This window comes from Phoenix dactylifera, chromosome 5 (assembly GCF_051530095.1).
Source record: "Phoenix dactylifera cultivar Ajwa chromosome 5, Ajwa_hap1_PhDact_Kaust_v1.1, whole genome shotgun sequence".
Taxonomy (NCBI): Eukaryota; Viridiplantae; Streptophyta; class Magnoliopsida; order Arecales; family Arecaceae; genus Phoenix; species Phoenix dactylifera.
In genome coordinates, this window is record NC_143194.1 from 29,659,369 (window position 1) to 29,803,547 (window position 144,179).

At 40.0% G+C, this 144,179-nt stretch overlaps 8 protein-coding genes and 1 pseudogene across 12 annotated transcripts in view; 5 read left to right on the top strand and 4 right to left on the bottom strand.

The window, feature by feature from the left end:
* The window catches only part of LOC103702465 (auxin response factor 15-like), a 13,902-nt gene extending 6,044 nt beyond the window's left edge, over positions 1-7,858 (bottom strand). Inside the window, exons 1-6 of one of the 2 annotated variants that reach the window (XR_603311.6) lie at positions 6,577-7,858; positions 6,415-6,471; positions 5,760-5,939; positions 5,444-5,528; positions 4,779-4,869; positions 4,536-4,694 (exon numbers count right to left, since the gene is read on the bottom strand). Coding sequence is in view for 1 of the 2 variants with exons in the window: in XM_008784904.6 (XP_008783126.2) it covers positions 4,536-4,694; positions 4,779-4,869; positions 5,444-5,528; positions 5,760-5,939; positions 6,415-6,471; positions 6,577-6,942 (938 nt within the window). In the remaining variant the exon portion in view is untranslated. The remainder of the gene's footprint in view (positions 1-4,535; positions 4,695-4,778; positions 4,870-5,443; positions 5,529-5,759; positions 5,940-6,414; positions 6,472-6,576) is intronic. The other variant, XM_008784904.6, reaches the window with a different exon arrangement.
* A 16,260-nt stretch (positions 7,859-24,118) lies between these two features.
* LOC103702571 (uncharacterized) lies at positions 24,119-31,827 on the top strand. The gene is made up of 4 exons (XM_026802742.3): positions 24,119-24,577; positions 24,680-24,913; positions 29,882-29,907; positions 29,994-31,827. Exons 1-4 carry the CDS (start codon positions 24,212-24,214, stop codon positions 30,235-30,237), a joined length of 870 nt encoding a protein of 289 aa, XP_026658543.1. The 5' UTR covers positions 24,119-24,211; the 3' UTR covers positions 30,238-31,827.
* Positions 31,828-32,809: 982 nt separating this feature from the next.
* LOC103702466 (uncharacterized) lies at positions 32,810-35,623 on the bottom strand. Its single transcript, XM_088722220.2, has 2 exons — positions 35,489-35,623; positions 32,810-35,415 (listed from the first exon to the last, which is right to left on the bottom strand). The coding sequence occupies exon 2, from the start codon at positions 35,398-35,400 to the stop codon at positions 32,983-32,985; it is 2,418 nt and encodes an 805-aa protein (XP_088578346.1). The 5' UTR covers positions 35,401-35,415; positions 35,489-35,623; the 3' UTR covers positions 32,810-32,982.
* A 5,470-nt stretch (positions 35,624-41,093) lies between these two features.
* LOC103702467 (uncharacterized) lies at positions 41,094-60,901 on the top strand. 3 transcript variants are annotated; one of them, XR_603313.5, is made up of 15 exons: positions 41,098-41,690; positions 44,827-44,988; positions 45,825-45,890; positions 46,072-46,215; positions 46,347-46,460; positions 46,613-46,714; positions 46,816-47,001; positions 51,328-51,417; positions 51,493-51,627; positions 55,611-55,733; positions 58,135-58,220; positions 58,491-59,103; positions 59,179-59,256; positions 59,383-60,575; positions 60,681-60,901. XR_603313.5 is itself a non-coding variant. In XM_008784906.5 (14 exons), the coding sequence occupies exons 1-14, from the start codon at positions 41,361-41,363 to the stop codon at positions 60,430-60,432; spliced, it is 3,279 nt and encodes a 1,092-aa protein (XP_008783128.3). In that variant the 5' UTR covers positions 41,094-41,360; the 3' UTR covers positions 60,433-60,789. The 3 variants fall into 3 exon arrangements, 1 of the variants encoding a protein (XP_008783128.3); XR_003384752.4 differs by having other exon boundaries at positions 60,670-60,789; XM_008784906.5 differs by having other exon boundaries at positions 41,094-41,690; positions 59,383-60,789.
* A 2,393-nt stretch (positions 60,902-63,294) lies between these two features.
* LOC149753542 (uncharacterized) lies at positions 63,295-67,858 on the top strand. Its single transcript, XM_089923555.1, has 2 exons — positions 63,295-66,501; positions 67,592-67,858. The coding sequence occupies exons 1-2, from the start codon at positions 63,295-63,297 to the stop codon at positions 67,856-67,858; spliced, it is 3,474 nt and encodes a 1,157-aa protein (XP_089779681.1).
* Positions 67,859-70,674: 2,816 nt separating this feature from the next.
* Positions 70,675-75,119, bottom strand: LOC103702468 (uncharacterized). The gene is made up of 2 exons (XM_008784908.6): positions 72,250-75,119; positions 70,675-71,386 (listed from the first exon to the last, which is right to left on the bottom strand). The coding sequence occupies exons 1-2, from the start codon at positions 74,858-74,860 to the stop codon at positions 70,995-70,997; spliced, it is 3,003 nt and encodes a 1,000-aa protein (XP_008783130.3). The 5' UTR covers positions 74,861-75,119; the 3' UTR covers positions 70,675-70,994.
* Positions 75,120-111,796: 36,677 nt separating this feature from the next.
* On the top strand, positions 111,797-113,002 carry LOC103702573 (protein DMP6 pseudogene; annotated as a pseudogene).
* A 2,218-nt stretch (positions 113,003-115,220) lies between these two features.
* On the top strand, positions 115,221-123,041 carry APE2 (Glucose-6-phosphate/phosphate translocator-like protein). Its single transcript, XM_008784910.6, has 12 exons — positions 115,221-115,745; positions 115,899-115,973; positions 116,066-116,131; positions 116,230-116,308; positions 118,897-119,017; positions 119,124-119,219; positions 119,840-119,952; positions 120,093-120,170; positions 120,875-120,991; positions 121,858-121,957; positions 122,071-122,171; positions 122,594-123,041. The coding sequence occupies exons 1-12, from the start codon at positions 115,465-115,467 to the stop codon at positions 122,609-122,611; spliced, it is 1,245 nt and encodes a 414-aa protein (XP_008783132.1). The 5' UTR covers positions 115,221-115,464; the 3' UTR covers positions 122,612-123,041.
* Positions 123,042-129,216: 6,175 nt separating this feature from the next.
* On the bottom strand, positions 129,217-140,333 carry LOC103702470 (uncharacterized). 2 transcript variants are annotated; one of them, XM_088722221.2, is made up of 4 exons: positions 140,200-140,333; positions 137,867-138,206; positions 137,368-137,789; positions 129,217-129,861 (listed from the first exon to the last, which is right to left on the bottom strand). In XM_088722221.2, exons 1-4 carry the CDS (start codon positions 140,253-140,255, stop codon positions 129,423-129,425), a joined length of 1,257 nt encoding a protein of 418 aa, XP_088578347.2. In that variant the 5' UTR covers positions 140,256-140,333; the 3' UTR covers positions 129,217-129,422. The 2 variants fall into 2 exon arrangements, with proteins under 2 accessions (XP_088578347.2, XP_089786978.1); XM_089930852.1 differs by having other exon boundaries at positions 137,867-140,140; positions 140,253-140,331.
* Positions 140,334-144,179: the final 3,846 nt, after the last annotated feature.

Here is a 144,179-nt window from a genome sequence, read left to right on the forward strand (position 1 = left end):
TGGTCAACAGACAGATTGTACCAGCAGGTACTAACTAGTACAACTAGGATGATCCACATCTAGAAGTACCAGTGTCTCAAGCCCGTCCTAGGTCCTATATCTCGCCAATCTCATCCAGGATGATTGGGATAAGCTGATACAAACTGGGACTTAAAACCTCATAATTAACTAATAATTTCAGAAATTGTCAGTTAAGAGGATCTGCATAAAATGCTATTATGGGCATATCAAAAATAATTGGCTTAAAAGCAATTGACCTTAGCCTGAGAATATGAATACAGAGGCTCATGAGGTATGACAGCTGTCACCCACTACCTGACAACTCATACACTTATCTTGTACCTGGTAGACGAATTACTGCATCCAACTGAAGGTACTGTTTGCCAATCACTCTCAGAATCTGCCAGTGAATAAATCCTTGTCCTATATCATCTCAAGACTAACTAGGTCAAAGCAGCCACACTCCTCAGGCTCCTATGTGATGGGTCACCTTTGTCACATATTGCAACACAAGCTTCTCTAGCCTTTAATGGCTTAGCAGGTTTCTAACCTCGTATGGTTTCAGGATAATGTGCTTCAACTCCTCTGGCAATCACTGGAAGCAACACTATATGGGAGGACAGAAACTAGCCATGTAGTGAAGATGTCATACTCAGGCCACTAAACTGTTCTAATGAAAAAGGCAAGTACGTTGGGAAATACAAGAACAAGTCAGAAACAAACAAATTGCTAGCCTATTACCAAGCTTGGTTGTTCGTCTCCCATGACTACAACCATGTTGCTAAAACAACCAACAAAGCTCCTTGAATGACTTCCTTTATCCAAATATAGGAATGGTTTAAAACAGGATTCATACAAATACAAAGATATTTGATACAATATATTATATATTAATAGTCAATATATGCATGTCATTCATTTGGGATACCCTTTGACATAATATACTAGCCAAAATAAATACATCTCAATCACCCAAAATGCTTCGTTTGGACAAATTGATTGAATGTTAGTCTTGGCTCTATACATTACCTTATACACACAGTTTATTGACATCCATGACCTAAGCTACCTTGCTTATCCTATATGAACTCGATTAATTAAAGTAACTTTCTTAATTGCCCTCCCCTTAGGTGTAGACAGGAGAATGAGGTTATAGAACCCCTTCTTCTTTCGGGGGTGGGGGTTGAGAAAATGGAAAGTGAGGTAGAAGACAAGGAAGAAGAGGAAGAAAAGAGGAAGGAATCCTCACATCTTTTCCCGATTCTTGAATTACAATTTTTGAATATCTCATAGCTTTACCCTTTTTCTGGAAAAAAAGGAAAAAAGACACTAAAATGGCATCAAAACACAATCCCAATAAATCTAAGAATTTTCTTTTAATAGAACCCTTTGAAACAAATGTACTAAAAGTATTCCTCAAATAAACCTAAATATTGACTATCCTTATCAAAGGTATTTCCAAAACAACTAAAAAATAAAATCCTACGCTTGAAGAGTGTTAAATTAGCTAAGACCACACACCTTTCCAATATCCAGCCTCTATATAAATTTGAAAGTACATAAAAAATCTAAAATGGAATAATGTAATTGTAGCTTACACCATTCACTTCTGTTCAGGCATCCCGCCTCATTATCATAGTTATGGTCATTAGCCATTTACTCCACCTTTGGATTTCCACAACTTAACGGTGGATACTAATCTGGATTCTTCTAGCAATCAGATAGTTTGAACTTGGCCTTGAGAGATCGAGATCTGCAGTAAAAATATACTTGATTTATGATTGGATCAAGTAAAATAGCAGATCCGACACATTGAAGATAGCTGGAACATTGTATTGGATATTCTAGATATTAGCTGCTGAAGTCAGATTTTTTAGTGAATCTCCATACCACTTAATAGTGAATCGCCATACCTAATCTGTCTCATCCCTGTGAAAAATACTGGTTTCCTATACCATCTGAACAATGGATGTGTGTTTACACCACTATCTTTACAGCCATCGATCAGTAATTATAAATCAATGGGCCAACAGAAGACTTGTCCCAATGTAGACAAGTTAATGTTCTTTTTTGTCAATCCTAACCAACTATATAACATGTAGGTGATGTCACTGAGCTTCCACTACTCAAAGAAGAGCTTGCAAAGTTCTGATCCCCCTGGCCTCAATACTGAGATACAAAATATGGTCAACTAGGGTGGAGTAATTGATGATCATAATGAGAACATATAAAGATAATGGATCCTATCGATATCAGGGCTATATGACTAAAATGGGACATGATCTATATTAATTAGCTTATATCAATCATTTTCTTTTTAAAAAATCAACCAACCTCTTTGGCACCTTCATCCAAGACAGCAAGGACATCAGAACATCTTTATCTCCTTTACTCTTCCTATTTCGAATCATTACAAAAACCTATAATGCCACTTCAACCCTAAGACTTTAAAGCAAAATATCTTGCCTTCATCCCCATCTTATTCTCTAAATGCTCCACTACCACCATAAACCCAACATTAACATAGTATCTAAAGCAGGGTCTGTTGTGCCGGTATCGGATACTGTACCGGTTGCCCGGCGGTACGAGTCCAGTGTCGGGCCTGTACCGACACAGGAGACCGTAAGAGAGAGGAAAAGAGAGGGAGGGGGGAGGGAAGGAGAGAGGCCGATGGAGGGTGGTGGAGGCCAGCACTGGTGCAGGTGGCGAAGGTTGCAGCCGAACCCCTGTTTCGTTCGAAACAAAGGTCCAGACGTAAAAAAAATTGCAATTTTTAAGTGAAGTCGGCAAGCAAAATTTTTTACGGCCGGACTCTTGTTTCGAACGAAACAGGGGATCAACTGCGGCCTCTGCCACCTACACCAGCACCGGCCTCCACCGGCCTCCCTCTCCCTGTCCCTCCCTCCCCCACTTGCTCTCTCTTTTCTTCTCTTTCCTTCCCCTTCTCCTCTAGCGCGGTGTTTCGGATTCTTTGCTGGAACCGTCCCGGTAAACCACCGATATGACCTGAGCGCCCCAAACCGGGCGGCCCAAAACGGTTCCGCCAACCTTGATCTAGAGTCTCTCGCTTTAGTAGCCTCATATGGAAAACCCTTTATTCCCCTTGTCCCATTCATGACTATCGATGCATGACTGCTATAAAGCTTCTCTACTTAACTCTTCATATTCAACTTACCTCAATTGCTTCTCTTTCTTTCATTAATGCATTTCTTGAGCTAAAAGGCACCCTTCTTGTAAATGACATTCCCACATGAAGCTAAACTTACATTATGACCTGGTATAATAATAGGCGCCACACTAAAAGATATTTCTTTAGAACTTTTTATAATAAACCATAAAATAGATACGTGATGTTGTTTGTTCAACATAGAAGACTGTTCTCAACATGAGGATTCAGAACAGGCTAGCATTTCGCATGATTATGAGAATTAAAGCAAATATACAATAAGCAAAATTTCTCACGCTCACCATCACCATCATCTATGTCAGCTATGAAGTACCGAGTTGACAAGACTTTATTGCAGGAGCAAGCATATTATGATTGACAATCAGCCTACTGTATACCCTCTTGAACATTTGTTCTAAAATTTCTGGCAAAGATCCAAAAAAGAGGCACTTGTCATGAAATACTAAAAGAAAACTGGAACATATGGAGACCTTCAATCACAGTTTAAGCTCAAGAACCGTGAAAACTCCAAAGTCCCTGTAAACTTGGAAACAATCCATTTAAACAGAGAAGATCTGATATAGGAAACTAAGTTCATCACTACCATGACAAAGCATTATAGGCCTCCAATTTCCTATATTAATGGATCCTCTAACTCACTCTCATTTTCCCCAAATGCCTTGAGGCCTGTCAGCATCAATTTGATTTTAGTTGGCATGCTCAGATTCACCTTTATAGTTTCAGCATATACCCACAATTGGAGACATACCCAAGCAACATCAACAAAATTAAGTTTGGACGCATTTTCTTGAATTGGTTTCCCAAACAAAGTGAACAGCTTTCAGAGTTTTAAGCACACGCTCAGCTACATAAATTTACATGATGAGCATAAAAATGTGGATTTCCAACATTAAAAGATATCGCTAATTCAAAGTTTCTGTTCATGGATTTGTTCTGGAATTAAAATTTTAACTTATTTATAACACTCATAATTTAACAAGGAATAAGGACCGGAAGAGTTTGTTGCAAGGTACACCATCTCGATACCAAACCACATACCAATACCATCCTATTACACTATCGGTACATCTGATATGGAAGCTGGTTTGACGTACTGAGAATTGGTACGCCCCCTACCACATATACCGGTATGCGACGGTACGGTCAGTACACACCGGTACCAAACAAGATGGCAAACCTTGGTTTGCTGCATTCAGTTTCTAAAATACTTATTACCAAACAGACTATCAGTAAATGCTACCAGTAATGCATGTTTCATTTTTAACTTTACAGTTTGCACATAATGAAGCACTGACAGAAAAACATACAAAGATCCTCATGGCAAAAACTTCCTCCATATTCAACATACCTTGGGTTATAGTTAATGTGGAACACACTTTTTGTGGAAACTGCATTAGCCACAGCACTGAACGTGTTCTGGTTCTGACTATTTAATACTGAACAAGGAATACTGCTCTTGAGTTGCCCAGCTCTGCGGATGCCCAACCTGAGATCCCCATCATCACCCCTAAAAACAAGGAAACACTAATTTAAAAGGAGGTACAAAAGGCATGGAGGCGTACGGCACTCCACCAGTCCTTAATATCTATACCGAAGAAAAAGCACAGCATCTCCTGAGACAAGTTTCTTCTTGTTCACAAATGCACTCCATCCTGTTGTGAGTAGATGCCTACGTGGTTGTCCTGTAGAATCATGCCCAGTCAAATAATCAGGCAAATATTGAATCTCACAGCTGATTCTACAAAGCAGATGACACCATATTCATAACACAACATAAGAGTGTCTACACAAATTTCTAATGGAAGCATGCTTGACAGGTCGATAATTGTAACTGGTAATTCATGAGTTTTCCAAATCGCCATTTCAGAACAATCTAAAATAGTCAGCACTCTATTGATCATTTTTAAAGTGTGTGAAACATATAATATATCGAACAGGGAAGTGGGAACTGCATATAATGATAGAAACTGCATGTAAGGTGTTCTAGAAGGTTCAAAGATCTATAATGCATACTTGCCACCAAACAAGACAACGATATCTTGTAAAGCAGTCAATCAAACATCTACAACCAACTAATGCAGCCAAACAAGCCAAATAATTGAAACTGAAACTACCATGGTCAAGGACTTTTTTCCTTCCATCTTTCAGTGGTAAAAATTATGGAAATTACAAACATGAAGTTTATTTTAACAAGTGATAAATTTTCTTCCCAAATAATGGATGTAAACTACTTGATATGGCTTTGCCTGAACATACCCCTGTAGATATGACGGAACCGCCACTCTGTGCCATGCAAATCTTTGGCTACAAGCTCCTGTGAAGGCCTCTGCTGCTTATAGTCCTAATAACATAAAGAAAAATAGAATTAGGCACAACATATGAACCTCTTCAACATCAAGAAGGACAAAAAATTAAACTTATTACAAAAGAACAAGTTAAAACAAAACTAAAACATGGAGCAAGGCTGTCCATGTTTCAACTTCAACGACGTACTAATTTACCCAAAAGGGACTCCATGTTTTTTTTTACCAACAGATGGACAGAGTACCAGGTACAATTTCCCCACACTTACCAAGGGAGGGAAACAGTCCTCGGCAGCTCGGCGTGGAACAGAGAATCCACCATGGGTACTTGTGTCAGAAGCAGTGAGAGTCTTGCAGAACATGTGAGGCGTCGATGTCTTGCTTGCCCCATCAACCTCCATTTCCTCGTCTCCTTCAACCTCACCTTCTTGCAACTGCCGCTCAACTTCCTGAACCAAGTTGTATCTTTCTAAAATAAGAAAAAGACACTGAAGTGGACTGCAGCAATGAAACCCATTTCTACATCTTCTATACCATTATCAGAAAAGAACGTTGGAGAAAAGCTTCATTTTTTTCACAAATAAGAATCATTTCCAATTGCATCGTGGAACCAATAATAAATCTTATTGTACACAAACATCAGCATGGATTTCAAGTTCCAAGTTTATAAACAATAAAACCAATATTTATATAAAAAAAATGGAAAGTTACTCAAACATTTCAGTAGTTGAAAACAGGATACAAAACAGGACCAAAAATATTATTGTAGAACGGTATAATAAATCCGAATTTACCAAAAAAAGGATAAAAAGCGTCAAAATTTGATCTTTCCATAAAAGATCGCCTGCATTTATTCAGAAAAACGAAAATATTTGGAAGGAAAGGGGGGAAGTGGATTTTAACATCTCTAGGAAGTATCCTAACCTCGCTTTCAGCAACGAGGGATAGCTGCACGTAGACTTCATCTGTAGCCTCCTCTGCCTGAATTTTTTAATTAAAAAAAATGACATTTAGGAAAGAACGCCCAACACAAGGCTTCCCAAACCCTAAGAATGGGAGAAAGAAATAAAATAGAAAGAAACCGACGCGAAGCTTGACATCGAGGACGCGGCAGAAGACGTGGGGAGGCACATCGTAACGGAGGAGCCCAACTCCGCCGCCGTCTCCAAGCTGCTCGAGATGCCCCTGCGGCAAGTACACCACCACTCTCCCCTTCCCCGGCAAGGATATCAACGGCCCCGCGCAGGCGTGCCAGAGCTCCAGGCACACCGGCGGCGAGGCCCCAGAAGAAGAAGAACCCCCTACTACTCCGCCCGACGCCGCAGCCGGGGGCGGAGGATGAGGGGGCTGCCGCCGGTGGTGGTGGTGGGTTTGCGGTGGCTGGAGTGAGGTCGGGTGCTCCGCCGCCTCCTCCTCCTCCTCCTCCTCGATCGTGTTCAGATCGATCCCCATCCTCTCCCTCCCAACACCCCACGCCAAAGAGAAGCAGAAAGAAGAACGGAGAAGCCCAAAGGTGCAGTAGATAAAGAAAAGGGGAGAGAACGGGTGGGGTCTCCGGTGTGGGACTAAAAGAAGAACTTCGGCGGAGCAAGCAATGCTGCGTGGATGGAGCGATGCACCTTCATCGTCTTGCTCGCGTGGAGGGACAGCAAGAGACTACAGAGGAAGGCGGAGTAGCCCAGGCTAAGAGCTTAGAACTTCTCTTTTCTTTCCTTTTCTTTCTTTTTTTTAATACGCACTCTCTCTCTCTCTCTCTCCCGCCTCCCACCCCTTGGCTTCCTCTCTCCCTGTGTCTATCCCTGTGTCTTGTTCGGCCTCCTCCTATAATAACATCAGCTTTGCCAAAAGCGGGGGGGGTCAAAAGCGACCAGCTAACAATGCCCGTTCCGTACTATCTCACCATTGCCCCCCCCCCCCCCCCCCCCCCCCCCTCCTCTTTCCATCTTTCTGGCATTCCTCTCTCTCTTCCCCTCTCTCTCCCCGTGTCCTTCTGTACATCAGTCTTGCATTCCAGTCGCTGTCTCTTTTCTATTTTAATCTCTCTATTTCCCTCTTCGGAGCTGCTGTCTCTGGTTCGATGATGGCATGCTGCCCTTGCTGCAGGGCTTTCAAGGGATTATAATGGGAATCAGCAAATGAGATTAGAATGAGGGAAAGAGAAGCGGGTTGAGATGGGTTGGGTTAGGCGATGGAACCCCACTTTCTCGCTCGCTCGCTCGCTCTCTCTCTCTCTCTCTTATTCTCATTGGTGAGTCTCTGCTGGTGCTGCAGTGGCCTGCTGCTGTCGCCGTACCCTCCTGCTGCTGTTGCTGGGGCTCTTTACTTCTGTTTAATTTTGTATTTGTGCGGGTGCTTTTGTGTAGTGCGTACTGTAAACCTGTGATGCGGGATTATTTAATGGAGTACAGATGACAAGACGTGAAGCCGTTCTGCTTTTTTTCCGGATGCCGTGTCTCGCCATTGCCTGTGTTCATCATGGCATGGCATGGCATGGCATGGCGGCATGGATATGTTTGGATTGTACGGAGAGGGGCAGGAAATTACGGTCGTGCCCTGAAGGCCAGCAGTGCTCGTGAGGGTCGGAGTAGGGCGTCCCTTGTAGGCTCGTAGGCTTTCTCGGCGTGTTGCCGAGGTTCCCTTCACGGTCGCAGGTTAATTGATTGCGGTTTGTTGCTTCGGACTTGGGAGAGTTTTAGGAGGTTACATTCTGCAAAATATTAAAGCCTACCTCCATCCTCACCAAGAAAGGTTAAATTTTTGGAGATATTTTTAAATTTTAAATGTTTAATTGGTAATTTTGGATCTCAACTCCTGTAGTTGGGTGTTAGGTTTACCATGAGATAATAGATGTCTTTGTTTTGGGGCTAAGCTAGTCATCCAATTCTGAAATCCCGGGTTGGCCTCCTTGGGTTTTCAGTAATTCAAGAACTTGGTCATTGCTGCCTCTTGGGCGCATATGGGGGATGTGTCATGGTGCAGGGCTGCAAGCTCCGTGAATGGAGCATCCTGTCAAATAGCAATATGACTTGGAGCAAAGGATGGAGAGCCAAAGACAGCTAGGCCCATTCCGATCTTTTCATGTAAGTTTGGGAGAACCGAAAAGAAGCATGTTGGAAAAATCCTTTCTTCCGTTTTTCCTGTATTTAAGGAAAAGTGTGGGTTTGTCTGCACTAAATAACCACGAATTCTCGCACTCCACTCCCTCGCCAGCCGCTGCCCCAAGTTTATGATATCAAGACAGCAATAGGCTTCGGATTCAGCAGTTCGATCTCCAAAACGTGGAGCGTTAAGAGGAGTAGTTGAGCGGAGTTCTTTAACATTTTGTTGCTCCAGAAATTGAGGAGATGGTCTTAGAGAAGAGGCCAAACATGGCCGTAGAACACGATGTCAATTGCTTTTCAATGAGAAGGCGCGACTACGAAGCTAATGGAAGAGCTTCTACATGTACGTCGTGATTACCAGTAATATAACTTTCCTTTTAGTGTGCTAGGACTTATTAGAAAGATGGATAGATAGATAGAAAGAAAGAGAGAGAGAGAAAGTTAAATAAATATCTATATAATATATATAAAAAATTGGCTTTTTTATAGAAATTGTCGAGTATACATAATAAAAGTCTAACTCCTATATAGTAAAGAATTCTTAAGATAAAACCACATATATTAATATTTTACTAGAAAATTTCATATGAGTGTTAGCAAAGTTAAAAAGTTTCAAATATATTTGTCTTCTATACCTCAAAGATTGAAAAAATATCTATTTAATATAATAATAGAATTTTTATTGAAAGACTTCTAAAAATTTTTAAAAACATGCTATTTATTTAGCAAAAAATTCTGAAGATGAAACTACCTATTAATCATCTTTTTGAAAATTCTATGTATAAGTATTTTGGAAAAATTAAGAAGCTCCAAACACTATCGTTCTCTATACCGCATAGATTGAAAGTATATCTATTTAGAGTAATAAATAGAACTTTAATTAAAAAAACTTTCAAAAAAAAATTAAAATAAGAGAGGACTAGAAGATATATGGGAATATTGATAATAAATAGAATCCAAGAAGAATACGAGAATATTAATGAAGGCATACAAAAAAAATCATTCACTCCATCTCCTACCCTAAAACTCGTCGTTCGCCATCGCTTCACCAAGTTATCACCCTTTTTATGATTTGTAATAAAAGGTCATTCTTTTATAAGCTCATAAAATACAATTTGATTAAAACTTTCTTCTATTTATAAATGTTGTATATGTATATCTACAAGCAATTAATTCTCTTCTGCTTTCACTTTCTTCCCCTATATGATTTAGATCATGTTCTTTTGTCCTGCTTGGAGTAGAACTCTTACTTTTTAAGGCCTTATTGTAGAATCAAGCTTATCTATTGACTATTGAGATACAGTTTAAGTTTGTTGTGAGTTGCTGATTTGGACTTGCTTGTTCTAAATGGCAGATATCAAGCTTGGGAAGCAACTTTCTTGTGATTCTTTTAGTACATTACTTGATAAGCTGATGGCTAATTATTTTCGAATTGAAAATCTATCATACATATTAGGTGAATCTTCACCTCAGAAAATATTAGGTGAATCTTAACTTCCACCTTGCAACGGATCAAAGGGTTTGGAAAAGGCCTTTGAGGCGAAAGACCATCTGGTCTCATAGCAATGGGGGGCCCTTGGATTTCGTAAATACTTTAAAATGGATGCATTGTGTGGGTTGATAGAGAAACAATTTGAGGTCGATTTCAAAATTAATAAAATTTAATATAGATTTTCAATGTTTATCTCTGCGAATGCACGCCCTCTTCTCTTATCCTCCTAATCTAAAATTCTTTGATATAATTTTAACTGACCCCTTTACCGCAGCCGCACCATGTCTCATCTACTTCAACACCCTCATCCCCTTCCTTTCCCCGACCCTCACTCTCGTCTGCCCATCTACCATGGGGCCATCTCTTTCAACACCATTGCCCTCCTAGTCGTTGCTCCCGTCTAGCCCGCTATGCCCCATGCTAACTGTTGACCCCCTAATGAATTTTTGATGAATACAAAACACTAGAGTATAATTCCATTTATCTTAACAATTTAATTGAGGATTGCATGTATTTTATTAAGAATATTGTTAAGAAATGTCTAGGCAAGTTCGCATGATTTTTTTAAGGACTTATTGAAGAATTTTTGAGATGAAAGAAAAAGTTCAGGGACAGCCGAGACGTCTCCGGGTTGTCTCAGAGACGTCTCTGGCACAAACAGGAAGAACTGGCACGTCTGGAGACGTCCCCGGCACCTGCCGAGTCGTCCCCGCGATAGCGGAGTCGACTCTCTCAGTGGCGGCAGAAAAGCAGTTTTCAAGAGATATGCGCGAGACGTCCCCACCGTATGCGGAGTCGTCCCCGCACGTAAAAAGCAGACTTCCCGAGTCGTCCCCGAGGTAGCGGAGTCGGCTCTCTCAGGGTTTTCCAGAGGATGTCATTTTCGGTGATAAGGCAGCGGAGACGTCCCCTGAAAGAGCGGAGTCGACTCTCTCAGAGAATTCCAGAAGACATGTTTTTCGGAGTTATAACAGCGGAGTCGTCCCCAAGGCAGCGGAGTCGTCCCCATGCAAAAAGTGCAAACAAGCCGAGACGTCCCCGTAAAGTACAGAGACGACCCTCTCAGAAAAACAGAAAAACAAGGATTCAAACGATACAATTCCAGAGTCGTCCCCGTAAAGTGCCGAGTCGACCCCAAACAAAATGAAAAGTAAATTTATACAGCCGAGACGTCTCGCGTTGAAGCGGAGACGTCTCCGGAGCGCCTGGGACGCGACTGACAACTTTTGCAGGTTTGGTTTGAATTTCAAATCTCTTTTACTTTATCTCTAACGGCTATATTTGCTTTTTGGGCTATAAAAGGGACCTCTTAAGTGCTTCTCAACAACTCTTCACCAACCCAAAGCTAGATCATTTAAGAGAGAAGCAAGAGAGAGAAGTTCAAGGGAGTGAGTGCATTCAAGTGAAGAAATCAAGTGCTTTCAAGCTTCCCAAGTGATTTCAAGCTCAACCACTCTCTTCCGCTCGGGATTCAAAGCTCATACTCAAGCCTACGCGATCCACATCGGAAGAATCATCATTTTCCACGCTTCCAACGGCAAAAGGATTCTTCCGGGTTCTATTGTTTATCATTGTCATATTTGCTTATTTAGAGCTTTTCAATCCTTTGTAAAACCTTTCATTGTGGTGCTTGTTCCAGTCAAGGGACTTGGAACAAGGGAAAGGCGTCCCAAGCCTAAGTAAAATTGGGGGTTTTAGGGTTTGTTGTTAGCCCGGTGTAAAACAACGAGTTGGGTAGTGAACTCGCAAAACTACCGTACTGTAATCGTGGATTATAGTAAAAATTTCCAAAGGTGCTTTGGGGAGTGGATGTAGGAGCAGTGGAGGCTCCGAACCACTATAAAAGCTTGTGTTTGCGATTGTTTGTCTTCATAGCTTTATTTTAGCTTTAGCTCATACATTTGTGTGTTTTATTTTTTAATTAGACAAAAGTTTTAAAACACCCAATTCACCCCCCCTCTTGGGTGACCATCTCTGGGCAACAAGTGGTATCAGAGCAGGTGCTCTGTGTATTTCTTGAAAGACCTAACCGTCTTAGCCAAAGATCTAGATGGCAACACCCTTTAACAATGTTCCTGCTGAGGGGCAAGCAACCAATAGACCTCCACTCTTCAATGGGACAAATTATACCTATTGGAAGACTAGAATGAGAATCTTCATTCAAGCACAAGACTATGCCTTGTGGAGGGTTATAGTCAAGGGACCACAAGAACCATCACACATGGTTAATGACATTCAAGTTTCCAAACCTGAGGAGGATTGGGATGAGAATGATGATAGGATGGCTCAACTCAATTCAAGAGCCATGAACTCATTATTTTGTGCTCTAGATGTAAATGAGTTTAATAGAGTCTCCACATGTAGTTCCGCTAAGGAAATATGGGATAGGCTTGAAGTTACCCACGAGGGTACAAATCAAGTCAAAGAGTCCAAAGTGAACATTCTAGTTCACAAATATGAGTTGTTTAAGATGGAACCCAATGAAACCATCACATGCATGTTTACATGCTTTACCGATATAATTAATGGTCTAAAGAGTTTGGGTAAATCTTATACTAATCCGGAACTTGTAAGTAAAATTCTCAGGTCTTTGCCGAAAGCATGGGAAGCAAAGGTCACGGCGATCGTAGAAGCCAAAGACCTCAACACCTTGGGGCTAGAACAACTTTTGGGCTCATTGATGACGCATGAGCTCACGATGAAGCAACATGAAGATGATTTGCCAAAGAAGAAGACAATTGCACTCAAGGCTACTTCAAGTATGTGTGAAGAAGAAAATAGTGAGAGTGAGGAAGAAAGTGAGGACGAGGACTTGGGTTTGATAGTTAGGAAGTTTAAAAAATTCATGAGGAAAAAGAAACCCTTTCCAAGGAAAAAGTTTGGAGGGAGAAATGATTGGAAAAAAGAAAAAAAAAAAGAAAGAGACCCAATCATATGCTACGATTGCAAGAGACCGGGACACATTCGTTCCGAATGCCCTCAACAAAAGAAGTTTTTTGGAAAGAAGAAGAAGAAGGCATTGAAGGCAACATGGGATGATAGTGACACATCATCCTCTGAGGAAGAGAAGGAAGAGACCGCCAATTTGTGCTTCATGGCATTCGAAGACGACGAGGTATGTCAAAACTCAACTATAAATTTTACTTTAGAAGAATTGTATGAAGCTTTTCAAGAACTTATGGGTGATTGTAGTATGTTAGGAGCAAAGAATAAAGAGTTAAAAGCCTCCAATCAAAAACTGAAAGAAGATATTGAAAACCTATTGATTGAGAAGGAGAGCGTTAAAAATATTAACACCATTGACCTAGAAAATAGAAACTTAAAACTTAGCATTGAAAATAAAACGGAAAAAACACTAATTAAGGAATTAAATCTAAAAGTAAAATCTGTACTCGATAATAATACCTCACTTGCACAAAATGTTGAATCCCTTAAAAAGGATAAGGAAGAACTAGTTAAAGAAAATTTAAATCTTAAGAATGAGGTACATAAATACAAACCAATTGTTGAAAAATTCACACAAAGCTCTGAAAAATTAAATCTTATTCTTTCAAATCAAAGAGCTGTTTTTAATAAAACCGGATTAGGATATAAAACTAACAAACAACAAAAGTATCTAAAGAATTTCTTTGTAAAAGCAAAAGATGTAAAAACTGAAAAACCTACATGCTTTCATTGCGGAAAGAATGGACATAAAGCCTACTCTTGTATTCAAAGAAAGATCCAAACTAACAAGAGTACATTTGTGAAAGCTAAAAACATAACTAAAGTATGGGTGCCTAAGGGAACCAACTACACTAACCACGAAGGACCCAAGAAAACTTGGGTACCTAAGAGCTTCACATGATCATTTTGCAGGTATGCCTTACAGCCGGGAATAAAAGGAGAATGTGGTATCTTGATAGTGGTTGCTCAAGGCATATGACCGGTGACAAGAGTCTCTTCGTCACTTTGAAATCAAAAGAAGGAGGAGTAGTCACATTTGGAGACAATGCTAAAGGTCAAATCATTGGTGTTGGTAAAATCTCCATTTCACCCTCCTCTTTTATTGACAATGTATTATTAGTTAATGGATTAAAACATAATCTATTAAGTATAAGTCAATTTTGTGACAAGGAATTTAAAGTGTCATTTGAATCATCACTATGCATAATTAGTAGTCCAATTGACAATGAGATCATACTCACAGGACATAGGCATGGAAATGTTTACATGGTTGATCTTGATGATCTCACCATGAAGGATGGCCAATGTTTTGTAGCCATGAGTCCCAAAGTCAATGAGACTAGTTGGTTATGGCATCGTAGGTTAGGACATGCTAGCATGGATTTAATTTCTAAATTGATTACAAAAGATCTAGTCAAAGGACTACCAAAGATAGATTTTGAAAAGAACAAAATTTGTGCTGCATGTCAATTAGGGAAACAAACGAGAAGCTCTTTCAAGTCTAAAAACATAGTCTCAACGACAAAACCCTTAGAACTAATCCACATGGATTTGTTTGGACCCACTAGAACTGCTAGTCTAGGGGGTAAGAAATTTGGTCTTATAATTGTTGATGATTTTTCACGTTTTACATGGGTTTCATTTCTTGCACATAAAGATGAGTCCTTTCCCGCTTTTATCAAGTTTCATAATAGAGTTTCGAATGAACTCAATCTTAAACTAAAAGCAATTAGGAGTGATCATGGTACTGAGTTTGAAAATCAGCACTTTGAAAAGTTTTGTGACGAAAATGGTATCAATCACAATTTCTCGGCACCTAGGACACCCCAACAAAATGGGGTGATAGAAAGGAAGAATCGCACACTAGCAGATATGGCTCGTACCATGTTGTGCGAATCGGATCTACCAAAATATTTTTGGGCTGAAGCAATAAATACTGCATGTCACATTTTAAACCGTGCATTAGTTAGATCCATCTTGAAGAAAACACCTTATGAGTTAATAAAAGGTAAGAAACCAAATATAAGCTATTTTCATGTTTTCGGTTGTCGATGCTTTATTTTAAATAATGGAAAGGACAATCTAAGCAAATTTAGTGCTAAATCAGATGAGGGGATCTTCTTAGGTTATTCCTCATCTAGTAGAGCATACAGGGTCTTCAACAAGAGAACTCTTGTTGTTGAAGAATCCATTCATGTTGTTTTTGATGAAGCTAACGGAGATTCTTCTAGAAAAGAAGAAGATGGTGATGCAGGTATACTTGAAGACCGAATGAAGGAATTCTCCATACAAGACAAACAACATGAGGATGAGATCAAAGAAGATACAATTCAGCAAAATGAAGAAGATCAACCTCCATCAAGAAATCAAGATCTTCCTAAGGAATGGAGGTATGCACATGGTCATTCAAGGGATCTAATCCTTGGTGATCCTTCGCAAGGGGTAAGGACAAGATCCTCTCTAAGAAATACCAGTAATTATCTTGCTTTCGTTTCACAAATAGAACCTAAATCACTAGAAGAAGCCGAAAAAGATGATAATTGGATGAATGCTATGCAAGAGGAATTAAACCAATTTGAAAGAAATGAAGTTTGGACTCTAATGAAAAGACCCCCTAATGTTACAATTATAGGCACTAAGTGGGTGTATAGAAATAAACTAGATGAAGATGGAATAGTCATAAGAAACAAAGCTAGACTAGTTGCCAAAGGTTATAATCAGGAGGAAGGAATAGACTTTGATGAAACTTTTGCTCCTGTTGCTAGATTAGAAGCTATTAGACTACTTTTGGCATATGCATGCTTCATGGATTTTAAACTCTATCAAATGGATGTAAAAAGTGCATTTTTAAATGGTTATATAATGGAGGAAGTTTATGTAGGACAACCTCCAGGCTTTGAAAACCACTTACATCCAGATTACGTTTATAAATTGCATAAAGCATTGTATGGACTTAAGCAAGCTCCTAGGGCATGGTATGAAAGATTAAGTAATTTCCTAATTGAAAATAAATTTAAGAGAGAAAATGTAGACAAAACCCTCTTCATTAAAAGAAAAGGAAATGACTTATTGCTTGTGCAAATTTATGTGGATGATATAATTTTTGGTGCTACTAACGATAGTCTTTGTCAAGAGTTTGCCAAGCTTATGCAGGGAGAATTTGAAATGAGCATGATGGGTGAGCTCAACTTCTTCCTTGGGCTACAAATAAAACAATCAGAGGAAGGCATCTTCATCAGTCAGTCCAAATACATCAAGGAAATGTTGGAAAAATTCAAGATGAAGGATGCAAAGGAAATCAGCACACCCATGGGCTCAAGTTGCAAGCTTGACAAAGATGAAAAAGGTAAAAATATAGACTGCAAATTGTACAGAGGTATGATAGGCTCATTACTTTACCTTACTGCTAGTAGACCAGATATATTATTCAGTGTTTGTATGTGTGCTAGATACCAAGCATGTCCTAAGGAATCACACTTGCAAGCCGTTAAAAGAATTTTTAGATATCTGGTAGGGACATCTAATGTAGGCTTATGGTATTCTAAACAATCTGACATAAATTTAATTGCTTATTCCGATGCTGATTTTGTCGGGTGCAAACTCGACAGAAAAAGCACAAGTGGCACATGTCAATTCTTAGGTGCTAATTTGGTTTCCTGGTTTAGCAAGAAACAAAATTCAGTTGCCTTGTCCACAGCTGAGGCTGAGTACATTGCAGCTGGAAGCTGTTGTGCCCAAGTTCTTTGGATTAAGCAACAACTTGAAGACTTCGGTATCAAAATGGATAATATACCAATTAAATGTGATAATACAAGTGCAATTAATTTAACAAAAAATCCTGTCCAACACTCTAAGTCAAAGCATATAGAGATTAGGCATCATTTTATTAGGGATCATGTGCTGAAAAATGATGTGATGATTGAATATGTATGTACTGAAAATCAATTGGCCGATATCTTTACAAAGCCCCTTTGTAAAGATAGATTCAACTTCTTAAGGAATGCTTTGAGCTTGTATGATCCTAGCAAATAAATTGAACTTGTATTGCATTGCCTTGCTACTCAAACTAGTAATCCACCTCAAGGTAAACATAAGTGAAAGCATGAATTCATCTAAGCTAAATGACGAACTGTTTGACTTTCCGGAGGATGGTTACCCTCCCTTGGACTCTTCATGGAGATATTTTCAGAGCCTATTTCATAGGTATTCGAAATTTGGTCAAACATTCCTCATTTCAATATTAATAATTCAAAAATCATTATCAAATTATTATAGGATGTATTATTAAGAGGGAAGATCACAAACAAATTCACTCTGTGTTTATCGAAAGAAATCATGTTGATTAAGGTGATTAAATAAAAAAATTGGGAAAAGATAGAATTCAGTCTGAAATTTTTCAGTGCCGGAGACGTCTCTGGCAAATCGCAGAGACGTCCCTCCAGGCGAGACGTCTCGCCTTAGTCGCGGAGACGTCTCGGGGACCGAACGAGGGTTTTTAAATAGGTCGAAACAGCTCGAGCCGACCCGAGCTTTCCCTTTCATTCCCGACAAAAACAAAAACCCTAGCCTCCATTTTTCTCCAACACAAACCCTAGCCTCTTTCTCCTCATTTCCCTAGGATTTCCATTCAATGGCACCCAAAAGAGCTAGGAGGACTGGTGGGAGGCGTCCTAGGGCAGCGGCCGACGGTGAGGAACGGAGGGAAGAACCTTCCGCGCCGTCTCCTCCGGTTGCTCCGCCGACCACAACCATTTCCTGTGCAAATCGCACAGTGACAACCGGGAGGTACATAGATTTTCATTTTCTAGATAATGAGGGGTTCTCTATTGGAGAGAGACTCCGAGCCCAAGGGTGGGAGCACCTTTGTACCCTCAATACCTCGACCTACCCCGGCCTTGTTAGAGAAATGTTTAGTAATATGGCTTTAGGGGACTTAGGGTACACTGCATATGTCCGGGGGACATTAGTAGAAATTAATGAGGACATCTTATCCACTGTTTTGCAAATCCCTAAGGACGGTGAGGCTCCAACCTCACATCCCCAAAGGAAAATAGCCCTAAACTTACTTTTAGGACGAGAGGACTGCGGCCCTCTTGATGTAGTGAACTCACAAGACCTAAATGCCGAGATGAGATTACTTTTAAGTATTGTCAACCGGGTCTTGTTTCCTAAAACCGGTCGCTTCGATTTTGTTTCGAAGCGAGATTTAGTTATCATGCACCATATCCTACTAGGGATTCCTCTAAACCTCCCTAGACTTATGTTAAACTACATTGCTCTATGTCATAGGTATTCTAGGTTTAGTATACCCTATGGCATGATATTTACCCTAGTATTTAAACACTTTAAGGTTCACATTCCCGAAAATGAACCTGCAAAACCCTTGAGAAACACCGACTACTATAATGAGGGCACAATGCGAAGAATGGAGTTTCAAAAGGTAGATGGGTCTTGGGTCAAGGTACCAAAAAGAAAAGCTCAAACCCTAGAGCCTGAGATCCCACATCAGGAGTCTGACCACCACTCTCCTCCACCCAGCCACATGGATTTCCCTGATATACCCTCCAGCTCAGCTGGACCTTCCACATCCATGCCACCACCTCCTCCAGTCAGTGGGCCCTCCTTCCTATCAGAAGACCAGATGCGTACCTTAGCATCTGTCATTTGCCAGCAGATGAGGGAGGAAATGAGATCCATGATCTCTACTGAGTTGGCCCCCATCAGAGCTTCACATGAAGAACTTCTACAAGAGCTGAAGGAAATTAGAGCTCAAATTGAAGCTACAACGCAAGAAATAGTTGGTGTGGGTGCCACCCAAACAATCAGATCAATTGAGCTAAAGGACAGCTTGAAGACCATTTCAAAGAGTCTTAAAGAGTTGACAAGCCCAGGAGGAAATGTGGGCACCTTGGTTGCCCAACTTAGAGGAAGAATTGAAATGGCAACCATAGAATTTGAAGCACTCATGGCAGCCTTCCATAAGTCACAGGGAGATCAGTTCAAGACCCTAATGGATTCAATCAATGCATTTATAGATGCAGCTTGTAGGGCTTATGAGCAACGTCGCCGATAAGGGACTTTTTGTAGACATCTAGGGATCTTCTTTTTGTATACCCTAGGCTATTTTGAAACACTTTTTGTAGTAGAAATCAATACTTGTAATGATTTCTTCTTTTAACTATGTACTGACTTCAAAGTTTTACAATGATACATGAATACAATTTCTTTTGAAACCTTGTGTATGTGCTACTGTGTATGTGATTCTGTGACTGTGTATGTGTTTCTTGTGATGTGCCATAAAAATCTCATAACATACCTTAAGTATTCAAATTCAACACAACTTATCCATGCATATGACACAGGGGGAGCACATCTTGTGATAACTATGTTAAACAAAAAGAGGAGTCTGAAATGAATTCCAAAACAAAGGGGGAGAGATATGAATGACTAAAATTCTTTAATAGAAATAACTTGGACAGGGGGAGCACAACTTGAATCTCCTTGAGTAGTTCATAGAAGGATAATTTGTCCCCTTCATTGTTGATGACAAAAAGGGGGAGTAGATATATAGAAGGGGGAGTAGAACCAATATGGATATTGGATACATTGGAATGCAAAATACGAAATTCATACTCCAAAGTTGAATTAGAAAAGATAAAATTGAAAAATATTGGCTTTTAGATAATTGCCCTTCTGGAAAAGAAAGGGGGAGTCAAAAAGAACTTAGCTTTCAAATTTTAACTTAATTCAAATTCAGTTGATATGCTAAAATTGCTTAAGAGCTATAAAGATCAATCTTATGTATAATGATAGAACTGAAAATTGACTATTTTGAATTATGCACACTGTATCTAGCTCTAATCAAAACATTATGCTTGTACATCTGATCAAATACTGTGTATATGTTTAAATTTCAAATTTTGCATATACTCAGTGTTTTGTCATCATCAAAAAGGGGGAGATTGTTGACCCCCTAATGGATTTTTGATGAATACAAAACACTAGAGTATAATTCCATTTATCTTAACAATTTAATTGAGGATTTCATGTATTTTATTAAGAATATTGTTAAGAAATGTCTAGGCAAGTTCCCATGATTTTTTTAAGGACTTATTGAAGAATTTTTGAGATGAAAGAAAAAGTTCAGGGACAGCCGAGACGTCTCCGGGTTGTCTCAGAGACGTCTCTGGCACAAACAGGAAGAACTGGCACGTCTGGAGACGTCCCCGGCACCTGCCGAGTCGTCCCCGCAATAGCGGAGTCGACTCTCTCAGTAGCGGAGTCGACTCTCTCAGTGGCGGCAGAAAGGCAGTTTTCAAGAGATATGCGCGAGACGTCCCCACCGTACGCGGAGTCGTCCCCGCACGTAAAAAGCAGACTTCCCGAGTCATCCCCGAGGTAGCGGAGTTGGCTCTCTCAGGGTTTTCCAGAGGATGTCATTTTCGGTGATAAGGCAGCGGAGACGTCCCCTGAAAGAGCGGAGTCGACTCTCTCAGAGAATTCCAGAAGACATGTTTTTCGGAGTTATAACAGCGGAGTCGTCCCCAAGGCAGCGGAGTCGTCCCCATGCAAAAAGTGCAAACAAGCCGAGACGTCCCCGTAAAGTACAGAGACGACCCTCTCAGAAAAACAGAAAAACAAGGATTCAAATGATACAATTCCAGAGTCGTCCCCGTAAAGTGCCGAGTCGACCCCAAACAAAGTGAAAAGTAAATTTATACAGCCGAGACGTCTCGCGTTGAAGCGGAGACGTCTCCGGAGCGCCTGGGACGCGACTGACAACTTTTGCAGGTTTGGTTTGAATTTCAAATCTCTTTTACTTTATCTCTAACGGCTATATTTGCTTTTTGGGCTATAAAAGGGACCTCTTAAGTGCTTCTCAACAACTCTTCACCAACCCAAAGCTAGATCATTTAAGAGAGAAGCAAGAGAGAGAAGTTCAAGGGAGTGAGTGCATTCAAGTGAAGAAATCAAGTGCTTTCAAGCTTCCCAAGTGATTTCAAGCTCAACCACTCTCTTTCGCTCGGGATTCAAAGCTCATACTCAAGCCTACGCGATCCACATCGGAAGAATCATCATTTCCCACGCTTCCAACGGCAAAAGGATTCTTCCGGGTTCTATTGTTTATCATTGTCATATTTGCTTATTTAGAGCTTTTCAATCCTTTGTAAAACCTTTCATTGTGGTGCTTGTTCCAGTCAAGGGACTTGGAACAAGGGAAAGGCGTCCCAAGCCTAAGTAAAATTGGGGGTTTTAGGGTTTGTTGTTAGTCCGGTGTAAAACAACGAGTTGGGTAGTGAACTCGCAAAACTACCGTACTGTAATCGTGGATTATAGTGGAAATTCCCAAAGGTGCTTTGGGGAGTGGATGTAGGAGCAGTGGAGGCTCCGAACCACTATAAAAGCTTGTGTTTGCGATTGTTTGTCTTCATAGCTTTATTTTAGCTTTAGCTCATACATTTGTGTGTTTTATTTTTTAATTAGACAAAAGTTTTAAAACACCCAATTCACCCCCCCTCTTGGGTGACCATCTCTGGGCAACACTAACACCCTCGCCTTTGCCTATCCACATCGGCACTGTTGTCTAATAATTGTTAGACAGGATGTCTGACCTAAAAACAAAGTTATTAACCATTAAGAAGAAATCCGCTCACACTGCCTACTTTGAGATCCATAATTACTGCAACTAAGAACCGGCAAGCATAGCTAAGCCACTTAGCAGGCATCTAGAGTAGCATCTTTTGACAACAAAAATTAGTATTCTTATTAGCCAACAAGGATCTCATTAACCCTACAAACCTCATTTTAGGCATAGTAATTTACCAAGACATTGCACTGTTGTCTAATAATTGTTAGACAGGATGTCTAACCTAAAAACAAAATTATTAACCATTAAGAAGAAATTCGCTCACACTACCTACTTTGAGATCCATGATTACTATAACTAAGAACCGGCAAGCATAGCCAAGCTACTTAGCAGGCATCTAGAGTAGCATCTTTTGACAACAAAAATTAGTATTCTTATTAGCCAACAAGGATCTCATTAACCTTACAAACCTCATTTTAGGCATAGTAATTTACCAAGACATTGCGATAGCCATGTAGGCACCATCATAGTTGTTGCTTAGCTCCTTTAATCCATCCGATGTATCCATCTTAAAGCATTTACGAGATCTAAGGTCCCCCGTTGCTGTGAAAGACTAGATGGTCTTTCGATCAAACCTGAACCCTAAATCAAAATGTTAGATAGCATAATGGATCATGTACATTTAATTTATATTAGGATTTTTGCATATATAACACTTGAAAATACTCAATTGCATATTCATTCTTATAAAGTTGAAATCTGCATATTTACTCCTAGATCGAGTTCTTTTTGCATATCTATTCCTGCAGTAACTTAACGTCAAATGGTGTTGTTAAATAACCATCAGAGTGTTATTAAATTTATGAAATGTTATTTTTGCTTTCATAGAAGAAGCTCTAAACATTAACATTAAAACATTATTCAAAAGATGATGTGGTTAAATTGTTATTAAATTTATGAAATAATCCTTTACTCTCTCAAATCTGACTCTAAATATTAAAATTAAAATTAAGATGTTGTTTAAAAGCTGAATCATACCCTTACCATCTAGTAAAGCATAAAACTTTTAACCACCAAGATAATATTTGGTAATAACTTAAAATGCTGATTCATTTTACTTGCCATGAATGAAATTATCTCTACTAGCTTATGAAAACTGATGCAATACAAACTTCATTGTCTTTTTGGATTTTTTTTCAAAACTTTGTTATTTAAAATAATCAAAAGATATTAAAAAGTACTGTTAGTTCTATGTGTTTTTCTACATCATATATTATTTTCCATGAAAGTTTTTCTTTTAAAAATTACATGATTTATGATATTTTTTTCTAATGAACCGTTACTTTAAGGTGTCATTGAGTGTTGTCTTAGTAGTTTAGAGTTTTGTATTGTTTTAAATTTAATTTTTCCAGAGTCATTCATGTGAGGGTAAAAATATCATTTCATAAATCTATTAACATTTTATTTGTAATTTAATAATGTTGTCTAATGTGAGTGATGGCAAAACTAACTATGTAAAAAGAACTTGATCTAGGAATAATTTTATAAATTATAATTTTGCAATGGTAAATATACAATTGGGAATTATACAATGGTATACAAGCCAAATCTCATTTATATTATTATTCTAATTTAGAAAATAATTTATGTTGGTTTTAGATATAAAATCTCCCACTAAGCAACAATTAGCATTTCCAACCAATCATGGCTCTATACACGATTTCCGTGCATGTCAGTTGGGGTGGTAATTGGGCAGGTTAAGTTGGATTCAGATTAGATCATGTCAAGTTTGAATCAAGAACTCTTTTGCTCATACCCATCCCATTTATATAATTTTTTTTTTAAAAAAACCCATCATATTTATATGTGTTGTAAAGAATAAATCCATATATTTTTTTTATCTTAGCCATAGTCCATAGACTAAAATAGAAAATTAATTTAAATGGGAAAAAAATCATAAATCCAAAAAAGACATTGGCTAGACCACCTTCTCTTCGCTCTATTTTATTTTGTTCTATTTTTTGGTCATTATTTGCACAGACTTTCTTATCATCTAAATAGATCTTTAGTTTAAGCCATGGTTCATCGCATAACAATAATCAGATTGCATGATGGATGTTAATAATTTAATTAATACATAATGATCTATCCAAGTTAAATAGCCAAATCTAACCCAATTATAATCGAATAAATCTTAATTACGTAGTATAAATTTAAATTAAGTATAAAAATTCTCAGCCAAATTTATTCATATCTTATCAGAATGAAGGCAAACTGGCTCTGGCTGGCAAGTCTAGGTCAGAATTTGTTACTTCCATAAGCCGGCCTTGCCGCAATACACACGTAGACAAGTTGTGAGATGATCCTAGTTTGGATGTTCCGAGTTTGAGCTAAAATGATCAGAGGGACGCGCAAATCTCAAAACCTGCCGTGTATTGAGATCAAAGTTCGCACCGGCTTGCCGAGAAAAACCGTGCCCAAGAAAACACGGAGAAAATTTTCCGGCCCAACGTTTAGGCATCAGCCGACTCCTCCTTTATCCACCTCTTCCCATTTCCCCTCCGCACGCGCCCCGCGGTTCCAAAGCAGCGAGACATGCTCCATTCTCATCACCTCCTCTCCCGCTTCTCCCCTCTCCCTCCGTCCCGCCACCAACCCCAACCGCCCCATTCCCCACCTCTCTTTTGCCTCCGCCCCGCCCCCGCCGGCCGGACGGCCGTCCGCGCCGCGGGGCCCCGCCGGTGGCTCGCCGAGCTTCCCGAGGCCGTGGCCCCTCCGCCGCAAGGTTCCGACGATGGTGGCGGCCCCGTCGAGCTCCCGCCCTCGTCAACCTCCACCCTCTTTGCCGTTGGCGACAACCCTTCCTCTCTCCAGACCGCCACCAGCATCCTCCTCACCGGCGCCATCTCCGTCTTCCTCTACCGCTCCCTCCGCCGCCGCGCCAAGCGCGCCAAGGAACTGGTACCCCTTTTCCCTCCTCCCTTGCTCTCTCCCTCTCTCTCTCTGTGTGTGCGTATGTTTGATTACACTCTTATCTGAGGGGGTACTTGCTTGGTGGTCTAGAGGGTGAGGTCGACTGGGATGAAGAAGACGAAGGATCTTAAGGAGGAGGCTTTGGATAACTTGAAGGCCATTGGGGTGGCTCCGGTGGCTCCGGTGGAGGCTGGGGCCCCGCCCTCCCCTGTGCAGGCCTTTTTAGGTTCCATTGCAGCTGGCGTCATTGCTGTCATCCTCTACAAGTTCACCACCACCATAGAGGCTGCTCTCAATCGCCAGGCAGTCTCGGATAGCTTCTCGGTCAGTGCCGCGTTTGCATGTTTTATGAGCTTCTCTAGTGTTTGAATTTGTTCTGTTCTGTGCCATTTTGCTGATTTGATTAATAATTAGAATCAATTCCAAAGTTATTTCGTTGGCCTTTTTTTCTTTGAATTGGGCCTTTATTAGTTCAGCTAGAATCTTCTATGATGCTCCAACTTGTGATATGTTTTTCCCACCAAACAGAGACACGTACCCTGGAAAATGGAGAGCGGGAAAATAGTATTATACATTGCATTAGCTAAATTAGAGTCTTTCATTTGGCTTCCATTTCATGTGTGTTTTGCAAGATAACTTATTTTGTTAGGAACTAAAGTGACCATATGCATAGGCTTAACCTTGTAACAACCATGGGTTGCTTGCTCAATAATCACTGCCTCTGTAGTAGTTTGCTCTAGTGAGAAAAATTAACATGATGATGTCATGTTAATTAAGTTATAGTGGCATAAACATGTGCATAGAGTGATAAAACGAGGAAGAGATCCGGAAGAATGTAATGGAAAATTAGGTAATAATAAGAGAACAAGAAGGAATAATAAGAGAAGACAAAATGTTTGACTCTTTGGTTCTTTCAGTTCAAACTGGTCAGCATGTTATTAGAGAACTCTTTTGCTGTAGAGTTCCAGTATTATGGGAGCAACTTACATTATGGTTTATGTTTGATGCCATAGTTTACTAAATCTTACTTTTTGGATCAAGTTGATCTTAGTAAATCTATTAGTAGTTCATAGTAAAGGTGCCCAAAGCATGTACTGTTATGTCATCATTAGAACCCATAGGATCACTGATTTATTCTACAAAACAACTAAAGCAGTTTCGGGTTACAATAATATTTTTGCGAGAAAATGTTTTGCGATTGGCTTCGAACAATTGTGGCTTAAAGTAAATTGGATTTTGTTTTTTTGTGATTCAACTTCCAAGGCATTATGATTTGGATCACATGTCCATCCAAATGCTATCCATGGAACTTCTTTTTATCCTTTTTTCCTTATGCCTAACATAATTTATCAGCTCAAACTTCAAAGTAAGTCAAATCAAAATCATCACATCCAATTTATGTCGAACTGATATGTTCTGTAAAGCACATGGAGGAAATGATAAAGGGAAGACCCATGGATGGTATTTGCATGGATGTGGATGGGATATGGAGTACAGCACTTTTGAAGATTAAAACTATAAACCAATATTTACATCTAGAAGCTTGTCCTTAAGAATATAGTCATTTATAATTCATATTTCAACTAGATGGATGGGCTTCAAGGATAAAGTATCTCCCATCTTTATGTAAATATTATTGGTAAATGATCATGAGGTAAGTTCATAAATATGAAAAGAATGCAACTGCAATTTTTCTGTAAAAATCTTGTTATTCTACAATAGTTTGCCAGCCTTATAGCTTCAATCTTTACATTGTGCTTTCAGTATTTCGAAACAATTCACACGATAGCATGTTTTGGCTCATGTAGACATGTTGATTGGTCATCTTTAATTGGATTTGAAACTCCAAGTAATGTTGTATAGAGATTACAGACACTGAGTGAGGAGTAGAAATTCCATGACATGAAAATTATAATCATCTGACTTTGTCAAAGAACCATGTGGACAGTGAGGTCAAACGTATTTAGCATGGGATAAAATATTACCATGGGGAGGGGCCACATTGAGGTTGAGGGAGAAAAGTTGGATATGAAGAATTCTTTGTGGAAGAGCTTTATAGATTGTTTAATGAGCTTGACCTTGTGATTGGAGAGGCAAATATCATGAACATCAAAAAATGATTATGTTATTCTATCAACACTTGTAATCTAAATAAAATTTTTGTAAGGGAATCAGGGGCTATTATGTCACAAAAATTTGGCAAGCACAGAAATACAGGGTATATGTTTGTTTCATCGGAATACATTAATCCTGTCAAATTGGGAGGACATCTTCCATGTATCTTCCAACGTGTTGCCACAATAACTCCCTTTCGAGCTCTACAGTAGCTGGGCCCCATGCTTTTATTCTTTTTCCTTTCTTTTTTTCTTTCATTTGATGAGTTGTCATTCAACATGAAATCCTATCACAGTGGACCCAAACTGGCAATCTCTGAAAAAATGGGCATCACACTTGTACAAAACCTTAAAACTCCTTACTGCTAATCTTAACAAAGCATCTTCACTGGAAAATTTAGCTCATGAAATTTTGTTAGCCAATTTTTTGCATTTTGACTGACTCTGATGAAAAGACCACTACCTATTTCTGACACATCATATGCTCAAATTGATATCCTGCTAATTTTTTTCGCTTGTTGACGAATTTGACGACTTTATAGTGCAGTTTCTCTATCTAAAGAAAACTCGCATGCGAATTGGTGACTTTATGAGTATTCTTGGTCCCTTGATCAATTTTCTCTAATAGCAAAATTATGACTTGAGTAGCCCTTGGCTTTAGGTAACCTGACATGTTACTACTAATTTCATCTTTCGGTGCATGAATCTTGTGTCTCAGAAGTGGCAATGTTTAAGTATATTTCGGTGCTGCTGCATCTGTTTTATTATGCCAATCATCTTCAACTTTCCTTAACCAAGTAGATCTTTAGCTGTTGTAGATAATACACCTTTCATATCCCCCTCAAAGAGATGTCTTTTCTGCACAGGGTGCTGTACTTCAATTTTGATGACTAATATGATATCATGCTAAATTTTTTTTTGTAAATAACTTTAAGATCTGCATGCTTTTTTTGATGGTCTTGCAAGATCTTAATCAGTAGTTGAAAATTGCTTCATGTATTTCACAGTATTATTTGTTTGTATCAGAAAAAGATGATCTTAAATCTAGAAGACAGTTGACAGGAAGGAAAGCCTAGATATTGGAGCATTCACATGTCACTCCAAAGAAATGAATTATTTTACCTAATCTATGAGGATGCGAAATGGCAATGACCTGATTCAAAGTCATTTTGGCATATCTAAGTTTATTTTTCTTCGCGATCGTTGCTCTTTTACTCAGTAAGCAACTGATTGAGCTTTGTTATCAAGTTGTCTGATCTACAAGCAAGTGAAGGGCTTCTTGCCCTCATGATAGATACCAATACTGAAGCTAAACCATGTTTTTTTTTTTTGTTCAATGATGAGGAAAACAAATATAACTCTAACTATTGAATTGTTACTTTACAGATCAATAAATAAAAATAACAACTAATAAGATCAAATTGTTAGCAGGTATGATGAAATTAGTTGTTGATCTTAAACAAGACTAATGAGTAGCGAGACTAGGTCCAAATGAGCGGTAATCAATTCCTTTTGGATTGGATTAGCATCCACGTCCATGTAGGTAAAAGAATTATACATAACCAAAGGTTCAGAATGTAGCTGCACGCAGCGTGGCATGCTTCTACTACCATGCATGAGAACTTGGCAGACAAATGACGCAGTAATTTCATGAAGGCAAAAGGCATGTCTTCAGACGTAGAGGCAAAAGAGTGTTCTTAAATAGCTGGAAACTCAGGAAATGAACATTAAGGGTGGGTGATGACTTATCAAGCATTTATACTGTTACTCATGAATGGACTTCACAATGATATGATGTATATCTGGAATATTATTTATCAGTTTCCACTTCCAATATATTAAGGAAGGGGTTAAAATTGAGTAGTGTAATTTTTAACAAGAACAAAAAGAACTGCAAAATGGGAAGAACTAAAAAGAAAACTGGTATTCTCCATTGCGTGATGATTTTTAGTCATAATATTTCTTTTGGTTAGTATATATGAGAATAAAAACATAAAGGCAGAGTGTCATGACAAGCAAGAAAACCAATAAACGGCAAAAGGAGCCTCTTTCACGTTTAAATAGATAATCTTGATTTGGTTGAACGCTAGTCTTCACTAGAATATTAAAGGTTGAACTTGAATAGTTTTTTTTTGCAAGCTCTGAGATAGAATCCTTTAATCTTCCACTGAGGCCGTAAGTTATGTTGTTAGCCTGTACAATGTTCTTCTATTTAACTTTTCTTGTGGTGACATCATTTATATCCTGCCTGGAACTTCACACTTTTTCGTCACACAAAATAGAAGTAAAGAGAAAGAGGCCTGTTTTCAAAGAAATCAATTAAGTAGTCCTGATAATTTGACATAAAATAGATACAATTTCAGGGCAAACAAAATAATATCTGCTGCTTCATCCATTCACTGCTAGCATGATAATGTGAATACCGACACTTCCTGTAATGTCAAAATGCAGATCTTAATAGTTCATTGGATTTATCCTTTAGTACAGGCCACCATTCACTGTGCCCTTTGCCATACTGTGAACTTCAGTCAGCTCCATGCCTATATCTTGATATTATGTTCTATATGGGGCATATGCCCTTTCAACTTGTGTTACACACTCATGTACGGCTCCATCAATACATGCGGCATGCATATCCGAACCGGGTTCATGTCAAACAGTTCTTTTGTTTTCCAGCTTTTATAGATGGATGGATAGTCTGACTCGTCCAATAATGAGTTCAACCCACTATAATAATGTTGGAAGTGATCTTTTTTTTCCTTTTTAAAGATTCGTCGAGGTTATAGATATTGAAATAACTTTGTAAAATATCCCTTTTCTTGTATCTCTCAACAAAGAAGAAAGTTTGAAGAATACATGTAGTGAAAGACCATAACAAATAATATATATTCTAATATTTTTTATACAATATTGAAAAATAAATAATTTAATTATAATTATTTTACACATATCCCTATATCTCCTTTTTTTTTTCCTTCCTTGCCGATTCAAACACTTAAGACATCCAAATTCAACTCTCATCTCCGTGTCCATGCAACATTGTTTCAACTAGCATATTCATTTTGCCTATTAGGAGTAATCCATTGTTAAGTTATCATTTAATGATCGAGAACAAACAATCAGATTGTCTGAATTTTTTCCTATTTGCCTAATAGATTTTATTTTTGTTATTTTTCAGGTTCGACAAATCACCATAACAATAAGGTGTGCCCTCATCATTTTCCATTGGGCAACTTGTTCACATCGGACTCCTTTAGAGTTCTCACAAACTTCTCACCTTCTTTCTTCAGGACCATCGTGAATGGTTTGTGCTACCTTGCAACTTGTGTTTTTGGAATTAATTCCATCGGTTTGCTGCTCTACTCCATTCAGCTTACCATCAGTTCTCTCATGGAAACTTTTTCTGGTGACTCACCATCTGCTAAGAAAGAAGGTGGACAGCCAAACACGATGGCTCCTGCAGAGAGCTCCACAGCTGATTTGGAATCTGGAAGCAATGACATGCAGCAAAATTCAGGTGAAAATAAAGATTAGTACAGCAAGAGAATATGATTGGCGGGAGGTTTGATTTCTTTCTCCCCTGTGCAGAATCCGTTCTTGTTCCCTTCTGGTTGTCATAGCCTTTGCTTAGATAAATAAAAACAAATGCAAGTTTTGACTTTCGAAGTAGCTTGCACCAATGCTTCAAATGCTAACGGGTATAATTCATCAGATCGTACAGCAATAAGACCGGTTCTCTAAGACCCTCTCATACTTGCAGACAGGGCATGCAACGAAGTACAGTATCAAGTTATGGTGCCATCCTCGTATAGAAAGAGGGTGATCATAGGAAATCGAGTGATTGTTACCTCTCTATTGTTCAGAGGATGTCATGGTCCAAATACTGAGAGAGGGTGATCCAGGATTTTCAGATTACTGCAGCTGTAAGTGCTCCTGCAGGAGCTCATGGCATGATGCGCATGGCCATGAAGGCTTATGAAGCTATGCGGGCTGTGCCTAGGGCCATGGAGTCATGTCATGGAGTCACGTTACCTTGGTAGGACCGAGGGCTTTTTGTAGCCTCAGATGCCTAAATATCTCAATAAAACAGTAGTAGGCGAATTTTCTCCACCCTTATATGTTGCTTTTCCAGGGAGCATTGGCTTGGAAAATTCCCCTAGTAGAGCCCCCTTCTCAAGTTTGCAAATTTTGTCTAGCTATCGACCCTTCTAACTTCGTATTGGAAACTTGCACATCTTTACCTTCAGCACCGAATGAAGCAGGGCCTCGTTTCAAAGTTTCAGCTGCATACTAATTACTGGGTGGATGATGTTAAGTGCTGGCTTTCTGACACAATTAATCAAAATCTATAGGACAGCAATCGGCACCGCTGAGTTGGACTTGGCATTGGCATGGGACCTAGCAGAGCTTGGATCCGTGCAGTGGTGGGTCCAAATAATGCTGTCCAAAGCCTTAAAAGCAGATCTAAGCATCCAACAGGTAGCTTAGCCGTAGCCATCCTGGGAAGACAGACGCTGTTGAATCACTGCACTGCATTGTTTGGTATGGGTTCCTTTTCTTTTGACTTGCTGCTGAGATGCATGGGCCATAGGAAACTGGTTATGGGCAAGAAACACTTCAAATCATGTTAAGAAAGCTGGTAAAGGGGGATGGATGTGGGAGAAGGGTGATGACGATGGTAGAGAAGGATACTATGCATCACCTCCCAATCATGGATGTCAGTCACAGGTCCCTCCAACTTCTTTTGTTTGGCCCTTTATTCAGTGGCCGGCAGGGGACAGCCATAGGCGAGCGGATATTTCGTTTAGTGGCTAAAGTCACATCCTTCTGGGAAGATCTTGGGCAAGATTACGCCATTATTGTACTAGTTGTGGCTTAAATGGGTCACACTGTTTGTGAAAGAAAGGGCATTAGTTTTGAATTAGTGTACTTGTGTACAGTGGGGTTGCGGATAAGATTTTATTATTATTATTATTGATTGACAACTCGAAGTTGCTTGCTGTAATGGCTGTTAGAATAGTTACCTCTAAATTCAGATACGATCGGTTGTTTTACATCTCTGTAAACCCGATTCCTGTACAATGCTTTAAAAATGATATAGAACTTTAGCAAAGTTAGATGATATGTGCAATTTGGCATGAAATTTCAAGTTACTTGAGTTTAATGTGATTAATCCTTTGAAAAAAGACAGTTTCACCAAAGATTCCACAAGCTTTCTTGGTTGTCAATGCTGTGCTTTTGCATAAGTGAAGCAGGCTTTAGCAGAAGATAGTTTAGTTTGCCTATGAAAGTTCCAAAGGCCGGTAGACTGACACTCTTATTCCTAAACGTCGAGCTTGTTTGAGAATTGAGAGCAAAATTAGGTTCTTTGGTCATAGGGTATTCTATGAATGATGCAAACTTATAACCAAATAGCCTAGGGTATGCTGCAACGAGGTCTACAAACACAAGTTCAATGAAGCATCAATCAACCATACCGTCCTTCACGGTAGCTTGATCATCATAAGAGGCATACCAAAGAGAGCTTATTAGGGCTATCAAATTTGCAGTTCGTCCAAGAGTATTACTTTTGTTCATCTCATTTCATTTCAAAATACAAAATGATAATTAATGACATTAATATCATCTTGATTGTTATTTTCAAATAAAAAATTATTATCCATAAGTTATGGCATACATTACATGAGGAATGATGTCTTATAAAGTTGTGTTACGACAGCAGAAATTTGCTCAAAATGCAAGTTTGAATCAACCTCTCACAAAAGTTAATGGCTCAAGTTTGTCATGATCCATGCTTAAGATTAGCTTGGCTGGCTGGAATTAGGCTTATTTACGCTCTCATAGAGTTATAGTTCATAAGAAAGTTAGAACAGATGGTAAAATAGGATGAAAATCATATTTTTCTTAGGTAGGAAAATACTAGCTGGGTTTTGTAGTCCTCAAATAAATTAAAATTTCCATGCTTGGAGAGCAAAGAGAAGAATGAAGTAAAAATATTTTGCGCATAGACTGCCAAAATATATCTTGTTTTCGTTTCTTTTCCTTCACTTTTCCAGCACAAACAATGATCATGAGGAGCTAAAACATTGCTTAACTACAAGGGATCTCCAATGGCAAACAAACTATTATTGCTGTTCAAGTTCTACGCAAAGAGCAACAACAAGGACAGGAAGCCGATTTCACTGTATCACACAATTAAAGCAACACGCAACAACACCAGCGTTCATAGTTCCGTATACACACAAACCGACAAAATATCCCGAGGCTTGGCGACTCGGCTCAGAAGCCGATGCCGGCCGCGCCGATGGGCCGATGCCGGTCCTTCCAGAAGCAGGCGTCCGGCGCCAGCCTGGCCGACGACCTCATCGGCTCCGACTTGCACCGCGTCAGCACGAACGGCCCGTAGGCCGCCGGCTTCCGCACGGCGGCGGCGCTCATCAACTTCTGCTCGACGGCCGTCGCGGTGGGCGGCGCCGGTGGCGGAGGCGGCGGCGAGGCCTGGAGGAGCGCCGGCTCAGCGGGTGCGGTCGCCTCCTTCTTGTCACCGCCCATGTCCTTGCTTCTCTCTACCTTTTCGGTCTTTGCTCGCTCTCCTGCACCTCCTCCGCCGTTGCCGCCCCCGCCACCTTTTGGGTGGTGCCGGCGGTGGTGGTGAGGGCGCCACCGGAGGAAATCGGTGCTGCAGACCCACGTCTCCTTGGAGACCTCCATTGAAAGCTTGGGCTCGTACATCATTAGTAGAAGGCAGTCCGGCAGCTCTCTTCTCTTCCCCGCCTCCTCACCTTCAACTCCTTCCTCTCCCTTGCCGTCCGCCTCTTCTATTCTTCCTTCTTCTCCATTTACTTCGGTTTCTCCCACTTCTGTAGCCTCTGGCTTTTCTATTGCCTCGGTCTCTCTCGCTTCCTCTCCCTCCGCTGAGCTGTCTTCTTCTTTCTTCTCCTCCTCCCCTTCACGAAAGGCATTCTCTTCTTCGGGAATGAGGCCTCCTTTGTCAACGGAGAAGCTCCATCTTCTCCTACGTTCCACGGAGAAACTGGCTCTCCTCGCTTCTTTCTCGCTGGAGTAGCTGTGACTCCTTACATCCCTCTCCGTGGAAAAGCTGTGCCGCCTCCTTTCCTTGTTTTTGGAAGAGGAGCTGCGCCCCGCTCCTTCCTTTGCTTTCGAAAGCCATTTGTGGTTGTGGGATCTCCTCTCTGCCTTGCCCATGGAAGAAGAGCAGCTACTGGACCTTCTGCCTTTCTCCTCTTCCCCTTCCTTTTCTTCTTCTCTTTCCGGCGAAAAGGTCACCTCTTTCAACACTATCTCCTCCGACTTCGGCGGCAAATGAGCATCCACTGCTTCTTCTCTTGGCGAGTTCCTCTGCACATTAACCCAGTCAGCAGAAGACCCTTCCTTTTCTTGCTTCCCCTCACAAGATCTCTGTTGTTTCTCCTCCTCTGCTGAGCTTCCCATTTCTACAAGAGCTCCATCCAAGGTCGCGCCCGGAGAAATTTTCTCTTCTTCTGCCTCCTCTTCACCTACTTCCCCTGTTTCTGGAATAACTTTAGCAGCAGCGCCGGCTTCTTCATCTCGCTCCGCTCCAACCTCTTCTCTGTCCACTTCTACACGACCGAAGAGATGCTGCCCAACTTCAACGCCATCTTCTTCCTCTTGCTCCTCCTCCGCTTCTTCGACCTTCGCAGCTGGAGAACCCCAAAACCGGTTAGCCAGTGCTGCCATTCGGACCGGATCGGACCTGCACCTCATCAGCAGCAGAGCATTCCTCGGCGGAATGCACACACTATCCCTCGCCGCCGCCACCTCCTCCACCTCCTCCTCATCTGTCACCACCAAAACCTCATCTTTCTTTTCCCCCCCATTTCCATTCGCCACTTCCAGCTCCAAACCCGCCACTCCTATCTTCTCCCTCTCTCCAATCACCAGATCCAGCTCTCCTTTCCCCCTTCCTTCGAGCACCAAACCCACCACCTTCCCCCTCTTCCCCTCCCCCTCCTGCATCGCCATCAGCCACCTCGCGAGCACTTGCCCACAAGAGCTCGCGGTCCTCTTCTCTTCGCATTCCCTTCTCTTCTCTTCCCCTGTTCTCGAGGAAGAGCAGGGAGAGCTTCCGCAAGGGAAGAAGCAATTGAGCTCCGATCCCAACGACCGCAGCGCCCCGCAGATGCTCGCCGGCAGCTGATGCATCCACCTCTCGTTCTTTCTCGGCAGGCACTCCTCCGTCCTCCTAAAGCTCGCCTCTTTTCCGCTTCCCCTCTTCGATCTCGACCTCGCCATCGCCGCCGCCGCTTTCGCCTTGGCCTTCTTCTTCTTGCTCTTCACCCTCACCTGGCCGATGCACGTTACCTTGGGGGACGACGGCTCCGCGGCCTCGAACGCGCACCCTTTCCTCCTCCCCCCGCCGCCGCCGGTCGCCACTCCGGCGGGGAACATCGGGGACTGGCCGCCCTTGAGGCTCCCGCTGCTCCGAAGGCGTCTGCTCAGCGACGCGGACAGCGACGGCGCCGGCGGTTCCCGGCCGCGGCCGGGGCTGAGGAGGGACTTGGACGAGGGGACTCTCATGGCAGTGGCGGCGCAGGCGGATGTGGCGGAGGACGAATGACGTGCGGTGAAGCAGATGAAGAGCTCGCTCCCGCCTCCGCCGCCGCTCCGGTGGGACTGCGCCCTCTCTCCTGCTTCCGTTGTCTTTTTCTTCCTCATTTATCTCGCATTTATCTGACCATTAGAGAAGAGTGTGAGACCTTCTTGGGACCAAGCAAGCGAGCATAAAAGACTAGGGTTTATCTGCCTTTTTTAGGGCGCTGGATGCCGGCGGAGCTGTATTAGATGGAGCTAGGGCACAGCGAGAGGAAAGAAGAAAATTGTGCATGACCAAGGCCACCACCTTTTCTAAATGCTTGCTACTAGAGCAACCTTGTATGCAATGTTCTTTTATAAGTTAACTTTCTAGCATTAGGCGGGTGAAATTATCATGATTGATCCAAGAGGAAAGTAGTACTGGATGAATGATTATGGCCCTATCAAGCAATACACATAATTAATAATTATGACCCTACCTTATTAAACATGTTTGATGAGCAAGTATTTGTTAGATGCTGGCTAGCCTCTCAAATGAGTCCAAAAGAATACTTACATATACCTATTATTTTTTAATCAATCAGTAAAGATATTTTGTTTGGTATTATTGTTGTTTTTGATTTTTTTTTCCTACAATAGTGGAATACTATATAAAACTTGATGTTGGAGATGGCATTTACATAATACTTATCCTATCCCTTCATTTTGTTTTCATTTTTTTTTGAAAGCAATAAAACTTTTTTTCCTAAAAACCCTAAAGTTTTACAAATAAATTAAAAAAATAAAAATATTTTCATATCTTTCTGCTTTTTAAAAATCAAAATCAATGCAAAAGGACCCTTAATTTTTATACTTTTACTTTAGTTTTATAATTAATTTAATGAGAAATGGTAGAACCTGAAATAAAAAACAACACGAGAGATATCAGAATGATGAGTTATTACTATTCTAAAAGATTAGGCGATTTTGACCGGAGATGTAGATGGTATGACTACTCTTAGTATCTGCGAGCTTCTTTTGCTTTTTGCAGCAGCATTAGATCTACCTTCAGTAGTAGTGAGTATTTTGCTTCCTACACAAATACACAAATACTCATGTTAATTGGAGTCTTAGTCAGAATCAATCATTCCCCGCAATAAGAAAATAATATCTGCTGTTAATCCTACTAAAATTCTCTCTTGCCACAAATGTATGAGACGGGCAAAGGCGTTGGAAGTCCGAATGCATCGCTTATTTTGGCAGTCTTAAAGGTTTCAATCGGTACCCCATGACCGGGGTTAAAATGGGAACCACGGCTTTTCTTGTCTGATAGTCCAACCGGCAAATAATGGATGCATCCTTTCCAGCTGCCCAACAGCCCACGTTACGAGCGCACAAGGCGGAGACGGTTGATGGGAGTATGAAGGGTCCCAACTGCGTTACGTTTTGACCTGAAGAAAGAAGAGGATCCAATCAAGCGAGAGCGTGTGGAGGACACCAAAAAATATAAAAAAGAAAGCCACCAAACGGATGGTCCTGGCATGGTTAATGCAACGTTCCATCGAACAGCTTGGGTCGTCCCATGCATGTAAGTAAGTCATTGACTCGAAATGACGGAATGGAATCTTTGATTTGGAGCGAGAAGGGGTAGGTTTGGTTGTGTACGTTCAACTTTCTTTCTAGACAATTGTATCAATGCATAGCAATCACTCCCAACAGAGGGGGGAGAGAGAGAGAGAGAGCGCTCTTCATTCCAATTTGGAAATATGACCTACCTAGTAGAAATGGTTATTAGAGGGATCAGTCCAACCACGAAGCAAAACTTATAAAAACATGTGTATCGTTTTTTTTTTTAATCCATCTTTGTGGATGCTACTTTACAGTTGAATTGGTTCACCAGCTCTACAATGAATTTGATCCAACTAAAAATTTCATATCCAGTCGTAGCTCTCTCTTTTCATGGATTCCAACAATATTGCTAGTCAAAGAAATGATAAATCCTGATTGCCCATATAAATTATACAACTAGGCTCTGGTGGTGGTACGTAGCTAAGTGCATGGCACTACTTGCAGGAGCGGTTTAATGCATTTAGGGGCTAAGACGAACTTACTAAGAGGAGCTTTTTTTTTTTTTCCGTTTTGTCTTTCAGGCTTTTCTAGCAGTGGGTCAGCCTAAGGTGAATTCACTAAGGAAGTCTTTTTCCTTTCTATTTTGTCTTTAATGTCTTTTCCATGATAGGCCTTTTTTGGGCCGGAGCCTTGGACGACCATCTCAGTTACCTAAGAGTTGGATCGGCTCTGACTGCTTGCTTCGTCGTTCTTGGGCATTACCAACAACGCCGCCAATCTAAACAAATGAGTTGGTCTAGGCCGATACTCACTCTTAGATGGCCTGCAAGCAAAGATTAGAGTGCATTAAAATGTATTAGGATAAGAAAATACAATTACATGCATGATGGGTTAAGATAATTAACATAAGGGCGCGTGCCATGAGGAAAGGACCAGCAGAGAGTTCCAAAAAGGCTGTACGCCTGTGGACTCGCACATGAGGGAGGCTGGGAGAAAAGAGAGCGAGCGGAAGGCTAATGAATGCAACATACGATGTTCATAAAAAAACTATAATGAGAAAGGAAATGTGTGCATTGGGGGAGGGATAGAGAGGTGACATTAGAGCGGAAACTGGGTGCGGTCTCCCCGATCTGCGGCCCTCCATCTCTAAATTATAAAAGATGCTTACAGTACAGCCCTTACTCCCACAAGAGGAGAGCTAATGACAGCAATCTTCCCTTCTTCAATTAACTATGATATGGGTTTCTCCTTTTGGGACTTTGACCGGGTCCTTTACAAGTGCCGACAAAAGACTGAGAAAGGACACCACATTTGTGAGGGACCCAGCTCAAAGCCAGAAAATAAGCTGATCCTTTATAGCCGATTGATGATGAGCCCGTCTCCCTTCCTCTTCTAACTCTTCTACCCTTCCCTCGCTCTACTTCGTCTTCTGCCACACTTTAATGCTGAAGTAAATAAAACAGGAGCCAAACAGGTTGTGCTTATTGGATGGCCATCTCAGAGTCAGCAACTTATTATTCAAGAAAGGCACCTCACCAAGGTGAAAATAACTTGCGAGTCCTCGCAAGTTACTTTTACTCTTGTTTTGATGTAATATTATTCCTGAAGTAATTAAAGTTGATAACTTGAACCAAGTTTAACAACCACTAATCTACTAAATCATATATATATATATATATATATATATATTATTTGGTTGAGAAGCCATGAGTTAAGCAGTCATGGACTGGGGTTGGGCTATAAGGACAAAAATGCAAAGTACACTAATCTAAAAAGGAGGAAAGAAGGACAAAAGAGATAGGTAAAATTAGAGAAGTGGCATGAGTTGGTTGTAGTGGTTATTTCACCTCCTCCCCAGAACAAATTTACCCAGGTTAATTAGCTAAAATGGCATTGATTGGGTAAAATTATCATTTCAAAAAATGATAGTGTTTGGCTGGATATCTAAATAATCATGGCTTAATAATGAGTTGTGCAACATCAAAATGCAGCATGTCATTGTATTATGATGGTTAGTGCGACAATCTTTTTAATCTTAAATAATAATCATTACTCGATTACTATCTTATTGCACAACAATTATTACTTATTAACAATAAAAACATCTGATATCCGGCTGTTTTACTACATTCAAGTGATATCCGGTTCTCTGTGTCATCACTGGGTATAGAAAATTCTCACAAAGACTAGATACATTAATTTAAAAAAAAGAATCCAGCAAACCATTTTATGTGGTAAGTATATTGGTAGGTGAACCACTCTCTATTTAGGAGATAGTTTTAATTAACAACAAATGTGAGACACCGACATGAAACTGTTGCACAATACGTTTTTTTTTATTTTTCTGTCAAAAAAATAAAAAAAACCTAGAGAGCAAGCAAAGGGAACTACGTAGCAAAGGACCTGAGGCCCGTTCACGCCCACAAATTTTTTTTTTCCGAAAATTTATCAACGGAAAGGTACTTATTTCTGCTTGACCAAAAACATGCCATGGAGAGGCTCGATTAGCTGCCACAAGTACAACAGCAAGCAGACTTCTTTTATAAGGCTACGTGTCAAGCCTTAGCCCGCTCTGATTCCATTGGCGGACACGTATTCGTACATCTGATGGTACAGCTGATCGGCGGGTACCTTCCATGGAAGGAGCTCGAGAAGCCGAGAAGAGGCAGGCGTGGGTGCGGTGGTCCTGCACCGGCGCACGTGAGTGGCACGTTCTTTGAGGCGAGACCAGACACGGCGCTGGCTTTGGCCTCCGCCGCGACAGCAACGCATCACTGTCGCCATTCCATCCCCCGCGCTGACCACCTCCTTTTCCGCTCCCAAGGTACATTGGAAATCGATACGACTCTTGGATTTGCTTTCTAAAATCAAAATATGAATCCAATCTCACCAGGCCTCCAACTTCTTCGTGGTACAAGTGAACTTGGTACTTGTAGCATGGGGATCCATAAAGCGTCAGGAATATTATTGGGCCCATGCAAAGCTCTTTAATGGGCCTCATGTCTTCCAAAAATTGAATGGTATTTAAATAAAAAGTGATGGCAAGTTCGTTAGAGCTGGAGATCTCAACAGATATAGCCTTCTAGCTCCTCTCTTGTTGTTGAGCAAACAAGTGTTAGCTCAGCTGATTGATACCTTTCTCATTGCCTGAGAGGTTTTAGGTTTAAATACGAGTGGTGGTGACTACCATCGTTTTTTTTTTTTAAAAAAAAAAGATATTTTAGGCTGCTGTCCGTCATAAGTTGTAACTCTATAGTTTTATAATCATTTCAATAAGTTTTTTTTTATAAGACAATCTAATATATTGAATGTTGTGGACTTATCAAAGGAGTACCAAACTGATCTAGGATTTCTCCCACCTTGTACTCTATCTTGATGGGTTCGGCCATACAAATTGCTAACCTCTGGGCCAGTTTCCAGCCGAGCCCATGCATAAACCCTTGGGTTTCGGTCCATGGTGAGACTTTGCAATGCCTTGGCCCATGGCCCCATGCTGACTAAACCTTCTTCACAGTCGCAGTTAAGGACGCTGTGAGCTTAGTTGATCCAAAAGTTCCAAGTCCAAAATCATCAGTGCCAATAAATGACTCCAACAAGAAGGGACTTGCCATCTAACTTGAGAAAATTCATGTTACTCCCTACACTTAAATATTCCAAACAATTCCAGAGCCTTGGCATGATACTCTTTGAATTGAGAATTCCTTTTTGAGCGGGTTCATGGCTTCTAGCATCCTCAGATTCACCAGCTCACAAAAACTAACAGGTTAGGTTTCAAGAAGATATTCACCAACTGCAATGTGTTCAAAAAATTAAAAGTTAAAATTCTTACCAAGACCCCTCAGGAGTAAAAAAGTATATATATACTGTAAAGAAAAGGACAAAGGAATAAGACCAAGCAGTGGTGACTGGGTATAGAACTGTCAACTGACAAGCAAAGTTCCCGTCAACTATAATGTGGGGCCAAACTTGAGCTTAAATTAAATTTGAAACTAGCTAATTATGACCAGATCCATATATGGCTCTCCGACCCAATTGCTATCCTCACTGGCATGTAACAAGAAGGTTAACTTCCAAAAAGCAGATCCAGTGCCCCTATAAAACTTCCATAAAATTTCATTAGCCCTAAAAAGAGCTTCTCAGTTCTCACATAGGATCCTTCGTTGGCCGCTACGAGTCTATGACCAACCGGTTCCGTTAAACCAACCCAAAATGACATGACCTACCCTTCCCACCAGCCAAATAGTCCGCCGATCTGCAGGGGCATACTTGTCAAAAGAAAACCTCGTGTCGTGTTCGAGAAGCCAGTCGTTGAATCAGGGAACGATCGCTGCTAGACTTCCGACCACCCCGACTGCGCCACTTCACTCCTATTTCAAATCCCACTCGCCCGCACCCAATTCGGAAGCGAAGCTTCCTTGCCCCCATCCCCTCGCCACCACCGCCTCCGCTCTCTCTTCTTGATTTCGGAGAAAGGGGAAGAAAATTACAAACGATAGATAAAGAGAAAGGGATAGGGCACAGAAAGAGAAAGAAAGATGATGCAAATTCTTCGATTCCGAGGGGGCTCGGCCGCCTCCTCGTCCTCGTCGCCAGCCAAGGGCCGGGATGCGCCTCCGATATCCGATACCCGGAACCCTAGCCCTGTCCCTAGCCGTAGCCCGGGTACTTCTTCTTCTCCTGTTTCTTCCATCACCCCGGGATCCGTGGGCCCGGCGAGGCCGCTGCGGCTGGTGTACTGCGACGAGAAGGGCAAGTTTCGGATGGATCCCGAGGCCGTCGCCACCCTCCATCTCGTCAAAGGCCCCATCGGCATCGTCTCCGTCTGTGGCCGCGCTCGCCAGGGCAAGAGCTTCATCCTCAACCAGGTTGCATCCTCCTCCCCTTCTTTCTCCACCTTTCTTCCTATTTGTGTTATTTTCTTGATTCTAGGGTTGTTCTTGTTCTTCTTTTTATCTAAATTATGGTTAATGTTGTTGTTGGGATGGCTCTATTTTAATCTGACGGGAGATTTAGGTAAGAATTTGCAGTTTCTATGAAAAATAATAATTTTGAGCCCTTTTCTCGAAAAGTTAGGGTTTTGCGAGTTCAAGTTACTTTTTGTCGTTGGGTTCAGTGCAGCATTTTTTTTCTCATGTATGCTATTTTCCTTTCTTGAGGATGAAATTCGAACTACTTAGCAGGCCCTCTAATGACCGACCAATGTCATGGAAGATAGAATCCTTTGATTATTTTGGAACAGACCAAGACAACTCGGCACAGCCTTCACCCTTCCATGTTCATGATCATCTAGTAGCAATCTTGGAAGCTAGTAACTCTTATCTTGGGCCAAGCCCTTGGAAGTTTTAACACAATTTCTCTCAAAGAATGAGGTTTAACCCATTACGGGCCACAGGAAAAAAAAGAAAAAGACTCTGGCCAATCAAAGGAGATCTCTAAAACCCTTTCTTAGCCATTGGATTCTTCTGTTTATTGTGCACTTGTATGCACAAGTCAACATGCACTTGGGATGCATGGGCATAGCTAGATATGTAAGTGTATCAAAAGCAATTGGCACACCAAATTACACTGCTTTTTCTATAACTATTATGCACAAGTCACAAGATGCTAAAACTTGGGATGGATGGGCATAGCCAGGTATGTAAGTGCATCAAAAGCAATTGGCACACCAAATTACACTACTTTTTCTATAACTATTATGCACGAGTCACAAGATGCTAAAACTTGGGATGCATGGGCATGGCTAGATATGTAAGCGTATCGAAAGCAATTGGCACACCAAATTACACTACTTTTTCTATAACTATGAAATATTTGTGGAGTAGTTGTTAGACTTCCTTTTGTGAAAAAAAAAACACTATATATGTATAACTTTTTTTTTTTTTACTTGGGATTATTTTTATCATGAACCCATATTCTTCCTGTTTGAATGATCTAAAGGTCCTCGCTAGCATCCATGATGTCTCTTAGGGGACCTTGCTGCATGATGTCTCCGACATCATAGCTTCTTTGATTTCCAAAATTCAATGTGAGTTTAAAGTAAGAAGAACATCATGAGTTAATTAATATTCTATAGAAAATTGTGAAATTATGGATTGAGTGACTTAGTTCTTATCATTTGTCTTATGTAGCCTGATGATTTTGCATTGTTACCTTACATGATTCATATATCAAGCTTTCAAATCCTTAGAAGATGAATTTAAGAAGTACAGTTGGAAGAGCTTTGGACTGTCCTCAATAGAAAATATGCTACTTGTAATAGTTGAACATGGATTTAGAAACAGAAAACGGGGTATATGATTGTACTTTCAGATAGCCTACTTAAGTTACAGACCACACAAGTTGATATGCAATGATATCAGCCACTGTGGTCAATGCAAATAGGTGCTTATGAACTACCGACAAAGCATGTACCAGAGGATTTGTTGTGGATTGGTACTTACATCGGACAAAATAAAACTTGTTTGGTGCTAAAAGATCTTAAGAGAAAACAAATCTATATATGGGAAGGTGAATGTTTTAGTCTAGAGTTATGGCAAAAGGTTACACTTAAGTTATGGTAGTAGGTCACAAGTAAAACTTGTTCGTTGTCATGATGATGTCTATTGACCATATGACAAGGTGTGGCAAGTCAAGGTAAAATAATATCTTTTAGTGGATTATTGGATGATGACTTCTATATATGCCGGGCAAGGAAATTCAGTGAGTGAATGATGTCCATGCTCACCACATCGATCTCTGACATGTGGCAAGCCTCTTGGAGATGCATGAAGAGGTTTGACCAAGTGGTTGGTGATTTTTGCTTCAGGCAAGATCTTGAGGATACTTTTGTCTGCACTTTACAGGAGGGTAGGAGATAATGTTGCTATAATCATGTTTAAGTAAGTTGATTGAAACTTTGCCTATATGGAATGAGACAACCTGTAGAAATAGTCTAGCTATAATTTGCTGATCCAGTTATCAAGAAATTTGTCGTAAGAGGGTGATTTGGTTCTGTCCTTAAAATCTTGGAGCAGAAATGAGATTCAATGAGAGTGTGATGAGTTTTATTTTGTTCACAGTTAGAAATAACATAAAGAATGGAAACATGGGAGGGAGTTCCCTTCCTCCTTTCCTCAGCCGATATACCATATGGATATGGTATAATTATTAAATGGAGCATGACATCTGTACCGTTGTAACGATAATCGTGCTTTAATTTGGTGCAAGGAATGAAGGTGCTACAAAATATTGAAGATGTCCAAAGGAAATATTATGTTGTCTATTATCTCATTGATGGGAAGAACATAAATGTCATTCTAGCTGAAAAGAAAAGGTAATCTTTGCCTTTTATATATTGAACACTTAGAAGGCACTGATGACCGTTATAGTCAACTCAGAATTTTTGTCATCATACTTGTTGCCAGACTAGGTTATTGCTGTCACTAGCCAATAAAGTAGGCTGCTGATTAGATTAGATACTTACTTTACTCATACAAAACTATTTCTAAACCTAGATTCAAACTCCTGGCTTTCAAAAATTCTATATTAAGACATAAAAAACCTTGCTAATATCCCTCACCAAAATAAATGGAATAAATGTGTAAAAATGTATAATCAATATTGTAGAGTATGCCTATGCAACTCTTCTTGACATCATGCTCTCCCACCCTTAGTCACGGCCAAATCTTCTCTTTATTAACTAGGAATACCTTTTAACTTGACACCAGAACTGTGGATGTCTGCTTGGCTGTCTCTTAGGTATTCAGTATTACCAGAAATTTCTTTACACATATTTCTCCTTTCCATGTCTATCTCAGTTATTATGTGTTCTATTATTATCATCTGATTCTTTCTAGACCCTTATTTGATTGATATATCAAATTTCTCTATCTGGATTTTTTCTCATCCTGTTATCTACTTGCCAACTATAAAATCAATTCGACAAATATATATTTCGCATTAGCTTGTTATGCTTGGGAATTATTGTCTTTAACCAACATTTACATCTGTTATATGTCATAGCTGTTAGGTAGGAGCAGTGGATTTCAGGTGGCTTCCACTCACCGACCATGCACTAAGGGGCTTTGGATGTGGAGTGCCCCAATAAAGCGAACTGCTCTTGATGGAAGTGAATACAATCTTTTGTTGCTGAATAGTGAAGGAATTGATGCCTATGATCAAACGGTTAGAATTGATTCTTTTTAGTATTATCCAGTAGATGATTACACTTGGTCTTGGATTATGTATATGTAATTAGATGTTGTTTCCACACATGGGCTCTGCAAATATCTTATTCATTCCAAGATGACACATCATTTTGTGTTTCCTTCCAGTAAATTCTCCTTACATTTGATATGTGGATATTTAATTTGTAATATTGGTGCATGTCAGCCTTTTGAACACACAAGTGTTTGGAACACGACTGCTGGATGTTTATGCTGTCACTGTAGCTTAATGTTTTAAGGCTGCTGCTTTTGTTGTTGGTCGATGTCTTGAACCTACACTGAAATGGCATCATTTTCTTGACTTTCTCACTTCTATCAGCATTCAGCACGTGTGCATGCACACACTGATACACATAAATATGCATTTTCTGTATGTATATGTAGTAAGTGTATATATAGGTAGTAAGAAGTTACTAACACTAACTATATATTAATTCTAACTCAATAAAAGATTAATAATCAATATTTATTTGAAAATTAAATACTGTCTGGATATCTATAGATAATCCATCAAGATGAGTTCTCATTCTAATAAGGCATCAACCTATATTGACCTGTCCGACACCCAGCAATGAGGCTGGTGCATGATATGCATATTGCCTTGGTGGTAACTTTTTCAGCACCATATGTCTGATGTTTCAGGTTAAAGTACCCAATGGATATTATCTTCGATTAATTCTTTGTTTTATAACATGGTGGTTGAATTTTTGCAGTACTGTTGTGGGATTCTTCTTTTTTTATGATAGTGATTTTGGTCTCATTGACTTCATTTAAGTTTTCCACTCTCTTTGACAGGGAACTTACAGCACCCAGATATTTTCCCTTGCTGTTCTGTTATCAAGCATGTTTATTTATAACCAGGTAAAGATTTACTTATGTGAAAAAGATTCAAGTGGGACCCAATTGGCTTAACTGAAGCTGGAGGTCTTTTTACTTATTTCAATTCTTTTCTACTTCATGATGAAGCAATTAGGTTAGTTTTCCAACCAGGTGTTTAGTAATTACTTGCTTATCTGCTTTTTGATTTTCTTGATTTCTTCAGATGGGTGGTATAGATGAAGCTGCACTTGATCGTCTTTCTCTGGTTACAGAAATGACTAAGCATATTCGTGTTAGGGCGACTGGAGGAAGGTCTGCAACAGCTGAGCTTGGGCAATTTTCACCAGTCTTTATCTGGCTGCTGAGGGTAATTGTATTTGATGTTTATCGTATTAAGCTGACAGTTTCCATACTTGTTGATAATCAGTTTATTTGACAGCTTGCATGATTGTTTTCCTGTCCAATAAATGATGCATATTGTTGTTTTGTGACTTGTAGGACTTCTACTTAGATTTGGTTGAGGATAACAGAAGAATTACTCCACGTGATTACCTAGAGTTAGCTTTGAGACCCATGCAAGGTGGAGGGAAAGATTTATCTGCGAGGAATGAGGTATCATGCGTGTGTCATTTTACATTCACTAAAATGTGTTGGGTTAGGCGAAATGATAGCCTGCCATTGGGTGCAGTTCTATATGCTGTTCCATTCACTGTTTTCTTTTTGGAGTTGGTATGCTGATTCATTCAATAAACACCATTTAATAGATTCGGGAGTCCATTCGATCTCTTTTCCCTGATAGGGAATGTTTCACACTTGTGCGGCCATTGAATGATGAAAACGATCTCCAACGCCTTGATCAAATCCCCGTGAGTCTTATCCTTTGTTTTGCTTATGTTTCATTTTATGTTCTCTGTAGATTGCCTGTCTCCAACCTCTATCATATTTTTGCTCTCTGCTCATTGTGCAGCTAAACAGATTAAGGCCAGAATTTAGATCAGGTTTGGATGCATTGACAAAGTTTGTTCTCGAGCGAACTAGACCTAAACAAATAGGGTCTACTGTTATGACTGGTCCAATTGTTGCTGGTGTCACACAGTCATTCTTGGATGCCATCAACAATGGAGCCGTGCCTACAATATCCTCCTCATGGCAGGTTTGTGCAACTGTTAGGGTTTTACTTTTGCTGTTTTCTGCTCTTTTTATGGCTCTTGTCATTATGTAATTCTATTTATATCAAATTGGTCAAGGGGAATGGTGTACTGCTATGCTTATTTTCTTTTTCCTTTTTTCTTTTTTTTGGGGGGGTTGGGGGAAGGGGGGCATGGATGCTTTGATTCTTTGCCTGTTTGATTCTAAAACAAGAGTATAACTGTTCCTAAGCACATCTATTATTGCATATCTTGTTAACTGAATCCTGATGCTTTCATATAAGTAATTAAGCATAAGATTACGTAGGATTGTTCTTGAAGCAGCTAGGAGGTAACAATAGGATCAAAACAATAGGATTGGCCTGAAGCATCAATATGACCTAAGGTTCGCTGTCTCGGTACCAAACAGGCGAACACCGTACTGGTGTCACACTAATATAGTGTCAGTACGGTACAGATTTTTTTTAGCGCATCGAGTGTCAGTATGCCACCCATACCGAGTACCGGTATTGAACCGGTATGGTCGTACTGTACGGTTTGGGCCGGTACGGCATACTATGATATAACCTCAAGTGATCTTCTTAGCAATTATTAGATCATTCCAAGAATATATTTATGTTGAAAGGTCTACATTGACTTAGGTGGAGGCAGCCCCCTGAGCACTTCATGTAAGTCCTTATGGCTTGAAAATGCAGCTGGGCCGCATAATAGGCAGCTGGACAACTGTATAAACTTCGGTTTCCACATAAGGGGGCAGGCATATGCAAGTCAGTTCGGGCTGGTTGGGTCATAGGTTCATTGTCTGTGGGTCTGGCTGTTTGTGATGTCAGTGCAGGTTGTAAAGCCCCTTGGGCTTTACTTCGAAGGTTCAGAGACAATCTTGATTGAGATCAAGCACCAGAAAGGAGGACCACGGCCTGGTTGATGGTGGGTGGTTTTCAACGACACAAGGAGGTGGTGCCAGACAGCAGGAGATGGCTGTGTTTTTACTCCTGGCCTCAGTTTCTTCCTTTACTCCTCTACCTCATTTCCTGTCTCCTCTTTTCCTCTTCTTGATCTCCTCTCCTTCCTTTACCTCAATTTTTGTATCTCATGCTTAATATTTTGTTTTCCCTTCTTTCTTATCAGTCTGGCACCTGTCTAGCACCTAGGCACTATGCAATCTTTCAGCTGCTTGTGAACTGTGGCCAAGAACCTTGTTTGCGACAGGTTGACTAGCATCAACTATTAGAACTTTTAGTTTGAAAAAATAAAAAGGAAATGGGGAAGTAAGAAGTTATTAAATGTATTGTTTGTAAATTAACAGTTTGCCCCCACATGTTAACCTTTTGAACTCATAAAGAAATAAACTTGTCCACAATCTTACATAAACTGCCAACACTTGTGCAATTGCCATCTTATAGATCCAAGTACAATCCATCAATTTTCGGTAAGAGATGGCCCAGAAGACCAATATGCAAGTTGAGAAGCCTGCCTTATTGGAAGAATTGTGGGGTTTGTTACAAGGATTGAAGAGCTAAAATTTTCATTGTCATTTGTTACTAATTATTAAGATAAGCATCTGGGCTACTATTTCCTTTGTGATTTGGAAGAAAAATGAAACCAAAAAAAGTTCTGTATGCTGCTATATGATTTCTAGGAGAGAGAGAAAGATTCCCTAACATGGCTCATTTCTCACCAAAGCAACAATTCAACGACTCTATGAACCAATTTGCCGAGCAAGGGTTCTTGGTTGTGTTTCCCCAGCGGCCACCCAGTGGCAATGGAAAATGAATTCAGGTGGGCTCGGTGCAATTTGCATTTTATTGTTAAGAGAGAGCTTCTCATTCTCTTATAGAAGCCTGCGTCATGCGGGTAAGCTGCAGGGAGCACTGAGCAATGGGGATGAAGGCGACTCTGCCCATGGGTTGAATTGTTTAGTTTTGGCTGACTATGATGTGCAACATTGTTAGTCTCTTCCTCACTAGGCATCCCTCTGAAAGTGGCTTCCATCCTAAACTTTTATAGTTGTAGTTAACTTGTTGATTACATTTAATTCAAGCAAAGTTTTATCATGTACTTAGATATTGTACTATTGTTGAAATTCATTTTGCTGTTATCTACCCTTGACACACTTTGTTTCTCAAAAAAGTAAATGTTCTAACCCATATTGCTACTTATACCACTTGAGCATTCATCCATGATGAGGAGTCAGCTTTTTCTCAGCAATTAACTCGCCATTTATTCTTTAAAAAACAAGTAACAAACCCCTTTGATACACTTCTTCTTTGACAAATTTAAATATGAAATTTGTAGGTTTCCAATTGACACACAAGAGGTAAATTTGACATTCTTTAGCATCATCTTTTTATATATATATAAATTAGCAAAACGATAATTGTAATTTTGTCAATTATTTGGTGTTTACCTTTTTAATGTAGCGCAGCAAATGTCATTTGGTATCTAGATTGTGCTTCTATTAGGCTGTAGCTTGCGAAGTTACTTATAATACATAGAGTAGTATATTGCTAGGTCGACCATCTTCCCCATCAATCTAGCAGCTCTTATTTAAGTACATTGCCTATAGCTTCGGCCTTAGACTTCACTTTTCACACCAATCCACATGCATGCTGTTGGATTATTCTGGATAATTCTCATTGTTTCATGATATTTCTTTAGTCAATTGAGTGGCTTCATTTTTTGGCTAAAGTCTAGTTAATTGTTGTTTGTCTTGTTTAATTTTTTAACATTGGCTCCAAACTGTGTCTGCATAATAAAACCATTGGTGTCAAGCCTGGATTTTAAGTTTTTTTTTGGCTGTAACATCTTGTTGATGCATGATGGCTATTATCCACCAAACAGGCTGCAAATTTGCCACTTAGAATGGGTGCAAACTCCAGTATGTCACTGCTCATTACTGAGGAAATTGTTTATCTCTTATGGATAAGTTTCAACCAGTATATGAGAATAAAAGTAAGTGAACTTAATGGATGATTGAGGAAGATATATAACACACATAAAAGAAAGCACTTCACCAATCTTTGAGATGGAGCATGGAAACAAGCGAACTTGGAATTCAGGTGTTAAGTGCTCGTACCTTTTTTTTTTTTTGAACTCAACTTAATGTACCAATTTTTGAGATAAGCATGGAAACTAGTAAACTTGGAATTGGGATGTGAAGTGGTTGTACCTTGTTTTAACTTTTGAAGTTAATATATAGCGGAGTGAAGATGGTTTGCATGCAAGTTTTGTGAACACTGTGAGATGAGTTTTTGTAACCCTTCCAACTTCAAGAGGAAACAAAGTATCGATGGTAATATTGGCAATATACTCAATTGAACAATCTTTTGGTGGTGTTAGTGTGTTTTCTTAGTTATAGTGCTATTAGGGTGTTTTTTTAGTTACAGTGCTATCTCTTTTCCTAGGCAGATGACTTAAGGTCATAATGTGATGATCTTTCTAAAATGAAGGGAAGGTATTTCCTATTGTAGTTGTTTTAATATATAATTAAAAAAACTCCCAGGTTTTTTACTTGCTGTAGGATGTAGTTCTAAGGATGTTCGATTTGACATCATATCATTTTTCTGCCCTTTCCTTGTATATATGGTTGCACAAATCTTGCACATTGCAAACTATCACAATATGGTTGCACAAATCTTGCACATTGCAAACTATCACTGCATGATAAATTTTCAAGCAGTTTGTCAAAAATTCTTTCATGCTAGTATAATTTGAAGATGCCAACATTAATGCATATGTGTGCAAGCATGTACGCTTGTGTTCATGCATACCCACATAACATATATAAACATATATATTGTATATATGTTTGTATATGTATGTATATTTATGTATGCATGTATCTATGTATGTACATATCGATGTCAATAGCCATCACCAAAATTTTTCATTTTAGCCCCTATGGAAGGACTTGTGAACCATCTTTTCGGTATAAAGTTTGTTGTTTCCTTAATCAAAAAGGTAGACATGCTTTTTGATGTTAATCCATTCATGAAGCTCTCATAGTTTTGGGAGAGAAGGCTATATCAATGCTTTGCATATGAGAACTATACTGGCTACCCCTTCTCCTTCTGTTTTTTGAGGAAATTCTAGTTTTAAGTGCAAAAAGTGAGCATGAGTGAGTTATTTAATCTGATATGGTAGTAGCTTATATGGCAACATTTGTGCCCTTAGTTTCATTGTCTTATATATTTTATTGTGTTTATGATGTTAAAGTTGTGCTTCTCAACGAGGCAGACCTGGTATCCAAAATGGGAAACTAATAGGTAATCAAATGATATGAGCATAGATCCACCGCATTATTTGAAGTGTATCTATTTGATATCTTGCAGTGTGTCGAAGAAGCGGAATGTCGTAGGGCATATGATTCTGCTGTTGAGGTTTACATGTCATCTTTTGATCGCACAAAGCCAGCTGAGGAGGTAAAGTTACATCAATACCAGATAGGCATTGAACTTGCTGGTGGACATGAGTCATTACTAACTTATATGGTTTAGGCTTTCTTAAGAGAAGCGCATGAAGATGCTGTTCAAAAATCACTGGCTGTATTTAAGGAAACTGCCGTGGGATCTGGCTCAGCACGTATGAACTATGAAAAGCTACTTCACAACTTCTTCAGAAAGGCATATGAAGTAAGGGTCAACTCTGTTCTTTGACCATCATAATAAACCGTTTCATCTGTTCACTTCCTTCATTTACTGCAAACAAACTATGATGGAAATTTATCTCTACTGAGATCCTTGCAGTATGGTCTTGTTGACATCTGTCGCCTACCAACTTAATTCTGTAACTCGAGCAAGAATAAAATGGCAAGTGTCCTCTTTATGGTCTCACTTTGTTGGCACATCTGCGGAACTACTTCTGTAATCTGTGTGTTTCAAGATCTGAGGAACAATGGGCTTAACATTTTTAGCTTAACCTTGATTGCGATCCCAAAATTGCATGGATTTCTGGTTTAGGTGAAGCACATGTCGGAATCTTTTATTTTTACCTGAAAACATATTCCAGCTATATTATATCAGCACATTTTGCTCCATCTACTATGAGCATTTCATGCTTGTGATCAAGATTTTAAATACCGATATTGAATCCCATATTATTGTTTCATTAGAACAGTACAGCATCGGTGCAGTACCGGTGCTGATAGTATGTGCTGTAACTGACAACTTCCAGAAAATGGAAAAAACCATCGGTGCCAATTGGCATGGTCAGTATGGCACCCTGCCAATGTGCACCAGTACACATTGATACGTCTAGTATGTACGGATGCAGCTGTTTCGACATCCCGGCACCTGTAATGGTGCCAGTTTCCTGCTGGAACCTTACGGTACTGGTCATACCATCCCTGTACCATCCCATTCTGTTGGTTTTTTGAAACCATACTTGTGATGATATAATCTGCAAGGCTATGCTACTGAAATTTCACACTTTCTGCAAGCTGTCTTTTTTATCTAACTTTGAAGTTTGAGTCATATTGTTTACTTTAATGTTGTATAAAATTTCTAGTGTTTCCTTGAATTATAGAATACTTTGTTCATCAAACTTATTCATCTCCATGTGTAATGTTTTTTCACATTCTTCTACCTTGTCATAACTAGTGTGTTTCATCTTTCTTGCATTGCTCTGTGTAATTCTGATAGATATTCTCTCTTTGATGTAGGAGAAAAGCTCAATTCAACTCTCCACAGTTGAAACGCTTAAATTGTTGACAATTTGTAATCTTTCATGTTTAGATGCTTAAAGAACCACAGTGTATTAAATGCTTCCGCATATATTAGGTTCTCTTGGGGGCTGTTGGTCATCTTGGGCTTGTTTTATTTCCAGTTTTTTTGATAGCCCACATCTTTTTCCCCTTCTTTTTGACTATTATATATACAGCTCAGTCTATCAAATAACCTTCTTTGATGCCCAACTTGGCGACTTAAACTATGGTCCAGTTGGTGAGACAAGCCCAGCGTTTTGTTTCATCCTATAGCAGGATCTTATGACCATATTTATCTGTGTTTTGAGTCTTGACCGCAGTAGTTAGAGGTGGCTGCTATTGTAACCATTGATGCTTCGGAATAATTTCTTGATGCGCTGCATAGACACACACAGTATATACACAAACCCAGCAGACCACACACATAACATGCTTGCATCCATCCACTTTCATATACACAGAGAACACAAACAGTCATAAAGGTGATCCTTTTCTGTGCATTGGCACACCGTAACAAGGTGTACATAAGGTGTGCTTTTTGAGCACCTTGATGAAGTTATCTTTGCCTTGTGGAAGGTAAGGCACCGAAGTTGCGCCTTGGGCGAACCTTGCTGCATGCCTTTGACAGCACTAATCTTTGTTGGTTGATTGATTCTGCAATGATAATAATCTAATATTCTCTTAAACCTGTCTGATACACTGTAGTTTAATAAATGAATAAAGGATGAAAAAAATAATGGAATAAGCTGCATAGCTGAACCTTATTTCTGCAGAATTTAATTGGGAACCACATGCTCTGGTCAGGCAGTGCAAGTTGATTCTACTTGGTTATGCACTGAAAGCTGCCAATAATATAGATTTGGGTTTTTGTTAGAATTCCAAGGTAATTCCCATGATGTCACTGACTTAAGCACCTATCTTTATTTCTAATTCTATTGGACTAGCCATAGTCCAACTAGAACTTAAGCTAATAAACACCAGAACCTGTTATTGTTTCTGAAAGACAGCCATCCAGATATCTGCAGGAACCCCTCAAATTAGTAGGTACAACTTTTGCTTTGTGTCTCAATGGCTAGATTATCCAACTTACTGAAAACTTTGCCAATTAGTCTTACGAATTTTCGCCAAAACCTATTTTCAGTGGTGTTCCTTGACTTCTTACAATAACATGCTTTTGTGTACTTTTCAGGTATTTTCAAATAATTAACTTAATTTTATTTTCCTATTATCATATTTAAAAATTATTTATTTGTTTTTTTTGAAATAAACGTTTTCCCAACTCTCCTGAGCTTTTGTGGAATTACAATTTTTGCTATTTGGCAAATTAACCTCAAATTCCAACTTTGTGTGGTGTACATGAAATGAAATGTATATTTTACATGTCTATTGTTACTTGGGGGGATAGTCTCTGTATTGCTGAGAGGTAAGCTCATAATTGTGTATATATGGGGCTGTTAACTGTTTTTGTAATGGATACTGAGTAATCTCTATAGCTTTGTCTCATGTTGTCTTATTTGTTCAAATAGTGTTTGAACTAGATGCAGCTATATTGAGATCTGAACTTTCTTAGTTGCTTCATGCAAAAATAAAGTTTATTAGGGTTTTGTAATTTACTGAAGATCATTGTGAATATTTTTGGTGTACTTCCAATTTTTTATTTAAATGTCTTTGTATGATTTCAATCCTTTTGCTGGTGCAAGTCCATCAAGTTAGCTTAATATAACCTGGGTAACCCTTGAGTATGTATCAGTAAGAGTATCATGCTTCCTATCATCCATCAATTTCTTTGTTCAATATTACTATTTTTTTGTTTCATGCAGCAACTTCTATTCTTGCTGTTCTTATCTGTCCTTTTTCTGGTATTTCTTGTACATTTGTGAGACAGAGGCACATACAAATTGGTAAGATGTGCATCTGTCTATATGTAGCTATGTATGTTTTGGGATAAGCTTGAAACTCAAATTTTTTAGTTGGCCTGCTCTCTCCCTTCTGCTTCCCTAAATTGACATTAATGCGCGCTATATGGTCTCTTGCCTATTTGCCCATTTCTGCAAGTCAGCATTTTTTTCATCTCTTCACCTCCCAAAAAATTGACCACCATTCAGCTGCCTCCAATGACCACCTTTTTTTGACACCTACAAGCATTGTTCTTCATAGAATTAAGCTTACCACTATTGATGTCATTGCCTCCCAAGATATGTCACCTGGAAAAGAAAAGCATAACTGTTTGATTTCTGAACTTGTATCGATGATATTGATGCCCTCCTTTTCTTGTCTTTAGGACGACCATAAATGCTACTCATGCTATGGGAACATAACAGAACACTCATCTAGTCCTTGTGAATCATGAGCAGACTGATTCTCTTATGCTGATGTTATGTGATTCTCTAATTCAAGGAGTATATCAGATCAACTTTGATGGAGTGAGATCAACCTTAAAAGCTTAAATCATGTCATGAGAAATCCAGGGGTTTGCTGGTCATTAGATATGATATTAGTATCAGTATTTACTTTCTTGCCTTTAGCTCTGGCAACAACCATGTGGAAGCTCAAAGCTATGGAGATCAATGTGGAGTATGAAGAGACTAGGAAGACTAAGAGACAAACTGAATGGAGGGCACTGACTTTGATATCACACTGTTCCTAAATTAATTGGTCCCACCAATCTTTGAATTAATCAGAACCATAGCTGGCTGCCAGATGGTTCTAAAGAAGAATCGGAGTGCTACTACAAGTTTTCCTAAGGTCAACTAGGTTACTGATTGGTCATCAGGGTTTGTAACACTCATTTTTTTTCCTTGGTACTGGTGTCATCTGTTTCTGACTACAAGGTCATATCCATATAAATGATCAAGTTTTGCTTCTAGGGATTTTTGTTGTATATTTCTCATTGTTGTTTGGATGCTGATGCAGGGCTACAAAAGGAATGCCTTTTTGGAGGCTGATTTGCAATGTTCGAACACCATACAGAGCATGGAAAAGAAGCTACGAGCAGCTTGTCATGTTCCAAATGTGAAACTTGATAGTGTGATTCAGGTACGAACAGTTTTATTGTGGCAGCACGCATCTGGTTGTATATGCATGTGCCTATATGTGCATATTATTCACATAAGTAGTTATAACAAAGCTGCAGCATAGAATAAGCGTTCTTGTTATCATAGGACATTACAGGACATTACACTATAATTATTAAGGAATAATGTGCAATGTTTTCAGTTTAGGTAGTTATAGATAGGGGTTGGGTTGATCTGGTACACCCTCTACTAAAACATGGTATGCTGTTGGCATGATACACCCTGAACTGGCTGGTATAGGAAGATACTGCAAACACTAATAATATGTGTTAAATAGGATGCTGCAAAACCCATTTCTTTTGATCCTGAGATTTCTAGTACCTTGTTCTGTAGAAATTTCCTTTTACATTTTCTCTCAAATGCATTTGGCTTTAATCATATGCATAACGATCAAGCCTTACCCAGCTATTTTGGCTCTATTTTGTACATCCTTTTTCACTAGTCTTTCCTGTTAAAAAACTTGTAAATATTTACATGAACTTTTGCAAGCCTTTTCTTAAATATTCAACCCATGGTATCCCTCCTCTTCCGTAAGCCTCAAACACTTTCTAGATCTCTCTTCCTTGGTGTCTTTTTCTTTGTTTCATATGTTTGTACCATCTGTCAGTTCACTGATACTTTCTATTGAGGTAGTCATATAATTGCTCTAAATATTTCATCAGTTGCCTTTTTTTACGAAAAATAACTTTTAATGTTGGCCTTCATGGCATAAGTTATTCTTAAAATTATAATATTTTCATCAGCACTGTACCATCACCCCTACCTATCCAGCTATAGATTTTTGGACATGCACATCCAAGAATTGAACCCAGAAACTTTTCTTGCTAAGCAAAGGGGTGTGACCACTAGGACCAGCCCCAATTCACCAGCTTACAGTTTAGCTGCTTGAAGGTTAACGTGAGCTAGAAATATTTTCATTTTCATCAAAGGCTGATAGAAATACTTATCCAATCATTTGAACTCATTATATCATAATCATATGGTCTATGTTCATTCTTTTTAGCAAATTTGCTATTCTGGTGGGGATCTGGTGAATGATGTCATCTTTTACACGGCTACAGCTTAAATGCTTTTATTATAGAAAAATGTTATAATAAAGAACAAAATGTTAATTGAATGCCTATATTTCAAATTTATAAACTTCTTGCAAATCATAGATGGAAACAGCCTGTCTGCTACCATTCAACATCAGAGAAACCAGCATCCCCAGCTTTGGGGCAGCTGATGGTTGTCTCATTCTTCAACCAAAAATGTTTTCTGGAGAGCTGATGTTTTGATTCCGATAAAAGATACTAGATTGGGTAAAAAGTTATTTTTTTAAGCAAGAAAAATGCAGTTGGTGATCATGTTCCACCGCAAACAAAGAAATGCAGCATTTAAGAGAAGTCATGTTTATGAAACTTGTTCTAGTATTTTGTCTTATTCATGGCTGTGAGTTTCATTCTGTTTGGTGAACATCCTTAATTAGGAAACGTATATTTGGTGTTTGACCTATTAGTCAGGTGCATTACCCATTATTTTATCATCAAACCAAGTGGATTAGATTATATGACACCAGTTGTTGTAGCATGGGAAGGATTTTATCAAATGCAAATAGCTGTAGGAGGTGAGTTGCGGGGCTGATTCAATAATGGATAACCAGATATCAATGAATGCCCATTAGATATTTTACCTAGGTTGGTGATGATTTGTCAATTTTTGTGCTGGTCACCCATGGATGTCTCTGCATTTCCTAGAAACTTCATCCAACCTCTTTTTACGATATTACCACGTCAGGTTTGACATAGCTTATTGTGTGTTACATGGTACCATGTAGGCCAATGTTTGGAAATATGAAGACATTTGGATGAAAATTTGTGAGCATTAAGGCGTTAAATTATGGGTTGTTTATGGGTGCTGTCTTGTGAGTGTGATTAGATACAATAAGAGTAAAACTTCCAATTAATCTCAGTATTTTTCAGCTACAAATATCTTTCTTCTTAATATCTCCATGCCTTTTCATTCAAATATTTTAGACACAACTACTCTGTTGAATCATGTGACTAAAAACTTGATGTCTGTTTTATGTTATAGTTTAGGTGTATTAGTGAATTCTTTGACTCAATGCAACACTAATTTGGTGACTGTCATCATGTGTCCAATACCATAAGCACATGTGGACACCTGCACCTGACTGCTTCATTCTCTTTAGTGTCCACTTTGGAGTTAAATATACATCACTCTTGGCTTTTTAGTCATGCAATTAGTCCCAAGCTCCACATGATCAAAATTGCTGGCTTTATTGATGGATGGTTGCATCATCCAAGTGTCTAATGAATTATGTTGTGTGATTGAAAGATTATGATATAGCATTATCTTTGCAGGTTCTGGAAGATCTGCTTTCTGAGTTCGAGTCATCTTCTCATGGTCCAGGCAAATGGAAAATGTTGGCTGCCTTTTTACGACAGTGGTATGTCTCTGCCTTTTTGTTTCACAATTATGTTGGCTGAATGAAGTTAATGTTGATTGGGAAAGATGACACAATTGTATTTGCATGTCCAACTTTTAAACCTGACACTGATCTGATGGTTCCATAGTTTTAATTTCATACATTTGCATTGCTAGATGGCTCATAAACTTTGGGTTTCCCAAGTTTTAATTAATCTTATAAGCTCTTGATAATTTTATTGAACTTTTAAGTTTTATAAGCTTTTATTGTTATTCTAATTGTGTTTTGTAGTTTGGAGGGGCCCATACTGGACCTCTTTAAAAAGCAATTAGATCAAACTGAATCTGAACGGAGTGCTCTCACATTGAAATGCCGGTCAAATGAAGACAAACTGGGGCTGCTTAAGAAGCAGCTTGAGGCAAATGAAAAGCATAGAGCTGAATATTTGAAGCGATATGAGGAAGCTATCAGTGATAAGCAAAAATTTTCTGAGGAGTACAACAGTCGTATTGCAAATTTGCTGAGCAAATGCAGCACATTGGAGGAGCGTTGTATGAGTATCGAAAAAGCTCTTGATCTTGCAAGACAGGAATCCACTGATTGGAAAATTAAGTATGACGAAAGCAGTTTAGAGCTGAAGGCCGAGGAAGATAGGTTTAAAGCTAAATTTTCAGCTCTGGAGTCAAGGTTAAGTGCTGCTGAAGGAAGACTGGCTGCTGCTCGTGAACAGGCAGAATCTGCTCAGGAAGAGGCATCAGAGTGGAAGCGGAAGTATGCTGTTGCTGCTGGAGAAGCCAAAACAGCCTTGGAGAGAGCAGCATTAGTGCAGGAGCGCACTAATAAAAAAGCACAAGAAAGGGAAGATGCAGTAAGGGCAGAATTCTCTGCCCAGTTGGTGGAAAAGGTCGGTCATTGTTTCTTCGCCTTTCATCCATCCTACATATTACGTTCAATCCTTATATATTGCTGTTGATGATAGGGAGAGGAAATCAAGAACTTAAATGCAAAGCTTGATTCTTCTGAGAACCATGCAAGTACTTTGGTTTCACGCCTGGAGGTAAAATTTAGATCTTCAGAGAACTTTTGTGTGTTCTTTCATTTTTCTTTTAAATGAAATCCGTGTTTCTTTTATGACATGCAAGTATATGATGATGATTGCAATTTCATCCAATTTTATCTATAGGCTGCTCAGACAAAGCTGGAGAATCACGAGTTGGAAACTTTGGCCCTGAAGGATGAAGTAAAGAAGTTAAATTCAAACTTAGATTCTGTGAAAGCTAAAGTTCAGCCCTATGAGAGGGAAGCCAAAATACTGGAACAAGAAAAGAACCATCTCCAAGAAAGGTACATTGCTGAGTGCAAGAAATTTGATGATGCAGAAGAGAGGCTCAAGGTCGCTGAAAGGGATGCAAAGAGAGCTACTGAGTTGGCTGATACTGCTCGGGCAGAAGTAGTTGCTGCTCAGAAGGAGAAGAGTGAAATGCAGCACTTGGCAATGGAAAGACTAGCAATAATTGAAAGAGTTGAACGGCAAGTTGATAGAATGGAGCAAGAGAAAGTGAAGCTGATGGATGAAGTAGAGAGGTTGCGTCAATCTGAAATGGATGCCGTGTCCAAGGTTACACTACTTGAGAGGAGAGTTGGTGAGAGAGAGAGAGAGATTGAGGATCTATTGAGTCGGAGCAATGAACAAAGGTCCAACACAGTCCAAGTCCTTGAGAGTCTTCTGGCAACAGAACGTTCAGCTCGAACTGAGGCCAACAGCAGAGCAGAGGCCTTGTCCTTGCAGCTACAAGCTACTCAAGGCAGACTAGATGCACTCCATCAGGAACTGACATCTGTTCGTCTAAATGAGACCGCACTTGATAGTAAGCTTAGGACTGCTTCTCATGGGAAACGGTTAAGAGTAGATAATTATCCGGGCACAGGATCTGTCCAAGATATGGAGGTTGATGAGGGGTTGGTGAGGGGTAGAAAGAGATCCAAGAGTACTACAAGCCCCTTAAAGAATACTCAGACAGAAGATGGTGGTTCTGTTTATAAAGGAGAAGAAATTGAAACCCGGAGCCAGGAACGTCAAGAAACTGAATCCGATGACCATACAAAGTTCACAATTCTGAAACTGAAGCAGGAGCTCACCAAGCATGGGTTTGGTGGACAACTGCTGCAGCTGAGGAATCCTAACAAAAAGGAGATTGTTGCTCTTTATGAGAAGCATGTCCTTCAAAAGTAGCTATTTATCATGTAACCATCTGGCGACTTACGAGAGCATAAAAGCTGTGCATGGTTTGTTCACAGGGTGTGGAATCATCTAAACTTGCGCAAATTGCTCCATATACAGATGTTCTGTAATTACAGAGCCTTCTATATTTTAAGGTAAGTGCCATTTTCATGTTTTTAATGCAATTATGTCATCATTGGGTTCATATTGACTTTCACACTGTTGATTGATGGTTCATTTTTGTTTAAGCAACTGTACAGAAGTATGCTTGTGTATTCTCCCAGTTGGTTTCTGTGCATCCGAAAGGGAATAGTCTGTTGGTTTTAGTACATATTTTTTCCATCTATGGCCATGTTAAAATTTCAGCTAGTCCGGTTTGATACATGGAACAATGACATGATCCGTGTAAAAAGAGGGTGCATTGTCAGGGGAGAGAAGATTCACCTTTGAAATGAGATTTATAACAGCTTTCTCGCTCCCATGAGTGAAAGTCTTGGTGCAGCGACACCCTAGTCACTAAATGTTCTGCTGTATTAGCACCATGTGATAATCTCGCTAGTCACTCCTTTAAATAGTTTGATTTGAGCTTAAATGATGAGATTCTTTGGCCCTGCATTCCTCATGTTGTATTATATTTTTAGTGATCCATAGAATTATTATAAATTTATGGAGCATTTAGTGGTGCTCAACCAATGGATATGCTATTCTTCCTTCAACTGAAGGTGGATCCTTGGCTTCTTTGGCTAATAATCAGTGGCCTGGTTAATCATGCCATCTTTCAGGCTTATAATTACTTCTAATCATCTGCTTGTTTGATCAACAATTAAGTATATACTTAGTAGCAGCTGTTTGGTGAGGTTCCTCCTAATTCACCTCACCAAATCAGCCAAATCACGAAGGCCAAGGCGGAGCAAGAGCAAGGCTCATGTCCGCCCAAAGGTCTTCTTTCATTCCTTGGGGCACAACCGAGGTTCGGCCATCCTTGGCAAGCAAGGGCCGAGTCATTGGCAACACCGACCGGGCACAGCAGCGGCGCGCCCAAGGCCGCAGACCTTTGGCTGGGGCGCCACTGCAACCGAGGCATCCAACAGGCCACAAGGACCAAACACAAGGCAAAGCCATTGGCCGGGAGGGCCAAGCCAAAATTCCAGCCGCGCGCAAGGATTGGACGCCCCGGGTCCAAGCCATTGCGCGCGCACACCAGCAAGCCAACAATATCCGGACGGGCACAGGCGCGGCCAAGGCAAGCCCAGCACAGGTCAAGGCACGCGCAAGCCACAGAGGGCCAACCGACAGCAACGGGGCGCGCGCCAAGGCACAGCAGGCGCGCGGGCTAGAGGGAACCAACGGGCGGCAACCGCCCAGGCGCGCCCAAGGAGCACCGTGCGCACGGGCCCTTGGCGCCAAAGACCGCCGCGCGCACAGGCCTGGAGCAACGGCCGGCAACCGCCAGCGCGCGCGGGCCCTTGGCGCCCAAGACCGGCGCGCGCACGCGCCAGTGGCAACGGCAGGCAACCGCTGGCACGCGCAGGCGCGTGGCCGCCAGCGCCAGCGCGCGCGCGTGCCATGCGCCGCAGACAGCAACCGCCCGAGCGCGCCAACCACCAACCGACCGAGTCCATGCGCGCGCGGGAACCAACATCCAGCAACCGGCGGGCGACCGAGCGCCCAGACGGCCAGCGGCCAGGCGCCCAGCGCCCAGACGCCCAGCGACCGAGCGCCCAGCGGCAGAGCGCCCAACGACGGAACGCCCAGCGCCCAGACCGACAGAGCCAAAGGATCCAACCACCGACAAAAGGGTCAGGCGCAGGAAAACCAAGGCAGCGCCTGGTCTGCCCATGCCCACGCGCAGCCCGCCAGACCGCGCGCGGCACGGGCAAAACCAGTGCGCCGGGCCATGACAGCAGGATTATCCTTCTGCAGAGACAAGCACAGAGGAGTGCCAACAGCAGCCAACTCAAGTCTCTGCAGTGGCCACAGCTTGGCCAACAGCAAGAAACTGCCAACATCCAAAGTTGCAGGCCATTGCCAACAACAGCCAGAAACCGCCAGCAACCACCGCCAAGCCAAGCAAGCAGCCAACCAAATGGCAACCGAATCAAGACAGCAAACCAAGCAAGGGAAGTTCCCAAGGAGTTGCCACAGCATGCAAACAGCCAGCCGGATGGAAGCCTTTGTAGGCCATTGTAGGGAGTCTACAAATAGGGCCAAATGAAGTGGGGGGAGGGACTTTTGAACCATTGAATAGTTAGCCACTTGTAAGTGCATTCGGCCATAGGCTTGGGTAGGCATTATTGCCTAATTTCGGTCCTAAGGGACTTGGGCCAAGGCAGGGTAAATCAACCCCCCTTGGATTTGGCTAAGGAAGGGAACCATCAATCCCTCCTTAGATATTGTATTTCCTTTTCAACTGAATCAAAGTTGCCTTTGATGCCTCTGCATTCTCAAATGAGTTGTCTTCATTGGCAAGCAAGACTTTAGATTCCGAAGAGGAGTGCAAGACTCCATCCATAGCCGAGCATACTTGGAGTTTGGAGGAGCAAAGTGCCGATTATTTCCTTTGCATTGGCGCTATCTACATTCGGTCAAGGCGGCACACCTTGATTAGGCCAACGCCAAAGGCTAAGAGGAAATCCCTTGGTGTGGGAAGTGCATGACCGACACTTGGTCCCCACCAATTTGGTGCTTTCGTTGAGAGATCACTTCAACAAGAAGATCATCTTGAAGGTAGCGCCATTGCCTTTGAATACCTTTGAAGGATTGTTCTGAATCTACATCAAAATTATCATAGAAGCCGAGGGTAACCAAAGGCTTGAAGCCCTTGAAATTCAGTCCAACCGAATCAGCAAAGCCTTGGAAGAAATCTCCCATTCCATGGCTGAAATGAGGAGGGATACCAATCATAGTTTGGAGAGGTTGGAAAGGAGGATTTCGAGTGGAGAAAAAAATATGAACAAGGAGACTTGGCCGCATGCCAATGGGCAGGACCAAGAGAGGGGAAGTGAGGAAGAGTTAGCAAGCAACCATAGTGGTTGCCGAGTGAGGGAGAGAAGGAGTGAAAGAGTAAGAAGAGGGAGTAGAGTGGAAGGATTTGGGGTTTGTGTGGACCGGTTTGGAAGAGGTGTGGAGTATGAAGAGACTTATAGTGTGAGGGAGTCCGATGAAGAGCCCCGAATTGCCACTAGACCGAGTGGGAGAAGAAGGGAAGAAAGGGTGAGAATGCATCACCATGGAGATGTTGAAGAAGATGAGGGAGAGCCTAGAAGAGAAGTGAGGAAACCAAGGATAGACTTCCCTAAATTCAGTGGGGGAGATCCTTTTGAATGGATGGACAAGGTGGAACAATTCTTCTATGTCTATGAAGTTCCACACAAGGAGAAGGTCACACTTGCTAGTTTTCATCTTGAAGACAAAGCAAGCAAATGGTGGAGATGGTTGAGATCCATCTATGAAAAGGAAGGAAGGAGACTTGGGTGGACTGCATTTGTGAAGGAGTTCATGACTCAATGGGGGCCATCCCCTATTGTGAATTATCATGGACAATTAGCAAAGATCAAGCAAGAAGGAAGGGTGCGGCCTTATGTTGAAGAGTTTCGCCACTTGCAAACATTGGTGACGGGTTGGTCGGAGGAAGCCTTGATGGGCACTTTCATTGATGGCTTGAAGCCATGGCTTGCCAAAGAGGTCAAGTTGAAGCAACCCAACTCTATGCAAGAGGCCATGCGCATTGCAGAAATCCTAGATGATGGCTATCAAACCGAGAGGAGAATGATCAAAGACACCATCAACCGGGAAGCCAAGACCATGCCAACCAAAGTGCCATGGAAGATCAAAGATGCAGTCGGCAGCAACCCAAAGAACAACCAGCCACAAGTCAAGCGGCTGTCAAGGGAGGAAGTCCAAGACTACATCAAAAAGGGCTTGTGCTTCAAATGTGGGGAGAAATGGAACCGAGATCACAAGTGCAAATCTGGGCAAGCATTCCTAATTGAAGTCCAAGATGCAGAAATTGAAGTTGCAGAAAATAGCCAAGCAAGTGATCCGGATGAAGATCAATCCCACAATCAGCCAAGTCAAATGCAAGCGGAGGAAAGTGATGCAAAATTATCCTTGAATGCCTTGACAGGGGTGCCAAAGCCAAGCACCATGAGGCTACTTGCATGGGTCGGCAGAAATGAAGTCTCACTGTTAGTGGACAGCGGATCATCCCACAATTTTATCAATGCAACCATTGTGCCAAAGTTGGGGTTACATCCTACAAGCATTCAGCCATTTGAAGTAAAGGTGGCCAACGGTGAGAAGCTTACATGCAAGGAAGTCATCCATGAAGTAAAGATGAACATTCAAGGGGTAAGAATCATGGCTGATCTTCATGTGATTCAATTAGTAGGCCTTGACATAGTCCTTGGAAATGCATGGTTAAGACAAGTAGGAAAGGTGATCACTGATTTTGGATCCATGACAATGGAATTCAAATTGGGTAGTCAAAAGAAGAAGTGGGTTGCCTTAGGGAGTAGTGAAGTCAAACCATGTGAGGCTTATACCTTAGAAAAACTTTGCAAGGGGGGTGCCCTATGTGTAGCCATAATGTTAGCCACTCAAGACCAAACCGAACCAAAGCCCATGAAAAATGAGTTAGAAGGAGTCCCTAGTTCGGTGAGGCCATTACTAGAAAGACACTTGAAAGTCCTTGAAGTACCAAAGACCATACCCCCTCAAAGGTTATATGATCATCCTATACGACTTAAGGATGAATCCAAGGCCGTGAATGTCTCACCATATAGGTATGCCCACTTCCAAAAGGGAGAAATTGAGAAGCAAGTTGATGACATGCTTAAGCAAGGACTCATTAGGAGAAGTTCTAGTCCCTTTTCATCACCTGTCCTCTTGGTTAGGAAAAAGGACAACACATGGAGATTTTGTACTGATTATAGAGCCCTTAATGAAGCAACAATCAAGGACAGATTTCCAATACCAACCGTGGATGAAATGTTGGATGAATTGCATGGTGCCACAATCTTTACTCGGCTTGATTTGAGAGCCGGATATCACCAAATCAGAATGAAGAATGAAGACATTCACAAGACTGCATTTAGAACACATTTGGGCCACTATGAATACCTAGTCATGCCCTTTGGTTTGTGTAACGCACCATCCACATTTCAAGCGGCAATGAATGACATCTTCCGGGCCTATCTAAGAAGGTTTGTCATTGTGTTCTTTGATGACATTCTGATTTATTCTAAGTCAGTGGAAGAGCACTTGGAACACTTGGAATTGGTCCTAAGGATCCTAGAAGAACATCAATTCTACATCAAGGCATCCAAGTGTGCATTCATGCAACATGAATTGGAGTATTTGGGCCATATCATTTCGGGAGAAGGAGTCAAGGTAGATCAAAGGAAAATTGAGGCCATGGTAGATTGGCCACTACCCCAAAGCATCACGGCATTGAGAGGATTTCTTGGATTGACCGGCTACTATAGAAGGTTTGTCAAGAATTATGGGTTGATTGCTAAATCCTTGACAAACATGCTGAAAAAGGGAGAATTCTCTTGGACGGATGAGGCAAGGAAAGCATTTGAAGACTTGAAACGGATGATGACCCAAACACCGGTTCTTGCCTTGCCTAATTTCAGCATTCCCTTTGAAGTTTATACAGATGCAAGTGGGGACGGAATAGGGGCAGTGCTAGTTCAAAACAGAAGGCCCATTGCATTCATGTCAAAGGCACTCGGACCACAGAAAAAAGCCAGCAGCACCTATGCCCGAGAATTAATGGCTGTGGTTCATGCAGTAAAAATCTGGAGGCCATATCTATTGGGGCGAAGGTTCACAATTGTGACAGATCAGCAGGCCATCCGCCATCTCCTAGAACAAAAGATCACAACGCCCGAGCAGCAGAAATTTTTGGTGAAACTATTGGGCTTTGAGTATAACATTGTCTATCAACCGGGAAGAGACAATAAGGTAGCCGATGCATTGTCAAGAAAAGAAGGAAGTCCTCTTTTGAAGATAGAAGATTATCAGCCCATCACCCTTGAGGACAAGGGAGTTCTTCAAGAGGGGAGGAATGGTGAGGTTCCTCCTAATTCACCTCACCAAATCAGCCAAATCACGAAGGCCAAGGCGGAGCAAGAGCAAGGCTCATGTCCGCCCAAAGGTCTTCTTTCATTCCTTGGGGCACAACCGAGGTTCGGCCATCCTTGGCAAGCAAGGGCCGAGTCATTGGCAACACCGACCGGGCACAGCAGCGGCGCGCCCAAGGCCGCAGACCTTTGGCTGGGGCGCCACTGCAACCGAGGCATCCGACAGGCCACAAGGACCAAACACAAGGCAAAGCCATTGGCCGGGAGGGCCAAGCCAAAATTCCAGCCGCGCGCAAGGATTGGACGCCCCGGGTCCAAGCCATTGCGCGCGCACACCAGCAAGCCAACAATATCCGGACGGGCACAGGCGCGGCCAAGGCAAGCCCAGCACAGGCCAAGGCACGCGCAAGCCACAGAGGGCCAACCGACAGCAACGGGCCGCGCGCGCCAAGGCACAGCAGGCGCGCGGGCTAGAGGGAACCAACGGGCGGCAACCGCCCAGGCGCGCCCAAGGAGCACCGTGCGCACGGGCCCTTGGCGCCAAAGACCGCCGCGCGCACAGGCCTGGAGCAACGGCCGGCAACCGCCAGCGCGCGCGGGCCCTTGGCGCCCAAGACTGGCGCGCGCACGCGCCAGTGGCAACGGCAGGCAACCGCTGGCACGCGCAGGCGCGTGGCCGCCAGCGCCAGCGCGCGCGCGTGCCATGCGCCGCAGACAGCAACCGCCCGAGCGCGCCAATCACCAACCGACCGAGTCCATGCGCGCGCGGGAACCAACATCCAGCAACCGGCGGGCGACCGAGCGGCCAGCGGCCAGGCGCCCAGCGCCCAGACGCCCCGCGCCCAGGCGCCCAGCGCCCAGACGCCCAGCGACCGAGCGCCCAGCGGCAGAGCGCCCAACGACGGAACGCCCAGCGCCCAGACCGACAGAGCCAAAGGATCCAACCACCGACAAAAGGGTCAGGCGCAGGAAAACCAAGGCAGCGCCTGGTCTGCCCATGCCCACGCGCAGCCCGCCAGACCGCGCGCGGCACGGGCAAAACCAGTGCGCCGGGCCATGACAGCAGGATTATCCTTCTGCAGAGACAAGCACAGAGGAGTGCCAACAGCAGCCAACTCAAGTCTCTGCAGTGGCCACAGCTTGGCCAACAGCAAGAAACTGCCAACATCCAAAGTTGCAGGCCATTGCCAACAACAGCCAGAAACCGCCAGCAACCACCGCCAAGCCAAGCAAGCAGCCAACCAAATGGCAACCGAATCAAGACAGCAAACCAAGCAAGGGAAGTTCCCAAGGAGTTGCCACAGCATGCAAACAGCCAGCCGGATGGAAGCCTTTGTAGGCCATTGTAGGGAGTCTACAAATAGGGCCAAATGAAGTGGGGGGAGGGACTTTTGAACCATTGAATAGTTAGCCACTTGTAAGTGCATTCGGCCATAGGCTTGGGTAGGCATTATTGCCTAATTTCGGTCCTAAGGGACTTGGGCCAAGGCAGGGTAAATCAACCCCCCTTGGATTTGGCTAAGGAAGGGAACCATCAATCCCTCCTTAGATATTGTATTTCCTTTTCAACTGAATCAAAGTTGCCTTTGATGCCTCTGCATTCTCAAATGAGTTGTCTTCATTGGCAAGCAAGACTTTAGATTCCGAAGAGGAGTGCAAGACTCCATCCATAGCCGAGCATACTTGGAGTTTGGAGGAGCAAAGTGCCGATTATTTCCTTTGCATTGGCGCTATCTACATTCGGTCAAGGCGGCACACCTTGATTAGGCCAACGCCAAAGGCTAAGAGGAAACCCCTTGGTGTGGAAAGTGCATGACCGACACTTGGTCCCCACCACTGTTCCATCTTGTAGGGCGGTTGTTCCTAGTGAAAGTAGGAGATATTCCAGAACTTCCTTCTTGGAAAAAAAGAATGCCATGACTCTTCAGTCATAGGGTATTTGAATGTGAATACTTACCAGAGATCCCTGCTGGATGGATTTGTTTATCCTGAAGAATAGCTTCATGGGGATTACGGCAGCCCCAGATACAGTGCTTTGATTGCAATGAAACATTGTAACTAGTACCTTGAACTGATCTAGAGTACAAGCATGGTGTTCTCATATCTGGATGTTTCTAAATACTTTGCACATAAACAAAAGCTTTTGGAATGTTTTAAATAAGAGATAAAAACTATTAACTCTTGTATCTAGGAAGCAGCATTATGCATAGTTTTGGGGCTCTAACATGATCAATTTTCATGTTGGTGGATTGTCTTTCCTTTGTTATTTTACATCACCGGTGTCACCCCAGGAGCAAGCGCCGAAAGCAAAGATTGACTGTCCAAATTGTAGGCTTTCTAAGATGCTCCATAATGCTTCTCAAGTTCTACCCTTATGATGAGCATGATCCATTCTGATGTCAGAGGATTTTCTTGCATTGATTATTTTACTTCACCATCCTTGGCTTTAGGAGTAAGGCTCCGTTTAGAAGTGGTTGGTAAAAAAATTGAAAAGTTGTTTTAGTTTTGTTAGAAAGCTAAAATATCTTCTTTAAAAAAAGCTTTAAAATAAAGTTTTTTTTTAAAAAAAGTACTTTTAGCGTGCGTTAGAAAGCTATTTTGATTTATTATTATTTTTAAAGACCAAATACCTATAATAAAATATTACAATTATAAAAAAATATTTTTATATATTTATTAATATATAATGATAATAATTATAATATTTTATATCTTTATTATTGTATTATACTATAAATATAATATGTTATTATATTATATTATAATATATTGATATATTATATTATATAATATCAAATTATATTATATTATTATGTTATTGTATACAATATTATTTTACCATATTATAATAATATTATATTACATTACAGTAATATTATATTATATTATATATTTATGTAATAATATATATTATATTTTATTATGTTTCGTTGTATAATACTATGTAATGTTATTTATGGTCATTTTATTACATCAAAAGTGCTTTATCAGTTTGCTTACAAAACACTATTAAAATTTTACATTACTTTAAAAATGTAGTTACCAAACAACAAATAATTTTTTATAAAAGCTCTACTTCAAAAAGTATTATTTTCGGAAGTTCTACTGCCAACAACTCTGCCAAACAAGATCTAAGTCTCGGGTTTGATTGTTCAAAAATGCTCCATAATGCCGCTTTAACAAGGAATTGTCCCCGCCCATCCCACTGCATTCGCTGTCATGACGGTGATGTCCTCCATCCTTCACATCTTCCTTCCCTCCTAAAACTTAAAGCCACTTGATTTGTTCCATGGATCAGATTTATCAATAACAATGACAATTTATATTCCATTTGAGCTGTCACGAATCAAGTTCTACTGGCTCAAAGGGCACTGATATCTGTTTCTGTTATTCTCTACCATCCACTTGCTTTCTAGAAATATACCAACAAGAACTTTCAACCATCAGCACTCTTTTGAACAACTTCGGCATCAATGCTTTGATTAGGACCCTCCTGCTGCTTGACCTTCTATCTTCCACTTCTTTGAGCCACCATTTTTCTCCATCCAAGCAACTTTCATCCAGCTAGCTCCTGATTTGAGATTGTCTCAGGATCACTCATCTTAATTAGCGTCATAGTTAAACTACTGTCTTTTCCCTTTCCAAGCTTGTCTGTGTCTGGCTTCAGAACGCCCAATTTATGGGCAACCACCGCCTACACCTTCATATTCTTACTCTGACCTGATCTTCGATATTTTCTTCCCAACTTACCACAGTCCATACAGCCCTTAAGACCTAAACGTGGCTTCAAGAATATACAATTTACTTTAATAATTTTTGCAAAGTGGGAGGCGGACATATCTAGGGAATATTGACACGTAAAATAACCAGTTTACCGCATCTACCAGCAACACGCAAGGATGAAAGCGATTTTAAGAGCACGAGCACGACCAACAGCCCCAGCATCTAGGCTGTCTCGGTGGAAGTCAGAAAATAGTATAGATATACTGCAGAGTGGGGACCGTCAGGCATTCTAGAAATTAATGAGGTCCCTAGATCAATCACTACTCGTACAGGCATCCTCATAATTTAATTTATATAGCTGTCTTCCATAGAGCGATGTTACATTTATATAAGCCAAAGCAACCGTAATTTCTCAGCGTAATTCAAGAAGTGAATGCAATTCTGAGTCTCTCAACCATGGCGTCATTCAAGAATTCAAACAGAATCGTACAATCTATGGTCGCTCAACACTTTACTAGCGGCACAAATGCCTGTGCCAACAGCAACCAGAACAAAGCAGCAAATAGCAAGATGCCTAAAGGAAGTGCCTCTTTTTGCTTTTCTTTTTTTTGCCTCCTTCAGAGCTGCCTGGGCTACAAGAAAAGAAAAGGAGCATACGGAGAATCCGTTTACAATATTTTCGGACCTGCCTTATATGAGTCTTTCCACCAGATGATATGAATCACTTTCCCCGAAAGCAAATTACAGGAAACTTGGTCGTCTTCAAACAATACTCCCCTGGTCGGATGCGTTCTCGTAGTAGTAGGGGGAGAGTTTTCCGTCCCTCTTCTCGGGCTTATTAGGCTTGTTAGTACTCACTTCTAGCAGCATCTTCACTACCCTTCTCATGGAAGGGCGGTTGATGGGGAGGGAACTGGTGCAAAGAAGGCCAATTTTGAGGACCTTTTTTATCTCCTCCATGAAGCACACGTCAAGCTTAGGGTCAATCACATGTTCGACACCCTTCTGATCTATTGTGCCGCATACCCACTTCACCAGGTCCTTCTCCCCAAACTCTGGATCCACAGGGAGCCTTCCTGTCACCAGCTCCAGCATGACGACACCGAAGCTATATATGTCACTCTTCTCATTCACCCGAAGAGTGTAAGCATACTCTGCAATGCATCCAGAAGTTTATTAATATGTGAAATCTGCAACAAAAAGTTTCAGGCCTCCAGTAGTTAAAGCAAATAGATGCATTGAGACCATATAACAAAGCACAAGCTTTGAAGACTAGCGGACTAAAAAGTTGAAGTCAGTTTATAGTAACCTATCGCATCAGATAGCAATCAAAATTAGCTTAAATGAGATCTATCTGATTTTCTTTTCCTGGAGACAGCTCAGTCCTGATAGGAAAGAGCATCTGAATTTGTGATGAGAGATTTCAGCAAACCCTTCGTACATCAATCTTAGAAAAATGCAGATATACCTGGTTATTTTTAAAAAATAATTGAGCATAATCTGCAAAAAAGAAAAATAAATACTTCTAGATCAATAGACAATATAACTAGATGCGCATGCAGAAACTGAGCAGGGATACGGGCAAGTCTCCAAACTACAGAGATTGGACAGTGCCTCAAGTTTTATTCAAATCAGGTAAGATCAATGGTAGACATGTAAATCTTCAGCTGCAGAGCTTAGACGAATCCAAGGGAAAAGAACAGAAGTAAAAACCTTCCGTATACACTAGCGACAAAAACTTTCATGACGCAAATTTTTGGAAGTTCAGAACTGAGGTTAAGGAGAGGAGACAGCAAGAACAAACTGCTTAGAGAGAAGGAAATTTAAAACATAGATATGTATCAAAACATAAAAATCTGCAGATATAATGAGGCGATATAAGTGAAGAAGACAGCGTTTAGAAAGTACAGAGCAAACTATAGATATTGCGTTGCCTGCATAATATATACTAACATGGAGGACGGAAACAAGTGTATCCAACTTAAGAAGAACACGTACAAACATGGATCGAACAAACCTGGCGCGATATATCCACATGAACCCGCAATAATCGACATGGATTTTGGCCCCTTCCCAATCGCTTCCACTGCCTTTGCAACCCCGAAATCCGCCACCCGTGCTCCAAACTCTCCATCCAACAGGATATTGTTCGACTTGACATCTCTGTGCACAATCGGCGGCACGCAATCATGATGCAAATACGACAGCCCCTCCGCCGCATCCACCGCAACCTTATACCTCGTCGGCCAATCCAAGAGCCCGCCCTTGCTGCCGTGCAGCAGGTCCCCCAGGCTTCCCTTGGGCATGTATTCATAAACCAGCAGCTTGCAATCCTTGTGAGTGCAGCAGCACCACAGCTTGACGATGTTCTTGTGCCTGATCTTCCCCAGAGTTGCAACCTCTGCTTCGAAATGGTCATCCACTGTCCGATCCACATCATCGTCCGCATCCCTGTTCGATGCTCCCCGGAGCTTCTTCACCGCAACTGCCTCCCCATTGCTGAGGACGGCTTTGTATACCTTCCCGGACGCGCCGCTGCCGATCACGTTGTCTTCGTCGAGGCAGTCCAAGATCTCGTACTCGCTGAATCCTAGTTTGTGGAACGAGGTCAGCGTCCACTTAGACCTATCCGTTCCCAGCTTGGACCTCCTGTAGTTCCGGTACCTCCAATAGAACCATGCCACCCCGACGAGCAGGACCAGCGCCGCGAGCATGAAGATCGCCCGGAGCAGCCAGAAGAACTCGTGGCGAGTCCTTCTGCCTCCCTGCGAAGCAGGGCACAGCCCCGGCTGGTCCGCGCACAGCCCAGGGTTGCCCAAGAAGCTGCTGCGGTAGACCTGGGTCGCAAACAAGGGCGGAAGAGATCCCGACAACTGATTGTTGGATACGTTGAATTGGTTGAGCTTCAAGTTCTGCAGCTGGCCGGGGATCTCGCCGGTGAGCACGTTGTTTGAGAGGTCGAGATAGTTGAGCACCGGGAGGTCGCCGAGCTCCTGCGGTATCCCACCAGAGAATTCATTATAAGCGAGGTTCAGCTCGCTCAGCTTTTTCCACGATTCGATCCCTCTGAGCAACTCGCCCGACAAGGAGTTGTTGCGGAGGTTGAGCCGGCCCAGCTGCGCCAAGTTGCCGAGAGACGACGGCAGCGGCCCCGTCAGCCGGTTGTTCGCAGCCGAGAACTCATACAGCTTGGACAGAGCTCCCATTTCCGATGGGATACCGCCGCTGAACTGGTTGTCGGTGATGACGAGGTTGGAGAGGTTTGCGGCGTTGGAGATAACCGGAGAGATCCCACCGGAAAAGGAATTACCTTTGAGCTCGAGAAGCCACAGGTGGGGCAGGCCCCACATGCCGGCCGGGACCTCGCCGGAGAGCCGGTTGTTCGTGAGCCGGACCCGTGTGAGCGCCCGGCAGCGGCCGAGACTCTCCGGTAAGTTCCCGCCGAACATGTTATCGATCAAAAGGAGCTCCTGCAGCACGCCGTGGTCGCAGATACTCGCCGGGATCTCCCCGGAGAGCAAATTGTCCGAGAGATCAAGATAGATCAGAGGGGAGCTCTTGCCGAAATCCGCCGGCAGCGAGCCGTTCAGCTGGTTGCGGAAGAGCTTCAGATCGACGAGGTTCGAAGCGCGAGACAGATGGCCGGGGATGCTACCGGTGAGCTGATTATCGTAGAAGTGGACGGTTTCGAGCAGAGGGGCGTCGAAGAAGTCCTCAGGGAGCGGACCCTCGAGCTGGTTCGTGGAGGCATCGATGTGACGGAGATTGGCGAGCTTGGAGAAGCCCGAAGGGATGGGCCCGGACAGGGAGTTGTGATATAGCTCGATCTGGACGACGCTGGAGAGGTGGGTGAGGCTCGGCGGAATGGGTCCAGAGAGGGAGTTGCTGGAGAGGTCGAAGTTGATGAGGTTGGCGAGGTGGCCCAGTTGGGGGGGGATTTCGCCGATAAGATTGCAGTCGGCGAGCCAGAGCTGTTCGAGAGAGCGGAGTTCGGCGAGCTTGGCGGGGACGGGGCCGGGGGTGAGGGGGTTATAAGAGAGGTTGAGCTCGCGGAGGGTGGAGACATTGGACAGAAAAGAAGGAATGGTGGAGTTTAGAAGGTTGTTGACGAGGGAAAGGCGTTCGAGACGGGGGAAGTCGGCGAAGGAGGGGGGAATGGGCCCGGAGAAGTTGTTCGACGACAAGTCGAGGGAGAGGAGGGAAGGGAGGGAAGCGAGTGCGGCGGGGAGGGGGCCGACGAGGTTGTTGATGGAGAGGTTGAGGTGGGAGAGGGAAGGGCAGGGGCGGAGGGAGGAGTCCGGGAGGGAGGAGTTGATGTAGTTGCTAGAGAGGGAGAGGGAGGCAAGGGAGGGGAGGCGGCAGAGGGCGGCGGGGAAGGGTCCAACGAGGTTCTTCATAGAGAGGTTGACGGAGGTGACGGCGGGGTCGGAGGAAGGGGTGGCGGGCGGCGAGCAGAACACGCCGGTCCAGTTGCACGGCGTGGCGTCGCGGGGGTTCCAGTTCGACAGCGCATTGTCAGGGTCGTCCAGGCCTCGCTTGGCCTCGAGAAGATAAAGGCCTTCTTGGTTGAGAGAGAAGGAGGTGTGGAAAAGATGGAAGAAGAGAAAGAAGACACGAAGAAGTCTCATGGTGGCGAGTTTTGGAAGTTCGGTTCTAGCTCTCTCTCCCCCTCTCTTTCTGGGAACGAGTTCAGGTGGAGTCAAGGACTTCTAACTATACGAAGGTGGGAGTGGGGGAGTGTGTGCGAGGGAGAGAGAAGGGAATTTGAGCTCCCGAGAAGAGAGCAGTTCCAAGGGCCATCTGGCCGTCTCATCGGCGCTGAAAGGGAGAGAAGAGAGTGGGGACGAGTGGGGCGGCCAAAGGGCGCTTGCTGCGTACAACGAGAGTGTGAGAAATTTTAAGAAGTTGGGATAGAAACTGGTTTACCAGCCATTAAAAATGACAGCACTTATTAATTCTCAGGAGGTGCTGGGCTGGTCTCTTGGGATTTAATGGTGATTATTTAGATTAAATTCTTTAATATCTCGATTCTTCTTGTATGCCTCGCATTGTAGGTGTCAAATAATGGTTGTCTAAAACTTCACATAAATCATATTATTATATTTTACAATTCCTGTTCATAATATGCACGCAGCATCTAGAAATCGCACACTCACGTTCCCAGTTCTCTAACAACTAGGCTGTAAAGGATCCAAAACTTAAAATACATGGTTGGACACTGTGTTTATTATATATTTATATTGCCACCTACCAGTTATTTAGGTTGCAGACTTGCAGATGGTGTATGGTAATGGATGCAAGCTTATAGCTCAGTTCTTTAAAACTTGACTGAGGTCTACTTGAAGGGTTGTGGTAGATTTAGACCCTGGTTTTGCGACTGCGTTTTACTGGATTCCTGTCGAACGTGCATGGTCCAACTTGATAGTAATGGGCCAGCCCCACTCTTTTTGCTGGACGTTTTATCTGCTTTGTCGGCTCATGCGAGCGAGTTTATTAAACCTACCTGGGCCCTCTCTCGCGCATTGAGAGGATCGAGCCCTAATTTGAAAATTATAAATTGTGATGGGACTACGGGACACAACCCATTTTTAAAATGACTCATCATTTTTAAATGCGAAAGAAACAATATTCAGATCAATTAAATATTAATAAAATGTTGAGTTTTCTTTTCTTGAAATTAGGCCGGCAACAATTGCATTGACCAAGTTAAAAAGAAACATGATGTAAATATTCCGGGATGAAGTCGAAGCAAGTCCACAAATCTATCAACCTTTGTATGCTTCATTAATGTGCTCATCAAACATCGTTATTGAAGTTAAGTCGTGTAAATGGAGAGAATCTCACTCCTTTTATCTCGTATAAAATGGAGCTCTAGGGAGCAGAGTATTTTTTTCTCTCGCTAAAGCAGATATTTTTTTTTGCTAAAATGGATATTTTATATATTACGAGTATGAATATACTTAATAAAATCAGAAAACAGCAACTCACAGAGTGCCCTAAGCAACCCTCCCTCCCAGACCTATAGAATGCCTCTGGAGTGGCAGGCCACATAAGTAGCCACGTAGTCTGCAGCTTTGTTGGTCTCTCTGAATATATGCTTAGCCTGAAATGTTATCAGCGTACTTACAGCTAGGTAAATGTTATCATGTTTCTACCCCTCGCTTGAGTCACAGCTCGCTATTCCCTCAATTTTGACAACAAACTTATGTCCCATGAATTTCAATAAATCAGCTGTTGATTTAATTTTTAAAATTTAGCAGATGGAATTCAACCTAAAAGGACATTAGGATAGCTTGTCGCGGTTGCATTTTTTCCCCAATTTTATGAGTAAAAATAGAAATTATCCTTGCCATGGCACAAGTTAAGCAAGTCTTTAATAAAACAATCACACAACCGAAAAATCCTGCCTCCAAAAGAAAGGATGAAATCTTAGGAGATGAGGAGAAAGCTGATTACCATCTACTGCAGCATGTGCAACCTTAATAATACATATACTGCACTCAAACTAATAGTAATGCACGTAATAATTATTATAATAATAGTAGCAACTATATTATTAGCAAATTTACTAGCTGTGATAGCAATAACATCAAGTGTCAAGATATCAAAGATGCACACCATCGGTCAACAGTAATAGCAAAATTGACAATAATTAAAATGTAAACATTGGTCAACAGTAATAGCAAGATTAGCTGTTGTGATAATCTGATGTTGATGGCGATTATATGCCCAAATGAACAAGTTAAAACAAGAGTCGAGGAATCTAAAATGGGGAGAGTATTCTTTATTCATGTAATTCTTAATTTATACAGGTTAATTTTCCCCTTTCCCTGGCAATAGGGCATAATCATCAGAACCAAACATGCGATTACCCTAGCGGACCAACCAAACGATGGTCCCTTCGGTACCAGTATCATCATACGGAGCTGTCGCGGGCCCATACAAGAAAACCAGACCCACCGTATAGCTGGGCGTTGGCCTAATAGTTCGCCCCGCCAACTTTTTATTTCACCTAATAATTTTTCTCGCCACATTTAGAATTCATGATTAGCTGCAGCAGACTAAATTGCCTTCTATACTGCGCATCATTTAAAAGAGTTTTTTGAGAAGGATTATAACACGATTTCTTCTTCTTCATATCATATACTTCTTTTTTTAAAAAAAATTATTAGATGTACTCATACATTAAAACAAAAACAAAAAAAAAACATAAAAGGAACAAACAAGCAAGCAGGACCATCTGATGGCAGAGGCCCCTGGAACTGGGGGATACAACAAACGGAGGGTTGGGATACTCTCTCTACCTCACTGTTAAAATGCCAATTGAAGTGTTTTTAGAAAGAGAGAGGGGCCCGAAGTCAATGCTCGTGAGCTGCCGACTTCATAAAGCTGACCCGGGTTGGTAATGTCTGATGGGTGTACTCTTCTGTGCTATTCCTTACGCTATCTATCTACATCTCGGTCTCTCTCGGCCTTTGGGCAGTTGTTGCAGTGTATCTTATCTTCGAGCAATGAAAAGGTTGCACGTCAGCTGTGAATTTATCTTGGCGGACATTGATGTCCAGCTAGTAATACTGCTACCAGCTAAGTATTTCTGGGACTCTGCTGTGAATCAGTGGAGGCGGGGAGCCCAGCGACTGGTCCTTTCTCTATTCTGCCAACCCACCAACTCTGCTCCCACTTCAAAAACTAGCCCCGCTTTTTTCTTATGTCTTCTCGGGGAAAGTGAGAAGAGCATTTGGAAACGAGGAAAGGGCGGATAAGACTCGTGGGAGCCTCGATCCGCTACAAGGAAGGCCGTCTCGTTATTACTTGTAAGAGGAGGGACTTCGGTGTAAAAGTGAAATGAGAGACCGGCCAATTTTGAGTTGAGGTTCGCACACGCAACGACGAATTTTAAATAGCGGCTGCCATCCGACCATTATCTTTTTTTTTTTTTTGGGTAAGACGCACAATTTAAATAACCATTATCATTTTTAGCTCGCATTAACAGTTATGGAATTTTTAATAACAACTATTGCAGCCTTATAGAATAGAAATTGAAAGCATATTGTTTTGGCACTTCACCGGTTTATTTGAGTAAAATATTTTATTTTATTGAAGATAAAAGATAGCTTTCAATTGCAATCACAAAATCCTTCGTTTGATCTAGCTATGTGATGTGGAATTTTTTTTTAAAAAAAGATGGAATTTGACATAGAAAAAAAAGGAGGTAGAGATGTAGACAAGGTAGGAGGCGAGGAAATTGTCGTTCTCGCCTTGGATAGGATGGTCGGAGATTAGGGTTGGAGAAAGATTTGAGGATGATTTTTGATCGTGAAGATGATGACGATGATGGGTCCAGATGATATAACTATCTCCACATCAGCTAACAAATTAGCACTTTCGGTGAGCTCTGATCCGAATTAAGAGAATACTAGACCATATTGTCCCAATGTACAAAAATGTAAGATTGACACTATGGTAATTCGAAATGTAGAGACATATTTATAATTTTATTAAAATATAAAGAGGTATTTTTTCAGCGTAACGCATAATAACAAAGATGGATTGGAAGGATCAAACAGAATTCAAAGTACAGCTCGAGGTATCTAATCGAAATATTTTAAAATCAAGGAGGCACTCGCAACCCGGGCAAAGTTACGGGGTGACTGTCATTTTCTATTTTAAATTAAAATGAACGATTTGCCCAGTACACTTGTGAGATGTGTCAGAAATTTTTAATGGAGAGCTTAAATTCGCCATTGCAGGTCAAATTTACTCTTAGCTGGCGAGAAGATGTTTTGACCAGCCGAAAGCAAGCACATTGCCCAAACAGTAATACTCAATGCACCTTATATAAGATCTGACAACATTGGAACTCACTCGTCACCAACTTTTATGTGGGGTCCACACTGGGTGGGACCTCGGGTTAACAAAAATGAGAAAAATCGTTTTGGAATTTTGCGTGGACTGGGGCCCACTAAATGGATTTCGGTGCCCTGCCAGGATTCGCTAGAAATCTGTCCGCTGCCGAGGGGGCCGACATGTCGCACGGCCTCGTCTCATCTCCAGATGAACGGAAGCGTCGGTAGGGGAGACCGCGTGGGGATCGAATATTCTTGGTTAATCTGCTGTTCCTAAATCTCTTCAAAAACATGTTAGCCTAGGCCACGATAAACACCTCCTCAATATCTTTATCTTCGTTAAATCACAATATGTTTTATGGTAACTTTTTTGGGGTACATGGCAATATGTTTTATTTTTCTTTTTCTGAGAGAGAATGAGAGACATCCATCAGAATTATAATTGTTCAAGTTCAAATATCTGAATTGCACCATCTAAAGTTTGAATTCAGAATCTTATGTTGCTAAGTAGATATGTAATTATTAGAAGTTGGGATAGTCCCCCCTCCACCCCCCACCCCACCCCCCCCCCCAAAAAAAAATGGAACAAGCTCCGATTCACAGTATTAATATTTTGATGGTGAAGTAGAAGAAAGAGGTGAAATAAGAAGTTACCATCCCATAATCCATATCAGTCGCATGGAGAAATTTTCTTCTGGCAATAACTTATGGCCTCTATGAATCTACTTAGAAGTATGTTCTCTTCGAGTTGGATGCACAGAATATAATCAAATTCATCACTTAATCATTTTTTTTTGTGGGTTTGTAGAACTTTTTGAGAGCTATGTACATTTCTTAAAGGTATGCCGAAGTATCAGCTCATACCAGTATTTTGCCCATGTTAATGCATAGGTATTAAAAAAAAGGGTGGGAGAGTGAGAGAAAGATGAATTGTCCAGAGACTTTTGATAGAAGAAAAGGTATTATATTTAAGAGAGCGCAGGAGAGATATCGTCTAAATTTTTTTTTTTTGAGATCAAAATGAACATATTTTTTAGGATGCATGTTTTTTTTCTTAGAGAAAAAATATACTGTATTTATGAGATCATGCATATTTTTTTATTTTTGAGAAAAGTGCCTGCATATTTTTCCTTGGGCAGGGAACAATTTTTGTTCATGTGCTATCATTTATCCACCAAAACTTCCATGTCCCGCGGGCAAATGGAGTAATTCAACTTGAAGTGCATCTGACTTCGTGCTTTCTTTATATCCATCAAGCGGCCTCTTGAGCTTGCATGGAAACCATGAGAATTCTTTAACGTCTGTATACGTGGGCGTTTTTATGTCCACCAGTGTCCCAAAAAAAAAAAAAAAGCCAAGCTTTGAATGCCTTTACTAGATTGATACAATGCACGGTTGGATGAAATTTGCAACGATTTACTAAGAATCTCGTAGACCGTCTACGAAACCAGCACAGAAAAATTCCTACAAACTGAGCAATTGTGGCTTGTTTAATATATCTGCTCAATTACTGTTGGATGAAATTTGAAACGATTTACTCGATTCACGTAGGCTGTCTATGAACCGAGCACAGAAAAGTTTCTACAAACGGGGCACTTGTCGTTTGTGTAATGGACCGGATCCATATCTGCTAAAAATTTATTTTAAGTTTGGTTCTCGCCGGTTTATGCTTTCAAGTTTGGCTTTGTTCCTGAGGCTGAGTCATGATTTTAAGTTTAGTTGTGTGAGAAAAGGAAAGACATGGTAATTATGACAAATTTATTTATGTTAATATATATATTTAGTTTTTAATATTATTGTATATTATAATAAAAAAATAATTAATATAGAAAAATAATAATATCATTTTTATTTTATTAGATAAAATAATATTAGTTTCCGGACCATGCAATCATTTTCGAGGGAAATTTAAGGCAAGAATATTTGAATTTTAATATTATATATTTCCTTTGGTGAGAAAAATTATATTAATTTTAGTCAAAGAAGGTACAAATAAAAATAATGATCGTTATTTATGTTAACATATAAAATAACAAAAAAAATAGTTGTTATTTTTTTAATGTGATTTATCCCAATAAGATAGCAGGCAGCGGCTCAAACCGTTTTAATGGATAATAGAACGTACAGTTATATTAATATTATAATAACGATCGTAACAATTACAATATCAGTATTTAAACCGAGCGCGGAACCCTTTATTTCTTCCTTCACATGATTTGATTAGCTTTAGGTCACCAAAGCTTTTTCCTTTTTTTAAAAAAAATAAAAGTGAGGGCAGGGACTGAAGGAGCTTCCCTACCCAACTTTTATAATAAAAGAAGAGACGTGACCTTCAGCATCTTTAATATTACAACCATTACTTCATAAAATTAAAAAAAAAAAATCAAAGCAGCCACGAGCATTGGAGAGCTGAAGGCTTTTTGATTGAGAAATTCACTCTCTACTTTGGTGCCAGCATGCAGCTAAGGCCAAATGATCCCTTGCTGAATTGCGAAGGCACTCCTTTCCTTCTCCAAGTAATCCAGAGGGACAGAGAAACCCTAGTCATTCAATGATCTGCAGACTGGACTGTTAGGGTTTCTTAGTGCCCTAGGGCGCAGCGGAAGATACGGGATTATAAAATTTTCTTATAAAACCCATTATATGAAACCCTAATAAGCTAAGATCGCCTTAATAGTATAACCAAATAATGTAGAAAATATAATCTTGGTATAGAAGAATACCTATCACGCTATATCCAATATATCTGAAGATGTCCTAAGGTGCCCAAATGTTCACCCTCCGATGTTGATCCACACAGGAATGGGTTCAAGACTCTAGCTCCACCAAAACTTGATTCTAATTGTTCAATCCTTCCAAAGGATTTAATTGGCTGATTTTCCTTCACTTCCTTCTTCCTTTCTACCTCTAAAACATTCACTAGCCTTTTTGTCCTAAAGAAGACCCTCTTGTCTTGGGTTAGGACAAAAGAGAGAGGCTTGTAAGAAAGAAGAGATAAGGGAGAGAGAAGGAGAGGCTTTTTCTTGGATGATCTTTAGAACCCCAAGGCACCTCCTTATTTATAAGAGATGGAGGGATGCATCATAAAGGGATGCATCCCATCCACACACCTCATCATGATGAGGCATGTGCCAAGAGATGCATCCCATCATGATGGGGTGCTAAGGAGAAGGGTGTATCAACTTCTTTCTCACATCTCCCTCTTAAATCCTGATGATCCAAGGGCCCAAATGCAGTGAACCAAAGCCAATGGTCCAGATCTAGGCGCCATCTAATGGTCCAGATCAGGGCATCATCATCCAGGGTGCCATCCAGTGGTCCAGATTCAGGCGCTGAGCAACGGTCCAGATCTTTCATCCAGAGAGCCATCCAGTGGTCCAGATTCAGGCGCTGAGCAACGGTCCAGATCTTTCATCCAGAGAGCCATCCAGTGGTCCAGTTTCAGGCGCTAACCAGTGGACCAGATCCTTCATCCAGGAAGCCATCCAATGGTCCAGATGAAGGCGCCAACCAGTGGACCAGATCCTTCATCCAGGAAGCGATCCAATGGTCCAGAAGTGAAGGCCCTATCAAACCCAATCCAATTGGGTTTAACCAACTTAAAGAAAACATTAAACCTAATCAAATCAGGTCTAATTAAAGCCAAATGGGTTTCAACTCTTGGCTAACCCATATTAGGTCATGATCTAATCATATTAGATCAACCTAATCTAAGAATCATATTCGAATTTAATTCGAATCAGGAGCTAGGGTTTGCAACACGTGCTAGCATGTTCATCTTGCAAACATGATCTAATCCAATTAGACCCTTGATCAATTCCCTTGTGTGTGACCCATTGGGTTCCTTATCTTAGCCAGCAGTAGGTGCAGGTGCAAGTTGACCTAACCTGATTAGAATACCTCTAATCCAATTTAGGTTCAATTTAGTGCTAAACCTGACTTAGCAATCAGAACCTTTCTGATGCTTTGATCTAATCAAACTCTTTGATCCGATCAACCCACAAGACATGATTGACGTCTAGCAACGTATCATGTCTACCCGGAAGATGAGGAATGTATTGGACAAATCCAAACATACCCTTCAGTGGAAAGTTACTGTGCAATTCAATCCCTCAGTCATACTACATCCTGAATAAGTGCTCGAGTATGGATCAATATCAAACTCAATCACTTATTCATGTCTCTCTCAATCTTTTATATGATAATTCAAACAATGAAACATTAGAAACTCTTTCTAATATTCATTTTGCTTTGATCAAAGGCTTCTTGAATCATCATAAGATTAGAGTAAGTAGGATGTTACCTTCTCTTACTAGAAGTGACTGATTCCTTGTTGACCTACTCACAACCTTCGTACAAAATCCACCATATCCAGAATACCCCGTACACAACGCAATGTCGTGAATGAGGGTAAACCAAAACATAGCTTCAAGTGCACAAGGTACCATGGTGATCTCAGGTCTAAGGATCACTTGCACAACTCCCACTCCATCTTTTGATAATTAAGTAAGAATCCATAAGATGTTCTCATGGCTGGTCATTTCAGTGAACTCATTCCTCTAATGAGCACCCACATCTTTGTATTAGTGTCTCACACAAGTGATTGTGAGATCAATCACCCTCTACATTGAGCATACATAAGATGTGCCAGTCTTTCCGGTAATATTGATCCCCGACTCAATATACCAATTTGACTGGGAATATTCTAAATTAGGATTTTAGGATTTTAGGTCTCACTGGTATGATCTCATCATAACCCTAAAACCAATGTCCTAATTTATGGGGTTCATCATCCAATAATAAAATAGATAAGCAGCAAATGATGAAACACAATGCCTTTATTGATATATATCGAGTGTCAAAGTACATGATTTGGAGGATTACAAAGAGAAACCCATCAAATGATTGGCTTATAGGGCATCTACTCTTTCAATCTCCCACTTGCACTAAAGCCAATCGCCCTTATATTTTAACCCCATACAATCGAGGTGACGATTGAATTGCTGCTGTGGTAGAGCTTTAGTAAATGGGTCTGCTATATTGTTCTTTGTGTCTACTCGTTCAATCTTGACGTCTTGTCTTTCGATTATCTCTCGAACAAGGTGGAAGCGTCTCAAAATGTGCTTGGATCTATGATGAGACCTTGGTTCCTTAGCTTGTGCAACTGCTCCAGTGTTATCGCAATAAACTGGGACTGGTCCGGCAATCTCAGGAACTACACCCAGCTCTGTGATGAACTTCTTCATCCAGACTGCTTCCTTAGCAGCTTCACTAACAGCTATGTATTCTGCCTCAGTAGTTGAGTCAGCTACAGTTTGCTGTTTGGAACTTTTCCAACTCACAGCTCCACCATTCAAAGTGAAGATATATCCAGAGATTGACTTGCTATCATCTGGATCAGATTGAAAGCTAGAATCTGAATAGCCTTCTAGTTTCAATTCTGATCCTCCATAAATCAGAAAAACATCTCTAGTCCTTCTCAAGTATTTGAGAATGCTTTTCACAATTTTCCAATGATCCTCCCCGGGATCTGCCTGAAATCTACTTACCATACCCAAGGCATAAGCTACATCAGGCCTGGTACATAACATAGCATACATGATCGACCCTACTGCCGAAGCATAGGGAATAGAACTCATTCTATTCCTCTCTTCAGATGTCTTAGGAGACATCTTCCTAGAGAGTTGTATGCCATGTCCTATGGGTAAGAAACCTTTCTTACTTCCATCCATGTTGAACCTCTTCAGCACATTATCAATGTACCTAGACTGGGACAAACCTAGCATCCTTTTAGATCTATCTCTATAGATCCTTATACCAAGTATATAGGATGCTTCACCCAAGTCTTTCATGGAAAATTTCTTTGATAGCCAAGTCTTGACCGATTGCATCATTGGAACATCATTTCCAATGACCAATATATCGTCCACATATAATATCAAGAAGACAATAGCACTCCCACTAGTCTTCTTGTACACACAAGGTTCATCTATATTTTTAATGAAGCCAAACTCTTTGACTATCATGTCAAAATGGATGTTCCAACTTCTAGATGCTTGCTTTAATCCATAAATGGATTTCTTAAGCCTACATACTTGATTTGCTCTCCCTCTTGAGACAAATCCCTCTGGCTGTGTCATATAGACCTCTTCCTCAAGGTGACCATTAAGGAAGGCGGTTTTGACATCCATCTGCCAGATCTCATAATCATAGTATGCAGCTATAGCAAGCATAATCCGAATAGATTTGAGCATAGCTACTGGCGAAAAAGTTTCATCATAATCAATGCCTTGTTTTTGCCTGAAACCTTTTGCCACTAGCCTGGCCTTGTAGGTTTCTACTTGGCCATCAGCTCCTATCTTCTTCTTGTATACCCATTTGCACCCTATTGGAATCACTCCCTCAGGTGCATCAACCAAAGTCCACACTTGGTTTGTATACATAGAATCTATCTCGGATTTCATGGCGTCCAACCATCTGTCAGAGTCCCTACTCTTGACAGCTTCCGAATAGGTCAGAGGGTCATCGTTATCAACGATGTGGGCTTCATCATTCTCAATGATAAATCCATACCTCTCAGGTGCATTTCGCACTCTTTCTGACCTTCGAAAAGGAGTAGTGTGTAGTGGCTGTACCTCTTCCATGGGTACATCTGGTTGAGGATTATTATGTGTCTCACCTTGTAGGTCTTGAACTTCATCAAGTTCAATTCTTCTATCCTTGCCCTTTTCTAAAAAAAACTCTTTTTCCAAGAAAGTGGCATGCCTAGCAACAAATACCTTTTGTTCGGTAGGATTATAGAAGATATATCCTAAACTGTCTTTAGGATAACCTACAAATATACATTTGTCCGATCTAGCACTTAGCTTATGTCCAAAATTTCTTTTGACATAAGCATGACAACCCCATATCTTAAGATACTTAAGATTAGGTTTTTTTCCTTTCCATATCTCATATGGAGTGCTAGATACAGACTTAGATGGTACTCTATTTAATACTAATGCAGCAGTTTCTAGGGCATGTCCCCAGAAGGAAATTGGAAGATTTGTGAAGCACATCATGGACCGTACCATATCTAATAAGGTACGATTCCTTCTTTCAGCTACACCATTTAATTGTGGCGTATATGGAGGTGTCCATTCAGAGAGTATACCCTTTAATTTAAGATAGTCTAAAAATTCACTAGAAAGGTATTCTCCTCCTCGATCAGATCGAAGGATTTTAATACACTTTCCAGTTTGTTTTTCGACCATACTTTGATACTCTTTAAATTTATCAAAGGCTTCGGATTTATGTTTCATTAGATACACAAAACCGAACCTTGATAAGTCATCAGTAAATGTGATGAAGTAAGAGTATCCATCTCTAGCTTGAGTTGACATAGGACCGCACACATCAGTGTGTACGAGTTCTAACAACTCACTTGCCCTTTCTCCATGTCCCGAGAATGGAGACTTGGTCATTTTACCCATAAGACAAGATTCACAAGTTCCTAATGATTCAAAATCATAAGGGTCAAAGAATTTATCTTTATACAACTTATGTAACCTTGTCTCACTAATATGACCTAATCGGTAATGCCAGAGGAGGGTATTATTAATATTTTCTCTTTTTCTTTTATTATCTTTGCCAATATGAAACATAACATTATTAAGACATAATACTAAAAGACCATTTTCCATAATGCCATGACAATAATACTCATTAGATAAAGAAATAGAGCAACCATTGCTCTTTCCATTTATTTCGAATTCTTTCTTAAGCAACAAAGGAATTGAAATTACATTTCTAATGATTTTTGGCATAAAATAACAGTCTTCTAGCTTCAAGAACTTTCCGGAGGGTAGCTCCAGTATGTAGGTGCCAACAGCTTCAGCCTGGATGGATTCTCCTCCAGCGCCATATAGCTCGAAGTCACCTTTCTTCAATCTTCTAATTTTCTGCAGTCCATGCAAAGATTTGCATATGTGAGAACCACAACCGGTATCCAATACCCATGAATTAGAATCAGAAGAACTTAATGTCATATTGGCATGTAATAAAAACATACCTTTTGATGCAACACTTACATCAGGCTTCACACTTGCAAGAAAGCTCTTGCAGTTCCTTTTCCAATGCCCCATCTTGCCACAGTGGAAACAAGTACCGGGTCCAGAGATTTTCTTTCCCTTCTTCTTTTTGATGCGACTCTTAGGGTTTAGTTTTTTCTTTGAACCCTTGTTGCCCGACTTCTTCTTTGAGCTCTCACCAACATGAAGGATCGGACCCTTGTCCTTCTTGATGTGAGACTCTGCTGTTTTCAGCATATTTAGAAGCTCAGGCAGGGAGGAATTCAGTTTGTTCATGTGATAATTCACGACAAACTGCGAGAATGAGTCGGATAGTGATTGCAGGATCAAATCCTGACTGAGCTCACTGTCCATAGCAAAACCAAGTTGACTTAATCGAGTGATTAAGTCTATAACCTTTAAACAGTGGTCTTGCACAGACGATCCCTCGATCATTCTAGCACGGAACAACTGTTTAGATATCTCATATCTAGCAGTTCTGCTCTGCTCACCATATAGCTCCTTTAAGTTAAGGAGTATGGAGTGAGTATCCATGCTATCATGCTGCCTCTGCAATTCATTATTCATAGAAGCAAGCATGATACATTTGACAGTCAAACTGTCATTTTTCCACATACGATATGTGGCCAATTCCTCCTCAGTTGCATCTTCCCCTGCTGACCCTAGGTCAGGGGTTTCAAGAATGTAGGAAAGTTTTTCTTGTGTGAGAACAATCTTTAAATTCCTCAACCAATCCACATAGTTGGGACCAGTCAATTTGTTTGTATCTAAGATACCTCTAAGTGAGAGTGAAGATGCCATTTTTGCAGAATTAATCTATAATTACAAAGAACACTAATATAAGCAGACCAATCATGATGACATGTATTCAATCAGACAAGGACTTTTATCTAATTGTTACTTCCACTATTTTTATCGAATATCATAACCCTCAAGTATGATGAACGAGAAAAATACTAATTTTCTTAGTGGGGTTGAGATCCAAATTCCTTATAAAAGACCTTGTGGAAATCACAACAAGCCCTTATAAGTTCAAAGGTAGGAAACTCTTTCCAATTGCATTCCATGCAATTTCCAACTTTATTCTGTCCTCTAGCACACATATAGTCTTGTGGGAATCACAACAAACTATTGTGTCTAGTTAAGTCAAACCCTTCATTTTTATACAGTCATATTTGAATAATGCTGCCCTTGTGGGAATCACAACAAGGCAACATATTAAAATATGCCATATGCATCATATGCACCAAGATATTACAATATCAATCCCTAATACTAGCCTTGTGGGAATCACAACAAGCTAGCGTAGATATTGACATAATAATATCTAAGCATGAAGGAAGGACCTTTATAGTGTTATATCAGCAATTAGCTTTTCCATGGAGGTCAATCAAATAGTTGGCCAGGTAAGCAGATGGGAGGCTCTCCTTACTTAGTAAGGTCCTAATTAAATAACCACCTGTAGCCTCTTTCCTAGACACCAACTTAGTCAATTGATTCAGAATGGCTCAGCTTAAAGCAATTAACACTACGACTTAATTATGAATTTAGTGAGGACTTTCAAATAGTAATATCTTACTAACATTAAGCTCAACCATAAAGGACAATCAAATAATTGGCCAGGAAAGCAGGTGGGAGGTACCCCTCACTCAGAGAGTGAGGTCCTAATTAAGTAACCACCTGTGGCTTCCTTCCTAGACACCAACTGAGTCGATTGTTCCAGAATGGGTCAGCCCAAAGTTTTCATACTACTATATTGGTCTCATTGCACATTCTATAATTTAGCACTAGCAATTATACTATGCAACAACATGAATATAACACTATCTCATAGCATAAACTAATCATGCATACAAACAACCTAGCTATCTCATAGCATCAAGATAATAGCATGTATTATCATTTGGTTAAACTGATTAAGGGTGGCTCTGATACCACTGTTAGGGTTTCTTAGTGCCCTAGGGCGCAGCGGAAGATACGGGATTATAAAATTTTCTTATAAAACCCATTATATGAAACCCTAATAAGTTAAGATCGCCTTAATAGTATAACCAAATAATGTAGAAAATATAATCTTGGTATAGAAGAATACCTATCACGCTATATCCAATATATCTGAAGATGTCCTAAGGTGCCCAAATGTTCACCCTCCGATGTTGATCCACATAGGAATGGGTTCAAGACTCTAGCTCCACCAAAACTTGATTCTAATTGTTCAATCCTTCCAAAGGATTTAATTGGCTGATTTTCCTTCACTTCCTTCTTCCTTTCTACCTCTAAAACATTCACTAGCCTTTTTGTCCTAAAGAAGACCCTCTTGTCTTGGGTTAGGACAAAAGAGAGAGGCTTGTAAGAAAGAAGAGATAAGGGAGAGAGAAGGAGAGGCTTTTTCTTGGATGATCTTTAGAACCCCAAGGCACCTCCTTATTTATAAGAGATGGAGGGATGCATCATAAAGGGATGCATCCCATCCACACACCTCATCATGATGAGGCATGTGCCAAGAGATGCATCCCATCATGATGGGGTGCTAAGGAGAAGGGTGTATCAACTTCTTTCTCACATCTCCCTCTTAAATCCTGATGATCCAAGGGCCCAAATGCAGTGAACCAAAGCCAATGGTCCAGATCTAGGCGCCATCTAATGGTCCAGATCAGGGCATCATCATCCAGGGTGCCATCCAGTGGTCCAGATTCAGGCGCTGAGCAACGGTCCAGATCTTTCATCCAGAGAGCCATCCAGTGGTCCAGATTCAGGCGCTGAGCAACGGTCCAGATCTTTCATCCAGAGAGCCATCCAGTGGTCCAGTTTCAGGCGCTAACCAGTGGACCAGATCCTTCATCCAGGAAGCCATCCAATGGTCCAGATGAAGGCGCCAACCAGTGGACCAGATCCTTCATCCAGGAAGCGATCCAATGGTCCAGAAGTGAAGGCCCTATCAAACCCAATCCAATTGGGTTTAACCAACTTAAAGAAAACATTAAACCTAATCAAATCAGGTCTAATTAAAGCCAAATGGGTTTCAACTCTTGGCTAACCCATATTAGGTCATAATCTAATCATATTAGATCAACCTAATCTAAGAATCATATTCGAATTTAATTCGAATCAGGAGCTAGGGTTTGCAACACGTGCTAGCATGTTCATCTTGCAAACATGATCTAATCCAATTAGACCCTTGATCAATTCCCTTGTGTGTGACCCATTGGGTTCCTTATCTTAGCCAGCAGTAGGTGCAGGTGCAAGTTGACCTAACCTGATTAGAATACCTCTAATCCAATTTAGGTTCAATTTAGTGCTAAACCTGACTTAGCAATCAGAACCTTTCTGATGCTTTGATCTAATCAAACTCTTTGATCCGATCAACCCACAAGACATGATTGACGTCTAGCAACGTATCATGTCTACCCGGAAGATGAGGAATGTATTGGACAAATCCAAACATACCCTTCAGTGGAAAGTTACTGTGCAATTCAATCCCTCAGTCATACTACATCCTGAATAAGTGCTCGAGTATGGATCAATATCAAACTCAATCACTTATTCATGTCTCTCTCAATCTTTTATATGATAATTCAAACAATGAAACATTAGAAACTCTTTCTAATATTCATTTTGCTTTGATCAAAGGCTTCTTGAATCATCATAAGATTAGAGTAAGTAGGATGTTACCTTCTCTTACTAGAAGTGACTGATTCCTTGTTGACCTACTCACAACCTTCGTACAAAATCCACCATATCCAGAATACCCCGTACACAACGCAATGTCGTGAATGAGGGTAAACCAAAACATAGCTTCAAGTGCACAAGGTACCATGGTGATCTCAGGTCTAAGGATCACTTGCACAACTCCCACTATGAGAACCATCTTTTGATAATTAAGTAAGAATCCATAAGATGTTCTCATGGCTGGTCATTTCAGTGAACTCATTCCTCTAATGAGCACCCACATCTTTGTATTAGTGTCTCACACAAGTGATTGTGAGATCAATCACCCTCTACATTGAGCATACATAAGATGTGCCAGTCTTTCCGGTAATATTGATCCCCGACTCAATATACCAATTTGACTGGGAATATTCTAAATTAGGATTTTAGGATTTTAGGTCTCACTGGTATGATCTCATCATAACCCTAAAACCAATGTCCTAATTTATGGGGTTCATCATCCAATAATAAAATAGATAAGCAGCAAATGATGAAACACAATGCCTTTATTGATATATATCGAGTGTCAAAGTACATGATTTGGAGGATTACAAAGAGAAACCCATCAAATGATTGGCTTATAGGGCATCTACTCTTTCATGGACTTCAGGGCATGCCACACAGATTTGAAGAGGGGGAAGGGGCAGTGCAGAAGGTGTAAAAAATATGAAAAGTGGAAGAGAAAGAAAATATTAAAGATAAATAAGAGAAAAAATATGAAGAAATTAGAATCTATGTCTTAGGCTGCATTTTTCCCTCGTTTATAATCATTATACGCGAATACATTGTAAAATATCAAGTAATCGATCATGTACATACTGTAGGTAATAAAATTATGTTGCTATACTTATAAGTTTTTTCGACTCTTCCTAATTTTGTTAGATCATGTCTGACATGGTATCAAATTATGTGAATATGGAGAATTTGCAATCAATCTTCAATCAATTATAATCTTCGACAAATTTTTGAAGATCATAATTATATGGCTAACGGCAAAAATATAATGGTGCAGCTGATTGGATGTCATATATTGTGGCCAATTATATTAGGACTATATTATAGGATTCTTCGACAAATTTTTCTATTTAATTGCCAAATATTTTGTTTCTGAATTCCACATATGTATCTATACTTGAATAGTTCAATTTATCAGTTTTTCCAAGAAAAATCAATTATAATTTTCAATCAAAGATTCCAATACTATCCCAATCATTGGTGTTTTGATGCCTATCATGCCCAACTTGCTCTCTACGCTTTACAATTTTCTTCTTCTGACTAGTTTGGTAAGTATATTGGCCAATTGGTGTTTGATAGTGATATGGCCTAAATTCAACCTTTCTATCATATGTCGACACGTGGTAAGCAATTTTAAATAGATTAATTTTAGACGGCTACAACTCCACAAATAAGAGAATCAACTTAAGGAAGGACGGTTATGGATCATTCTTTGATTTCTGCCTCCAATTGTAACAGATCCATGCTCCCTCCTATATATAAATATAGCCAAAGGCCTGCAAAGGTATAAAAGGCTCTCAAGCTCCGATAGCTTAAAGCCGACATAGCTCATTCATCGGTTCATATTGCCTTTCTTTCTTACAAGTCTATAAGCTAATCTTTCGTAGGTCTATGAGCTACCAAGACCGAGACTGAGCTATTCAGGCTAAATAGAATAAGTTGAGCTATCCAGGCCGACTAAACTAGCTCGCCAAGTATGCAAATCAAATTATTCTACACTACTTTAATCTTTTATCTTTTCTCTTTTCTATTATTATTACAAATCCATTCTTAATTAAGGCCTCAGAGAGCTCAACCGGAGCCAATCCAGTGAGCTCCTTTCTTTATATGTGCAGGTTCATCAATACTCTTTGGGCCTCTATCTTCATTAGACAGGATTTTAGCATGAATTGGTGGCGACAAATGGCGGCCTAAAGCTCCATTTGTAATAATGAGCATCATGATAAAAGCCCATATTTGTAGGTAAAGCTATTAGCCATACAAATTCTTATGCTGTCAATGCCACTACACTGTTTTCAAAAAATTGGATTTTCTTTTATGACCTAATTTACACAATCTTTCATATATTTGTAGGAACTCTCTTGGAAGAGGCAATTTTACCTAGGATCAAGGATGATTGTGGGGCCATGCATATGATGCTGCGATGCACCTTCCCTCTTCTATCATGCTAGTGGGCAGTAGTTCTACCCATAGCAGCGAGCTACAGCGCTATACCATTTTCATTCTGAATAGGTTAATCAAATTTTTACAGACTATTATCAAATATGCAGCGGAGAAAGGAGCTACGTACTATTCCATGGTGTTTTATTTTTTAATTTTATTAGGTGTATCCGAACTCGTGTAGTTTTATGTGTCCGCTTTCGCAGCATGAAAAAAAAAAAGAAAAGAAAAGAAAAGAAAAGAAAAGAAAAGAAAAGAAAAAGGAGCTTTGTGCCAGACGGGTGGTTTGCCTCTGGGAACCTCAGTAGGCAGGTTACAAGAAATTAAACTAAATATTATAATTGGAAAAAGCTTGGGAAAGCATTTTTTTTATTTTTTATTTTTATTATACGAGTGGGGTTATAACTCAATGTGGTGCAGACTTCATTCATTAAATCTAGCCAATTCTTATGATTGTTTTTGTTGGCTTTCCATTCCAGCAAATGATGCAGGATACGGGAATCGCATCTTGTAAACAATGATTTCTAATAAAATTATGATAAGTAATAGAGATTTTTTTTATTTTTAAAATACTATATCACTAATGTCTCCTCTTTGTTAGCCTCCATCCTCTTTAGCAACCTGCTGCATTTTTTGGCAATATGATCCATTTATCTCCATGCCAGCATCCCATACCATCCGTGGTTTCTACCCTTCTAGTTATTATATACCTCCCGGCAGCAAAGAGACTAGTATCATTGATATCATTTAAATTAGCGATAAAAAATGTTTTTTTTTTTTTTTGCTTGGACATCTTTTCATGCTTTACTTGTATTTCTACTGCCATAGCGATTTATCTTAGTATTTTCTATCTCAGAGTAAACTATATGCAACAAAACACCTCTCTCCCTCCTTTTGCTTTATTTTTGAGCAAAGATTAGGTCACAACATAATTGCTTTCATAGGGAATAGCATATAATTTCGCTATATATTTGAGTTTTCATAGGTGAAAATTTCTCATCCCATCATCATAGCACGCGATTACCCGGAGATTCTGATCATCCATGGAACAGGGATCAATAATCTTAGCTCTCCTACTTTCTTCTTTAGTCACATGAACACATGATTGTTTCTTTTAGGCCTTCTTACAAGAACATTAGTATTTATACACTCACAACTTCTTTGCGAATATATTCTACGAATAAGAAATAGAAAAAGGGAAACTGTGATGAAAGGTCGACCTATGTGGATTAAGGCCCCACACTCCTTGGGACCCACCTTAATTATGCAATCAACTAGCATCATTAGAGTCTAATGGCCTAAGTGCGAAGTGTGAATATCGCGAAGCAAAGTCAACAAGGCCAACCTCGTAGTATCATAATAATGAAAGAGGAAAAGCGCATCCTAGAAAGCCTAGAATTTAAAATTTTTAAGGCTGTTATAATGGACTTTAATCTACTAAAAGGCATGGTTATTGCGGCCTCTCCCTACATCTATATATATTTATATAATGCATAAATGGTTCATCCATGCAACGATATCATGAGGGCAATACTATAAGTCTATGTAAAGTGGCGATTACCATCTTCTCAGTAGTACAACGTAGATCCAGAAGATAAAAAAGAGGAAATAAATAAATGAATAAAGCATCCTTGTCAGAAGAATAAAGATTATATGGTAGTCTTTTTCTTTTTCTCAATTGTCAAATAATTAAAGGGTGCAAGCACCTGCAAGTGCAAGTATCTTTTATCATAAATAATTAGGATTGCTGGTAGCAATGCCAACAAAGGCTTCAGGTCGATCTATGATTAAAACCATAACCAACAATTTTGGTTCAATTAACTGTTCTATTCTGCTTTGAGGATCCATCTTTGCTTTGATGCCTGTAAAGTGTTCATTCTTTTAGCTTTTGTAGACTTTTACCATGTTTGCATGTGGCGAACGTTGCTATCAGATCAGCATAAATTTCGACAGTGAGTTTGATACGAAAAAAATTGCAGTCAGACTGCTCTAATAATCAAATGATCCAAAAGTATTGGAAAATATGTTTTCAGCTAGACTTGACATTTCTTTGTATTTCTGTTCAGTTAATTTTTCTCATTTTTACTGGAAGAAAATAAATTCTCATAGTTTCACTTTATTTTTTTCATATTAGATTGGTAGAAATGAGGTAATGTGCACTATAGCCCGGTTGGATGAACTTAAAGATGGCAAACATAGACTTAGCATGTCAATAGATGAAAACACAGGATGCGAATATCTCCAATTCTTTGAATGATGGATCTTTGTGTGCCGAGCATGTCCTGGACAAAAATAGATATTAAAGCCATTGTTAAACCCAGGGCTATAAGTGCATTGGATTAACCGGCTTTTGTTCTACAACTGATTCGAAATTAATCTAGTAACCCAAGCAGAAATTATCTGTATTAGGTTCCAAAACATGATCTGTTTTGGATATGGATTTAATTTGAATTCTTAGGTTCCCAATTTGAACTCGAACCAACCTGAGCTGATCTAAAGTTGGCGTACTATACATTTCAAAACCCTACATGGATATAAAAAAATGATTTTGTTTTCATGATATAATTTTTCAATAATTTATGCTGTTGATTTTAATTATGTCCAATTATTGGTCAAATCTTATGTAGAAGATGTCTTTGATAATATTTATATTTTTCTGTTAATTTTATTGCATAATATGTTTATAATATGATGAGGTAATCAATTTATATATTCTTATTATGGTTTATATTTGGATTGTTTTGGACCCAAGTTTTAACTTGAAAAGTTTGAGAATTGATAAAATTAATATTTCATCCGATCCAACTTGAAGGAAATTAGATTAGGTTTGGATTCTTTTTTTTTTTTTTGATCCCATTCAAAAATGAAATAGGATTAACTTATGGCAATCCCTAATCCAACATAGTCCATTAAACTATCTATTTTCATGTATGGTGCATGAAGCCTCCTTTACATTTATCCCAACTAGTTGTGAGCGTGCACCTAATGGTGCTGATTTTCAAATGCTTCAATTTACTTATTGTGACGATCTGTGCAGACGTGTGTTTATTCCTACATCGACTATGCACTAGATAGATCTTGGGTAGTTATACAAGGCCGAGCAACCTAAATAATACCTCCGCGCTAGCTTTTTTGAGAAAGGTTCTGGATTATGAGAAATGGTATCAGAATGAACCTGTCATGATTTATGTGGACTAAGAGAGGCTACAACATATGCCCATTGAGGTTGGCTACAGAACAATTGTGGTACTTGTGATTATATTTGAACCTTTAACCCGACAAGAACACCACGACTTAAATAGAGAGAGTAAGGATCCGTGTGGGCTTGTGTTTAGTCCCACATCGATTATGCACTAGATAAATTTTGAATATTTATATAGGATCAAAAAAATTCAAATAATATCTACATGCTTGCTTTTTAGATGAGGTCTACGGTTGTGGCACTTACGAGACATAATATAAGCGACAAAATGGGCTACAATCCACTGATTTCACCACAACCCCTCTTTGAGTGGAGATTTTGCTTGTCTTTTTTTTTTACAAAAAAAACTATGCTTCTAATATCTGATGCAAGTAATGTTGTCATCATATTTATTTATTTATTTCTTCTTTTTGTTGAAGTGGGATAGGTTGTTTAGTTTTCAGTATGCTACTTGAAATAAGAGAGGAATTTGTTTTGTTTTTTTTTTTTTTTCAATTTTACGGGGCAAAAGTAGCTTGGTTTTATAACTAATTGAGGACAGTCCAAAGCATGATTTAGAAATGAAGACAAGGAGAAAAGCCTTGTCCATCCAGCAATTGCTATTGCAATGCTCCCATAAATGGCATCGTGGACCGTCGCGAGCTTAGTCCACTTACAGCCGCCGCGTGCGAAGAAATTGGAGCGCGTGGCTTGGTTCGACGGAAGCGCTACCTTTCACCTATTCTTGAGGATAACTCTTTTAATGTTGGCATCATCAATCAAACGGTCTCTATTATTGGAAAAGAAAATGCTAAGAAGTATGACGGCGATTGGGTCCGTCGTTATTTTGTAATGGATGGACCCATAAGGCATATGTTCGATGATTATCTAGCATAAGGCTAGCTTTCAACTAATTTCTTATTTGGTGTTGTTGACTTAGTCTACGCATGAGGGTTCTGGTTTTTTTTTTTTCAGTTTTTTTAGTAAGGTGTTAGAAGGTGTTCAGCTCGAAACCATGATTCTATCCATTTTTGTTTTTTAAAATATTCAAACCAGCATCATTTAGAAATATTTCATCATGAAAAGGTTTGAAAGACAATTCATGAAAGATAAAAAAAAAAAAGAAAAATATTATAATTATTGGTTTGTTTAGGGTTTGCTTGTACGATGAAGACGATGCTACATCGTTGCACAATCCAACTTTGGAATCACTGAGTAGAGTATCTCTTTTTTAGATCATTTAGGGCATTATAGATGGGTGGATTTGATGTATAACTTTGCGAGCTGCATGGATGGTAACTTAGTGCCCTATATGTTCATTCATAATTAGCTTACTCAGATATTGATAGTATCTCATAGCTTGGTTCTTCTTAAGGAGTGCACACAATTAGTTTTTATGTAGACATTGTATTCGTTATTATCATTGCTATTTGCGAAGACTCAATCCATCCACATGTATGGTAGATCTTGATCTAACTACAACATATTTGTTTCGAAGTGCATAATCTAGTGGTTGAATAAGAGTGAATCATATCTAAATCTAGCACTTAACCATGAGACTGTAAAATTACTTTTAGACCATTCATGGTGCCTTTCTTGATCGAGCACATGTAGGTAGGGTGACTTTTTTTTCATGAAAAACAAAAGGAAGAGAAAGGTGTGCGATACTTTTTATTTCTATTCCTTTTTCCAATTTTTAGTAGTGAAAGGACAAGAAGGCTTTGGTCATCTAAGCAGCACCTCATCTGATCCTCAGCTCATGCACCAAGGAAATTAGTAACCTGGCTGGGTCCATGAGAAGATACCCTTGTGACGGGGTGCAACAAATTGCAATTGGGTGCTAGCCCTTGTCGTCGTTCATGGCTATTGACTCGGTTTTTCCTCTCAATCCATCGAGTCACCTCCCTTATGAGATGTTTATTAGATTCCTTCAGTGGAAAGCATCACACAGATTGATGGCATCGGTTGTCACGTAGCAACGAACGATCGCACAAAAACAATGGAGCAGTTCACGTCGTTTTCCTCATATGATTCAATTATTCAAATGGGTTCCATTCAATCATTCAACTCTCCAAATGGCTATGAGAGACCCTCACTTACTGCTGGAAAGAAGAAGACCCACACTTATGACTGGGAATTCGGCACGCCCGATTTCTAGAAGAAAAGCTCCGATGGGATCTGGTCTACCGGCAGGATGGAAGAAACCAAATTAGCGATCTTTATGGCCCCCCACATCTCGAGTCCTGCCGAATGGAAACCATCTTTCCGCCATGGAAAATTTGCTCGCCGCCAGGGTGAAGGGTCCAGGGGACTGAAAACAAAAAAGTAGAAAAAATCTGCGAAAGATTCTCGTCCATGCCTTTAGATATTCTGCCAATTTGTCCACGTTAGCAAATCGTGCGATTTGGGCCGAAGTCCATGAGGTCCACAACACCACCCATGACCTTTGGGACGATTACAGTGCATATTCTCGACTTCCCAACTCTAATTGTAACCCACCTGATGCACTGCATGCACCAACCTGCCCGTTTCATGCTTTAAGATGTAACCCACTTGACGTGACATGAAGTTCGTGTTGCTTCTCATAACATTTTGGTTTGAACTAGAATAGCCAGGCCTTGGTGGTCATAACATTTGTCTTAGCAAGGCCTTCTATTTCAGTGTCCACGGGGAAGGCCAGCCCACAGCCTGTTTGGCCCTGCCTGAGCTTAATGGATTTGAAAACAATAGGTAGGCCTAAAGTTTTTCGGCCTAGCTTGGAACAACTATTTGTGAACACGCTAACCTACAACGGCCTTGGGTATTTTTTGAAAAGAATAGGGAAAGAAAGGTCCATAATTCATTCCATGAGCATTGAAATTGATACAAAATATTACAAAACCAAGTATCCTCCAAGCAACATTACTTATTTACTAACAATTGGAGGGTGCACATCATCCCTTTGCATGATGGAACAATGAGTTCATCTGTAACTTTTGATTGATCCATTCTGGCACATGCTAAGGCACATTTGCAGCTTTGGAGATTTTTTCTTTCCCCTTAAAGTAAGCAAATTTTATATGCACGACATGCTGTAATGGAAAGACTTAAGAGTTCAGGCTTTTTTCTTCTTCTTCTTTTTTTTTTTTTGTACATCAGCTACTCACACTAGCTTCACATGAGCACTGCCATAGGAGTTAAAAGCTTCCAAGCCTAGCATACTTTGAGCTCATGTTCTTTCTCAAAGACCATGTTAAGACTTGGGACGTATATAAATAGAGATACGTCAGCGGTTTTTGGTTAGGAAGAGAAAGGAGGAGGAAAGTGGATGAAATATTAAATAAAGTTCTTGAAAGAATATCATATAAATGGTGCACATTTTGTTCCTGGATAACAGCAAATTGCGCTCCAGTTTTTTCCATTACAAAAATTAATGCCTCGCTGTTATTTTGCACATACCCTGAGGCACTTCTTGATTGCTTTATGGGAAAATCATGTATGTTTGAACCACACACCATTTCTCTTTCTAATTGTCTAATAAGATCAAGTCTAGTACCTTGCTTTTATAAATTTGCAAGTATAAGCCATTCCTCTTGCAGTGAATGTACGGTTTCGAAAGTAAATATTTTTAAATTAATTAGTTAACATGCAACCTGGCAAGTTATAATTTGTTTTCTAAGAGCTGCAATATTTCATTGATAAATTAAAGAACTAAATGCAGAAGCCAAGAAAAGAGAACAAAAAAAAAATGTATGGGGAAGGAAGCGTGGTATGTCCGAGCCCAAGCAACCCAATAAATACACATCCGGTCAGCAAAATCCGGTTTAGCAACTCATAGTTGAAAAATGATTAATTTAGTCATTCTTTGCATTTTTCATGGATCCAGTGATATTGTATTATATCAAATACACATATAAATATAAATATTTAATAGCTTCATTGTTATTCTGATGCTCACCACATTAGTTTGGTACTTTTTACTATAATATTTTTCAGATACATGTTGATTGCAATTTTAAATATATATAAGGTGTTGAAATATTTGTAGAAGAAGAAAAAAAAGAAAAAAAAAAGTGATTTTTTTTTATTCCATCCCATTTGGTACATCTCAGGGGTTATATATAGTATATACTCCATACAAGAAAAATTATATACGCTGATATAGGATCATGCTAATAAAAAAAATAATACTCGCTGATATAAGTTGTTATGTAATCCCTAAAATTACTCTAACAGGATCAAATAATACTAACCAATATAGATCATGCTAATAAAGAAAAATATTATGGGATGATACAGATTGTTGCGCGATCCCTAAATAAGCTAATATATATTTTGATTGCAATTTTAAATATATATAAGATGTTGTACTACATTTTTTTTTCAAAAATAAAAAAAAACAAACTTTTATTTATATTGCATATGATATGATATTATAAGTCACTCATTATACGCCACTAAGCTTCTCATTTTGCTATCATGTTAATTTTGATCTAATCAACTAAAAAATCATTTTATCTTTCAATCATTCAAAATGCAAAAGCAAAAAATTGGAAAATCTATCCGGCAGTTTATTTTTTAAAAAAATTTCACATTTTCATAACGAGGACTTTGTTACTGACTCTCTATCTTGCATTTGATGGCTATAAAAGTTAATAATATGATTGAGAAGAAGGTTTGATTGGTTGCAAAATTTAAAGCATCAAACATGATTCAAGCTGTTCATGCACTATATTCTTTATCTTGTGCATCATGTTTCCATCACCGTCCATGTATATGGGCTTAATGAATCAAATGTTGTTGATTAAACCCGGCTGGATACATGGTCGCAGTGATTATTAACTCAAGCAATCAACACCAATGCACCCATGTAGCACTGCAGAATATGTACTGGGTTACACTGACTTTATGCAAGGGGTCAGCACCGGCAAAGCACTTCATCCGATTGAATCCCGGACTCGCAATCTTGAAGCTAAAACAATTGCCCTCCCAGCTCACAATCTCAAAGCAAGTGTGTAGTAGTTTTTCTAGCAAGCTTTAAAAGTCTCGATAAATGATCTAGTATTAAATTTAAAAATCTTTATTTTGTCAGATTTGTATATTATCATTAAAAATATAAACAAATTGAAGTGGTTATCATTGCAAATAAATACACAATGATGACATATCTAGTTTTGTTAGAAGAAAATGCATATCAATGCCTTCAAAAATATATAAATGTAACATAATGTGTAGCCTTTAATTGGTGTCCTCCAATATCTTAAATATGAATAGTTTTTTTTTTTTTTTCAAAAAACATATCATACTTAACTTATAGCTATAATTCTTAAATAGAAAGCCCAAACGAAGAAATGCATGAAAGTGTCATGATAAGTAGATGAGTTATTCTCCATAATCCTCAACCATATTTCCTAGAGCCATGGTGTGAGGCACTAATTATGTGCACAAAATAGTTCTCTTGCCATATGGCATGAGATTATTGGTGCAATTCATAGGATTTGTTGCTATAGACATGGGGTTAGCTGACTATAGAATTTCCAAATCAACACTTATGGAGGCAATCAACTTTTGTGCGCGCATGGCGGACATCCCCTTTTCCGTAACTTCAATTCACATAAAAGTCTTAATTGGATTTCTCGCTTAAAAGTTTAGACCATGCTAAACTTCTATAAATGAAAGATTCTAATGTTGCTAGGCTCAAAGAAAGAGTCTAAGAGGAAATTTACATGATTTTAGACGTAATAAGGGTCTCGAGTCCTTTTTTGGTACATAATAAGAGTCTCTAGTCCTTTAGAATCCAAAATCATAATGATTTTTTGGTGTTAAATCTGGTGCCAGGACATACATTATGGGGGAGTCAGTCTCCCATCACTTCCATTGGATCTCTATTGAGAGGTATTTGGGCATACTCATTGAGGACCAGAGTTCTTTTCCAACTCCATCGGAAAGTTATCTAGCGATTGTTGATTGCTCCATACTTGGATTGCAGCGAGTCATCAGAACCATTTCATCTCTCTCATTTCCCCTCTGTGCATCCGTTCTGCAGAAACTTCATTTTTCCAATGTGATTTTGTTATAATTTTCAATAGTATTGTTGTGATGAAGAGATAAAATCTCAGTGTAGTTCGTTTATTTATGTTATTAAGAAGCTTTTGGAGATCCAAGCTTGAATAAGAGGTGCAGGTGCACTTTGGGTTACCTTCAACGAGCCCAAACCTGACTAACTACACCAAACTGCTTGTCGGTAGGATTTGGCCAAGGTTTCATGGACTTGGGTTGATTTTGGACTGAAAAGATCTTGTCGTAGCCGAACTTGCTCGGGTAATTATAGTGCTAGAACGCAACTTGAAGTTGACTGCTAAGATTTTGTGAATTTGGATTGGATTTGCACTTAAAAATGTTTTCCTAACCCAACTTGGTGGGGCTAGTGCTGTGCTGGAACTTAACCCGAACCCACTTCTAATGCAACCCCTCTCAACCCAACCCAAACCCATAGATAAATTGTTTCACACAACATGCTTATTTGTTTCATTGAACTATGGTTTTAGCTTTGTTGCATTATCTAGTTGTGCAGGTGCAACCAAACAAAACACCGACCAGTATGATACTAAACAAAAATGCTCAAAATTGTTCCTGATATTAAATTACATATTCGACCAACCTAACTCAAGTTGATCCAACCTAACCTAGTCCACCTAACATTAACTTGATCCGATCCTAGCTTAGATAATTAGGTGTTTGCTTCGCTTCTACTGGAGAAATCCCAAATACATGGTTGGGTTTGGCTGAGTTTGGGTTAGAGGATATAGGGATTGGGATTGGGTTTGGTTAGGATTACCCTCAACCTGATCTGACCTGCTGAGGCTGTCCTATGACGAATATTCTGCATGTTTGAAGAAATAAATAGTCCTTATAAGAAGTATAAGATAAGCAATCATTTGTATATTTTTCGTCATTAGTACCTTCATGGAAGTTTTTGTTCTTGTTTGAACCTAATTAACATGTTGTTCTTTATTGGGGTTAATTTGTTGCTAGCAACAGGAACATTGGTTCATAGTTAAATTTTCTCTTCCGACGAACTTACTGCATTATACTTGTATTATGGAATTCTAGAGAAATGAAGAAAATGACAGCGTGCTCAACATTGGATCATTATTTCATTCAGGTTTTGAATTTTTCAGAAGACATGCAGGATTTGAAATGATAGCATGTTCTACTCATTTGATCTCACCAAAACTAAATTTCGTATTCAACAATTCCTTTTTCTTTGAGAATCGCATTGGACAATTTCAATCTGTCATTGTAATCTGGTAATTAAGTCTAGCGAATTAATAACACGAAGGCCATAAGGAAAGGTATTCAAACTCTCAATGAGATGCAGCTTGTGCCTTCTGGTCTAAGGTGCTGGACTAACGATTTTTGTTTTATGATTTTTTTTTTGTTGTAAAACAGATTATAACAAATGCGAAAAGCAGGTCATATGATGTGATTGCTGTGTATGACAACATTTTTAAGGGTTTGTAGCCTGGCTTAATATCATAATACCGTTTGTTGTACATTTAAAGTGTTCAATTACTTACAGCTAGTGAGTCTATAAGCACAAGTAGCTCCTGGTAGATTATTCTTCTCAATGTTCCTTTTTGCCCCCCTCTTATTCTTCCCCACTCATCCTCCTTTCTGTGGCAACCTGGGCTTGATTTATCACAAAACGGTCATGACCAGTTTTACTAGATATGCCGGCTAAGTATATTATTACCGGGTCCTTTTTTGGGGAAATTAATCACCCACCCTCTTTTAGACCACGCTATAACAAAAAGTCCCCGTTGACCGGTCTTAAAATTTTTCGTCCATTATCTCTATTAAGTTTAATTCCCGGTCCTTCAGCCCCTTTTGTTTTTTCAAAAAATACCGAAAATGCCCCTACCCCTTTTGATCTCCCATTCCCAGAAGAAGAAGAAGAAGAAACAGGGGCAGCCGCCACCGACCACGGCCCATCCCCGCCCGAGCTCCCTCCCGTGGCTGCCACCGGCGCCGTCTCGCTTCCTACCGAGCCCCATCCCGCGGCTCCGCCACCTCCCGTGCCCCTTCCCCTCCTAATCTTTCGATCTCAGCAGAAAAAGAAGAAGAAGAAGGCCCGGCCGCCGCCGACCATGGCGCGCCTCCGCCCGAGCTCCCTCCTGCGGCCGCGGCCGGCCCCTGCTCGCCCCCTCCCTAGCCCCCTCCTGCGGCCTCGCCCCCTCCCACGGCCCCCGCCCGAGCTCCCTCCCGCGGCCGCCGTCGGCCCCGGCTCGCCGTCGACGGCGGCCCCTCCAACGGCCGCCAAGGCCCGGCCCCCTCCGGCGCCGCCGGCTCGCAGGAGGAGAAGAAAGAAGAAAGAAGAAGAAGGGAAGAAGAGAAGAAAAAGAAAAAAAAAGAAAGAAAAGGAAAGAAAAAGAAAGAAAAAAAAGAAAAAAAAATAAATAATTAAATAAATGCATAAATAAATAAATCAATAAATATAAATAAACAAATAAATAAAATAAATAAATAAATAATATATTCTAATAAAATAAAATAATTATAAATAAATAAATAAATAAAGAAAAAGGAAGAAAAGGAAAGAAAAAGAAAAAAGAAGAAAAGGAAAGGAAAAGAAAAAAGAAAAGAAGAAAAAAAAAGAAAAGAAAAGAAAAAAAAACAGAAGAAAAGGAAAGAAAAAGAAGAGAGGGAAAGAAAAAGAAAAAAAGGAAAGAAAAAGAAGAAAAGGAAAGAAGAAGAAAAAAAAGAAAGAAAAAGAAGAAAAAGAAAGAAAAGAAAAAAAAGAAAAGAAAAAGGAAGAAAATGAAAGAAAAAGAAGAAAAAGGAAAGAAAGAAGAAAAAGAAAAGAAAAAGAAGAAAAAGATTATTTCTACAAAAAGCAGAAAACTCAGTTAAGTTCAGCATTCTGCTCTGTGCACACAATTTATTGTTTACTGCACACAGATATGTGTCATTTGCACACACTTATTGTTGTAAGCCTAGAGCATGGCACAAACTCAGTTAACCTGGAAACATACTTAATTAATGTTGGCACACACTAAATTTACCCCCGAACATACTTAATTAACGTTGGCACACACTAAATTTACCCCCGAACACAGTTTTGTGCTTTTTGCACACAGTTTTCTGCTTTTTGTACACAGTTAATCGACTACTGCACACAGATATGTGCCATGTGCACACAGTTAAGTTAAGCATTCTGCTCTGTGCACACAATTACCCGAACACAGTTTTATGCTTTTTGCACAGTTTTCTGCTTTTTGCACACAGTTTATCGATTACTGCACAGAGATATGTGCCATGTGCACACAGTTAAGTTAAGCATTCTGCTCTGTGCACACAATTTATTGTTTACTGCACACAGATATGTGTCATTTGCACACACTTATTGTTGTAAGCCTAGAGCATGGCACAAACTCAATTAACCTGGAAACATACTTAATTAACGTTGGCACACACTAAATTTACCCCCGAACACAGTTTTGTGCTTTTTGCACACAGTTTTCTGCTTTTTGCACACAGTTAATCGACTACTGCACACAGATATGTGCCATGTGCACACAGTTAAGTTAAGCATTCTGCTCTGTGCACACAATTACCCGAACACAGTTTTATGCTTTTTGCACAGTTTTCTGCTTTTTGCACACAGTTTATCGATTACTGCACAGAGATATGTGCCATGTGCACACAGTTAAGTTAAGCATTCTGCTCTGTGCACACAATTTATTGTTTACTGCACACAGATATGTGTCATTTGCACACACTTATTGTTGTAAGCCTAGAGCATGGCACAAACTCAATTAACCTGGAAACATACTTAATTAACGTTGGCACACACTAAATTTACCCCCGAACACAGTTTTGTGCTTTTTGCACACAGTTTTCTGCTTTTTGCACACAGTTTATCGATTACTGCACACAGATATGTGCCATGTGCACACAGTTAAGTTCAGCATTCTGCTCTGTGCACACAATTTATTGTTTACTGCACACAGATATGTGTCATTTGCACACACTTATTGTTGTAAGCCTAGAGCATGGCACAAACTCAATTAACCTGGAAACATACTTAATTAACGTTGGCACACACTAAATTTACCCCCGAACACAGTTTTGTGCTTTTTGCACACAGTTTTCTGCTTTTTGCACACAGTTAATCGACTACTGCACACAGATATGTGCCATGTGCACACAGTTAAGTTAAGCATTCTGCTCCATGCACACAATTTTCCGAACACAGTTTTATGCTTTTTGCACACAGTTTTCTGCTTTTTGCACACAGTTTATCGATTACTGCACACAGATATGTGCCATGTGCACACAGTTAAGTTCAGCATTCTGCTCTGTGCACACAATTTATTGTTTACTGCACACAGATATGTGTCATTTGCACACACTTATTGTTGTAAGCCTAGAGCATGTAACCTGGAAACATACTTAATTAACGTTGGCACACACTAAATTTACCCCCGAACACAGTTTTGTGCTTTTTGCACACAGTTTTCTGCTTTTTGCACACAGTTAATCGACAATTTTTTTTCTTTTCTTTTCTTTTTTTCTTTTTTCCTTTTCTTCTTTTTCTTTTCTTTTTTTCTTTTTCTTTCCTTTTTCCTCTTTTTCTTTCCTTTTTCTTCTTTTTTTCTTTTTCTTTCCTTCTTTTTTTTCTTTTATTTTTCTTTTTCTTTCCTTCTCTACACACAATTAAGTCTTCTGTGCACACACTTAAATCTTCTCTCAACACAGTTAAGTATTCTATACATCACACAGTTAAGTTAAATATTCTCTATACACAATTAAGTCTTATATGCACACATTTAAATTTTCTCTGCACACAGTTAAGTGTTCTACGCATCACACAGTTAAGTGTGTGCAGAGAAGACTTAATTGTGTACAGAGAACACTTAACTGTGTGATGCACACAGTTAAATGTTCTCTGTACACAATTAAGTATTCTCTGCACATACATGAATCTTCTTTTTCTTTCCTTTTCTTCTATTTTTTTCTTTTCTTTTCTTTTCTTTTTTCTTTTTTTCTTTTTTCTTTTTCTTTTTCTTTCCTTCTCTTCTTTTTCTTTCCTTTTTCTTCTTCTTTTTTCTTTTCTTTTTTTCTTTTTTTCCTTTTCTTCTTTTTCTTTTCTTTTTCTTCTTTTTCTTTCCTTTCTTTCCTTTTTCTTCTTTTTCTTTCCTTTTCTTCCTTTTTCTTTTCTTTTTTTCTTTTTTTCCTTTTCTTCTTTTTCTTTCCTTTTTTTCTTCTTCTTTCCTTTTCTTCTTTTTCTTTCCTTTTTTCTTTTTCTTTCCCTCTCTTCTTTCTCTTTCCTTTTTTCCCTTCTTTTTCTTTTTTTTTCTCTTCTTCCTTTCTTCTTCTTTCTTCTCCTCCCGCAGGCCGGCGCCACCGGAGGCCGGGGGAGAGGGCCCGGCCATGGCGGCCGCAGAAGGGGGCCGCAGGAGAGGGCCCGGCCGTGGCGGCTTTATTTATTTATTTATAATTATTTTATTTTATTATAGAATATATTATTTATTTATTTATTTATTTATTTTATTTATTTTATTTGTTCATTTATATTTATTGATTTATTTATTTATGCATTTATTTAATTATTTATTTTTTTTTTCTTCTTTTTCTTTCCTTTTCCTTTTTTTCTTTTCTTTTTCTTCTCTTCTTCCCTTCTTCTTCTTTCTTCTTTCTTCTCCTACTGCGAGCCGGCGGCGCCGGAGGGGGCCGGGCCGTGGCGGCCGTTGGAGGGGGCGGGGCCGCCGTCGACGGCGAGCCGGGGCCGACGGCGGCCGCGGGAGGGAGCTCGGGCGGGGGCCGTGGGAGGGAGCTCGGACGGGGGCGGGCCATGGGAGGGGGCTCGGGAGGGAAGAGGCCGCGAGAGGGGGCGAGCAGGGGCCGGCGACGGCCGCAGGAGGGAGCTCGGGCAGAGGCGAGCTGTGGTCGGCGGCGGCCGGGCCTTCTTCTTCTTCTTTTTCTTCTGAGAACGGGAGATTAGGAAGGGAAGGGGCACGGGAGGTGGCGGGGCCGCGGGATGGGGCTCGGTAGGGAGCGAGACGGCGCCGGTGGCGACCGCGGGAGGGAGCTCGGGCGGGGACGGGCCGTGGTCGGTGGCGGCTGCCCCTGTTTCTTCTTCTTCTTTTGGGAATGGGAGATCAAAAGGGGCAGGGGCATTTTAATATTCTTAGGGGGCGTTTTCGTCTCATAATAAAGTATTGAAATATGGCTGGACTGATCGTTAAACAACCAGTCAACAGGGATTAAACGTTAAAGACCGGTCAATAAATGTACCGGTGATTAATTTCCCCTATTTTTTTAGGATGGGTTCGGTAGAACTATTAATGGGCTGGACCGGATCAGGCTCGGATCGAGCGTTGCCCAAAGATCAACATAATTTTCTTAGGCCAAGGTCCGACTTAGCCAGAGCTAGCCTACGGGCCTATCTCCAGGCCGAGGCATATGATTTTAGGCTTCGGACCAGGTCCCGAGCTCCGTCATTATTTCTATTTTTTTTTTTTTTTTGACAAATATCAAACATGCTAAAACATGCTTAACACTGTGCTTGAGAAATACTAAACATGAATAATTAAATATTGTCAATAACAAACAAGCGTATAACATATCTATTATTCTATTAAGTTTACTTATCAACAACAATTGCCCATTGAAACTACAAACATATCAAACGTAAACAAATAAAACAAGCAAAATAAAAAATTGGGCCAAGCTCGGGCTAAGCTTTAATCCCCGAGATCGAGGCTGGTATGTTTATTAGACACGTCAATGTCAAGTGTTGGTCCGGCCTGATGGGCCTAAACCTTTGGTCCGAGCCTGTCTTGAAAGCGTTGGCACTTAGCAGGCGGGTCGGGCCGTCTGGCCCGTGGTGTAATTTGAATATGGGCAACTTAGGATCTAGTTCTTTAGTCATGGAACGTTTAATCTTTGTACACCAAGCATTTGATATATATTCATATACATGTTTACAGCTTTATTTTGCATATACTTAGGTTTATTTAGCGCACATGCGCCCATTTCTTATGCCTGTGCACGATATGCACGAGTCCGAGGATCAAACATTAAACGGTCATTGATTTAAGAATTAAATAGCATTGATTCAGGTGCATGAAAAAAAAAATTATCACGCCATATTTCTTTGTTCTCCTTTTCCTATCCTTTCCAAACCTTATTCCAAGATGTCCCCCGTGAGAAATATAACCCATCGGAGATCCGGATCACCAACAAGCAGCATTACTTGTGTCTAAGATTCGGCAGCGACGTCCATGAGATAGATCGAGGAGAATCGTTTTGGTCACTCCGGTGGTTTTATCCTCCTTGATGCTTCTTTTTCCTTTCTTCTCCTCTTGTTTTCTTCTACTACTTGTGGGGCAGAGCGCTTGAGGTTTCTACTGTTAAACCTCTCTCCAATCTCAGAGCAAACCTTATATCCCAAGGGGTCGCGGAAATCGGGAATCGTTAGTTCTTGCCTTTATTAACAATAGTTTGTGCCTCTCTCTTGTATGGAACAAGTTTCGCATTGTTCGACGTCAAAAATGACCTTCTAGCATTCACAAGAACTCGATATTTTGCAGCTTCTCTCACCTTTGTTCTCTCACTATCGGTGAATGCCAAGTATGATGGGGTGATACGGTTTTCTGGGTTATCGGCTATGGTATGTACGCGACTATTCTTGGAGACCCCAATGTTGGCACATCTCCTTAATTTTAGGAGACTTAATCTGGCCCACTTAATTGGTATTCTTACATAAACATAAATACAGTTATAAAATCTCGTATAGAGATATTTATGTGACAAGTCCAATCAAATAAAAGTGTTATAAATTGGTTATCTTATCCGATAGTTTCTGTGAGGGATAGAAACAGTGACACATGAACATGTGGGTTACAGATTGAGATAATCGTTTAAGATATAGATACGGATCCCTAACCTAGCATTATAAATAGCCTGTAAATCCAATGATTCAGGCATTGAAGCCTTGCATACGTTAGAAAGCCAATCCAATATAGTGAGAGTTGGAGAGAAATCTCTGTGGGTATCTGATAGAGGGAAAAATGAATCGTCCAGCCCACAATTAAAAGGCCGTCTAGTTTCGGCTCAGTAAACACCAACGATGAATGACTGAATCTTTACTTCGGCCTGAGGCCAGCTCGTCCTCAAAACTCCGCCTAAAGCTTTACCAACTCCGAACATTTGCTGACTCCCCTGACCAAGTTCGGGGTGCCTCCAGACAAACGCCGACCCGTCCCGACCAAGTTCGGGACGCCAACCCCAGCGATACACAGCACACGCTTCGACCCTTGAGTACACCTCGGAATCTGGAAAATCGAACCACTCCCAGTCTTCACCAAGCCGACTTCACCAAACGCATGACGCGACTACTTAACGAGCTCGGTCTCGCCAACAACCACATCCACTTACGGGCCTACGCCCACCTACGTGGCCGTACTCCACCATATTGCCGTGTCATGTCTCCATAACAGGCCAACAGCAATCAGACGACACCTTGACTACTTCGGCCATACCCTGCTATGGCCGTCAACGCCCTACCGTTCTTAAGAACGGACTGTACTGCAAGTCACCAGCCTATCTAGAGCTGCACGCCATCCAGCTCAGAGCCATACCCCCTCATGATGGGGACTGACAGTACCTCCGTCACCTAGGCCATTCCATCGAGGCTATAAATAGCTAGATCAGGTAATTCCTAAGGGACCTTTGGCTGGACCAAATTCACCCACTCTAACTTGATCGTCGGAGGGCCCTCACCGAAAATACCGGTGAGGCTTTGCGCAAGACCACGGCCGTCGCGCAGAAGGTGACTCCCGTCTTCCCCTTTCCAGCACCGGCGGCTCCCTCAGCTCTACCGGCGTGGTCACCCTTGGGTCAGATTTGAACCACAACAGTATCAATCAACTCTCAACACGATTCCGAAGACAATACTTAAACAATGATAGCCAAAGGTTAGTGAATCCATGATTATTTATTATTCTGCTATGTATGAACACATGTATGTGATGATTCACATGCATGTGTTCCCTATCTTCTTACATTGTGGTGTCAAAGCCGTCCCGTCTTTTTGGCTCGTGTTGTTCAGTATTTATGATTATGATAAAATATTCAACACCCATTTCCATGTATAGTCCTTGGTTTTAAATTTGGAAATCGACCGTACCGTCCTGTTATGCGAGAGTTTCCTGTGAAATCATGAAGTTTTTGCCATAACTAAGATACCCAAGTAGGAGTTCTAGTTTTCTTATTGCGATCTCTTATTGCATTGGAATCAAGATATCGCAAGATATATATATATATATATATATATATGAAAGACTCCGCGAATAGATCCGTGGGAAACTTTTCTATCCAAATATGCGTGAAAATCTGCAATTGAGGGCCACCCGACAAACGGCACCAGGAATCATCATGATTTTCGTTTGACGTCATTGTCCGGATGCTAGAAGTGGTGTTGATCTAACAGAAAAGAACAGCCATTCGGGTCCTATTGGAAACCATTCTCCATCATTAACCACTCTTAAAAGCATGTTACTTCTGCAAGGGAATATCACGCTCTAAGAATCTTGTAGTGAGGAAAATGTCGGAATCATTCCTAAGCCACTAGAGTGATCTGATTATGCTTCTCATGGCAGTAGTTTTTCAACTGGTTCACACTCTTTGTTAAAATCATATGATTGATTAAGATCATGGTTGATTTGTGATTGATTGTGCCAAACTTAATCGACCCTATCAAACTTCATCTTAATTGATTTATGATTGATTGTGTCAAACTTAGTCGGCCTTATCAAATTTCGTCAGCCTCTTAGTCTATATAAAAGCTGCTCCAGTACATTGTAATAATAAACAGACAGTAATATATATATTTATTTCTCCTTCTTTTTCAATACTCTGGAAGCAACAATGGTGAATTGGGCTATGCACCGGACCTTCGAGAGCACCGCCAATCTCGCCAACCTCCTCCCCACGGGCACGGTCCTCGCCTTCCAAATCCTGTCCCCCACCTGCACCAATCTCGGCCGCTGCACCGGTGCGAACCGGGCCATGACCGCAAGCCTCGTGGCCCTCTGCGGTCTGTTGTGCTTCATCCTGAACTTCACCGATAGCTTCCATTCGGGCGATGATGCCGAAGGGAAGGTGCGGTACGGGCTGGCCACCTTCAGGGGCCTGTGGGTCTTCGATGACCCAGCTTCTCTTCCTCCTCCGGAGATGATGGCCAAGTATCGAATAAGGTTCAGGGACTTCGTCCATGCCTTCACGTCGGTGTTGGTCTTCATGGGGGTCGTCCTGTGTGATAAGAACGTGGTCTCGTGCTTCTACCCGATCCCCTCGGAGAATATGGAGCAGGTGCTCGCAGCGCTGCCGCTTGCGATCGGAGTGCTCGGGAGTGCGTTGTTTGTTGTTTTGCCGACCACCCGCCATGGAATCGGCTTCCCACTCTCTCCTCCTTCTATGTTTTTGTCTTGATTTATGGACGAACCCATGCATGCATCAGTGAAGTAGTTGATGTATAGGTCCGATGCTGGTAAGCATCTTTACACAATATAAGCTTGTGAGGCTTGTGGTGTTTGGTTCGTCTGGTGCATGCAATTCTAATCCTATCCTTGCATTAATATTGGATTTGGAACATGCAACCATGTTTTTACTTGGACAAAGATCCACTCCCAGATTGCGGACTTGACAACTAACTAAGCAAATCCAGCCTAACCCAAGTCAGTTGACCAAAGCTTGATCAAGTCGTTAGGCCGGGTAGAACCTAAACTTAAAACAAATCAAAATAAGAGGGGATCCGGGACGAGCAAATTCTGAACCCAACTTTGACCAATTTGTTTGCATTTGCTTTTGTTTTCTTACTATGAGACCAAATGCACCTGGCAAGTCATTCTAGTATTTCAATTAACATCCGGCTCCGAGTCTAATTCTTGAAGGTAAGCTTTTGTTTCTATATAGAGGGTTGGCTTCCAGAAAAAAAAGAAGTTGGCCTGAAAAAAAAAAAGCTGGCTTGAAAGGAGTAATTATTTTCATACAAGAACATCTTATTTGGGCTTCCAATCAGGCCCTTAATGAAAAACCAGTGAGCTAGTTTCGATAAGTGATAATTTGACCATTCGCAACCATGCAGCCAGCGTATTTACGATAATTTAATATAACTTCAACTCACACGAATGCAGTTTGGGCATGGCTCTACATGCTTCAAATGTCGTTTGGTGTGATTTTGCCATCTAGGACCTAAATGGGACATGATTAGTTTTAAAGGAGGCATTTCAGAAAAATCATTTATACTGAATAAGGGATGACCATCTTCTTGACCGGAAAAGAACAAACATCATGGTTATGATGCGAGAATTTACTGATAGAGCAAAAGTATAAATTATTCCACCATCACTAGTCCTTGTTTGATGCTGCTTATGGTGGACAATGGTCCAAGGGAATACTCTAAATTTGTGGCACAAATCTCAGAAAATTTTTAGTATATAGAGTATGTCTTAACTCTAAACCAAGGAATTTTCTGTGCCTTTTCCTAACCATGATATGAGGAATAGAATCATTTTGTGGAATGTTATTGATGAATCCCTTTGCACTAGGATAAAGCCCTTGCCTTTATGATGGACTCACAGGAGTGCCCGCCATCTCGAGAGGATAAGGAGTTAGCCAAACGGGTCACGAGAAAAATATCCACTGGACAAGACCGGCGCGCATACAAACGCCTCTCATTTTCTTGCGGATAAGAGCGAAAGGATAGATGTTGCCTACACCCATAAATCTAAATTCTAGTCTTCAATAAATACTAAAAACAGTTGATAACTTCTCTTTATGTTGTATTTTATTTTCTCAGTAAATTGTTGGTGCATCTTTACGTGTTCTATGCAAAAAAAGAAGCCTCGTCTTCTTTCTGAGAGAATCGAAATCCCCTAATCGTAATTCAGAATCCCATTTATCAATATATATCATAGAAGGTTATTCTAAATAAAAGGATATCGAAAAAGTTGTCTAATCTCTTAGCCAATTTGACAAGATCGAACGTTGAGAAGTCGACCGTTTAAGACTCATCTGTCTCAAGGAAAAAAAAAGAGGTTGAGAAGTCAATTCATCACCTAATTGCTATGATTGGAAAAAATATATATGTTTAAAAAATGAAAAGAATGCTGGATTCCAAAGACTGAGTTACTAAACGTGGCTGTACGGAAATTATGTGAACATTAGTATTGTGCTCTCAATGAAGTCCTTAATTATTGGACATGTCTTACATGGAGGCATTGGTATCCTATATGACTGCAAATAAACCAGGCCCGAGTTCAGCACATTGGCCGCACGTTGTCTTCCTCGCTGTATCTTCTACCAAATCATCTATCATTTCTTAGGTATATTGATATAATTAAAGAAGACAACAAGAACTAAAATAGATCTAACCATTTGTTCCATCTCCAATCGTTCATCATCGGCAGATTAATGATACCGCATGGTTAATTAGAAAGACTCTAGGGAGAAGAGAGGAATAAAATGGAGAGGAAGAAGACGCTGGTCTAATCACCTTGGATTTGAGCCAGTTTCATATCTGGCTTGGTCCAATCAATTTACAACTAAAATAACATTATTTTTTTTTTGAAAAAATAAAAACTAGAGAGATTGCTAATTTCTTGGCAACCTATTAGCAACTTGTTGGTAACCTATTAAACAAAAAAATCTAACTTATTGGACATGCAAATATTTTTTATTTTTTTATAAAATAATGTAAAGAAGTATATAACAACTCCATAATTGGTAGAGAAGGGACTTGAATTCATGACCATAAATCAATCTAAGCTCCAATATCATACGAAAATCTCGCAATCTTAATCTAGTTAGAAATTGATCAATATATTGGTTAGGATTAGCATAGAATCTGCTAGATATGGTAGGCTTTAAGAGATATGCCGTACCATATCCGTCATGGATCAGCTGGACTCCGTTTATTCATTTGCAATGCGATAAAAGTTGGAAGCAAAGGTATAACTTTGTTACTTTTGTGGCATATCTCTGTTGCCGCATAGAAACTTTACACGGACGTGTGCAAGACTGATAACAAAAATAAGCTCCAATAGCCACCGCGCCCCTCCCCGCCAGGATACGCAACGATAAATCGCGGCCCGGCCTCATCTCCCTCTCCTCCACCCAAATTATTCAGTTCTCCCCAACTAAAACTGATCGAACCCCCTCCCTCTCCCTCTTCTCTCCACCACCCAGCACCGCCGACCTTCTAGATGGCGTCGACCGGCGCTCTCTCCGGAACCGGCAGCGGCCTTTCCGGCCTCCTCCGCCTCCACCGGACGGCGAGGGAACCCACCTTCGCTGCCTTCGCCACCACCCGCCCAGCCGGCTCCGTCACCGACGGCGGCAACCTCATCTGGGGCCGGCAGCTCCGGCCGGCGATCCTCCTCGAGAGGTCCGCCGTTCCGGCTAGAATCCCGGCCGGGAGGCGGGACCTCCTCCGGCCGGTCTCCGCCGCCGCTTCCTCTCCGGCCGACGGGAGCGATTCCGCCGGGTGAGGTCCGTTTCCTCCGTGGCAAACCTCGGCAGCCCCGGGCCGATTCACCTCGTCCCCCAACTCCCCCTCCTTCTCTCATCTGGAAAAGAAAATGAAATTTAAAGTAGAAATTCTACGCTAAGTTTCCTATTTGGGATTTCCCCATTTCAGGGAAGCGCAGGTCGCGCCGGTGAGCTTCGCGGCCAAGTATCCTGCTCTGGTCACCGGCTTCTTCTTCTTCATGTGGTACGGTTCCCGTTACTCTGTACCTAATTCTTGATCTAAAATCACGGATTTGGATGGAATCAACGTTGATGCCATTGTTTGGCGCATCGCAGGTACTTCTTGAACGTGATATTCAACATCCTCAACAAGAAGATCTACAATTATTTCCCTTATCCCTAGTAAGTTTGCGCGCGCGTCCCAAATTATTTTTTTCCGAAATACGAGATCAGAAGTATCGCGGTGCACTGACCGCAGTTCTGTATCTCTGGTTTGGCAGCTTCGTGTCAGTGGTACATCTGTCCGTAGGGGTGGTGTACTGTTTGGTGAGCTGGTCCGTCGGCCTCCCCAAGCGCGCTGTAAGTTTTCCGTCCGACACCCATTGCACGAGTGCCCGCTCGGATTTTTTCTCTTTTTGATTCTAAATAGTATTATTTTTTTTATTTTAAATGGTATTGTGCTTATCGTAAAGTAGTGGACTGTTGTCTCTCACGTGGCGCACTTTGTTTGGTTGAAAATCTCGATGTTGCCGCTCTGGTGGGGAAGCGTACAAGATAATAAAGAAACTTGGATAATTTATTTAGTTTAATATTATTAAGTATTTCGCTGCCACGTATAGGGTTGGGATCAGGTATTCGGGTCAGAATCCGAATCCTGGAACGACACGTGTACGCCAGGAGCGGACATGCGGTCACGCGCCCTGCTTTCAGTTTTGGATCACGCCAGCCGACGTGAAACTAACGACGCGACTGAACTCTCGCGCGCTTTTTTTTTCTCCATGGATGTGCGTTGTTACGCGCCCCAACGCAAGTACCAAACAAGTTCCCTAGCCAACACGGCGCCTAATTAATGGCTCAAACGGTCAAACCTTGTGAGTCATACTGACACAATGTGATGGTTTGGTTATTCCGACGCGTTTCTATGCGTAGCCAACTAGCTGTTCCGTCGGGTTGGTTATTTATCGGACTGGTCGTTTTTTCTGTAGCTGAAAAAATTATGTCTTTTAGAAAATAACTGTTAAATTTCACATGATGAGAGACAAATATCATTTATTCTGGGAAGGCCAATCTTATATATGGCATCTATTTTTTTTTCCTCAATGTGATCTAAAGTTTTTCTATCATTTAACTTTGAGGTTGAAACCGAACAACTTATTTGAGAATAATGGGTGAAACCTAAGATCACAATGCTTCCAAATTTAATTAAAACTTGGAAAATTCAAGTTTAATTTATGAAAGTGTTTCATGACATTTAGCAACCGTGATTGCATAAGTTGCTCATACATATGGGCCTGTTAAGCCATTCTTGGCCTAAAAACTCCCAAATGACCCGTTTTGGATCAATTCCCACCACATTGAAACACTTTGGTATTCGTTTTGGTTTTGGATCATTGTCAAAACTTACAACCAATAAATTCGAGTAATGCTAGGCGACTCCCGTAAAGAACACAAGAACATTTCTGTCAAGGGAGATTAGTACAATTCACAGATTTGTTGCCAAATGTGGCAGTTGGTTGATTGTAAAGTTGCAAGTCACTGGTCGTGGACCTGATAAACTTTTTGTGCACAATTCACGGATACCTGCAAGTATTTTCCAATAAAATTTGTATATATCTTAACTAGCAGATAATAAAAGTACAAAATATATGCCCTATAATGGAACTATGTCTCAGTTTCAACTTTCTAAATATCAATACTACAGATTGCTGACTCTGATCGCAAGTCACAACAGCCAAATCATTGACAAACATTTTACCACCTTGTTAACAAATCAAAACAGCCGTATAGCCTTTTTTTTTTAAGTAAATGAGCATAGAATAAAGTATTAGAGAATTGCAATATAACAAAAATAAAAACATGCAAGTTAAAAAATTGGTCGTAATGTTCCCATTAATTCAGCGATCTAAGAAGGCAATGACTTAATTTTGAGGCATGTGACTTAGGTTAATCTATTTATATAGAGAAATCCACTGAAGCATGATAAATTTAATTCCGCTAGGCCATTGTGGATCACATATCACAAGCCAGCACAGAAATTTCTACCATACTCGCAAAATGCAGTCTTGTCCTGCTACCGTCTAATGTAGAACGGGTTTTCTACCCTTGGAACTAGTGGATTATAAATCTCAGTGCCTGCATAGATCTATGAGAGTTTGTGTGAGCTAACTTTGCCCATAGTGAACTGACTTGCCTAACTATTCTTCCCCTGCCAACTGAGAAAAATCCTGTCCTGATCTCTGCTTTTTGAAACCCAGTTTTGTACAATCACCCACAGAAGATAGTGACCGAATTGCTGCAGTTTTTATTATCTCCACTGGAATTTCTTTCCTGTTGGTCCTTCTGCAATGCCTCTTGATGCAGAGGTACTTGCAGAGCAGTTGATGCAACTTCCACATATATTTTGATACAATTGCAACATATCTTTTGATAGTAACTGAGTAACAGGATTTAACAGGGTTCTGTTCAATTGATCCTGACCTGAGGTCCAATGAAAATTTTTGAGTGATGTCGTATGGTATTCTCATTTTGCCACCAAGTCTTGAAGATGAATATATATGGTATGTGTGAGGTTGATATTTCATAAATAGACACGTTTATTGATCACATAGCACAGTTGCCAAAAAATAACATAATAATGACAATACTTTGATTTATATTTAATTGCTTGGTAGATGTGAATGTGAGTTTGAGGGCTAGACTAATGTATGGTCCATTTGTACAGAGGGGAAATGAAGAGTAAGTTAAATAAATTTCAAAGAATAAGGAAAAAGAAGTGAATTAGTGAATATATTTTTTGGAAGTTGGAATAAGTTGAATCGTGAGGCTTTTGGTAGTAGTAGATGTATAAGCTAATTGGTGTTTTAATGGTAATAGTCATGGTCGATGTTACATGTCTACTTCCTAAGGAGTTTTGCTATGCAATGTAACTAGAGTTGGTCTTTTTGTAGCCCATGGACTCGAATCTCTTGAAGCTGCTCATCCCTGTTGCGGTATGCCATGCTTTGGGTCATGTGACCAGCAATGTATCATTTGCTGCTGTTGCAGTCTCATTTGCTCACACAATCAAAGGTAACTTTCCATCCAAGGGATTTTGCTCCAGTTGCTTGTGGGAGTTTTCTTTAGTTAAGGCATTTGTTTTGTTAATTCTACATGGTCTTAATGGATTTCATGTCAGCTCTGGAACCCTTCTTCAATGCGGCTGCTTCTCAGTTCATCCTTGGACAGCAGATACCCTTTGCACTGTGGTTATCTCTAGCGCCAGTTGTGTTTGGTAATTTACTCTGTTATTATCATAGAATGCCTTTCGAACTTTATGAGAAAAAAAAATGTTCATCCAGTCACTTTAATGCTATATATATGGCAAGGTCATCTCTCCATCTCGTTCAGCTTTCTTTAGTGCTGGACTTGAGTATTTGGAATCTTTAAAATTGATATTTCATTATATAACTGTCATGTATGGTGACAATAGATGTAATCCCATATACATGTTTTTTGTGCCATTTCTCGAGCATAATTTGACAAACTACTGGTTTTTGCAAGCATAGTGAGGGAGAAGAGTGAATACACGCACATACACTAAAAAATGTTGGGAAAAAATCATGGTTTTTAAGAGTTTCTTCTGTCAAATATTTAGTTTATGGTATGCTGTTTGTGCAATATTGTGAGAAAGGTGAATCTTTGGAGCAAGAACAAATAATTGTATGCACATTTTTTAAAATTATAGTCCTTTTTTTTTGGCGAGGGGGGGGGGGGGGGGCGAGGGGTGTCTTTGTTTAGTTAATAACACTATAGCTAACAAAATAATTGTATTTCTTTTTTTGTCTCAAGCATAGACCAAGTTAAACATTTTTCAATTGCTTATTTTAATATGATAAACTTTGAAAATTGCAGGTGTCTCAATGGCATCCCTCACAGAATTGTCATTCAATTGGACTGGCTTCATTAGTGCCATGATTTCAAACATTTCCTTCACTTACAGGAGCATCTATTCCAAGAAAGCGATGGTCTCTCTCTCTCTCTCTCTCTCTCTCTCTCTCTCTCTATCTATCTATCTTTCTATCTTGCACCCCCACTCCCCACGAACCACTGCCCACTTCCTATCCTTCATGTTCCTTCACTTATGGAATCTATCCGATTCTTGCAGACTGACATGGACAGCACCAATTTATACGCGTATATCTCAATCATTGCTCTCATTGTTTGTATCCCTCCTGCAATCATTGTAAGTAAATTGTCTGATTTAGTTAATGAAAAAGATAATGTTAAATGCATTGTAGGAGCAAACCATTTATGCATCAATTGTGGCATATGATATCTCAATAGGAGAGTGCATCTCTTAAAGTTTGTACCATGTCTGGCTTGTTTCGTTGATGTAGAGCTCTCTCTGTATATTGACTCATCTATTTGAACAGATACTTGGAACATTAAATGTATATAATTAAAATTTAGAAAATGGGTTTCCTATGTAACTAACATATTCTACCACTTCTTTAAGCATTTCCAATTGGTTTTTTGCCTCTGATTCAGATTCATTTAATACAAATCTTTACTAATTCATATGGGATTTTTTCAGACTGCTCTTCTACCTATTTAATTGAGGGTGCTGAAAGTCCTGGAATACTTTCTCTTCCTTTATGCCATTTTCTTAGTTTGGGAAATGCTTTACAACTTTGTCATGTTTGTTGTTGTGTTGTCTCTTTGGCGTGCACCTTTGAATGATGAATTTGGATTCACTAGCTTCCATGTTTTTGGAATTTTGCTTTGAAAGTTTAGTTGAACTTTTGATTGGATATCAGATTGACACAAAACATGTGTATTCAATGCAAATAATTTTTATGCTGTAGGTAATTGTTGAAGTACATATAAAGTGGAGAATGTACTTTGTTAGATAGTTGCTCTTCTTCACTGATTGTTCATGTTTTACAGCTTGAGGGGCCACAACTGTTGCAACATGGGTTTAAGGATGCAGTTGTCAAAGTAGGGTGGACAAAATTCATCTCAGATCTGTTCTGGGTGGGAATGTTTTATCACCTCTACAATCAGGTATTTGTTTGACAATATACAAACTTTCATGTATTCAAAGAAAAAGCAACAGATAAAGCATATAGAAACGTATGCATATGAGGCTTATCACAACTTGAATTCCCAGTTGCATTTTGCTGCCAGTAGCGTGTACTAAAAAACAGAACTTGATATGAGCATTCTCAATAGGATCATATTTGGGTGTATCTAAGTTTAACCTGAGTACAGAATGGTTAAGAAATTTTTGGGTTCTTGTAGTTGTAATTTGCTGATCTGTATTTATGGAACTATTATATAAAAATAACTAGGATCAAGCTTTGTTTTTCATGCTTCAATTATTTATTAGTCTTGGTGTAAAGTAGGTCCTACTATTATTCTAGCAAAGCTTGAGCACTTTTGTTGTGGTCTGAGTTCTTTGTTGACCACGTTAGCTAGAAACATTTTCATGCAGCCTAAGCCCCAGTTTCATAGCCATAAATTCTACCGAAAATTAATCATGACCTCTTTGCTATTGTAAATTCTCAAGTATTCACAGTATATATAAATTAAAGTTTTCTGCAAGATGCCAATGTTCTTCTTTGTTAATTATGCTTCAAAAACACTTTGACTTAGCATTTCCAGCGACTGGATTATCTATTGTGCTATCTAATATTATCCATCGGTACCTATTTCGACCTAAATTCAAAATTGTAATTCTAAATGCGGATATCCCATTCACGCTGATCATGTGTTATCCTGGAGTACTTTTCCTTTATAAATCATGAGAATGTTGTTATGCATTATTTAAATGGCATGATTTCTGTTTATATTGTTCATCTCCATCCTCTATGTTAACTTTGCCTTTCTTACTTATTGTACTAATAAAATAACTTCTGTGGATCCCCCAGCTGGCAACAAACACCTTGGAGCGAGTGGCTCCCCTCACTCATGCGGTTGGGAATGTGTTGAAACGTGTATTTGTAATTGGTTTCTCAATCATAGCCTTTGGTATGTGCAAGCATTACCCCTTTTGTTGGGCCAATATGTTCTAATTTATTTTTCCCCTTCTAATTTGCTTTACTATTGATTTAACTCCTCTTCCTAATCTTAATTCTGAGCAGGAAACAAGATCACAATGCAGACAGGAATTGGAACTTGTATTGCAATTGTAGGAGTTGCCATCTACTCATATATCAAGGCTAAGATGGAAGAGGAGAAAAGAGTGAGTATTAATGTTCAAGATTCATTTAATATTTGAATTGTTTTTCTTCTGTCTAAAAGAGAAGGAAGCAAATATAATTAATGTTAGGATTACAATTATATGTTGTAATCTATCTGATTTCCTTAATGTAGATAGTTTTCTTTTAGCAGCTAACTTTTCTAGATGGTATCTGACAACCTATAAGATTTATTAGCTTTTTAGCTTATTAGTGGGTTGCCTGCATGCACGCTTGGATGAATTGTGACGTTTTACAAATGCTTTTAAGACTCTGAAATCAAGTTCCAGTATTTCTTTTCCAGTTCATAAGTAGGCCTGCTAAGTAGCTCCTGACTGACCTCAGGTTGGGTCGAACCATGTATTGAAACTATTTTGTTGGCTAAAAGTTCTAACAATTTTTCCTCCACTTTTATAACTTTGTGCAGCAAATGAAAACTGCATAAGCAGCAGAGCTGTGAAAATTGAAGACTCGGCGCAGTGCTAGGTTTTGATGTTGTATGTGCCTGTAAAAACAGGGGAAAAAGAATAGTGATGCGAGGCTGACTGCCATATAAAGCTCACTTACTATTACATCTCCATTTTTCTTTTCTGCTGTTTGTTATTTAACCTCGAACTAGAAACCATTGTTAATTTACAAGCACACAGAATAATTTGTTGCACCAAGTAGCTTTAAAGAGAGCCACTTATGTATTTAAAAATAAGAATTACCGGTTGCCTCCTACCTTTATCACAGGTCTAGGAGAAGTAGATTGCCTGCACTTTTTGTTGCTACGTTTCGCTTCATTCCTTGTTTGGATTGTAATAGCTCAGTACAAACCATGATGTTGTAGCAAACAATGGTATCGGCGAATCTATCCACTAGGATTATTTTCATTTTTTCTTAGAAATGGAAATTTATTGTCTATGTTCTGTTTCTCTTATAGTGGCTTTCTACCTCTGGTTTGGTCAGCACAAGTCTATTGTCAACAAAAGAGCAATGCTATATGTGCCGTACAGTTATGTTGACACCCTATTATGCACTGATGTAGCAGCAGAAATTTTTGAAGAGCACTGCTAAATAACAACTAATGCAAACAGGCAACCTTAGAAATAAAAGTTACTGTCTGAATATTTTTGCTAATAGGAGCCTGACAACCTAAAACACAATTAATTGAGCAGTATCCTTGATGTTCATGGCATTTACCTATGCTATGGTTGTCTTAGGTTATCATTTCTCATCTTTGAATTACTTGAGCCCATGCCTTGATAATGGGACAAATGTCAGGTTGGCAACTTTGTTGCATGGCAATATCGGTTTAGTTGCCATGCTGACATGTAAAAGGTGCTAGTAAAATGTGAAAAAGTTGAACAAAGTTATGAACAAATGGACAATGATCGATAACTAACAGAAACAACGTATCCATGGCAACATCAGTTCAGTTGTGATGCCTACATATAAAAGGTGCAAGTAAAATGTGAAAAACTACAACAAAGTTATGGACAAGGGGATAATGATCATGAGCAAATAGAAGCAACAGTTTAGATTAGTTTTATCTAGTACCTCCTCCTGGCTGGTAGAGGGTTGAGATTTGAACCTTGGGTGGTGCAGATCCAAACAATTGGGACCATTGTGATTGTAATACCAAGTTAAGCTCCCTCTCTTTTTTTGACCAAAATAAGAAGGAAAAAAAGAGAGAGATCAGAATCTAATCCTTTAAACCTGCCCTAGTAGGCATTGCCAATTGTTGGGTTTGATCTGAATTATAGACCTAAAACAGTTTTTAAGTCATATCATAGGATTCAATTATAGATAAATATATAGCAGTTTGCTATTCACACGTCCATTTGGTGGATTCCGTCCAATTATAGACACCGACCCCCGTTTCATTGCATTGCCATAGTTGTCGATAACTATTCGATTTACAGGGTGGTGGTGTGTGTTTTAGGAAAATTCCCTTTGATTATACCCGTTTGTAGCTCCTCGGAGGACCGTCCGAGGCAAATGAGACTCGTGAATCTATCATCCACTTCTTTTATTAGTTGGGGCGAGAGAGTTTTTCCCATGGCAATCGAAGGTATCCGAGACAGTCTCTTCCCCTCCGATGTCCTCTTGCCTGGCTCCTTGGAGCGCCCATACCTTTTTTCCTTTGTTCCGGAAAAAGGTTCCCTTCGCAGGCTTTATTATTATTATTATTATTTTTTATTGGTACAACGGGTACAACTAACAAAATTTAAAAAAAAAAAGACACAAAGAAAGAGTGGTTCTCTTAGAGAAAACTACTGGAGTGAAGAGCCGTGTAAGAGGTCACCTAGTCAGCTACGCTATTCGCCTCCCTGTAGATATGTGTAGATCGGGAGGAGTCGCACTCTCCCAAGAGTTTTCATATATCGTGGAGTAGCAGCGTCCTACCAAAAGCACAACGCCGACCTCGAACCCACTTGATCACCATAGCCGAGTCCTCATCGAGGAGGATGTGCTTCATACCCAAAACAAACCTCGCATAGGTGATGCCCTCCTATATGGCTCTGAGCTCTGCACTAAGGACAGATGTATCGAAGATCTACCTGCCCCCAACCGCCACCAGTCTGGCGTTATGGTCTTTGATGACAAATTCTACACCTCCACTACTCATTTTCTCGCCGACACTACCGATGAAGTTCACCTTGAGAAAATGAGGAGGTGGATGCTCCCAGAAAACGAACACGGTCCTAGTCGTTGCAAGAGCAGAATGGAAGTCCCATATGTCCCTAGCCGTCTCACAAAAAGATGATGCAGTAGTGCTAATGATATCCGCCGCATGAAGTAGAGCTCTGTCCATCACCATCCCCCGGGTGCACTTTGCTTTCTCGAAGACTCGGACATTTCTATCTAGCCAACAGTGGTAGGCTAGATAGGCAGCACTGATCTTTCACTCCTCAACGTCGGGCCTCTGTGAGGAAGCCAAGAAAATCCTCGATCGACGACAACCCTTGCTGCGGACCGTGGGAGGCCGAAGCATACCTTCAGATCTAAGCAGCCCGTGGACATCCAATAAGAATATGAAAAATGGACATTTCCACCTCCAGGCAGACCACACAAATTAGGGGAATCCTTACCTCTTGGCAAGCTAACATGCCTTTGGAAAGTAGGCACCCCCATGCCACCTTTCAGACAAACAAGGCCACTCGGTGGAGGATACGCAGCCTCCAGATCCAACTCCCATCTATCCACCAAGTCAGAACCCTCTTGACCAACCTAAATAAGTTCCAAGGAAATATGCAAATTAGGGACAAAATAAGGTGCATTTTTTAAAGAAAATGAGTGTGGGGTAATTGTGTATGATGATTTTAAGCACAAACATGCATGTTACTTTTCTTAATGAATGATATGCATAATATACAAGCCTAAGTTTTCATGGAGACAATAAATTTTTCATGGGCAAATACAAGTACCGTTTAGTTTTTTGCATTCTCTACGCCAAGTATTTTCTATAATACAAAGCATACCCCTCCCAAGTCCCAGATGAGGTTTAGTCGTGGCACGGAACAAGCCATGGAAAGCAGCAGCAACCATCGTTTGCTTTGGTACCAAGTTGGAACGCCCACCACTCTGAGTTGGGCTTCCTTAGCTTGGACCATGACCATTCCACCATCCCAGCCAATCTGGAAGCTCATTCATTTTTTGATAAAGTGAGGGAAATTGTGCTTTGGGAAGCCTACAAGCTGCATGCAATTACCCGTGACAAATATAAATAAGAAGGAAGAGGGAATCTGATCTGCATATAAAAAAGAGAATCTGATTTCAGTATTTATGGGTTGGGTTGGGTCAGAATTTAGTAAACCCAAGTCCAACCCGAAAAATAGAGCAGATTCCATTTTAAAACCCGGCACGGCCCCATGGGTCCTTTAAATCGGATTGGATCAAGTCTAAGCGGATCGGTCCAGATCAGTTTATAGGTCAACTCAACCCATTTGCAGCCTTAGTCTCACCTTCTCCTGCAGACCATGACCAGAGCTAAGGCTTCATTTGGGGAGATTTTGGAGGGCAAAAAAGTACTTTCTGACCCTCCACAAGCACTTTTAGATAAAATAGGTGTGCTTGGTAAAAATTTTGAGAAGTTATTTTAGCTTTTCCGGAAAGCTAAAAACAGCTTTTTGGGAGAAGCTCTATTTTGAAGCTTTATGAAAAATTACTTTTTTGCCCAATCGGAAAGCTATTTTTTTTACAAAATATTCTTGATAAAATATAACAATTACACAAAATATTCCTTTAATAATTGTTTAACCAATTTTATCACATGGCTAGAAAATTTGTTATATTATAAAAAATTAATTTATGGTGATAATTATAATATTTTATATTTTTATTATTATCTTATACTATAAATATAATATTATATTACATTATATCATAATACATTGATATGTTATGTTAAAGAATTTAATATTATATTAAATTATTATGCTATGGTATATTATATTATATTACTATATTGTAATAATATTATATTACATTACAGTAATATTATACTATATCATATATTTATGTATTAATACATATTATATTTTATTATGCTCTATTGTATAATACTATGCAATATCCTTTATAATCATTTTGCCATACCAAAAGTACTTTCTCAGTTTGTTTATCAAATACATATTAAAGTGGCACAACACTTTAGATATGTAGTTACCAAATAACAAATAACTTTTTATAAAAGCTTTACTTCAGAAAGCTCTACTTTCACAAGCTCTACTTCCAATAGCTCTACTGCCAATAGCTCTTCCAAATAGGGCTTAAGTCTTGGCCTTCTGCAATGCACTGCCAATCTGTGAACTAAAGAGAACTGACATTTTGATGGTGTTTCTATCAAAATTGTTTACAATTTATTTCTTATAGAATTTAATGAGTTATTCTATTTTTTTTTTTTTTTAAGGCGTCCCACTACTGAAGGTTTTTATTATTGTGAGATTTGGAGAGGGTCTGATGTACACAATGCTACTTCAGATAGAAAGGTTATTTTATTAGTTCCAACTCATAATGAAACAACTTTATTGTTGTGTCAAAGCCTACGCATGCGCGCACTCTCTCTCTCTCTCTCTAATGCACAACTTACGGATGGATTTTATATAAGATTGTTTAACTATTTCCCAGAATTTGTCCAAAATGAAGTTTTGGCTATACATTTATTCATTCCTCTGCTATTTCAGAAAAATGGTGACAGTTAATTGAATGGTATTTAGAAGACCTTATAACTCAAAAACTTGCTCGCCATCCTGAAAGTACGGATTGATTTTGGATCTAGATAAACCCCATCAACCTCAATTTAACCTTACACAATCGGGATTGGAAAAAACAAGATTGCATAATTTGATTTCTTTCCAAGGCGAAGCCAATAAATAACATGAGAAAGAAATCTGTAACAAAAGTAGAGGCAAGTGGATTGTAGTGTGTAAGCTGCTGAATCGCTAACAGCTGTTATATCAGCTAATTGGCATCTTTGTCCTTAAGATTTTCTCCTGGAGGAGGTTCAAGATTTTAGGCCTGGTTGTGGCACTTATCATGGTACTGCATAAATTAGCAAAAAGAAAAAGGAAAAGGAAAACAAATACAAGTTTTTTTTTTTGGATGAGAAAATACAAGTTATTATACTGGGAAGCAAACTGAGGATGCCATTGAACACCTCACTCTTGTAGACAGTGCCATTGTGCATCTCATTCTTGTAGTCTAATATAACAATCTAGGACCTCCCTCAAAAAGACTAGCCGAAAAGTATTATTTAGATTTCTTGATCATGTATAAGTATCCAAGATCTACCCAGTGAATAACCGATATGAGATTAAATATACACCTGCACGAGTCCTTATACACTCTCCGTGTTTAAGGCCGACGTCCTCATCAGGTGAAGAATTCGAATCTAATCACAAGGGTCATGATTGGCTCGTGGTTAGCTTCAATGAATCCGTGATGCATGTGCTCTAGTATACATAGGTTATGGATCGGCTCCGCTCTAAGACCTCACACAAAAAAGCTAGTCGGAAGGTATTATTTGGGTTTCTTGATTATGTATAAGCATCCAGATCTATCCAACAAATAACCAATGTCTGCGCAGGTCCTCACATACTCTCCCCGTTTAAGCTCCGATATTTTCATCAGGCTAAGGATTCAAATCCATTCAAATCTAATCACAAGCACTGCAATCAGCCCATGTTCAGCCCCAATGGATCCGTGCTGTAGTATACTCTAGTCCATATAGGTTATAAGCTGAGTTCGTTTTGATGCCATTTGTAACAACTCAGGACCTTATCCAAAATAGTTAGCGAAAAGATATTTTTTGGATTTCTTAGTCCTGTATAAGCATCCAAAATCTCCTCAGCAAATAACTGATGTGAAACTAAGCACACACCTGTATAAATCCTCCTATCTACCATCTCTTCTTCATTCTTGTAGTTTACCATCCCTACTTCGTCCACCAAATGGAAATCAAGGCCAGGCAGGTTGAGGGCTGCCATGTCAAAAAGCAGCACCATGCCAACGTTCATCATTTGAGATCTCGGTCTTGATCAAGTTGAAAACATGGAATTTCTCACCAAAGCCAAGCTAGTTCAGGCCAACAAGGTAATTTTGATGCTTGGCCAACGGAAACAAAACGCATATTGTACATGTCCACAGTATCAACAGGCTTAAGTTCTTCAAGAATTTACTCATTCTTAATATTGTCTAATTATATAACCATAGTTATTAACAAAAAAAAAAAAGAAAAAGGGAAAAAGTGAAATCCAGAAACCAGACAAAGGAATCCCTGCTTTCCTACTATATAAGCCCATTGAGCTCTTAGAAGAATTTGTTCAGACTAATGAACATTTGAAAAGATCAAAAATACTGGAATTACAGAAGACAAAAACGACATCAAAATAAAAAAGAGATTTTCGCTTTCCAGAAATGAGTAAATGAAAATAAGGCAATCTTCAACAATTCAAGTACCTCTATCATGCATATCCGGCAGAAAAGTCTGCCACCCAAGAAGCATGGTCCGTTTCAGTAAACCACAGAGCACCTTTCTATAAACAAATGAATCACACTCTACCATAAATAAATCGATCATTCTTCAATTTCCTTTATAAGTAAACAATGATATGTTTATGGAAGGTTCATAATTGACTAACTAATGCTAGATAAAAACCTGATAAGCCTACTGCAAAATCTCAATTCCAATACAAACACATTGAGCCAAGACGCATAACTCAAGCCTACCACAGATATTCACAACATCAGATGCTCAGCAGCATGTTGAACTATGGAGCTAATAGCCTTTTGATTCCAGCTTTCTGCTCAGAAGTCAACCTTGTTGGAAACTTGATATTGAATTTGATTCGAAGGTTTCCTCTCTTGGAAGGATCCTTTGGCAGCGGCATCCCTTCTCGAGGAACAACCTCCTCATAGGCAGGATGAATTATGGAGTTAATTGGTATTGTAAGGCTCCGACCATCAAGTGTAGTCAAACGTACAGTGTAACCAGTAAGAGCTTCAACCAAAGAGATTTTCTGCGTCATTACAAGATCATTTCCTTCCCGCATGAATACATCATGGGGCTTCTCATCAATGACAAAGACTATGTCTGCAGGAATTATGTCGGGTGCTTCATTTCCCTTCTCTGGGAAAGTAATTTTTGTTCCTTTTTTCCAACCAGGCTTTATATCAATTGTCAAAATTTCCTCCACTGGCATTGTCTTCCTATAACACGATCAAAGTAGTAACAGTTAAGGGATAAAGATATTAAAACAAGAACAAAAGTAGAACAAAGGGAAAACTTGGTCAAATTATCTCTTAATAATTACAGTATACAGTTAATATGAACATTATTTTTATTAGAACAAATTCTTAATCTACTAATGTACCTGAAATTCCAAACAGGGAAGTTGGCAAGCTCAAAACACATCAAAGTTTCATTGAATAAGGGAACAAATAACCAAATGTTAATAAAGAAAAAAATACTAATAAAGACCAGAACAATAATCAGCTAAATCAATCGCAGCCTTCTACACAAAACCGCCAACAGAACACTTGGTTAAAATTTAGGTCCCTTCTCTAAATTCTCTGCAATTTGGAAAAGAGTAGGCCTGTATATATATGTGACCAATTTGTGCTGCTCTTTTCTCATTTCTTCAATTTACAAAAGGCTTTTTTTTTTTCAAGTTTGGACATGACTTGCTCCATAGTTTTGGGTATTGCGATATTCTGGTCAAATAAAAGCAAAATTAGTAAATTCTTTTAAATAGGGTGGGCTATCCTGCAGCTTAAATCTCAGATACTATGATTATCAAATGTAACATTGTAATCAAATATAAAACGAATTATGTGAAAAATGATTATACTTTTCTAATAAGACTTGTTTTCCATTCTCTCCTTGCAGAACCACAACGAGATGTCTATCATATTTGATAGACCTCAAGATAGCGTCTGCTACATTTTTCTTGTTTTGCTTTATTTTCTTTTTGAATTTTCCCTGATGTTTTAATATCCTTTTTTTTTGTTAACATCTTGTTGAAATAACATAATCCAGTGCTGAAAACGTATGTACTAGAAAAACCAGAACTCATCTCCCCCAGCCAAAACCGAGTCTTTGGACCTTATTATGTACTTAATCCCAGCTCTTCTGAACAAAATCCAAAGAAAAAGTAGAATAAAGAAAAAAATAATGATTATGGTGACACACATTTAGAGATGCATATGCTTTTCAATGCTGTTGGTGCATGCATATGAACTCGAGCACCCCCATCCCCTTTGGTGGAACCACCTTTCAGAATCCCTGTTAGCAATTTGGGGAAACAACATATATCGACTTGTCTACCATCTAGATTGGCTTCTTATTTGGCGGTATTTTTACTAACGGATACGCATGAGACCAATTGATAAAAAGAGAGACGAAACAAAGAGGGATAAACAAGAAAATCTTGCCACCATAAAATCAGAAAAATATAGAGACTATCTTTCGACAGTAACGTATTCCCTAATACATCAGAAGCTGAGCAGGCAGATTTTAATTAGCGGAACAAAAGTTTGCTGTTGGTAAAACAATTTGAACTCCCCCAAAGATGATGTTCTAGTGCATGCAGCAAAATGATAAAGAGGCTCTTCAACATAAAGCTTGTTTAGAAATAAGATCAGATTAATTGCACTCTGTCAAAGCATATTGATGACGATGCAATGGAGGAACAAAAGGACACAGACTGGATCAACTATGGTCACTCTATTGTATGTGCATGCATGTGCACACATAAGCTTTTCCTTGTTTATGTAGAAATAAAACGTTGATGAATTCTCATTTTGCATGCAGTCTGCATCTTCAAGGTAATGACAACCCAAGAAAAGTTCAAATTGAGCAAAAACAATATCTCCAATGACAATAATCAAAAAAATAAAAAAATGAAGTGGAAACCCAGCAAGATGACTTGAGAATGAGATCTGAAAAATGCTACTGTAATCTACCAAAGACTTGCTACAGACATTAACATGCACTTGTCTATATTTGTTATTTTTCTGAATTAAAAAGCATCACACTTCTTCCCACAGTGCACACAATCATAATGTCTTAAAAGGAGTTTAGCATTGAGACTAAACAAGAGAATGTATTCAATTAATCAGGAAATCACAGGAGAAATGTTGAGGATTTAGAGAGAGAGGAGGAGGGCGGGGGAATGAACTCATTAGGGGAGAAGGAAAAGGAAGAGGAAGGGGGGGGGGGGGGGGGGGGGGGTATGTTTACAGAATGCACAATTCAAAACTAAAAGTCATATAAAAAATATATACAAATGTTTATGAAATTAATGAGGAAACTTTTATCACAGACGAACTTATGCAAAAGAAATATAAACTCCCAGAAAATTTAGAATTGCCAATGGTTCACAAAATTATGTATCAATCAAGAAAAGGGCTTGTTGCTCCAACAGCCAACTAAGATAACTAAAAGTTACTTAATAGTAAGTTCCAGGTAAAGAACATACCATAGAGTATATGTTATGTGCTAAAGCCCATAAGATAAAGATCTACTGTGTTCGTGGAAGATCACTACATGAGATGTATGAGATTTTTTCGACCAATACATGCCTGAATCCTGATTGCCTCATACAATATCATGCAATATTACTTAGCATGAAATTTTCTTTCAGTTTAGTAGTACCGAGTTCACTATGGGTTGATTGTTCTCATGCTTGAATTTCTTATCCTTTTGATATCCTTAAACAGGTGGAAAAGGCTAGGATGTAAAGGAGGAAGAAGTTGGCAAGATCAAGGTGGATACAATCATGAGATATTCCAGGTATGATTCAGCTTATAATAAGATCCTTGTACCCCTAAATCTTTGGGATTTACAAGATTGGACCTCTCCCCCATCCCATCCACACCTCTCCCTCGCCTCTCTACTTCTCTCAGACCTTAACAGCAGTACGGAGACATCAGAAAGATAAAGAATCCAGGTATTGGAAATATGCCCTTCTTCTTAACTACACTAATCCTGTCCTACCCTACATAAAGCCCTATACTCTTTTGCACTATAAGTCATACCTACTGTGTCAAATCTACTGAATTTGAAATGAAGGAAACATCAAAACTAGGTTCAGATTATGAATCACATAATTAAGGCTCCTAAAGCTTCTGTTGTTTTTTGACCAACTCAATTCAACTCAACGAATCCTTAATCCCACATTAGTTAAGCTCGGCTGCAAGAAACCTTTTTCTCCATTCTGCTTAGTTTAGAATCATACTTTTCGAAAGATGTTGAGATTTTAAATTCTTTTTTTTTACTACTTCATCCATGTGATTTTCAGTCTACCTCTATCCCTCTTTCCTTCTATATGTATCAAAGCACTCCTCCATACTGGTACATTCCTCGTAGTTGTACATGTCCAAATCATTTTAAATAATAGTTCTGTTTTCATCTATATCACCACAAATATTTAAATAATTATCAACTCAACATCTTCCAGAGCTGATGAATCAAAAACAAAAATGAGCATGTCACCACAAATACTCAAGTAAAAATCAGTCAGTGAGAGCAACAGGTAGCCCACAATTATTCTTAGAAATTTACGATATCTATCGATCTATCGATCTATATATATATATATATATATATATATATATATATATATATATAGACAGACAGACACACACACAGAGAGAGAGAGAGAGAGAGAGAGAGAGAGAGAGACTCAACCTAATCCTGTCCAAATGGAGATGATGTTTCAAAAAGATGGCTACCTAAGTCATGAAGTGGTTTGGCTTAGCCTGAAAGTTCACCCAAGCAATTGCCTCAGACATGAAGGGCCTTCTGCAAGCAGTATAAACACTCCACTAGCCTGGAAACCCCCTTAAGCAAGCACTTTAGCAATCCCAAGAGCCACATTAAGTTCCCTCCTCTTACTGTCTCCAATTACTGTTCAGTTCCTAATTTTCCTCCTGCAGCTCTTCACTCGGCCTAGACAAGGTACTAGGATGAGCGCCTATAACCTATTTCATGACAAAAATTGCTAGAAGGTGATGCTACCATACATGCCAAATAATAGAAGCTTTAGCATAGTTTCAAAGTTCAGCTCTTAGATAGTTTGCTACTAAAAACCTGCTTTGAAATTACAATAGGAGATGAGGAACATGACTTCAATTTGGCAGGTAAACTTTTCATCTACTCAAAAGATAAGATGTTACAATATGTCTTGAAAATCACTGAGTAGCAGTTGGGGTTAAGGCTATGAATATTGTATCCCTTAGAGCATTAGCGCACAAAGGATTCAAAGGGGAAAAAGTGGGCCAAGTGTAACAACATTATTGAGTACAACTATAATAAGCAAAGAAAAACATGTACAGGATATTACACTTGCCAATTAGTTAGGATAAGGCTTGATGGTTATCATGATCATCACCAATATGAGCAATTAATATAAGCCCATATTTTGGGTGAAGCCATTAGAGTAAACTTGCTAAGACACATTATTCTAAAAATAAATCAAAAAAATATTAGAGCACCTTGTTTTCATTCATGTACAATCACCAAATAACATATCTAGGTCCTGCAAGCAAAGAACATGTGCTACAAGTATATTCTCCTACTTTTTATTTTTCTATTGGCGCTATATAAGGCAAAATGGGCCATGTTACAGTTCAGGTCATGTGAAGGAGTAGATTCAAGAGCTAAATGAAAGAAGTTGCACTCTGATCTTTTAATGCAATAGTGCCTGGGAAGCACCAAGCTAAGTAACAATAGATGCAATAATTATTGGTATAAGTTTTAAATCAGATTCTTGATTGAAGAGTAGGTTCTGAGAATCAAGAATAGGTTAAAAGGTTGCAAAAATGCATGTGAGAGTAAATCTGATAATGCACAGAGCACTTTGCCTTGATAACTATGATAGCTATGGCATAGAATGCATAGCTAGATACAAGATCAAGTAACCTGGCTTATGTGAATTCTCCTTGATTCTTAAAACATCTTCATTACATACTGAGTACGCCTATGTTTGATATCTTGTCATTTAACTTTTTTTTATACACTTTTTTTTATACACTTTTTTTTCTTAAATATCACCTAAAGGAAAAGCATGCCAATTCCCAAGTGACATTAGGGCATGAGGTAGTCATTAGTGATGCTGAAAATCGCCATTAAAATGCCTCATAACCTGATTACCAATTAATACTATCATCGATTAATACAATTAGTTATGCTCGACGCTTTTGTAAGCTAAAATCCACAATACAACACATATCTTGCTCACGGACACCAATTTCCAAGTGCATTCTTAATAACTATAAAAAGTTTTTATCCAAGATATACTTCACTATTCCTGTTGATGCGATAAATATCATGCTTTCACATGAGATTCCAAACTTCTAGTACAAGATTAGTGATTATTAGAGATGCCACATGAAGCATATCCCCCTAGAAATCACAACTAAAGAAGCCTATACACTGTCTTTTATCATATAAATACCACTCCTGAGGCAACATAAGTTCAAAACCTTCACACATAAAGTACATACAACTTTAGGAGCAATTTACAAAAGTAATACTCAAACCAAGATATATTTCCTACATTCTTATCCAAGGGTGATTCTTCTCAATGAAAAGAATTTTCAAAATTCTCTTCTCAGTACTTTAGTTGATGCAAAATTTGACCTTTAAATTCCTTCTCTAACCCTATTGCTTGTGTCACATGTCCTCAACAAGACTCTCTAGCCAATAATGCATAAGGCTGAACCATCTCAAATGGTTCTATAGCAATCTCTAATAGTAATACTTTAGGCTTTTGCTTGCATGTACTCAGTTCCAACTCTATCTTCTAGTGCAGCATCCTCATTTCCGCTACGATATGCCATACATGCAGCCATCATTGGGATCCACATAACAAAACCAACCTTACAATTTATCGAGAAGTTCCACACTTGGTATTCAACAATGATTGATACTCCATAACATGCATCTCCTCACATGCCATGGCCACAACTATTACTTTTTCCTTTCACTACTGGAAACAAAAAATAATGATGTGGGCCTTCAATATGACCAATAAAGGATGACTTTGTGTGACCAGCCAAATTGCTACTCGGTCTTTTTCCTCATTGTTGGTTCATTCATCTCAAGAGCCAAGCCTACTTTGAGAATGGGAGCCAAGGTGATGAAAATGATCCATCAATGGGACTTTTTCTTCTTATCCTGACTGCATTCTTAGAAGAATTCCTATACAAACTTCCTTCCAAGTACCAATTATGCCAAAATTATGTTTTGAAGCATCCTCCAAAAGACCAATCTACCATTCACCAACACATCAAAAACAAATAACACAATGCACGCTCGTACCTAATCAACATCTATAACAAGCAGAGAGGCTAAAGGCTTGATGCTGAATGCCAAACTACCGCCATCTCTAGTGTTTATATTATAACTTCAACATTACATGTTCCCCTCGTAATGTGAGTAGTTGAGAAAAGCCTATGAATATTACGAAAACTCTAAAAATGCATACCTTATTGGGTATATACATCCCTTTATTTTTAATTTATCAAGTGATGTACTACAAAAAGATATATATCAAGAGAAGTAGATATGCTTTAGAGGGACGTATTTACCAATTTGCAAATTCTCTTGACAAAGAAAACTAACGCAAGGCCCAAACTTCTCATCAGCTAGTGCGATCACAATCATCCTTGAATACTTGTTCCTTTTCAATTGATCATGTTCATAACACCTACCTGCCTGCCTGATGAAGGTGCTAGTAAGTGCAATCAGCATCTCTTCTACCTCCACAAACATTCATTCTGTACTCAAAAATGCATCATATCCAAATCGAAAACAATCCCCAGTAGATCCTCCTTCCAATATCTTTATCAGAATCCTATGCATGGAAACACCCTCAATGGTCAACCTTGGAGAGCAAACATTTAATCACCTGAAAACATGGTTACCACTTTTTTTTTTTTTCCCTTGTTACACATTCATGGAGTTAGGCCTAAAACTCTAGGAGCGTCAAAGAATAACAAACTAAATGAGCTTCAAAGAGTCTGCATTTAACCCATTCAATAATAGAGCCAAGACATAAAGCAGAGTAATGAATATATAGCACCTATTTTAAAACATGGCCTATACAAAGAAATGCAGCATGTAGCATATATCATATGGATGTCACAAAACAGCAATAAAACTTCCAAAATCCAGTAATTTCTGAAAATACCACAAATACTGGCATCTGAAAAATTGTACATCAAATATATCCCTTTTGCAAACAAGGGGATGATATCAGACAAACGGTGAGTAATAACACATGGCAGATAGGCCTAGTAAGAATAACAGGGAATGACAAACGGTGAGTAGTCAAATTCAAGCATGGAAAAATAATAATAGCAGTAGTAGTAGCAAAAGTAGTGGCAGTAGCTTAAATATTTTCTAACAATTCATTCTTCCTGACACTTACAAGGACTTGCTTGACTTTCTAAAAAGCCGCTGCATTGTCAGAATATCCTATTCATGATAAGCATCATCATCATCAACAACAACAATAAGCTGATTAGTGCTGAGCTACAGTCACGATTTCTCGAATAAGATGTAGCACATATGAGGCATATTCCAAGCCTATTATACACTACTTTAATCGACCGAAAAAAGAAACAGAAAGAAAAAAAAGAAAAGGGAACCAAAAGCAAACTTTTGCTATCGAATAGAGTTTTTTCCCCGACAAGAAATTAGAGACTCACCCGCTAGCATCAGCAATCTCCCTGGAGATCTTCATCTTCTTGGTAGTCCCCTTATACAAATCCTCGAGACTGCACGGCAGCTGGTTCTCGATAGGTGCCGCCTTCTGCAGCCGGTGGGAGTGCATCGCGGACCCCTCCCCGCCGAAGGCCGATCCGAAGAAGTCATCTCCGAACATCCCACCGCCGAACCTCGATCCGCCCCTCATCCCACTGCCACCGCCCATGCCCCCAAAGGGTCTGGAGAACCCAAAGAACTCGGCGAATATATCGTCCGCATTCCTGGGATTGAACCGGAACACGTCGGGCCCGTCCCCGCCGGAGAAGAAGGAAGTGTCGCCGGCTCCCGGCGGCGGGACCTGCCCCTTGAGCCCCTCCTCGCCGTACTGGTCGTAGATCGCCCGCTTCTGCGGATCGCTCAGGACCTAAAAAACAGGGACGACAACGAATCAGAATCCGATCTTTGCGATTTGAGATTTTGTTCTGGGACGGAGATTGGTACCTCGTAAGCTTCGGAGATCTGTTTGAACTTGGCTTCGGCTTCCATCTTGTTGTTCGGGTTCTTGTCGGGGTGCCATTTCATGGCGAGCTTGCGATAGGCCTTCTTGAGGTCATCGTCCTTGGCGTTCTTGTCCACCTGGAGAATCCTGTAGTAATCCACGCCCATATCGTCCCAATTCCTCTGCTTTCCTTTCTTCTTTCCTGTTATTAGCCTCCTCCTCTTCTTGTTCTTCCTGGTGTTGTGTGCAAGTGGTAGCAAGCGAACGGCGGTGGTTCCTTCTTGGTTTCTTGATTCTTCTTTCTTTCTCACTTGCATACGACGGCGGGAGTGGGGGAAACGTCTGGAAGAGAGGTCAGGTGAGAAGGCTGTGGAAGGTTCGAGAGGCCTGACTTGGTTTGGGTTAGCTGGAGGAGGCGTGGTCCGAGTTGGCGAGGCACGTTCCGATTCCTGGGTCGGTTTGGGATGACTAGGCGCGTTCGCCATGTCTCAAAACCTGGCAAACGTGCCATCGTGGCCGATGGACGACACCAGGGGAGGTGGACATGAACTAAGATCGAACAAGAGTTATAGATACTATTATCTTAGTGACTTTCTTAGCCTATTTAAACTAGCCTATAATCATACAATAATTGCATCTGAATATCGCTCGAGAGCATTGGGCACCACTTTGGATGCCACGTAATGAGCATCAATACGGCATCCCGCTCCCCCCCCCCCCCCCCAAAAAAAAAGAAGAAAAAAAAGAAAAAAGAGATGGCTGCAAGGATCCGGCCCATCCGGGACCGCTAGGGTATGTTGAGGTCAAAGGAGGGGCCAAGCCCACGAAGGTTAGAGTAGAGGGATAAGCCCACGAAGGTCACACTTGAGGTAAGCTGAGTTTGTATGCTAAACCATAGTCAATCGTCTAGTTTCTTTCACACAAAAAAAAAAAAAAATCGTACCTTCGACTTGAAGCGTAGATTAGAACATATCGTGGATCTTTCACCACCTCAAGCACCGTCTCTTCACAACTATTTTAATGCTCCATCCTCGCCCACTTCATATATCTTCTAAAATCCACATCGAGCACTATCAGCTTCAAATTTCAATAACCATTTCTATCCTTCAGCTCAGGGCTGTATCTAAATTTTTTCACATAAGAGATACTAAGCAAGAGAGCTTTTCAAGATGCCACCAAAATGAAGAATCAAGTAGGAGATGAATGAGTTTTTCTCACTATCATGGAGTCCTAGGTACCATTTTGATAATGCTAATTTATGCTTTTATCTTCGAGATAAAATAAAATTAAGGAAATTGCATTTATTTTCTTGTTGGTGGCTGTATTGTCTCATATTTTCACTGTTGTCCATGCTCGTGCGCTTGTTTTTGCACGAGTTAACAGGCAACTACATCAATTAGCTTATATCTTTTATTATTATTTTAAAAAAATTCTACTAACTAGCTTATATCTTTTTTGTTATTATTAAAGTTTATATACAATCAATAACTTACCTAAACTTTTGGAAATAACCTAACAAATTTTCTCTTTTCTCCGGGAGCCAAGCCCTTTGCCCTAGCCGAACTCCAAATCTTGTTACCTATGTTATAGCAAAAGCAAATAAGTTTTCCTTGTAGTTGCTTCAACCTAGTGGCTGAGAAAGACACTTCAGATTGGCCCCTAGGCGCCCTCGCCAAAGACCAAAAGTACAATTAACAACAAATCGGCAATCGGCAATCTCTCTAAAATCAAGGAAGTTAGATGTGAAAGGGAATAAACCAACAGTACATGAAGGATTTGGTTATTGTTCAGCGCATGCAATCCGGTCCAAAGAGAGCGAGCCAAGCACAGGATCATCGAGATGGTTCGTTGAGTGTCTAATTCACACACACACACAAAAAAAAAAAAAATCATAATGCTCCTATCGCGCCCCAAATTTATCATCCAAGTCAGCCATATGATACAATCGCACACTTTCTAAGACAGAACCCTAAAAAATATATTCCTCAATATCATAACAACCTCATTTCAGTATTCCGATACGATCGGGAGGCTGGAGTCTTCCTCTCCATCTCCCCCATGAACGGTCAACGATCGCGATCCACAGGCAGATAGACCGAGCCTCTTCAGGCCGGCCCATTAGCCCAGCGAACCGGGCCACTACAGTTACCTCCTGTCGTAGACTTTACATCCAGTAGGGAAGAAATCATCCCGCAGTTATTGCATCATAAGATCTCAAATCGACCAATTATCACAAATCGCAAGACCTAAATCAATGAAAGCATCTCCAATCCTCTCTATAATCAAAAAACAAAAGATTATAACAATGATATAGAAAAAAAACAATGAAGAACACCTGTAGAATCGATCACAAACAGGAGAAATCAGCAAGGAATCTGATCGACGAACCATCTGATGACTTTGACCGGCAGCTTTATCAGATCCACGGCCAGATTTGCCAACCCTGCAAAGCACGCGCAACTCAAGATCGTCCTGCAATCCAATAACCAAGGGAACAAAATATCCCCCTCATATAAACCACTGATCCACTCTGATCCACAAATCCACGCTTGTAAGAGACAAAGGACGAGGAGCAAATCACTACTAACCCAATGGTCCAGACGACGGCGCCCACAAGAGACAAAGGCCAAGGCCAGCACAGCGACGGGAAACCCTATCAAGAACCCTGCAATCCCCCATTTCTCCTCCTTTCTTCTTGCGAACGTTGTTCGTTTTTGTTTACTTCTCTCTTATCCACGGGAAGGGGGAGCCCAAATACGGGAAACGATCCCTCTCACTTTCCTAATTTGAATTGGAACCCACGGGAACTCTGTGACGAAAATACCCCTGGTTGCGGACCAGGAGGTGTATATAGGTAGGGGTACTTTCGGCATAGAAAGCACGCGCCGAGACGTCCATGCTGGGTGCTGAGTATAGAATATGGGCCGCTGAAAAAAATAATATGAAACGCCCGCTTTAGAAAAAAAAAAAAAATTGAAGCAACGTTGTGGATTGGAATTTGAAGCTCTCATAATGGAAGGTCAAAAAGGCTTGGAAGTCAATGTATTAATAATTTGTTTTCAAATTTTGATGAACAGAGTTATAATGATTTCAACCCGACAAGATACGTGAGAGGTTCCATGACCAAATACCTCTATGACCTTCTGGATGCATTCACTGTAGTGGCATTTTCCGGTCAAAGCAATATAGCTCCACCAAATTTCATACTTGTAAATTGTTCTACTACTCGTTTGATAATTATAAGAAAAGTAATTGGGCTCTGATAAAAGTGGGTTAGTCTATAGCCTTAGGTTAGGATTCAAAATGGATCGGCTATAATCCGATCATATCCATTTATGTATCTGATTCGCATGACATTTAGATCTAAACACGGATATATATATGCATAGCTATAAGTTTTGCCATACACAAATTTGAATTTTAAATGTTTTGTTAGTTGCATATCTGGATGCATATCAATAATTTTTGCCAATCATGGACTTGATCTACATTTTATGGGTTTTGTTCGTTCCAAATATTCATGTAAATTCCAACTCTGGAAATGTATCAGATTAATGCTAAAAGCTAGAATAGAACCACCATAATAGTGGTTAGTTGACAGTCTCTTGGCCACCAAGATAACATGAATATTTGTTTCAAGCAGAAGATTTAACATTCTCTATAAAATCTTACCACATCATTAAATAATGTAACTCAAACTATATTTCTATATTACCATAATTAATTAATTTTTATTAATAATAATCACTTTTCCTTTGATAAAAAAATAGAAAATGTGATATACTATATTTGTTATTTTATGGTATTTTTCAAAATTTTACTATTTAAATAAAATATTTTTATTATATAATTGTTAATAACTTCTAAATATCTGTATGCTACATATAATTATTTTTGTGTATTTTTTTTCGTAATTAGATGATGCATGATTATTATAAATTATGAGTATCGTGGAATACAAATTCATGAGTATTAAAGGAATGTAATTAATGTAAAAATATTAATGTTTTATATTATATATGTAATAGAAAATGAGTCTATTGGTTAATTTGATGGTTGGATTAGTAACTATCTTTTCACGCCTCCCATCCTACATAATTATATCATTGATATTAGCTCTCGGCATTAAAATCTGCCTTAAATCCAATTTATATGTAAATTATATTTAATTATATGTATATCCAGATAAAAAATTATGAATATAACTAATATTTGAACTTATATGCATTTATATAAAATAAATATGGAAATATTTAATATCTGACCGTAATAAATGCTTTCTCATAGCTGATGAATACACGGTCTAGATTCTGTTTATATGTAAAAGGAGGAGTTGTGTAAAAACTTAAAGCTATTTTTTTTTTTGATTGGTTTAAGTAAACTAATATACAAAAAAAAAAAAAAAAAGTCATAAGGAAACTCAAATTTCCCAACCTGGCCTAGAACCAAAGCCATCGGCATCCAAAGCCTAAGCCACCGGGGGTTGTGCAGACGGGTACAGCAGAACCCCTGCAGAGAACTAACCATGCCCAAATCTAACCATACCGGATCGCATGCGCACGGTCTCCATGCCCAAGTAGTCTTACATTAAATGCAAGCGAGATCGAGACCCAGCCCAACTTGACTCGTGCGGGGGACCACAGCAAGACTGAGATCTAATCCAGTTAATCGAGTAAAGGTCGAGCCGGCACAAAGCATTGCGTGGGCCATAAGTCGACTGAAAAGGGCTTGATCGCAGCCCGTGACAAAGATCCAAGCCAGTGGCCCCCCCCCCCCCCGGGTGAAGCACCCCTGAAAGGGACGGTAGGAGACACAGGTACCCTCCAAGGAATTTCCGCCAAGGAAAAAGGCCGTGTTGCTGCTTAAATGGACCACTCACCCGGCCCAAGCGTCGGTCTCGTGAACACGGACCCTCTTGCTCTGAACGCATCCGAGGCTATCCAGGTGCTGTCGTTGTTGGTCCATCTGTCTCTACTATTTCGCCATTCCGTGGATAAGGGCTCGCAGTTTGGAAAATTGCTTGGCTTCAGCTGGTGGTTGAGTTTGGGTGTCCTTGAAACAGCTTCAGTGATGGGGATTGCTTGTTTGTATATGGCTGCTGGCAACTGCATTTTAGATAATTCAAGTTATCATTTTTTTTTTAATCGTAAATTTGATTATTCGATAGAATACGAGACCATGAATGGTACAGTAGGGAGCAGTGCTCATAGTGTACATGTACATGTAAAAATGTTATTAGAAGAAGTAAGGGCTTGTATGGATGCTTCTCGCCACTCTTGCCCATAAACTCTTATCCTTCTCCTAATAAAGGTAGAGTCGTATCTTGCCTTTTTTTTATCGGAAAAGAAAAAGGGAGAGCCTATGAACAACAAGAAATCTTAATGAAAATGTAGCCTTGCAGGTCAAACAGTTTCTGAGCCTTTTTTTTTTTTTTTGCTTAGGTAATTTTTTTTTCTTCACCAAATCTCATGCTAACTTATTCCCACCCACTAGTATATATGGTATATTCCATCTTCCATCTTCCATCTCTCTCTCTCTCTCTCTCTAATATATATATATTTCCTTGTAATGATTACTCAAGTTTCCTTTGAATAAATTTGGATTAGTAAATTACTTTTGGACCTAAATTACTGAATATGTTTGGCCAGGCTCAAAGTCCAATATATTTTGTTTTGGAGCTACGTCTGAAAAAAGATTCTGTTTTTCTTGTATTATAGAGAGGGAAGGAGGGAAGGAAAGAAATTATACATATATACATACATACATACATACATACACACACATGTTGTATGTATGTATGTATGTATACCTATATATTTGGCTAATTAATATTTAGCTTAGTATCTTATTATTAAATTTATGGGATAAAAAACTTTTTTTTTTTGATAGTACGTAGTTAACAGGGAAATATTTATATACAATCAATGAATAAAATTATACAAAAATAAAAATCATATTATCCACTTTAGAACTGGCATCATGCAGGCTGTGATACTAAAGTAAAATAGAAAAGTCACATCTTCTGTGCAATGAAATCAACTCATCAGACCTAGCTTCAGTTGTCTATGGATTTTAAATCATGGCACATACAATTATATACATGCTCATGATCAACATTTATTACACATAAATGCATTACTTCAAATGAAAAGGAAAACATTCTCGTACCAAAAGAAAAGAATCAACCCATTTCCAGGCGCACTTGGAGTCTTAAGCTCATTAATGTTAGCAAAGCAACCAGGCCCATTTCGCCTGTGGGGTAGACCGTATGCCATGCCGAGGCTCAATAAATATTCTGCTCCAGCTCCATGATGC

Excerpts from the sequence above, each read along its gene's own strand:
- LOC103702571 (XM_026802742.3), top strand. The coding sequence starts at position 24,212 with ATGCTCCATTCTCATCACCTCCTCTCCCGCTTCTCCCCTCTCCCTCCG. Across the intron at positions 24,578-24,679 it reads CCAAGCGCGCCAAGGAACTG|AGGGTGAGGTCGACTGGGAT; the intron begins GTACCCCTTTTC and ends TTGGTGGTCTAG. Across the intron at positions 24,914-29,881 it reads CAGTCTCGGATAGCTTCTCG|GTTCGACAAATCACCATAAC; the intron begins GTCAGTGCCGCG and ends GTTATTTTTCAG.
- LOC103702466 (XM_088722220.2), bottom strand. The coding sequence starts at position 35,400 with ATGAGGAAGAAAAAGACAACGGAAGCAGGAGAGAGGGCGCAGTCCCAC.
- LOC149753542 (XM_089923555.1), top strand. The coding sequence starts at position 63,295 with ATGGCTGAAATGAGGAGGGATACCAATCATAGTTTGGAGAGGTTGGAA. Across the intron at positions 66,502-67,591 it reads AAGAGGGGAGGAATGGTGAG|AGACAAGCACAGAGGAGTGC; the intron begins GTTCCTCCTAAT and ends ATCCTTCTGCAG.
- APE2 (XM_008784910.6), top strand. The coding sequence starts at position 115,465 with ATGGCGTCGACCGGCGCTCTCTCCGGAACCGGCAGCGGCCTTTCCGGC. Across the intron at positions 119,018-119,123 it reads ATTTGCTCACACAATCAAAG|CTCTGGAACCCTTCTTCAAT; the intron begins GTAACTTTCCAT and ends ATTTCATGTCAG. Across the intron at positions 120,992-121,857 it reads TTTATCACCTCTACAATCAG|CTGGCAACAAACACCTTGGA; the intron begins GTATTTGTTTGA and ends TGGATCCCCCAG.
- LOC103702467 (XM_008784906.5), top strand. The coding sequence starts at position 41,361 with ATGATGCAAATTCTTCGATTCCGAGGGGGCTCGGCCGCCTCCTCGTCC. Across the intron at positions 44,989-45,824 it reads TTGATGCCTATGATCAAACG|GGAACTTACAGCACCCAGAT; the intron begins GTTAGAATTGAT and ends TCTCTTTGACAG. Across the intron at positions 51,628-55,610 it reads TCTTCAGAAAGGCATATGAA|GGCTACAAAAGGAATGCCTT; the intron begins GTAAGGGTCAAC and ends ATGCTGATGCAG.
- LOC103702470 (XM_089930852.1), bottom strand. The coding sequence starts at position 138,349 with ATGGCGAACGCGCCTAGTCATCCCAAACCGACCCAGGAATCGGAACGT. Across the intron at positions 137,790-137,866 it reads AGATCTCCGAAGCTTACGAG|GTCCTGAGCGATCCGCAGAA; the intron begins GTACCAATCTCC and ends CCTGTTTTTTAG. Across the intron at positions 129,862-137,367 it reads GAGATTGCTGATGCTAGCGG|GAAGACAATGCCAGTGGAGG; the intron begins GTGAGTCTCTAA and ends ATCGTGTTATAG.
- LOC103702468 (XM_008784908.6), bottom strand. The coding sequence starts at position 74,860 with ATGAGACTTCTTCGTGTCTTCTTTCTCTTCTTCCATCTTTTCCACACC. Across the intron at positions 71,387-72,249 it reads ATGTGGATATATCGCGCCAG|AGTATGCTTACACTCTTCGG; the intron begins GTTTGTTCGATC and ends GATGCATTGCAG.